General features: G+C 37.4%; 1 protein-coding gene and 1 pseudogene across 4 annotated transcripts in view; both read left to right on the forward strand.

Annotated features, from left to right (window-relative positions):
• Window positions 1-60,268: 60,268 nt before the first annotated feature.
• On the forward strand, window positions 60,269-102,211 carry VGLL3 (vestigial like family member 3; the record flags this gene model as incomplete). 3 transcript variants are annotated; one of them, XM_079705608.1, is made up of 4 exons in its annotated part: window positions 60,269-60,394; window positions 72,216-72,501; window positions 81,710-82,243; window positions 102,168-102,211. In XM_079705608.1, the coding sequence occupies 4 exons, from the start codon at window positions 60,269-60,271 to the stop codon at window positions 102,209-102,211; spliced, it is 990 nt and encodes a 329-aa protein (XP_079561734.1). The 3 variants fall into 3 exon arrangements, with proteins under 3 accessions (XP_079561734.1, XP_079561735.1, XP_079561736.1); XM_079705609.1 differs by having other exon boundaries at window positions 72,219-72,501; XM_079705610.1 differs by having other exon boundaries at window positions 72,384-72,501.
• A 41,258-nt stretch (window positions 102,212-143,469) lies between these two features.
• The window catches only part of LOC307053807 (eukaryotic translation initiation factor 3 subunit E-like), a 20,905-nt pseudogene continuing 20,476 nt past the window's right edge, over window positions 143,470-143,898 (forward strand). The window contains exon 1 of the transcript in view: window positions 143,470-143,538. The product of the transcript in view is annotated as a eukaryotic translation initiation factor 3 subunit E-like (transcript). The remainder of the gene's footprint in view (window positions 143,539-143,898) is intronic.

Here is a 143,898-nt window from a genome sequence, read left to right on the forward strand (position 1 = left end):
ATTGTTTTAGGGCAATGAACTTATGATGGGAGAGAATGATGTAGGCTAGTTAATAATATGGAGAAGTAATCTTCTCCATAGGTAATAGAATCTGATATGCATTGTATATCAAATATGAGGTTAGAAGTGACAAAGTGCTTCTGTCGATCATTTTGATGCAGCCTGTTCAAGGTTGTACCTTGACATTTAAAGTGGTACTTGGGGGGTTTCTCTGGTCTTCTATTTCTCTTTCTTTCTCTTTCAAGATCTTCACTTTAGGAGTGAAAAATATATCTGTGGAAATAGAGCTTATTGTCTAGATGCTATGTATCCAAAGAGTCATGTGGAATTAGATGCCAGGACCACTGGAAGTTTACAGGTGAAAACAGGATGACTAGTGAGACTATGCTTCTCAGTTTTGAATCACTCTCAGTTGTAAATCTCCAAGGGAGTGATGCTTTAGAAACTTTCACCAGCAAGCCTCTTTGCAGTTGCCTATATCAATATGACTGAAAGAATAAGCCAAGATCATCATTCCACTCAAAAAAAAAAAAAAATACTGAGGGTTTGTGTACTACTTGCAAATAATTTAGTTGTGAGTCTATTAGAACAGTTATCTCAAACTTATCTTTCTGTAACAATGGGTATGTGGTCCAACATGGATCTTAATCTTATTCCTGACAAACTTGAAAGGCCACAATCTGGAATCTGGGGAAAAAGGAAAAGAACTAAAACATGTTGACTATAATATGTGTAAGAACTTAATCTATGCTGAGAAAAGTACACTGCAAATTATAGAAAAAATATTCCCATAATTGGAAAATAAGAAAATATTTTTATCATTTTATGACTGCACTGCCACTGAAAAGTAATATTTGTTCTGATAAGTGGTATGTGTGTGTGTATGTGAGCATGTATAAGTGAGTTTAAATAAAGAACAATCAGATAACTTCATGGTTTAATCTCCAATTTCCTCCTGATTTCAGCTCAAATGTAAACTCAACATAGAGATCTTCCTCGGCACCTCCTATCTAAAATAGGTCCCCCACTGCTCTCTCTTCTACTTACTCTTATTTACTTTTTCTTCATATCTGTTAGTGCTACCCAGCATATATATGTATTTATTTTTAATATCTTTATATTGCTTTCTGTTATTAATCATTCTTGAAGCCATATCATTTCATAAAATTACATTAAAAATTTTAGTTTATCTATTTTAAAACTGAATAAACTAGCAGTTATTTCTAGGTTTGAAGTAGGTTAATAGATCAAGTATAATATGATTATGTAATACTTTGAAATGATTTTGTAGCTTGGCACAGTAATTAAAAGTGTTGTGGGCAACAGGCTATGTCTTGAGGGTTTTAGTAATGATTATCTCAGTTGCCTTATTTTCTTATTTATTCTTTCATTTAAAAGATTAGCACTGTATACTCACGATGTACTAGAAAATATGCCAGACTCTGCACTAGAGCTGAAAACAAGACAACCATGGACTGCTGTCATGTTCCTTACAATCTACTAGGGAAGACAGAGGTTAAACAAGTAATTATTCAAATGGGTTTAATTGCAATTAGTACTCAGAAGAAGTAGAGAGTTTTGGTAAGTGTATGTAGAGAGAGAAAATCTGATTTGTGTGATTAGGAAAGGCTTCTTTAAGTAAAAAGGAGAAAGCTGAATCCTAAACCAGCAGTAGAGATAGCTAGGAAAGGAGCAAATTTGTGCCACCTAGTTTCCCAGTTCTCAGGAATCAGTCTTTCCAGGTCTCATGGAAGTAGGGACAAAGGATTAGTAAGGATTAAATTAAGGTGAATGGGTTGTAACCCGTTTACAGTTAGATCCCCATATCCCCTTCCATAAGAGCAGAAGCATAGAAGTTTATAGTGTCTGGAGAAGTGAACACAAAATCTCGATATTAGAAGATATCATATATAGTTGCAAGGATGATCTGGACGTGGTAAGAGTCCATACTAAAAAGAAAGTAGTAAAACTAACAAAAGCACATTGGATATTGAAACTCTCAGTCCTTTTCTTCAACTTGGGTTCAAGAATTCTGCTAGCCAGGCTGCTAGTAGCTAAACATTGAGCATGAGAAATTACCCTTGGGCAATCTTACAAGACTAAGAGGCAAAGACTAAAAATAGTAACTGGGGTTTTCCCAAAGGTATGGGGCAGTCAGATCTCCCTACTGAACCCACACTGGCAAAGTCCCACCCACACTCAGAAATGCCACTCACTTTTAGTCTCCCACTATTAAATATGAGCAGTCAGCTGAGGATTACCAGACATCTGAGAAACACTTCTTTACTTGAAAAACAGAAACCAAAATAAACAAATAAATTACAATAATTTGAAGAAAAAACTATGCAGGGAAGATAAAACAATAAAAGCTATGAATAATAATTTGAGAGATTAAAAGATATACAAGCAGGAAACAAGAACAGATTAGTATTAAAGGATGCTATTAATATGAATATCCAGAATACAAAAAAACCTGTGATATTAAAAATAAGACATAGTAGAAACAGAAAGCTAAAGGCTATGGAAGATAACTTAGGGTATATACTCCAGATAGTAAAACAAAAGTACAAAGTGGGAATATATTCTAGATAGTAGAACAAAAATAGAAAAATAATAGATAATGTAGGAAAATTAGAAGATCAGCCCATGAAAGTTAATATTCAAATAGCCATTCCAAATAGAAAGAAAAGGAAAAATGGAGGAAGGAAATCATCAATTGAAGAGTTTAAGGGTCCCCAAACACAGAGGAACATAAATTTGCACACTGAAAAGGTCTACCGGTGCCCCAGAACCTCCCATCATGATAGTTCAAAGGGACAAAATTAAGAAACTACAAACTTCCAGAGAGAAATAGAAAGCAAATACTAAACAACAAAAAACAAAACAAAGAAAAACGTACAAATTTATAATCCAGACTCAAAATAGAGTTCTCAAGAACAACACTGGAAGCATAGAAGACAGTGATACGGTGCTTCCAATTCTGAAGGACTACTATCTTCAATCTAGAATACTATAGTCCCCCACTATCAATGAATTGCTAGAATAGAACAAAAAATATACATGAAAGGTGCAAAACCTCACCTCCTAGTCACAATTTCTCTGGAGGCTACTGCTCAATTAAAACAAGGGAATGAAGCAAGACATAGAAAGCCATGGAATGTAGAAAACAGGAAACACTGGAGAAAAGTAAAAAGAATCTCTAGGAAGATTTTGAAAGGAGATGAAAACTAGGCTTGGAAGCCAACTAATTAGACTGAAGCAGGTCACCAGTCTGTGGGAGTTTCTCCAAGAAGCAGAAACTGAAAGAATCTCATACATAGAACAACTTTAGATATAGACAATACCTGGCAATGAGTTTGGGATAAATGGAAAAATAAGCAATTAAAAAAAGCCTAAATAATTATGAACTCCAGGGAATACAAAGTGCTATATGAGAAATTAATGCTCCATTCTGAATCAAGAAATAACAATATATATTTATTTTGTAGAGGTCTAGAGGTAAATGCCCAAAGAATTTGCTAATAGAATTGAAAAAGTTTGGAGATGGGAAATGAGGAGGAAGATACCAGGATACCCTGTGTGTGTGTGTGTGTGAGTGTGTGTGTGTATGTTGCAACCCTTGTACATAGAACTATTTGACTATTTAATCTGTGTAGCATTCATGTATGCATATAACTTTGATAAAAATATAAATAAAATAATTTTTAAAAAGGTGTCAATTGAAATAATCCAGGCAAGAGATCCTGGTGGTTTGGGCTAGGGTAGTGATGGTAGAGTTGGAAGAGAATGAATGGATTTGATATAGAGGATGAGGAATATTGAATCATCAATTTTCACTTTTAGGTTTCTTTGTGAGCAACAGTGTGATAAACATCACCAGAAGGAAAAGAATAAGAAGCACACAAGTTCTCTTTCATAATTACTTAGGGGGAGTTGATATGGGTATATTGAGTAATGACTCAATGTAAGGGTCTGGAACTCAAAGGAAAATCTAAGCTTGAGAGAAAAACTGGGAGTATTGGGCACTGGTGTGACTCATTAATTATTCCTTTAGCATCTGGGATGGTACATATGTAGAGCTAATTACCAGAAAATGTAGAAAATAAAAAACAGTCTTTTCATTAGCTGTTCATGAACACAGATGGCCTCCCTCCATCTCTCCCTCTCCCCTCACATTCCACCTGGTCTTCTAAACCTCTGGCCTCTTATCCAGGGTCCAGTTGTTTATGGTCCTCAAGGTCATAAAAATGGTGAATCCTGGCCACATCATATTGGTATTATTGGACTGTCTTCTCCATAAGAGGACATTTAGGTCCTTAAGTTTCTTCAACCAGCTGTGTTAGGGATTCAAAAAAAGCTCTTGTCTCTTTTACTCAGTTTTATGACACTTTCTTCCCATCAAAATGCTTGGGGGATAGGATGATGGGGAGTATCCTTTCATGTTAAAGTGACAATGAAGACTACAAGTTAACCTGGAGTAAGAAGTTACAGTGAGAACAGAAGAGAGTATAAAAAGGAGTCCTGGGAGACCTTCAAGATGGCAGAGGAGTAAGACATGGAGATTACCTTCCTGCCCCCAAATACATCAGAAATACATCTACAGGTGGAACAACTCCTGCAGAACACCTACTGAACGCTGGTAGAAGACCTCAGACCTCCCAAAAGGCAAGAAACTCCCCACGTACCTGGGTAGGGCAAAAGAAAAAAGAAAAACCAGAGACAAAAGAATAGGGATGAGAACTGCACCTCTGGGAGGGAGCTGTGAAGGAGGAAAAGTTTCCACACACTAGGAAACCCCTTCACTGGAGGAGACAGGGGTGGCGGGGAGGAAGCTTCAGAGCCACAGAGGACAGCGCAGCAACAGGGGTACTGAGGGCAAAGTGGAGAGATTCCTGCACAGAGGATCACTGCCAAACAGCACTCACCAGCCTGAGAGGCTTGTCTGCTCACTTACCAGGGCTGATGGGAGCTGGGAGCTGAGGCTCTGGCTTCAGAGGTCAGATACCAGGGAGAGGACTGGGGTTGGCTGCGAGAACACAGCCGGAAGGGGGCTAGTGTGCCACAGCTAGCCAGGAGGGAGTCCAGGAAAAAGTCTGGAACTGCCTAAGAGGCAAGAGACCATTGTTGTGGGGTGAGCAAGGAGAGGGGATTCAGAGAACTGCCTAAATGAGATCCAGAGATGGGCGCGAGCCATGGATATCAGCACGGACACCAGAGACGGGCATGAAACGCTAAGGTTGCTGCTGCAGCTACCAAGAAGCCTGTGTGCAAGCGCAGGTCACTATCCACACCTCCCCTCCTGAGAGGCTGTGCAGCCCACCACTGCCACGGTCCTGTGATCCAGGGACAAATTCCCCAGGAGAACACACGGCGCACCTCAGGTTGTTGCAACGTCACACAGGCCTCTGCCACCACAGGCTCGCCCTGCATTCTGCCTCCCTCCCCTCGGCCTGAGTGAGCCAGATGCCCCTAAACAGCTGCTCCTTTAAGCCCCTCCTGTCTGAGGGAAGAAGAACAGATGCCCTCAGGTGACCTACATGCAGAGGCGGGGCCAGATCCAAAGCTGAACCCCAGGAGCTGTGCGGACAAAGAAGAGAAAGGGAAATATTTCCCAGCAGCCTCAGGAGCAGCGGATTAAATCTCAACAATCAATTTGATTTATGCTGCATCTGTGGAATACCTGAAGAGACAAAGAATCATCCCAAAATTGAGGCAGTGGACTTTGGGAGCAACTGTAGGCTTGGGGTTTGCTTTCTGTATGTAATTTGTTTCTGGTTTTATGTTTATCTTACTTTAGTATTTAGAGATTATTATCATTGGTAGATTTGTTTATTTGATTTGGTTGCTCTCTTCCTTTTTACATATATATATAGATATAGATATATATTTTCTTTTTCTCTTTTTGCGAGTGTGTATATGTATGCTTCTTTGTGTGATATTGTCTGTAAAGCTTTGCTTTTACCGTTTGTCCTAGGGTTTTGTCTCTCTATTTATTTATTTAGTTTTTTCTTTTGTAGTATAGCTTTTAGCTCTTGTTCTCAATTGTGGATTTGTTTATTGGTTTGGTTGCTCTCTTCTTTCTTTCTTTCTTTCTTTCCTTTTTTTACGACTTTTTAATTTTAATATATATTTTTAATAAGTTTATTTTATTCTTTCTTTCTTTTTTCTTTCTCTTCCTTCCTTCCTTCCTTCCTTCCTTCCACCTTTCTTTCTTTCTTTCTTTCTTTCTTTCTTTCTTTCTTTCTTTCTTTATTTATTTATTTATTTTTTCTCCCTTTTATTCTGAGCTGTGTGGCTGACGGGGTCTTGCTGCTCCGGCCGGGTGTCAGGCCTGTGTCTCTGAGGTGGGAGAGCCGAGTTCAGGACATTTGTCCACCAGAGACCTCCCAGATCCATGTAATATCAAATGGCGAAAGCTCTCCCAGAGATCTCCATCTCAATGCTAAGACCCAGCTCCACTCAACGACCAGCAAGCTAGAGTGCTGGACACCCTATGCCAAAAAACTAGCAAGACAGGAATAAAACCCCAACCATTAGCAGAGAGGCTGCCTAAAATCATAATAAGGTCACAGACACCCCAAAATACTACTGGACGTGGTCCTGCCCACCAGAAAGACAAGATCCAAACTCATCCACAAGAACACAGGCACTAGTCCCCTCCAACAGGAAGCCTACATGTCACACTGACCCATCATTAGCCACTGGGGGCAGACACCAAAAACAGTGGGACTTACAAATGTGCAGCCTGCGAAAAGGAGACCCCAAACACAGTAAATTAAGCAAAATGAGAAGACAGAGAAACACACAACAGATGAAGGAGCAAGGTAAAAACCCACCAGACCAAACAAATGAAGAGGAAATAGACAGTCTACCTGAAAATAATTCAGAGTAATGATAGTAAATATGATCCAAAATCTTAGAAATAGAAAGGAGAAAATACAAGAAACGTTTAACAAGGACCTAGAAGAACTAAAGAGCAAACAAATAATGATGAACAAAACAATAAATTAAATTAAACATTCGCTAGATGGAATTAATAGCAGAATAACTGAGGCAGATGAACGGATAAGTGACCTGGAAGATAAAATAGTGGAAATAACTACCACAGGGCGGAATAAAGAAAAAAGAATGAAAAGAATGGGGGACAGTCTCATAGATCCTGGGACAACATTAAACGTACCAAGATTTGAATTATAGGGATCCCAGAAGAAGAAGAGATAAAGAAAGGGACTGAGAAAATATTCAAAGAGAATATAGTTGAAAACTTTCCTAATATGGAAATGGAAACAGGCGACCAAGTCCAGGAAGCACAGAGTCCCATACAGGATAAATCCAAGAAGAAACATGCCAGGACTCATACTAATCAAACTCTCAAAAGTTAGGTACAAAGAAAAAATATTAAAAGCAGCAAGGGAAAAGTAACAAATAACATACAAGGGAATCCCCATAAGGTTAACAGCTGATCTTTCAGCAGAAACTGCAAAGTGGAAGGGAGTGGCAGGGCATATTTAAAGTGATGAAAGGGAAAAATCTACAACAAAGATTACTCTACCTAGCAAGGATCGCATTCAGATTTGATGGAGAAATTAAAAGCTTAACAGACACACAAAAGCTAAGAGAATTCAGCACCATTAAATAAGCTTTACAACAAATGCTAAAGGAACTTCTCTAGGCAGGAAACACAAGAGAAGGAAAAGACCTACAATAGTAAACACAAATCAATTAGGAAAATGGTAATAGGAACATACATATCAATAACTACCTTAAATGTAAATGGATTAAATACTCCAACCAAAAGACATAGACTGGCTGAATGGATACAAAAACAAGACCTGTACATACGCTGCCTACAAGAGACCCATTTCAGACCAAGGGACACATACAGACTGAAAGTGAGGGGATGGAAAAAGATATTCCATGTACATGGAAGTCAAAAGAAAGCTGGAGTAGCAATTCTCATATCAGACAAAATAGACTTTAAAATAAATACTATTACAAGAGACAAAGAAGGGCACTACCTAATGAGCAAGGGATCAATCCAAGAAGATATAACAATTGTTAATATTTATGCACCCAACATAGGAGGACTTCAACACATAAGGCAAATGCTAACAGCCATAAAAGGGGAAATTGACAGTAACACAATCATAGTAGGGGACTTTAACACCCCACTTTTACCAAAGGACAGATCATCCAAAATGAAAATAAATAAGGAAACACAAGCTTTAAATGATACATTAACTTAATTGATACATTGGACTTAATTGATATTTATAGGACAGTCCACCCAAAAATAACAGAATACACTTTCTTTTCAAGTGCTCATAGAACATTCTCCAGGAGAAATCATATCTTGGTTCACAATTCGGGCCTTAGTAAATTTAAGAAAATTGAAATCATAACAAGTATCTTTACCGACCACAACGCTATGAGACTAGATATCAATTACAGGCAAAAATCTGTAAAAAATACAAACATTTGAAGGCTAAACAATACACTACTAAATAACCAAGAGTTCACTGAAGAAATCAAAGAGGAAATAAAAAAATACCTAGAAAGAAATGGCAATGAAAACACGATGACTCAACACCTATGGGATGCAGCAAAAGCAGTTCTAAGAGGGAAGTTTATAGCAATACAATCCTACCTTAAGATGATATAAACAGATGGAGAGATATATCATGTTCTTGGGTTGGAAGAATCAACATTGTGAAAGTGACTATACTACCTAAAGCAATCTACAGATTCAGTGCAATCCCTATCAAACTACCAATGGCATTTTTTACAGAACTAGAACAAAAATTTCACAATTTGTATGGAAACACAAAAAACCCCGAGTAGCCAATGCAGTCTTGAGAAAGAAGAAAGGATCTGGATGAATCAGGCTCCCAGACATCAGACTATACTACAAAGCTACAGTAATCAAGACAGTACGGTACTGGCACAAAAACAGAAAGATAGATCAATGGAACAGAATAGAAAGCTCAGAGATAAAGCCACGCACATATGGTCACGTTGTCTTTGATAAAGGAGGCAAGAATATACAATGGAGAAGAGACAGCCTCTTCAATAAGTGGTGCTGGGAAAAGTGGACAGATATATATAAAAGAATGAAATTAGAACACTGCCTAGCACCATACACAAAAATAAATTCAAAATGGATTAAAAACCTAAATGTAATGCCAGACGCTATCAAACTCTTAGAGGAAAACATAGGCAGAATACTCTATGACATAAATCACAGCAAGATCCTTTTTGACCCACCTCCTAGTGAAATGGAAATAAAAACAAAAATAAACAAATGGGGCTTAGTGAACCTTAAAAGCTTTTGCAAAAGAAACCATAAACAAGACAAAAAGACACTCCTCAGAAAGGGAGAAAATATTTGCAAATGAAGCAACTGACAAAGGATTAATCTCTAAAATTTACAGGCAGCTCATGCAGCTCAATATCAAAAAAAGAAATAACTCAATCCAAAAATGGGCAGAAGATCTAAATAGACATTTCTCCAAAGAAGATATAGCGATTGCCAACAAACATATTAAATGATGCTCAACATCACTAATCATTAGAGAAATGCAAATCAAAACTACAATGATGTATCACCTCACACCACTCAGAATGGTCACCATCAAAAAATCTACAAACAATAAATGCTGGAGAGGGTGTGGAGAAAAGGGTACCCTCTTGCACTGTTCGTGGGAATGTAAATTGATACTGCCTCTATGGAGAACAGTATGGAGGTTCCTTAAAAAACTAAAAATAGAACTACCATACGCCCCAGCAATCCCACTACTGGGCATGTACCCTGAGAAAACCAGAATTCAAAAAGACTCATGTACCCCAATGGTCATTGCAGCTCTATTTACAATAGACAGGAAATGCAAGCAACCTAAGTGTCCATCAACAGATGAGGGCATGAAGAAGATGTGGCACATATATACATTGGAATATTACTCAGCTATAAAAAGAAATGAAATTGAATTACTTGTAATGAGCTGGATGACCTAGAGTGTGTCATACATAGTGAAGTAAGTCAGAAAGAGGAAAACAAATACCATATGCTAACACATATATATGGAATCTAAAAAAACAAAAAACAAAAAATGGTTTTGAAGAACCTAGGGGCAGGACAGGAATAAAGATGCAGACGTAGAGAATGGACTTGAGGATATGGGGAGGGGGAAGAGTAATCTTGGACGAAGTGAGAGAGTAGCATGGACATATATACACTACCAAATGTAAAATAGATAGCTAGTGGGAAGCAGCCGCATAGCAAGGGAGATCAGCTCAGTGCTTTGTGACCATCTAGAAGGGTGGGATAGGGCAGGTGGGAGGGAGATGGAAGAGGGAGGATATATGAGGATATATGTGTATGTATAGCTGATTCACTTTGTTATAAAGCAGAAACTAACACACCATTGTAAAGCAATTATACTCCAATAAAGATGATAAAAAAGAAAAAAAGTAGTCCTGAGCAATTCCAACATTTAAAAATGTTGGGTAGAAGAGAAGCAGAAAAATTGTGAAATAGTGGCCAAAGAAAGAAAAGAGGAAAGCCAGGAAGATTTAGTGTCCTTGAAGTCAAGGTAAGAGAGAGTTTCTAGGAAGAAGAAACCAACTACGTGGAAAATTAATGGGAAGTTGTTTTTAAAGTGAGTCACTAAGAAGATCCATTAGATTGGAGAAAATCGTGGTTAACTGCCGATTTTCTAGTTTAAATTCAGTGGAGTGGTAGAAGCCTTGGTGAGACTAAAGAGTTGTTTAGATGGAAGCTCTGACTTCTCTTATTTTCTTTAGACATTTTAAGATTTTGAATAATCATTTGTCAAAGCTTAGTATATCCAGGGGTCATGGTGAGTGTTTGGTTTAAATAAGAAGCTGTAACTCTTTCATTTGACTTTTTCCCCTTTGGAGATTGAAGATACATAGCTTATACTGTGCTTTCATTCTAAATATACACGCATTCACATATGGAAACACATATGGCTAATAACTGAATGAAATGTTTGTAAAAACAGACAAAAACTGCATTTCCCTATATTTAACCAATTAAGTTTGCTTTGTTTATATTTTGCTAAAGAAATGTTCACTTTGCTGTGTGATACTGAATATAACAGTAAATACAAATTTAATTGGATAATTATACAGCAATATATTTTGGTATAATAAAAAATTGAACATTGCTTAAATTTCATTATCTTACTACTTATTGTCTCTGTGAAAGACTCTTTCAATTATGTAACTTTTTTGTATAATTATCCTATTAATACAAAATAAAAAGTGTTGATGAACAGAACTAGAAATTAAGTGGATTGTTTTTAATTTAGAAAGGCCATTACATAATAGTTTGATTTATAGGCCAACAATGGCAGGACCCACTCCTTTAAGGGTCTGGAAGCATTCAGGTCACGTTGCTTTCAGGATCATTTGAGATCCTTCTATTTATACAATCTTGCTTATGTTAAAAGCCTTTAGTCTTTCTCTGTGTACATTAGAGGAATGCTTAGCAACCTTGGCGTTGTAATATTTTTGAAACTCTTGGGTCATTTTCAGTGAATATCAATTCAAATAACATAGGTCATGAACAGATTGATTTACTGCCTTGTATTTAAAACAAGACCAACACATCCCTTCCTGGGCTCAGGGAAGGCATCTTAGTCCCTTCTCTCTCTCTCTTTTCCCTACTATATGTCCTCCTGCAATATCTGTTAGATTTCTGTAGCAAAGGTAGACAACCCCAAAGTGTCATCCTTGTATATTGTACCCTTCTGAATGGTCTGAAAGGACATGTCACCCTGTTCTATTTGGATCAGCCCTGGAGATGTTTTTACCCATCCTTTCAGCTGATTCAGAGGGGTCAAGATGCCAAACTTTTATTCAGGGTCCTTACTTGACCCCTTCCAACTCAGGATTTACCACTATAGCATATAATAAACAATAAAACCTTGGAAAAAGGAGAGAGACAATGCCAAAGTTTTGTTTGACTCAGTAAAAAAGTGGAGAGTTGATAATGTTTTACTTACAGCATAATTAGAAGGAGAAAAAAATTTAACAGGGTTATAATTTAGACCCTCTTGAACTATTGCCCAGAAGCATCTAAATCTTTGTTTAAACCCATGCTTAGGGGTAAGATTGGTAGTAGAGTAGAAACGGCAGCAAGGTGATAATGAAAGGCCAGATTTGCCATGGCCTTTGTGTGACCTTGGAGAGCTCATCTCTCTGGTCTGAGCTTTCCTAATCAATAAAATGTGAAGGTTCTACCAAATGACTCCAGGGAATCCATTCTGCTCTTATATTCAAATTCATTTCTACCCTCTGGATGAGCCTTAGAGGTGAGCTTTGAATATCCATTTAGCGAGGATATTACTCATAATAATTTCAGTGACTAATTAATGCAGACCTAAAGAATAGATTTTCAAAAACAGTTCTCCCTGGTGCTTCAGTACAGCGCTATACTCTTGACTCAAATCTTCTTTATTGTATGTTTGAGTAAATATGCCCCCAGATGCAATCATTATTTTTTTTACTTCCTGGAATATAACACTTTCAATTACTTGCCACGTATCTAACGTTTTTAGAAGGTAAAGGACATTTACTTCCCTCCCCCAAATGTCTTTTACTTTTTTGTCAAATGTCATTGAACTTTAATAGCTGAAAGCAAATAAAAATATTCCTTTTTAAAATGTTAAGGTTTTAGGATTAAGGAGAGTGATGTCACCATAATTTTAGGATTAAACAGCAAACAAATAATTAGGTAGAAAAGAAGTTTTAAACAATTATATTAAGTATTTATTGAGGCAAAGAAAATTTTTTTATGAAACCCCAAAATGGATAAATTTCTCATTTGTAATATGCTAATGCTATGTAAGACAGTGTCTTACATAATGAATCTTTCCAAATAATGCTGTAGTAAAGGTATGTGTAATGTGATTTTAAAAAAAATCTGAATTAACAAAATGCATGGAGTTGGTTCATGAAATCCATTCAGCTCTGCTTTCAGCCTGCTCATTAGTGCAACATTCTTTCCTTGGGCACTTTGAAAGATGATGGGCTGTACTATTGAAATACATTACAGTTGCTCTATAACATCCTCTGCTGAAAAGCTGTTGTCTTGAGAGCTTTCCTGCTGTGTTGTTAATAACAGTAGGATCTTAAAAGGAGCTATTACCTCCACTCTATAAATCACAATTGTTTTTAATCAAAGAACATTAAATTGAGCTAGTTGCCACTGAGGGATTATTCCAGTTAAAAGGAGCTACCTTAAGCAGTCAGACTTGGATTAGACACACACATTGATTTTTTTTTGTGGGGGTCAAAGATTTGATTCATACATCGTATTGGGGAAGAGGAATTCCATTAGAAAGGTAAAAGAGAATGATTCCACATGTATTACAGAAGGAGGAAAATACACAATCTCAATGAAAACATAGGCCCTGTCACTACATTTCTGCTATGGGGATGTGCTTTATTCTATTCAATTCTACTGCCCAGAATCCTGGGAGCCCAGGAAAAGGAAGGAGTTCTGGGGAGGAAGATATTATTACCTATTTATCAACTCTACCTTTGAAGGTTTTCATTCCTTTTCAATTACTACCTGACATTTTTTCAAATTTCAAAATATTTCATAAACCATCATGTGATAGTAATTTTATATTTAGTGTCCATTAATTATAAAAACACATAGGGCCAAAATTCTATAATGAATTCAGAAACCCTTAAAAGCTATCTTAAATAAAAAACAACATACTGAAATATTGTAAGTATAAGTGTGAGATGTACGTGTGAGAGCAATTTTATTCCATCTCTAGGTAATTTCTGGGGCATTTATGGATTTGCACATATCCGAGAGCTATAGCCATGAGATTCTCTAAGCCAATGGTTCTCAAACTTTCTGCACTGTAGTAGACTCAATGGATAAGATTCCTATTTGCTATATGTCTTGGAGTATTAGACATATCAAATAGTGCCATAGTTGTTTTAGGTGAGTCATTCTAAAAGCAATTAATGATTTTGTCAATAATAAAAGCAGCTATTTAAAGAGTTCACCAATATTGTGGGTTATACACAATTTCTGGTCCAGTAGCTATAACACCACCCCCTTTCTCTGGCTAAAGAAAACATAGAATAATGTAGCATATGAAACTGATGCATTTTATAGCTACTCTTGAATCTGCCTTAATTGTTAAAGGTTAATCATACATTTTGTCCTTTTCTATTTTTGAAAAGAGACTCAAAATCTATCTCACAACTATAGCTATGTTCCATTTGAGAATGACTAAGAGATAATAGGTTTGCTTTTGATGCTATAGACAGCTACACATTCAGAGGCATGGGGCCAGGGCCAAGTTGCACCCAAAATGTCCTTGTTCAGAGTCTATGAAGCTGACGAAATTCTGCTAAGCAAATTATAGGTGTGACTTTCCTGACTATATAGATCAAATTTTAATATTCAGCTAAGGCTTAAAAGATTTAGTTACATCTGATTGACCTAAGTCAAAAATGCTGGCATGGTTGCAAAGGCATGCTCATTGATCAGCCATTGCTCAGAGGGCCTTTAGGAAAAGACAAGACATATGCTCATGTAGCAGCAGTTCAACACTCAGCATGCTGCCCTAATTACATGCTTCGGTGTGTGTGCTTAATGACAAGTGGAATAAAAGCCAGAACTGCCTCAGAGAACACGAAGCTACTGGTTCAGAGATCCACACTTTCCTAGGTCCTAAAGATTTCATCATTTTCAGGAGATGCTACCTTTCCAAAAGATGTTCTCATGAACTGAACCACTATTTCCTATCTCCTTATAGTCTTTATTTTCTGAAAATCCATATTTACTTATTTTCAATACATATTTCTTTGAGTTATTTGATTTCATTTGCCTGTTTAATTATTGGGGCTAGGGATGCTAAGTTGACAGACGATTGGATAACATCACTTTCTCCATGGCACCAGTAATTAAGAAGCCATAAAAGAAAAAGAGGAAACATAAACAGTGAGATCAGTGAAGTAATTGGCAACCCTGCCCCCTCCTCAGTTGCCAGTGCTTTTTGTTTGACATATTATGCTGCAAATCTCATTAGGCACAGAAACTCAATTTTTCTGAGCCTTGGGGTCTTCCTTCTTTTCTTTCAAACATCCTCTTAGTAAAGAATCTGAGACTCATTCATTTTTGATTCCCGAGGTGAATTTACTGTCAAGCTCATAATGTTTAAACTTCAGGTCCCTTCTGTTGCACAGCACAGTCCCTCCAAATCCTTTCCCTAATTTTTGTTAATGATCATGTATTAGTTTTCTTAAAGAGAATTGCAGGTCTCACAAAACCTGAATCAGCCCCCACTCATCCAGTTTAATCTGGCAGCCCCTCCAAAGGTCTGGCATTTTCACAGAGCCCAACGCTTTAAAATAAAGAGATGAAATTGTCATAACTGAATTTCAGGTATGTGGCAATGAGGAACAAAAAAATCCATTCCAGAATGTGAAAGCAAATATGTCTGCATCTATACAGTAATATATCAGTGGACTGAATTTACATGGTGGTCTTCTGAATTGTTCTCCTTTGTTTTCTGTTGGATGACTAGGCCTTCTTATGCACAAAATTGGCAAATAATAATAACAGTAATGACAAGTATAGTTAGTAATCATTGAAAACATAATAAATACCGGCAACTTTGCTAAACTATGGCTTCCACTACAAAATTTAAGAAAAGTAACAAAAGAAGTTTCCTGAACGTCAGATATGAATCAGAATGTAAAGAAGAATTCAGGTCTGGAGGTAGCTTGTGGGTTCAAAAAATGCAAGAGAACATATTTTTATTTATTTTTTGTTGAAGTATATTTGACTTACAATGTTGTGTTAATTACTGCCATACAGCAAAGTGATTCAGTTATACATATATATATATATACATTATTATTTTTTTAATATTCCTTTCCATTTTGGTTTATTATAGGATATTGAACTGTGCCATACAGTAGGACCTTACTGCTTATCCATTCCATATATAAAAGCCTACATCTGCTAACCCCGACCTCCCACTCCATCCGTCCCCCAGCCCCCCTCCCCCTTGGCAACCACCAGCCTGTTCTCTATGTCTGTGGCTCTGTTTCTGTTTCATAGCTAGGTTCATTTGTGTCATATATTAGATTCCACATGTAAATGAAATCATATAGTATTTGTCTTTCTCTTTCTGACTTACTTCACTTAATATGATAATATCTAGTTGCACCCATGTTGCTGCAAATGGCATTATTTCTTTTTTATGGCCGAGTAATATTGCATTGTATATATGTACCACATTTGCTTTATCCATTTATCTGTTGATGGACATTTATGTTGTTTCCATGTCTGGCTATTGTGAATAGTGCTGCTAGGAACATAGAGGTGCATGTATGTTTTTGAATTATATTTTTGTCTGGATATATGCCCAGGAGTGAGATTGTTGAATCATATGGTAATTCTATTTTTAGTTTTCTGAGCAACCTCCACACTGCTTTCCATAGTGGCTGCACCAACTTATATTCCCACCAACAGTGTAGGAGGGTTCCCTTTTCTCTGCATCCTCTCCAGCATTTGTTATTTGTAGAGTTTTTAATGATGGCCATTCTGACTGGTGTGAGGTGGTACCTCATTGTAGTTTTGATTTACATTTCTCTAATAATTAGTGATGTTGAGCAGCTTTTCATGTGCCTGTTGGCCATCTGTATGTCTTCTTTGGAGAAATGTCTGTTTAGGTCTTCTGGCCATTTTTGGATAGGGTTGTTTGATTTTTTGTTATTGAATTGTATGAGCTGTTTGTATATTTTGGAAATTAAGTCCTTGTCAGTTGCAATAGGTTGCCTTTTCATTTCATTTACGGTTTCCTTTGCTGTGCAAAAGCTTGTAAGATTGGGTTGTTTATGTTTTGTTTTTATTTCTATTACCTTGGGAGACTGACCCAAGAAAACATTGGTGCAATTTAGGTCAGAGAATGTTTTGCCTATGAGAACAGATTTTTAAAAAATTTTAAGATACTAGGAAAAACTAGTCAATATTTTTAGCCAAATTTATTTTTTTAATTAAAAATAAGTAACCAATCTCTTTTTACCCCTTAAATTACCACATTTCAGGACATGACAAGACCAAAGAATCACAGAATCATCCAACTGGAAGCCCTGGAATTACCAGTTCAGTTCCTCATTTATTTTGTGAAGATCCTCTCTACCATCTTGACAGAGAGACCACTTAGCCTCAGCTAGTTCTACTATTGTAAAAATTTTCATTATTTTCAGCCAAATCTGTCTGTCTCTGGCAGAGTCAGCAAACTATAGCTCTAAGGCCAAATTCTGCCCAACTGCAGAATTTGGCAGTTGTGTGTATGACCTGCAAGTTAAGAATGGATATCATACTTTTAAATAGTTAAGAAAAATCAAAGGAATAATAATATTTAATGACACAAGACAATTATACAAAATTCAGACTTGTGTCTTTAAATAAAATTTTATTAGGACACAGCCATGCTCATTGTCTGTTTATTCACAATGGCTGCTTGCAGGCTGCAATGGCAGACATAAGTAGCTGTAGCAGAGACATAATGGCCCACAAAATCTAAAATATTTACTGTCTGGCCTTTTATAGAAAAAGTTTCTTGATTCCCTAGGAACCACACAAAATAAATTTGTTATCTTTTTCTCTGATGGAACAACAAATATTTCAGATTCCTCTCTCTGGCTCTCCCTTTCTCTTTCTTTTAAAATTGGAGAATATCTTTATTTTGCCTTCACAATTTTTTCTTAATTGAGATAATTATAGGTTTGCATGCAATTGTATGAAAAAATATGAGATCCCTTGTATATTTTTCCATCCCCAATGGTTACATTTTGCAACACTATAGTATAATGTGACCCAAAATATTGACAGTGATACCATCCACTGATCTTACTTAGATTTCCTCAGTTTTATTTGTACTCATTTGTGTGTGTGTATAAATTCCATACAATTATTGTCACTTGTAATCACAAGTTCAGAAAACATATTATTCCTGTGTTTTTCTCTGGAAAAAAATAGATGTCTGCACTAAATGACTGAGCAATGATTCAAAATAAAAAAAAATTTCCAAAATTAGAAAATTATATGCTGTAAGGGCTGTGTGACACATATCCATATTACTTTATTTTCCTCAATTAATTACTTCTGTTTCGGTAGACCAAACCAACAATTGTGATCTTTACTAGGTTTGGTCTACACCTTAAATTAATAAGAAATGTGATCATGTTCAACAGGATTTATAAAATATAATCTAAACATTTTTAGCATCTCATTTATTAAGCCTGTTTTACTTTTCAGTATTCACAGTCTTCATACTGCTCATCATTATTTTTTTCTAATTTATCTTTCACTTTAACTCTATTACATTGATTTAAAAATTTTTTATTTTGAAATAGCTGTAGACTTACAAAAAAACTTGTGCAAATAGAAGAATTCCTTCATCTTCCTCACCCTGCTTCCATTAATGATGACACCTTACGTAACCAATGCACAGTGATCAAAATGAATAAATTAGTTTCCAAATGATACTATTAACTAATATATAGACATTAAAATTTTGCCAGTTTTTCCACTAATGTTTATATTTCTGTTCCAGGATTGGATCCAGGCTCCCACATTACACTTAGTTATTATTTAATTTATCCTTAATTCCAGTTAGAAGAGTAGAACAGTTCCTCAGTTAAAAAAAAAAAAAAAGTTTTTCTTTTTTTTAATTGTTGTTCTTCAAGAAGATTACTTTTGAAGAGTACTGGTTAGTTATGGTTTTTAACTCCAACAGGAAGCTCTGTGAGGTCAACCAGAATGAATACAGAAAAAAATCATCTTATTTCTAAAAATATGAAAGTGAGACCCATCTAGTGGACAAAATATTGTATCACACAATAACCAAATTCTACTCTATCTTTCTGCATGAATATATAAATATATAGGTACACACACATATAATTTAAAGTGTAAGTCAATCAAATATTTTTTCTTGGATTTTCTCCTGAAACAAAAATTTTCATAAATCAATTTATAGTCCAATATTATCTATCTTATGAAAGCACACATCCAGAAAATTCTACAGATTGTTTTGAAAATTTGAATCTCAACTCTTATTTACTTATTTGTCCAAACAAAGCAGAAATAACTAATTGAGGAAGAATTTACTTATCTATGTGTGTTCCTAGTGTCTTCCAGGTAATGGACTTTTACAGTTTTGGAAATTACACTGAATAAAGGTCCTGGCATTTTGCATATATTTTCATAACTTTGCATCACTCTGTGGCAAATAGAATAAATTTCTGCCTGATGGCCAATCTCAAACAATGAAGGAAAACTGCCAGGAATAAATCAAACTGCTTTTATTACAGATAACTAGCCTTCCGAGTGAAATGGAACCTATTCATCATTATTTTGGTAAAGGGGTTTGAATTCCTCTGTTAAAGGGGGCAAGTAGATCAAGCTAATCCTTTTCTTAGTATGGAAGCTATATGAGAACCAGAATATATTTCCTTCTTTTGAACTGAGCACCTTTTGGTAGACAAGTGATGGCTGAAAGGAAGAGAATATTTCATTTTAAGACATGGGTTCTGAAAATTTTCAATAGATGCAACTACCTTAACGATGGGTCAAAGGAAGGAAGTCATAAAACCTAAACAAAGAACATAAATGGAATTGGAAGCCATTCAAGTCAAAATCAGAGGAGAATAAAAAAGAATTTTGTAAATAGATAAAATTTTCCCTTCAGCTAAACAGTGAAGTACACTTTCTGGTTTCATTTACATTTATATTTACCCAAAGTAGTTTTCTGTCATGAAAAACATTTTTTTCCTTTTTCAGTGAAATCTGTAAAATGTAAACTGTTAGATATCTGTAGGCTCTTCTAGAATGCACAGCTGGAAAAACAAGGATATTTAAACCCTCAAATGGTTTGGGTCCATTTCAAGGTTTTGTTCTGGGCTTTATGAACGAACCAAAATGTTGCCCTTGGCCTCTAAATTTGGGAATAACAATTTAAAACCTTCAAATACATAAGTGTTTCATTGGTGCATATTTTATATAGAATTTTTCCATTTAAAATTTTTAATATTTATCAACTTTAATAAGGGACTAGAATTATATGTGTCTGAATATTGATAATATTTGGTTCCATTTCTATTAAAATGACATTTTTTCCTGAGCCTGGACATTGCCTACAATCATATCTTTAGGCACATTATTTTATCTGGAAGTTGATAATTTTTAGTTTAATATTCCCAATGCAGTTAAAAATTAATGTTTCAATATATTTAACATTTTCATTGTACCAGGATGGTATAAAAAAGAATCTTTAAGCATAAACACTCATATGGTAATAATAAAAAAAATGATATTATCTTTTGTAACCAGGTAAATCAAACCTGGCAACTGGTGCTTGGCAGTTAAAAAGAGCCACAAAATTATTCTTCCAAATGATGATGAGTAACTGAACCCAAAGTGACCCCTGGCACAACTGGCTAATAAGTTAGTCAAAGAAAGAATTACTAACAATTATGTTTTCTGATTGCCTACAAGCAGATAACAAAATCTGTCGTTGTGTAGTCTCATGCATGTCTGTTTTCTTAGCTAGCTTCTTGGTCTGGCCCATTGAAGCACCAATGACAAAAATTTTACTTTTTACTTCAGAATCAGAGTATATGTTCAGCCTTAAATATCTTCTTGCTTCTACCTTATGTTAGCTTATGACTCTAACTTCTGTAATGTGTATAAGGTTAATGTGCAGAAATCAACTGTTAAGAATTTACCACTACTGTGAGCCTTTCAGGAAGCATATTTTCATAGATTTGGGAGGAAACGGGCAAACCAAAATGAGAAAGGAAGACTTGATGAGATGAGAGAAGAAATGTGATGTCCAAAGACCAACTTCTTTCCACTTCATCATTTGGCCTACAGCAGCGTTGGTAGGAAATAGTAGTTTCAGATCCTGCCACTTGTCTCTGCCTAATATCCTGGCTGTGATATGGGACAGAATAATATTGTTAAGATATTAACTATGCCTCATTTTCTTTTTCCCCACCTGGATTTATTATTTCCCTTCCTTCTGACTCCAGCAGATAGACCTTACCATGTTTATCTCTTCCAGGCGGGAAGAGTCAAAACAAAAACACAATGCCCACAACAGCCACGACAACAATCAAAACAAAAGAGAATGGTTGAGCTTTTTCTCGGCCTTGGTCTTCAGATATTTAAGGCCTTGGGAGAATGAAGAAGATTCAAGACATAAAGATATATGAAGGAAAAATAATTATCTTTCCCACCAACTCTCCCAACAGTAGGGATGAGAGATGGAGAAGACTGTATAAGAAGAAAGGCTGGGAGGGACATGGGGAATGGAGAGAGATTGATAGTGTGCCTTACGTCTATGGGTAGAGTCCTGAGAGGTTGACCTCAAGGCCCAAAAGCCATAGACATCATTGCAGCAATTTCTGTAACATGTCATGGGGACATAATTATAATAACAAATAACAAACCCACTAGAAGGGGCCATGGGAATAGGAATATCAGTGTTGAGCTTAATGGTCTGATGTCCAAGGACCACAGGCAGCAAGGTATGAATAGAATTGTTAAAGATGTGGTTCCTCACCCCCTAAGCACTTGGAATTATTTAAGTCTCCCAAAACTTAAACCCAAGCCCAGGGAAAGGGGCAGGGAGACTAAATGGACTTAAAACAATTTTCTCCTGCACTGATAAGAAGAATGCTCAAAATACACTTAATTTTGTTATAAAAAACTAAAGTGTATTCCTTATACACTGAGTTCTTGCACACTTACTGATATTCACATCTGCTATTAACACATAGGAAGCAGACTCCTTGCAGTGAAGGAAGGCTTCACACTATTGGCAAAGGTAGCAACATTAGAGCAAAGTTTGAAAGATCAGTAGGAATGTGCCAGGTGAAAAATGGGTGAGGGGCATGTAGGTAAAGGGAGAGTACACACAATGCTGTGAAAGGAAGAGAGAAAATTGTGTGTCTGAGTTAAGAGATAACTTATGGAGCATAGGCACCTAGGAATTAGTGGCCAGAGAGCTGTGAGGATGGAAAAGCAGACACAGCTGGAACATTAAAGTCCCTGCTAAGAAGTGTTGGTTTAGTCCTTAAGTTGATAAGGATCTATTAAAATATTTTAAGCAGAGGCATAGCATGAATGACTCTGTGATTTGTATAAAATTAACTCAGGAGGCGTGTGTAGGATTCTGTGAAAGGTGGTGAGAATAAAGGCAGACAGATCCGTTACGAAGCTGATGAGAAATTATTACGGTTTAAACTGTAGGAGTGGTGATAGAAGACAGTTGAGATTTACTCGGCATGTATAATTGATGGGACTTGGCACATTAGACGCTAGTTATGAGGGAGAGGTTGATGATAGCTCCAAGTTTCTGAATGGAATGTTAGTATAATTAATCAAGCAAGATAAGGAATATGAGGAGGAGATATGTAGAGATGACCAGTTGACTATTGGAGAGAGATTTTTGGATTTCTGGAAGATTTCTGGAGTAAAAACAGATTAGGGAAATTCCATGACCACAAAGCGTGGTTTGTGTAAATTTGTACAGATTTTTCCAATATTTGTGGTCTTTACCATGCCTTCCCTACCTCTCTGTCACTTTACTTCTTCAACCCTGAATCAGGTAACAGATCTTGTATTTTCGGTGCTGCTCAAATTTGACATCCCTTGTGCTTCTCTTTGACTTGAAATTTGGTCCCAATCTGCATTTCATAGCATTTTCCCTCTACTGATTAAATTTTGGAATCTTGACCATAATCCTCTTGCCTCAGGATGATTTGAAATGACCTTGTCTTGCTTTATGACAAGAAATAGGCCATGAACCATTCCAGCAAAACAGGAAAATAACAGACTAGGAAGCATATAGTTCCATACACTATAAACTGAAAATCACCTTGCCAATGGATCAAGCTGGCATTCATTCACCATCTGAAGAGGTAGCAGCCACGTAGGATCAGTGAATTGTCAGATATATCAATTGCTTCAACTCTTTTAATAATGGATAATATATATATGCAGTGATTTCTTTATTCCAGGCTCATATTTTAAGTGCTTTACATATATTAATTCATTTAGTCCTTTGCTTCAACCCTACGAAATAGTTACTATTATTATTCCTATTCTACAGATGAAGAATCTGAGATAAAGAAAAATGAAATTGATCAATGTTACACAGTAATGTGGATTCAAACCCAAGCAGTCTAGCTCCAGAGACTTTACACACTTACTCAATACATAGTACACATTTGTGTTAGCTTTCTATTGCTACTGCAACACATTACTACAAACTTAATGGCTTAAAATAACACAGCTTTATTATCTTCCAGTTCTTGAGGTCAGAAATACAAATGGATCATGACAGACCTCTGAAGGTCAGCATTTCAAAAGGGTCTAAAATCAAGTGCTGTGCTCCTTCTGAAGACTCTAGGGATGAATCTGTTTCTTACCTTTTCTAGCTTCTAGAAACAATGTGCCTTCTTTGGCTTCTAACCTTTTTCTTCATGTTTGAAGTCAGTGTGCAACATCATCAAATCTCTTTCAAAATCTGCTTCCATAGTTATATCTCCTTCTCTTACTCTCATCCTGCCAAATCCCTCTTATAAGGATACTTGTGATTAAATTGGGCCCACTCAGATAATCCAACATAATCTCCTTACCTTGAGATCTTTAATTGTATCACATCTGCAGAGTCCTTTTTCCACATAGGCAACACATTCACAAGTTTCAGGGATTAGGATGTGTACCTCTTTGGAGAACACTATTCTTTCTACATACCATCCTTGATATTTCATAGATAATGTGGATATCTTCTCCCTAGGAGATCTCAATATTAGCCTTCTAATTTTATGTAATTATTTTATATAAAAATAACATCCTTCTCCCCCATACACAAACACATATGCACAAATACACACACACACACACACACACACACACGCTTCCCACTCATACCACATAATTTTCCATTGTGGAGAAAGCAGGTTGCATTAAACACATTAAACAATATTATGGATGAGACCTGGTACCCCATAATGGTCAAGACCTATACTCTCGCCTAGACACTCAAGGAGCACCAGAAAATTTAGTCAGCAACCAGTATGGAGGACCAACTTCTTCCGTTGTTTATCTGCATGCATTTATATCATACCAGAACTCTGACAGATGCTTTGGGTAATGTATCTAATCTTACACTACTCTTTTTTCCCAAAGAATTTAAAGTGGTAAATCCCCATTGAAACTGGGTTGTAATCATAATTTCCAATTCTTTTCATGCTAATATATTCTAACCAAACATGTATGAAGATACCAAATAAGTAATGGTTCAGAGTTACCTATGTTTCATTCCAGAATCCTTACACTTGAGTCAAAGGTAAAAAGGTATGTCAGGAATCACCTCATAATCCTTTTGCATGCCATGAAGTTACAGTCTCTAGTGGGAGAACTGTTGAGAGGAAATCAAGGTCATGGATTCTTTGGCCTTTTATAATAGACTAAGCACTTAGCTTCCATTTGACTTAATAAGTCCCTCATAGTCTTATTACATTCCCAGATGACCTACAATATAGAATGATACATTTAAATAAAGTAACTAAATCTCAGATATTTTAGTGAGCATTGTTTTAACTTTTGCCTCTATTTTCAGAATATTTACAGAAGATTCGAGTGCTAAATCTTAATCTACCTTTGAGTCATTGTTCTGGTTGGGGCCAGTCCTGGGTTAAAGACCTTGAATGTTCTTTAGTCCCAAACTTTCCATTTATCACTCCGGAAGATTTTCATTCTTCCCATGTACCTATTACCTGTAGTCTCCAGAAACGAGTAGAAACAATCTCCTTTCTTCCTTTTTGTGTTCTTTGTGTTGTTGGAATAAAAATAGGGAGTTTTTGTAAATGAGCTATATCTTGTTCTTGTCTATTAAGCTGGCAAATTTGTACAATTCCATGTTATTTTTCATTCTGCTTCCTAGAATCTACTTATCTATTTTGAAATATTTAGAAAATTATTCTTTTTCATAGATTGACAATTCTTATATATATATCCATTGCTAAATACTTAGAAAAACAAACTGTTAAATTTGAAACTTTTATATTGTTATGGTACAGCCAGTTTTCTACATTCCTGAGAAAAACAGGTAATGCATATTAGCTAAACGAAGACCAACTTCCTAAACTTCCCTTTGATATAAAACACTTGGGTAATAGGCAGATCATCTTTTCTCTTTCTTCCCAAACTGCTTAGATTTAAAGGTATATCTTAAATCCAACTAAGAAAATATGTTAAGTTTCTTTCCTTTGAGAAGAAGAATGTACTGGGCATTGTATTGACTGTTTATGTCTGGATTTAGAGAATAAGGCAAATTGACTACTATGATTGGCAGAAATGACTCTCTTAAGTTCTTGCTTTTCTTCCAAGAGGTAACAAAACCTAATCCTAGAAATACAGCATATTTGATTTAGCTGAAACGGTGGCCTAGTGGTTCCTGGCCTTTTATAAACTTCCTTGTCCTACTTGTCCAAACTCAGATGTGTGAACAGGAAGGATTGTGAGCACTGCAAGTTAGTGCACATGTGACCAGATTCTCATTAGATGCTTGTTGACTGAGTTGTTAGCTGGAGTAAGACCTGGCACTGAGAATGTGGTCTAGGAAGGGATCGGGGGTAGGGGACAGGATGGTTAGGGAGGCAACACAGAGAGCTAATGGAAAGTATGCTGCTTAGAGCAGAGCAAAACCTCAGACTGATTCTGAATTTATGGTCTAAGTAGGAGGAAGAGCAAGAGAGAGTTACGATATATATATTTTTTTCTTAGCAGAGGAATTCCTCATTGCAAAACTGGACCACAATTGACACTAACAAAAAAGAATTGGACTTAAGGATCAAGAGAACTTCATTTTAACAAATCTGAAACCTGTTGTGATATAACCTAGAGTAAAACCCTTCACCAACATTGTAAATGGCTCTTACTTTGTGCAGTGCTGCATGTAGACTAGTTCCCTGGAAGAACATTTCCAAGTCCTCAGGACCATGTCGATGCCTATTTGAGAATAAGTATGTGGCACCACAAAATTCAGGGCATCAAATTCTCCATCATTAAAATGAAAAGGTTGAAATGGATTGGGTCTAAAGTTGTTCACAAATTGTTTGTTGGGAAACTGAATAAATGTGAATTAATCCTGAAATCCTATTTAATCAGTAGTTTACTAGAGAAAGTGTTATTTCAGTCATTCACTCCACAAAGATTTGTTAAGCAACGATCATGCAGCAGACATATTAGCAAGCAGTGGAGACATATTGATTGGTCCCAAACAAAGAGATCCTCTCAGTTATTATAAAAATCAAAATTTTATATTAACGTGTTTTGGAAGGACCCCTGTGAAGAGAAGTTTAGCAGATGTGTAGGTGTAACATCCATCTTCCTGCTTGAGCAGCCAGACTCCAGACACTGCCCCCATCCTGAAGAGCTACTTTATTGCTTTTGGGCCAGGTAACCAAAACGATAAAGTTTGCGATAATTTAGAAGTATGGATCTGTTAAAACAATTTATATGCTTTTCCCTGTAGAAATCCTGGACTAGAATAAACTGATTTTTTTTTATTCTTCTTACCTGCATTTCTCCAGTATGTGGCTGTGGATTTTTGCTAGTTTATTTACAGGAAAAAAATGTATTTCTTCACATGACTTGTAAAAGTCCTTTTATAGGACTAGTTTCAAGGTAGCTGTGGTACCACAGCTGGGACATAGCTCTATTTTAAGAGGAAATGAGAGTTTTCTCTGTTCAGTAGCAAAACAAAAACATCTAGGTGCTGTCACCCTGGCAGATTATCCTAGCATAAAATGATAAAATAATAGCATATGTGTGTGGAATATTTGAAGAGATATGTTTGGCAACAACAAATGCATATGCGGTCTGGTACCTTAACTTCCCTTCAAGATTTGTAAGCATAGCTTGTCTCATCATTTTGGGTTTAGGGGTGATTTTACCATCACCACAAGCTTCTGGATTTGTCTTGTACCCCAAAGAGTTGCCTTTGCTCTGCTATCCTCATTTAGCACAAACCAGGAGGGATTTCAAAGTACTGCTCATTACTTTTTTGGCTCATCTTGGAACTTCATAGAGAATAGCAATACTCCTGAGCCAAGAAGCCCAGCCTACACAAAAGGTCAACCACAGGAGGGGTGTGGTGACCAGTGTTTCAGTCTTTATAGTCCACAAGTGAAATGGCCAACACTCTGAGGCAAAGAACAAGTGTGGCTGTACGTTAATGCTTTTTCCATCAAGGGAAAAAGATCAAGGGTGATCTTGTCAAACTCTCCCCTAGTCTCTAGAAAGATACTTTTAAGAGGAGAGAGAGAGTGAGAAACAGACTGTCTATGTCTATGTCTTCATGTGGTGAGTGTTTGGGGAAGTATTTGGGGAGCATTTAGTAAAGTGTTAAGAATATGAATGAAGAAAAGACATCTGGAGAGTACGTGTCTTAATACATCTTAAGCAAAATGAATTCTGTCAGTCTTTATATTTTCATTAAGATCAATTGAATGAACATTTCTTAAGTGAATTAATCCTGAAAATCAAGATGATTTACCATCTCTGTGGGCTAACATAGAATACTGAAAAGAATGAATGGCTTTTCATGAGTGCCGCATAAGGATTTTCTTTCTAGTAGTCCAGGATCTTGGGCCCTAGCAGTTTGACTTATCACAATTAGGAAAATTGATCAAAACATTTTTAAAAAAGAATTAAATTATAAAATCTTAGATAAGTTTAAAGGTAAAAGTAGATAGTGTATCATGAAGTTGAAATGATAGTAATGATAACTATAATTTGTATAACTTAATATATTATATATTATGTAAAGTTCTTTATTCAATCATTGATCCATTTTATTTATTAAATGTTTATCTAATCATTGACTCGATAAACATTAGACAAGTCTCCTCTGTGTAAAGCATTATGGGCACTGGAGCTACAGAATGAACAAAACAACAAAATGCCTTTTTGGAACTTGTAGTTCTGGAATTAAATGTCACATCCCATTTTTCTCTCATGACAAATGTATGAGGAGATAATATCAATACCCACATTTGTAAACATGGAACTGGAGTCTTCGAGAAGGTCAGTAATTCTCCAAGGATATCCAGCTGGTTGGCTGACCACCGAGAGTTTGAACTCAGTTTGTCAAATCACAAGTCTGTTCTTACGATCTCAGGACTCCTTAAATAGTCTATGAAAAATCAGTGTGACTCAGATTTAAGATGAAAATAAGATTGCTTTATCTCTAATTAGCATGAAGAAAAGTGGAAATCTGAAGTGTTTTGAAGAAATATTGACCGTCAAGAACTAATAGTAATTTCAGTCTCTGGCTATACAGAGTCTAGGCAGAAAAAGCAAAAGTTTTACAATGGATGGCAAAAGAGGATGTGACTGACTGATAAGACACTAAAGGATTTTCCTCTAGAAAAATGTATTTTTTTAAAATAAAATTTAAACTAAACTGCTAATTAATTTGATATTATAAATTTTCTGAATAAAATTGAAAAATATCAGCCATCTTTGATTATTCAGTCTATTCAATGACTGGTCTCTAAAATTAGAAACATATGGATGCCTGAAATTTTAAAATATTTGTTTGGATTATTTTAACATTGGTCTAAATTTCTGTTGAAAGCTTTAAAGTTGGAAAATATATTTTAAACATTTCTCTAATATTAAAAAAACCTTACCATATAACTTATGAAATTGTGAGAATGTATCACAGCAGAAAAGGGAAAAATTAGCCATTTTCATGGAAAGAGGAATGACTTGGAAAATAATACATACAAACATTGCATATTTAGTAAAATTGAGTCCATGTGCAACACTGTTTTCCAAAATATAGAAACTAAACCATCTTTTCTGAATATAAATTAAATGCAGAAGAGGAAAATAATTCCCATTCTACCCCATTTCTCTTTATGGTTTGTATAAAACCAATTTTGAAGTCTTTTTATTTTATTGTAATTGCTTACTGACATTAAATAGAAGCATGTTTTAATGCTTCAAGTGTTGTTGATAGTTTTAAAATAACCTTTATACATCACATACTAACATAATAGATTTTTTTGAAACAAGAACTTTTATGGTCTGACATTAGACTTGTAATCAAAGTTTGTTTATTCTCTTAAATGAGCTAGAATCATGAACTGTAAGGGTTGAAATCAGTCAGGAAAGGGTATGCTATACTGTGGTAACAACTCCCAAATCTGAGAAACAACAAAAGTTTTTCACTCATGCTATTTGTCCAACACAGGCCATATCATGGTGCATGGTTCCATTTCAATCCCTGCTTCCAGTCATTACAAGTAAGGAAGGGAGAAGTACAAATTGGACATTGCAGTGTCTTAAACTGAGAAGGAGTATATGTCATTTCCACTAAAGTCAGTTGACCATGTCATACTTCAGCCTAAAATGGGCCTGCTAAGTGGAGGAGGAGAATATTTATAAACAGCCCTAATGACTATAATGCAAGACCTATAGAAAGAATTTTTGAGATCTTATAGTTTATACCCATTTTCCAGTTATGGAAACTTATTCCTAGCAAAAGGAAGAAGGTTGCTCAAAAATCATAACCTAATTTATTAAAACAATGGTTATAACCAAGAGTTTCTTTTATTCCTTCTAAAGATATGTACTGGATAGCCTCTATGTGCCAGCTCTGGGTTAGGATCTTGGAGTTAAAAGAGAATAAGGATGAGTTATTGAAATTTTTACAGAAGAGGTGACTTCAGAATAACATCTTGGAGTAAAAGTAAAGATTCATAAGAAAAACAGAAGAGAAAAAACCTTTAGGCAGACAGAAGAGAATCAGAAGAGAGACATGAAACAGCAGTGTGTTTTCACTGAGCCACAAATAAGTTGTTAGTATGGATGGGTCATAAGGTACAAATGAGGGTGTGGTCCACCAGAAAATAAGAAGGAACCTAATACCAGGGACATACTAAGGAGTTTGTATTCAGGGATCTGCTAGGGGGGAGGGGGATCTTCTGACTTCCAATCCAACATTATTTCAAAACTCTGTTTTACTACAAAATACAACATATAAATTCATTACTCAAATCTTCCCAAGGGAGAAGGATTTCAGGGGCTGTATTCAGGGGTCATTTGCATGTGTTCGAGACAAGAGAAGTGGGGCTGACTCACCATCTTCCATGACTAGATTTTCTGGTGTTTCATAGCCTAGGAGACCTAATAAGTGATTCAGAAGGTCAGCGAGGATAGGTCCCAGATTCCCAGTCTCCAGCCAGGATTCAGCAGGGTGGGAGTGGACACCCCTGAGATTATCCTATAAACTTCACAGACTCTGCTGCATCCCAGAGTCAGAGGAAAGCCCGGCGTGACCTTCGTATGTGCTTAGGAGGTTTCTCTGCCCCGCAGCAATCAGTGCTTGATGACAAAAGGGAGTTGGGCTTCATTTTCCTCAGCAGGGTCTGAACTCTGCTGGGTTAAAGAATTTAGCAGCACCCTAAAAGGAGACTCTCCTTTTTTCACCTTGTATCCCACTCAACCTCACACCTGGGAAAATGTCATTGATTTTCTTGACAAATGCAGGAAAACACTACACAGAAAAATGTTAAAGTCAGAGAAGCAGGAAAATTGTTTCAAAGACAACATTAGTGAATCTGACTACACAGATCAATATTCAGAAAAGTACGGCTCATGTCTTTGTTTTTTTCAGACCTGTAACTTTCCTTATGGTAGGGGTTTTTATGTATTTGGTGATAAACTATGACTAAGCATGGCTGAAAATTAAAAAAACAAAACAAAAAAGAAACCTTTCTTCAGCAACCAAAATACCCTGGACTACAACAAACTTTAATTCTGACCACATGCAAAGCGTGTTGCTTAGAAACACTGAGCAGAGGGTTTGCCCAGCAACTTCAGATCCCACCAGCTGCCCCTGGGAAGAAACTGACATGGTGACCACAGCATTAAAGAAATACAGAAATGCAAGTCATCCGTAAAGGATAAGAAAAGGAACACAAGTGTGTCTAAACATTTTAGCTTTTGTTTGATGTTTAAGAAACTGTATAAAAGCTGAAGCCGTGACTTTCATTGTTTGGGTCTAAGATTGAAGTTCATACGTTTATGAGGGTTAAACCCAATGTGTTATTGTTTCTGTCCTCCTGGTCAAAAACTGTTCACCCGTGATGTTAACTTTTAGTAGTCGAGTTGGTATTAGGCTTAAATATGTTTTATTGGTCTATATGTTTTAATGGTCTCACAATCCTATATGTATTAAACTTCCCTGTGATTTCTCATTAGGAATAACTATACAGGTGTGATAATTCGAGATTATGGATTGGATAGAGTGAGATCATCTCTTAGCCAGATTATTGCTGTGTTGTTTGCCTGTTTCACTGTGGTCTGACCAACCCTCAGAGCATAGTTCACACTAATAGAAAATACTTCCTAAAAAGTAGATCTGATCTTGTCACTCTGCTATTTTAATATTGCTGATAGTTCACCACTACATTCATAATAAAATCTAAACTCTTTAGTATGGCATACAAAATGCCACTATTGCTTTTCAATAATTCATTCTACTTCCTCTGTCTTCTGAACAAGCAAAGCCCTTTTAAACCTCTGTAAGTTTGTCCCAGCCCATCCATAGCCCTGGAATGTTCATTCCTCACCTCTCAATCTGATAAGCATCTACTCATACTTAAAAATCCAGTAAAAATCCAGTAAAAATATTCTTTGGGGAAAGCCTTCCTGATTTCCCCCAGAGGAGGATAACTACTCTATTACAAATCCAAAGTTCTAGATCTGGCCAAAGGAGGAGCTTAAAAAATTTTATTAACTTATGAATTAGAGTCCTTTTCCAGTACATATTTGACTTTCTGATATCATCAATATTCTGGTTGTAATTTTAATTTCATTACATGTGAGTTACAATCCTAAGGTAGTGGTAGTCAAAGAAATTTACCAGTGCATCCTTATATAAAATCATATCTGTTTGTTAACTCACATTTAAGTTTTGGAACCATATTCCTTCTAAAGAATTTATGTCCTATCCCCAAATTGATGAAAACAGATTTCAGAATACAAATTTTTCCTTCAAGGAGCATTCTGGGTTATTCCAGGTATAATAGAACACAATTTTCCATAATTATATATATGATAGGTTAATTTAATAAACACACATGAGGAATCTACTTTTAGTTAAAAAGAATAACAGACCATATGATTATCTGGCAATTTTTATTTTATTTGAATTCTGGGTCTTCATATTTCTCTGATTCACCCCCATTCCCCATCCAGTCTAATAAACACTCTTACTGAACCAACTAAGACTTCTTTCCACAGTTGTGCAAATGAAAATATTAGTTATTAACTTGAGGTGTGTCTTGTTTAGAATGCAAACTACACGAAAATAGGGACCTGGATATGGTATCTTGTTCAAAACTCTATTGTAGTACTTTGCTCAAAGTTTGAAATGTGGTAGTCTCTTAACAAATATTTATTAAAGGAACAAACACAAATATTGAATCCTTAATACACATATTAATTTTACCATTTTAAAAAAATATTTGACACAAAGTTTTTCCATAAGGTGTTTGTGGGTATTTATATATATATAAAAACATAACAGTAACCAGTGCTACCCTCTCAAACATTCTTTTAAATTTTCTTACAAAAAGAAGTATGAAGTACTTATTATTTGTTAAGAACAATATTTGTAGTAAAGACTGGACCAACATGGAGACATTTTTTCAATCACCATAAGCAGTGTGGATTTATAATCAGTTTTGCCGATCATGAAGATTTCCAAAGTTTATTTTGTGGCAAAATATCTGCTACTCCAAGTAGTGACACAGTTTTTAAAATGCAGACACATGAAACTCTGCCAAAGGAGTATGCAAATATAGACCTTTACAAAGTTCCTTTGTGCGAAGGTACATGGATATCTAGCATAAAATAAAACAAAACCACTTATACCCATAACACTGCTAGGAAGGGAAGATTAGGTTCTTGTGTCCTCAGAGAATGGTTTGTGATAGAAAATGAGGTCTGAAGACAGAGAAGGAGAGCAAGAAAAGAAAGAGAGAGAGAGAGAGAGAGAGACTGTTTTGATCTGAGTAATTAATTGTCTCCCAGACCCATGGAATTTTTATTGAGATATTGATGAATAGGAGATATTTCCATCAGGTTAAAAAAAAGATGGAAGATGGTGACATGACATTCAACATGAAGAAAGAGCATTAATATATTTCTCATTGAAGTACACTGAGGTTCTACCACACTTTTCAAAACCCAGTGATAATGCTTTTAACAAAATAAGAAATATCTGCTCCAATTCTCTCTTCTAAATCGGGGAAGAATTTTATTCTGGAAGAGCATACTTTTGATAATGTCTGCAAATGAATTTTTTTTTTTCTTTTTGGAGGCTGTGCTCAAGTGCAAATCCAGTCCAGTGGTTAAAATGTCGTGATGTGGGGATGGGTAAAAGCAAGCAAAATCAGCAATATACGCTGCTGTGTTTTTTTCCACTGATACTATCAAACTTAATAGCTTTTCTCTGGTGCATTTTGAAATCTAAAAAAAAAGTACTTACATTAGAGGCAGCTTTTTAATAGGAAAATTGAGAGAGGTGGTCAGAGTGTAGTTCAACAGGAAAGTGAAAACTGGGACTTTTTTTCTTTTCCTATTTACTAAAGCATGTTGTTCACATTTTTCTGATATGAAATAATAATGATGATGGTGGTGATTGGTTAACATTATGCCTGCTTACTCTCTACCTATGATCCTCATGCATTATCCATTTAATATTCATAACAACCCTAGAAGTTGGTGAAATTATAATTGTGATTTTTTGAGTGAAAATACTCAGGGAGAGAATGGTTAAATACACAGCCTCTGGTCACACAGCTAATAAACAGTCCTGGGATTTGAACTCCAGTCTGACTCAAAAGCCTGCAGTGTTGACTCTGTTATTGCCACCACATCAGAGAAGAAGGGCTGCTTATCCCTGTGTGTGCTGAGTGACAAGATCTCAAGGGCAGTGGTGTGAGGAGGGTAAGAAAGAGTGAGGGAGCTAGAACCAGGGAGATAACATGTGTGGGGTCAGTATGGGATCCAACCATTTAAAATCTATGTCTCAAACCCACTACTTGGTGAAAGTTATCTAATGCTAAAGGGTTTCATTTACCTGGAACCCGGGGAGTACCGTTTTCCTAAAAAGAAGGTTGTAAAGGGATCATTGAATGCACCACACCTCGAAGGCCCAACATATGTGTCATATGATATACCTTAAAATTTCTTCCTTAACATCTTTGAAGCTGATATTTAAACTGTGCACAAGAATCACTTAATCCATCACTGTATCCATGCTACATTTTGTATAGAACTCAAAAATTATTTTAAGTCACCTGACAATTCAATTTAAAGAGAGGGAAATTAAAGTTAATACTTACAAAAAAGATTCAAAAGTAATAATATATCCCCCGCCCCAAATGGACCTATTTACATTGTATTCACAAGAGTACAGTACAAAGCCCTGGGTAGTTTCTTAATATTTAAAATTACCACTGAAATAAAATGATAAGTTTAGTGCAAATCTTTTTTTTTTTTTTTCGGTACACGGGCCTCTCACTGTTGTGGCCTCTCCCGTTGCAGAGCACAGGCTCCGGACGTGCAGGCTCAGTGGCCATGGCTCATGGGCCCAGCCGCTCCACGGCATGTGGGATCTTCCCGGATCGGGGCACGAACCCGTGTCCCCTGCATCGGCAGGCAGACTCTCAACCACTGAGCCACCAGGGAAGCCCTAGTGCAAATCTTTTTAAACTTTTAAGAAATTTTTAAGACCAAAGAAAACTTGGTATTGGAGATGTTTTTGTTACCAGCAGAGGTATCCATTACATTGATCTAAGGACATGAAAGTTATATCTAGATTTTTCTCTATGTCATAGAAAGTTCTTAAATCATTAACTCATATATTATAGTAGACCCAAGGTTATAACTTAAACAGATTGTGATACTGTAGAACATTTATGTAAATTCAGAATCCATATAGTGGCTAAAAGATCTGAAATTCCTAGGGGGTATCAGAAATTCATTTGCTGTTTCACAAATCCAATGCTGGGTTTTACATTGAGATCTCTGGATTACCATAGTTAGAGAATATTCAGAGCACTCAATGACAAAAGTCTCTGTGTTGTCTCTGTAGTTGCCTGGTGTATGTTCAATAGCTTAGATAGTGTTAGATGAGGTGGTATATTATGATGGTTGGAAGTGCAGACTCTGAATTCTTACATACCTTAAATCATATGTAAGACTTAATACTTTTTAGTTATGTGACTCTGAGCAAGTTCTTTATTCTATGCTGTAGTTTCTCCATATGTTCAAAGTGAATGGTTATAGGACCTACTCATTTGGTTGTAAGGATGAAATAAAATAATCAACAGCAGCACTTGGTGCTGTGTGTAACTAACAGCACTCAATGGAGAGCAACCATTATTATTTCGAGGTGTATCATAGTTAGTGTTGCCAGACTAAGCAAATAAAAATAAAGGATTCCCAGCTAAACTTGAATTTCAAATAAACCACAGATAAATTTTAGTGTAATTCTGCCTTATGCAATATTGGAAACATACACTAAAATATTATTTATGGTTGAAATTTTATCTGTCAATTCTAATCATAATGCTGATGATAGTAGCTTTCAGTGGTTTTATTGAAACATTTTTGTTTGAATACGTGAATGAAACTATTGACTGAAATTTTTTGAAGTGGCCAAATATTGATACATTTAAATTTATTAATTTTGCTACATAGACTAATCTTCAATCTAAGTCTATTCTTATTCAAGAATAACTAGAAATCATTTATTTCACTAATAGTATAGAAGCTACTAGGTACCTGGTTTTGTTGGTATATTGATGAGACATGCAAACAAGAAGGAAACAGAGTCACAGAGATCTAGATTAAAAATCAATAAAAGACTACAAATCAATATGGAACAGATACAGAGAGAAGGTCCATGCACCATGGGCTACAGGTCTTTGAGAAACATCCAGAAAATAATGTTCCAGATATTATTGTTCCATGGGTGGGATGGGTCCACAATGCTGAAGCCCAAACAGGTAGATGATGTGATAATCATACAGATAAATGTAAATGACAACTGTAATAAGTACACTGAAAGTGGGGTAAGTATATGATGCTATAAAAGCATATATTAAGAAGTTTGGATGTGCTCAGAAAAATGAGGAAAGTCTTCTCTGAGGAAGCAATAATAGGATTGAGATCTAAAGAATAAAAAGGAGTTAAGCAGGGAAAGAGAGATAAAAGAATAACATTTTAGGCAGAGAGAATAGCAAGCACAGAGATCCCATGGCAGGAGGGAGTATGATGTTCCAATGAACCAAAAAGAGGACGACTGTGGCCGGAGTGCTAGAGAGGGAAGGGAAGAGGCTGAAAGGGTAAATAGTGGCTAACCCATCGGGCTTCAAGATGTTAGTATTTATCCTAAGTGTCAGTGAAATAATTTAAGTACAGAGAAGGGATGATAGATATGTGTTTTTAAAGGTCTTTTGGGCCACTTTATCGAGAACAACTTGGAGGAGCCAATGGGAACCCTGAGTGGAATTAGTAAAAAGTTTTCTAAAATAATAGAGTTTAAGATATGTCTTGGAGGATTTAAAATGAAGAGAAAAATTGGGTGCAAAGGAGAAAGAAATATCTGATGTAAATTCTGGATCAAGGAGTATACCTATGTGACTGGAAGAGAGTGTCCATTCAGTGGAGTATGGCAGATGTTTGTAATGGTGGAGGTGGCAGAGGAGGGAATTCAAGAGCCAGTGGAAGAACCTTGTCAGCAAAGTTGAGTTGGTTAGATTAGCCCTTGAGTAATGAGTAGTTACTGAAGGTTTTTAGTAGAAACATAATATGAGTGTATTTTTTTTTTTTAAAAGTCATACAAGATCAAGAATACATAATTTAAGCTAGGGGGTATAAATTGGACACTGTGAGACTAGTTAAACGTCTACTGTAGTACAATTACTGTGAAGAGGAAGACGTGTGATTTAAAGACTTAGTTTTGGAGAGAATGGCAGTAGGAAGATGATCCAATGATGAAGGAGCAAAGAAGAGGTTGGGAATGAAAGGCAGTTATATATCAAGCCCAAGGGAGTAAAGAAAGACGTTCAAAGAAGTGAATTTCTAATGTAACCTGAAGTTAAGTAGTTTCTGAGGTTTATCAGTCAGTTTTGCTAGTTTATGCTGAGGTCACAAACTCAAAGCCTCCATTTTGTACAACAGCAATTGTTCATTTCTCACTCAGGTTATATGCAGGCTGTGGGGTGACTGTGGCTCTGTGCTAGGTATCCTCTTCCCTAGATCCTGGTTTTAGGAGCAGCCCTCCTGAGGACATGTGGTTCTCCTGATAGAGGGAAAAGCATGAGGAAGAATCATGCATTGTTCCTTAAAGCTTCAACTCAGAAGCTGTACAGGTGCTTTTGCTCTCATTTTATTGACTAAAGAAGTCACACAGAGAACCCTGATATCGAAGGGTGGGTATAATCTACTTATAGTGAGGGGCAGTAAAGAAATGTTTAAATGAAATTAAACATTCATTAGCATTGTGACTCAGCAATCCCACTCCTAGTTACTTACCCAAGAGAAATGCAGACATAAAGCCACACAAATCTGTATGCTAATGTTTATAACAACTTTATTCCTGATTATCAAGAATGGAAACAATCCAAACAGGTATCAACTAGTGAATGGAGAAACACTCTGATACATCCATACAATACAGTAATGAAAAATTTTTATTGCTGAATAGCAATAACAAATCAGCAAACGATTAATGATACATGTAACAACATGGGTGAATATCAAAGGCATTATGCTAAGTGAAAGAAGCCAGATTTAAATGGTTACATACCATATTACTTCATTTATATGACATTCTGGAAAGGACAAAACTGTGGAAAAAGAAAACAGACCAGTGGTTGGCAGAGCCTGGTGGTGGGGGAGGACACTGACAATAATTAGGAACAAGGACATTTTTGGAGAGATGAAGGGAGTATTCTATATTTTAACTGTGATGGTGGTTACACAACTGTATGTTTGTCAAAACTCAAGAAACTATACTCCTAAAGGGAGAAATTTTATTGTATGCAAATTATGCCTCAATATATGTTAGTTAATAGGAAATCATATTTTCTCCCATGAGTTACTTCATACTTAAATTACTTAATACATAATTAAAAAACTAATAGATACCTAAAAATATGTAATCAAATTAACAGAGGAAAGCAAGCAAAGCATTCATTTATATACAGGTTTTTTTGGAGGGGTATAGTAATTCATGAATTTAGATATAGTTTCTGATAACTGTAACTTAAATATTAAGTTTTACAATTAAGAAATTTAATTTTTATTTTCCTTTTAAAGAAATGACCCTCAGCATGTAATGCATATCATGGAGTTTATGGCCTGTGAGCTTAACAAGAGAAGTGGGCTTCAGTAAATAATTATAAAATGCTTTTGAGTCATTTCCATTCCCTGAGAAATACTGCATAATCTAAATAAGAAACGCTGAATTTTAATGGACATAATATTTTAATTTGGTAGTTACACAAAACTGTATTCTGGCAGTTTATAAATTATATGAACATGTGCAAATTCAACTGACATGCATTATTCAAGAATGAATAATTGTCCAGAAAGATGAGCAGAGAAAACAGAATGAAATATAATCTCTCTCTCTCTCTTTCTCATTTCAAGATAGCACAGTAAATAAAGAAAAAGAGGTAAAAGATTATGTTGTTATTTCCACTAACGATCCAGTAAACAGTAAAAAATAAGCTATGATAGTATTGGGGGAAAATAGTTCAAACCTTTGTTTCTGTTCAAAATAATCTTACATGATTTAAGTAATTCCGTTGAAGAACTGCTAAATTAAGATAAATATCCAGATTAATTTTTAACTAAGTATTTTAAAACAAACAAAATCAAACCATATTGATTGCATATAGGTGTTTTCTGGGAGGGGGAAGAGCTTAAGACATTGGTACTGCAATGTATTGGACACTCCCATGTGGTCTGATCTACAAAGGACCTTTTTACATAAAGAGCTTATTGATAATCAAAATTCTTGATCTCCTTTTGTGAATCCCAAGATCGCAGAGTAATGCTATAGTTCTGCATCTTTTGATTGCTAAGGACAGGAGACAGTCAGAGGGGATGCACTTTATGCTGTCTTCTCTATCTTGATTCTGTAATCCTGCGTAGAATTTTGGTGGGAAGAGTCTTGTTCTGTTTGAAATCTGAATCGAAATGAGGTTCCCTATTGGTGCAGCATCATGAACCTTCCTGTCTAACCATTCAACATTCCCTAGGAATCTTTAATAAGGAGCATTGCCAACTATTTCATGCCTAATTGTGTGTGCATTACAAAGGCACTGTAGCCTTTTGTCCCCTCACTTTCACTTCTTTAATCACAAACCCTTTGAGAACAAAAGAAGTTGATAAGAAAGGTATTTAGAGTAATCAAAAACCTACTTTTATCCAAGTACTCAGCTATCCTCTTAGAAAAATTGATAGCAAAAAACAAGATCAATTTTTATATTCTTTTTCAGATTCTTTTCCACTACAGGTTATTATGAGATATTCAATGTAGTTTCCTGTGTTATACAGTAGGTCCTTGTTTATCTATTTTATATATAATAGTGTGTTTATGTTAATCCCAAACTCCTAATTTATCCCCCCACTCTGCTATCCCCTTTGGTAACCATAAGTTGTTTTCTGTATCTGTGAGTCTATTTCTGTTTTGTAAAGAAGTTAATTTGTATCACTTTTAAATTCCACATATAAGTGATATCATATGATATTTATCTTTCTCTGACTGACTTACTTCACTTAGTATAATAATCTCTAGGTCCATCCACGTTCTGCAAATGGTATTATTTCATTCATTTTTATGGTTGAGTAATATTCCATTGTAAAGCTATATACCATATCTTCTTTACCCATTCATCTGTCAATAGACATTTAGTTGCTTCTGTATCTTGCCTATTGTAAATAATGCTGCAGAGAACATTGGGGTGCATGTAAAAAAAATCATTTTTAAAAAATAGTGAGCAATGGTATATATTTAAGTGTCTCCAGTCCTGTTTGGCATATTTTGTATATATAGGTTTCATCCTGACCCCAATTTTAGACTCACATTTCTTCCCAATAATAAGTGATTTGTAATCCATCATCATAAAAATATCCTGGCAAGCTTTGAGCAATCAACCTCATGGAGCAACCAAATAATGTTCCCTGGGAAGACAGGAATGATGTGTGTAGGTCATTACTCTCAGTTACCCCAAGCCTAAGTCAGTAGCAGGCAAGGGAGGTATTTCCATCATGTAGTGACTGGACAGTTGGCTGAATGTGGGTTTCTTGTCCAGTGCAGCTCCTAGACATTAGAATTGTGCTTCTTATAATATCTTTGTTCCCACCTCCTTGGCCTTGGAGTTTCTAAAACAGATCCACAATAAGACCATGCTTAGAGGCATTTGGCCTTTGGTTTCTACAGCGCTCTTTTTCCCAACTTCCAATTTCCCCGAGAATTTTCACCCACACCCTTTTGCTCTCTCATAAATAAATACACAAATTGTTTTTCTGCCTCTTCTTCTCTCATAATAGGTCTTTCAGACTCTTGGAGAGGAGCAAAGTCATCTGTTAGAACAGACCCTTAAATCCATTAGCAAGTAAAAAAAAATATTTAGCCTTCCTTAAGAATAGAGGGAAATTTGTCTTAAGAAACCCAATGTTCATGCCTGGCTCAACTCCCAACAGGGAAAAGGGGATGCTTCACTTTGTCCTGGGAAGCAGGACCTCCAAAGAAGGGATTGAAAGGCTTCGACTAATGTAATGAAAAGGAAACTTTAATTTTCATATCAAAAACACAAGTTTAAGCTTTAAATATTGTTACAAATTAAAGAAGAAAATCTTAATTCACTCAATTTCCTTTTAAATTGTTATTTCATTCTATTTTCCTTTTTTTTCTTCTTCTTTTCCCTTCCTGCTCCACATTTACATAGAGTATGTGCTGTAAAGCAGTTCAGAAAAATTATTAAGATCCCAGGTCAAAGGAAAAAATAAAATTAAAGAAAAGCATCTACTGGTTTCCTCTTTCCTCCAAAAAGATGAAAGACTTTTAGAGTTTTTCAAAGGCTGCTATAAAATGTCCAAATACTCACCAAGGTGAGTAGGCAGTAAACTATAGCTGAAAGAATACCTGAATGGAAATATTATACTATTTTAATGACTTGGTCAAGTTTTTCAATTTTTTTTTCATTCTCAGTTTCTTTATCTGAAAATGAAATAAGTCTACTAGATCATACAATTATAGCAATCTATGAACCTACCCCATCCCCAGCTTTTTCTTACCCTTAGGCATTATAACAGTTTGATGACGTATAAAAATCACTCCTATTTATTGACTCCAGACAACTAAAATATTGTACTAACGAGATTCAAACCTGCTACTTCTACCCAGCCAACTACACACATTCTTGCACTTGGACAGAATTCTTTAATGTCAGATAATCCCATTCCGGGTATTTCACAGTAATGATAAAAAAAGGAATAACATATATATAGAGAGGGAAATGTACTTGCTTTCATTTATGCATAGGGTACAGTGGTCACCCCTGGCCTCCTGCTTTCTTCTTTTTTCCCTATCAAGTCTGCTCTTTTCTTATTTGTTCTTATAAAGATGTGGATGATTGTAGATATGCAAGATATTAGTATTGCAGTGGTATGTACATTTTAAAAGAGAACAAAGATGGAACTCTAACCTCGATATTTCAACTATCAGTTACGGATGAAGGAGATTACGGGGTCATCACTCTTTGGGACATCTGAAATCATTCAGTGATGATTCTGCTGGCAGAAAATTCAATGTGTTGAATGAGACTCTTGGACAAAACAAGAACAGAATGTTGTCCAAAGGTGGCACAAGTCCGTGGGAAATATAAGCTGAAAGAATATACTTGTATAAAATATGGAGGAAAAATCAATCTGTCGAGTTGTTCATTATGGGGTTATTTGCTAAACAGCCAAAACATGAAAACAACAAATATAGCAACCACAGAAAATTAGTTTAAATCATTAGCTATTCAGGTAAGAGAATTCAGTCCTTGAAACTGATGGTTATAAAAACCAAAGAGTAACATGAGAAAATGTTTTTATATTTAAAAAGTAGTTTTCAAAATTTGATATATACTACCTAAAAATCCATCTCTAGAATGGTACAGCAGGAATATTTGTCTGTTTCATTTTGGTCACCCCTATATCCCAGGCATCTTAAACAGTATCTGGCACATAGTAGGTGCTCAATAAATATGTGTTGTGTGACTTCATTGATGAATCATTTAAAATAAATATTGGAAGATAATATACAAATTAATGCACAATGGATTTATATTGGGGTGTGGAATTATAAGTACATATTTTTCCTGATTTTCTGAACTTTTTCCTCTCTTCTCCCACCTTGCTCTCCATATATATTCTATTGATATGCAGTAATACATGTTTTTCAGTCTCCTTCGACCTCAGTACATATCAATTTATGTTTACAATCTGGGCAAAAGAGATCATTTTATGAAGAGGGAAATTTGAAATTTAACAAAAGACAGATTGCATTTTTTTTGAAAAAAAAAATCAAGACATAATATGGTATGTACTTTGTGTAGCTATAGTCCTGTCTACACCCAGGGACAGTACATAGCACAGAAATGACTTCTCTCTGTTTCAGTCATGAGCTAGTTTTTCCATTGTACATTTATTCCACAGTTAATAAAACAGCAATTCTACTTGTTTTTAATGTTCTGCCAATGAACATACTGCTAAGAACAATAAGTATAAAATAAATTCTCCTAGTTTTTCAGAGAGAAATCGTCTTTTACCATGAAGTTTGGCCAAGTCAGGCAAATTAAATCTAGACAATAAACCTTCAATTAGACATGTTATAGCACAGACTTATGTGTAGAATCTCTGAGCAGATTGCAGTTACAGAAATCAACAGATATATAGCAATATACATTAGCCTCTGATTTTAGTTGAGTTTTAGTAACATGTGAAGCCTGGGACAAACTGCACTGTATTCAAACTCAAAATTGCAACCCAGTATATAGCTTGATACATATCATTGCAGATGCTTGTTTTCTGTTTCAAAGTTATTTTTCCATCGATTCACTCAGTTTACTTCCTTAAGAAATGCATTTGCTAGCCATATGATCTTAGATGAGTTGCTAAACTCTTTTGGCTTCAGTTTCCTCATGTGTAAAGTGCAGGTAATATTTGTCACTGTCTTATAGTTGCTGGGATTGAGTTAACACATGCAACGTTTAAAAAGTCCTATTATATGATAAGACCTCAACAAGTGTTAGCTCCTTTTACTGTGTCCCAGGCACTCTGCTGGGTATTGAAGGTATGGGGATGAAAAAGGATGGGCTTAGTTCTGGTTCATGGCAGCTTGTAATCTAGTGGGTATGTTTATTGCAAGACAATTTTCTACGGACCTCTAGAGTTTCTGCATGGCTTGTCAGCAGAAGCAGTGTCATCCTTTTGTCCTGATTATCTTTTCAGGGATGTTTATATGGAGAACAACCTTGGAAGATATAGTGTATCCCCCTAGAGCAGAGAGCTGTTCATTTGTTTTCCATCATAAAAAGAAAAAAGAAAATAATGCCTCTCTTTGGGACAAAGTGTGGGCAGGCTTGCTTGCAGCCAGTTCTGAACGACTGACATTTCCTAAATTTGAGATTCCTTTTCTGCAACCCATTTCATGTGCATGTGTCACCTAGATCTTGTCATTCCTCCTTGAAAGAATTGAGGACTCAGGCAATCGGTGCAAATGCTGATATGTTAGATACAGCCATGCAGTGAATAATAAATATCTTTTGTTTCTGATGCAGGACTTCTTTGCCTTCTATTAGCATCCAAGTTAACTTGTTAACTTGCAAGTTGGATAAAATCTCAGATCCTTCACAATTCCTAACAATCATTAGGTGAATTATGAGAAGTGTAAAGCATATCTGTATAAACAGAAAAATGCGCACATACATATATTCTTGTGTATGTAAAAAAATTGAGGATGGCTAATGTTATAGGAGCATTGTACAGTAGGATGGAGTTGGTAGTTAATTTATTGAATTGACACTGAAAACCTTAGAATTAGAAGCAAACATGAGACTCATGTGATCAAACCTACTAGCTAATGCTGAAAGGTTATGCTGATCTTGCTTACTACTTTTTCTCTAGTGCATAATAGAATAACTGGCACATAGTATGTGCTCATTGGATATATTGTTTAATAAATGAATAGGTAACTTATGAATACATTTATTAATAATGTGTTCTTTTTACTGCTTGCCAATTTCCATAATAGGGTAGGTACTTCTGTATGGGAAATTCCGTCCATTGCTGAGCATCTTTCTTTGGAAGTTCTTTACTGTATTAGTCAAGCTTCCTTACTATATTATGTTGTGATAATATAAAAATCACAAAATATTAGTGAATGGTATTATGTAATAAAAAGTTTATTTCTCTTCTCATACCATCATTCAATATGGATTAGGAAGCTCACCTCCCTAGTGGCTTTCTCTTTCAAGTAATGTGTCAGGAATTGGGGCTCTTCTGTAACATTGTTCCATCTAGGTATATAATGAAAATGTCAGTGTTGTCTCTGGCATACTTCATTTGAACTAAAATTTGATTTCTGAAACTAAATTCATTGATTCCAATTCCTCCCTTGAAGCAAAACAAAACAACAACAACAGCAACAACAAAAGTTTGTTCTTTTCCACATGATATGATAGACATTCAAATACTTATTTCCCCTTGGACTCTACTTTTTCTAGCCTAAATTATCATAGTTTCTGTAATCATGTCTCAAATGAAATCATTGACTGCTACCTTACCATTTTGATTATTTTCCTACGGACATCCCTTTCGTTGTCGATAACCTTTAAAGCATATCATTGAGTACTGAATCCATCTGAATATATTCAGATATTGTCAGACAAACAGATTAGAAAGAGCCTAATTTCCCATGAGTTAAACTCTAGAAAGGCCAGTGCCTCTAGTCTTTCACATTATTTCATGAAATTATGGGACACCAGGAAGGATAATATTTTTCAGTATTAGTGGATGCTGGCTTAGCTCATTCCACTTTCCCTGGTCACCTCTCCTCCCTTTAGGACACTAGACTTCAGGCAGGCATGGCCTCAAGGAGGAGTAGAAGCTATAGAAACTGGACAACAAAGATATCAAATTCTTGACTTCTAAGCTTTGAAAAAAGCCCCACGGCAATACTAGAAGATCAAGTTTTTCCTGACTTCGATAAGAACTCTCTGGGCTAGAAGAAACAGGGAAATGTTGTAGAAGAAGCTGGAACATTAGACACTGCTGAAGGCATAGGAGAGCAAGTTTCGGGTGCCCTGTCCACTCTCCTCCCACCCTCACCTTCAAAGTCAGTTCCAGAAAAGGGAGAAAGAGCAACAGAAGTCAGGCAAAAGTGGAACTGGAAGATAGAATACCAGGCCCTTGCCCCCTCTCTGGCATGCTGAGAGAGGCAGCAGGCTTCCAGGAATGTCGCCATAGCAGGGGGAATGAGTAGAGATGGCTAAGTGGGTGTCAGGACTGAGCAGCCCAGGCAACCATGGGCTCCCCTGCATGGCACAGTGCCGCGGATGCGCTGCTCCCCTGCCCTCCCATCCCACCCCACTCCCAATAGCCTAATGTCACTTCAGGCAGGAGTAGAAGCGGAAAATCTAAAGTGTCCAGTTTAATCTGAAATCATTGACTGTATCCAGAAAAAGGTGAAAACATCCTGAAGTGAATGAATTTACTAGTATCTGACTACGATTACCTTTTCTGCCTTTAGAAGGACTAAAGGCAGAGTTACTATAGGAAGTATGTTATGTCTTAACAAATGCAGGCAACACTTTTGCATTTCTAAGGACCGAACTTAAAAATGTTTTGACAACTATAGATGGTTTGCTGTGAATGGACAAGGCACTGGATTTGGATTTAGAAGATCTAGGTTTAGGTCACCTTCTCTGTGTATTTGGCCCAGGAGAATTTCTCTCTTAGCAACAGTTTTTTTTTTTTTTTTTTTTTTTTTTTTTTTTGAAGAAGATGTTGGGGGTAGGAGTTTATTAACTTATTTATTTATTTTTGCTGTGTTGGGTCTTCGTTTCTGTGCAAGGGCTTTCTCTAGTTGTGGCAAGTGGGGGCCACTCTTCATCGTGGTGCGTGGGCCTCTCACTGTCGCGGCCTCTCTTGTTGAGGAGCACAGGCTCCAGACGTGCAGGCTCAGTACTTGTGGCTCACGGGCCTAGTTGCTCCGTGGCACGTGCGATCCTCCCAGACCAGGGCTCGAACCCGTGTCCCCTGCATTAGCAGGCAGATTCTCAACCACTGCGCCACCAGGGAAGCCCTAGCAAGAGTTTTATCATGAAAAAACATGTACATAGTCTAACTTTCTCATAGGCAGAATGAGGATATGAAATGACGTGAATGCCTGGAACATGGTTTTGTAATATATAAACTGCCATAGAGGAACACTCCAGTTTGGTGCTTCTCATATTTAACATGCATAGAAATCACCTGGAAGATCTTATCACAGTGCAATTTCAGATTCAGCAGGTTTGGGCTGAGGCCTGAGGTTTTCTCCTTCTAACAAGCTCCCAGATGATAATGAGCCTGCTGGACCATAGACTATACTTTGAGGAGCAATGCCGTAGTTAATGACTAGGTTTTGCACATTTCCTGAGCTGGAAGTAACAATTAATATTCAATATTGCATCTCACATTGCCCAAGAATAGCTTTATCTCTCCCATCTGTTCATATCAAGTTCCTCATATTTATAGCATATCTGAAGTTGATTATGTCATGACCTGATTATCAAATGCTCTGAAATTACTTTTAGATTTAAAAAAATATATATTTGTTATCATCCATAAAGAACATGGTGTGCTTCCAGAGAAAATATAAACAAACAGTTCAGTCCTTGAGAAGTTATGAGATTTAATCCTACAAAGTTGGCAGCAGATATGCCAATATTTCAGTTATTCACTTTTAAGAAAGAATAAAATTTATGTTTGGATACTATAAGTAAGAAAACTGGACAAGTATTAAGGCAGCAGAGGTACTGTTTTATTTTTGTTGGTTTGTGTGCATCCCTATCTCCTCAAGAATCCAGGTTGGTATATACAGGGACAGGTTATCACTCGTGCTTTTGTCCCTCTGGTGAAGACCACTGCTATCTAGAGCACAGAATATCATTGTAGACATTAGAGGTGAATGTCATCTGTTCAGCTATAAGAAAAAGTTGTAGACAAGAGACTGTGGCTTCCTATGGTAGAATGGATAAAGTTATTCAGAGTTGCCAAAATTACATGTCAACTTTCTTCAATACCCCTTTGAGACAGATTGCCTGGGTGATCACTTAATGACTTGATGCTTTGACTTCTTAATCTATTGTAAGGATTAATGAATTATTAGATGTAAAGTGCTTAAGACATGCCAGACACATAGCAGGCACTACATAAAGGTTAACTATGATTATTACTGGTGTTATTATTAGTATTATTGCTAATATTACTGTTATTTAATTTCCTTATCTTGGTTTCTTCTATAATTAGATAATTTCAGGAAGTCTAACCCTAACTATACTTCCAGGATGGAGTTGATTTTACAGTCTCTCTGGACACTAACATATGAAGGATAAGCTACTATAATTTATAGTTACTGGAGATGATATATATCTCCTGAAATGTCAGTGGATTTTGTATTTTTCCGTTGTACTACAGTTTTACTATGCTAAAGAGACTGCTTATGTTAAAATCCTTAGAAAATGAAAAAAAAAGTATTTTCAAAAGTATTACTCATCATACCCAATATTTTGACATTATTCTAAAGAAAATATGAAAATTAAGCTAAAAATAATGAAAGATATATTTTCTGTCTAATAGTCACATAAAAAGTCCTTAGCATTTGTGTTCTTCCTATATGGTGTTTAAGGAGACCAAAGCAAGACCATTTATATATCGACAATCCACAACATTCTCTGACCACAGAACAGTCATTCAATTCAAATTAACCTAAGCAGGGTTACACTGTACCCACTTTTCATGCTGTGCGAACCACCAAAGAAATATCTAACTCTTCCTCTTCTCTCATGGAATTTGTCTTTTGAATCTTTTCATGAGGGAGGCAGTTATGATCATTGAAATGATCAGAGCAAAATAAAGAACAACAATAGGGCTTCCCTGGTGGCGCAGTGGTTGAGAGTCCGCCTGCCGATGCAGGGGACACGGGTTCGTGCCCTGGTCCGGGAAGATCCCACATGCCACGGAGCCATGGCCGCTGAGCCTGCGCGTCCGGAGCCTGTGCTCCACAACGGGAGAGGCCACAACAGTGAGAGGCCCGCGTACCGCAAAAAAAAAAAAAAAAAAAAAAAGAACAACAATAATAATTGCATATAATCAAGTCAGCAAATATAAGGTGCAAGCAACTCAAATTATAATAGTATAAAGGAATTTTCAAATGTTAAGATATGCTTCCTAAAATAAGTGCTGCTTATATTGCACCTTGGAAGTAGGTGGGATTTTGAATATATTCCAGGCATCCATAGCCACAGGGACAATAATGTGAAGACAACCTCTCCAGTGACCTATGTATACAATAAGAAAGAAGTGGGCAGCTGGGATGCAACTAAATTACTTTTAGGACTTGAAGATGTGTGCATATCTTTGGACACATGGAACAAACACAGTGCATGACAATCTGGCAAAAAACAAGCAACAAAACAGAGGAGTAATTTTTTTGTTTCTTAAAAGCTATTGGCCTTCAATGTGGTCCAAAAAGTTTTCCTTAAATATAAAGCCTCTTTTGTGCTTATTAAGCAAAAATTACCTATAAAAATCATGATTTGCCCTCAGTGTTCCAGGTTTACACCTCTTGTCCAAGGGAGAGTGCAGCCTACAGTGTCCCTTTGTGCCCAGTGTTTGTGGGAAGTGGTGGGACACAGCGTTTCCTCTCTGCCTTCTCTCTTCTGAATGATAGCAACATGGGACTTTGGCTTCATTTACCCTAAAATACTTAAATAAAATTAGAAAACTAATGTATTAAAAATGAGAAACAAATTCAAACCAGATTATGCTGGCTGCTGTGATTTATTAGTCCATTTGGTCTTTGTCTGTGGGTTATTAGCCCGGTGGGTTAGAACACAGTGCTAATGATGCCAAGATCAAGGCTTTAGTCCCTCCTGGCCTATTTAGCTTTGTTCCATTCCAAGGACAGAACTGCACCCATACCAGGCCAGACCTCATGTGAATATATTCCACTTGTCAGAGGCTGACAGAGAGAATGTAGTTAGATTAGCCCAGATCAGCCATTACTACCAGGAAAGCTAGCAAAGCAACAAACAACCAACTCAAAGTACACATTGAACTAATGGTTTGTCATTATCTTCCATGAGAACAAATGATCCTATTTCTTGGTGAAGTACGTACTCTGTGCTGATTTGTTGATGCAGGCTAAAAGTGTCTTGGTATCTCTTCATCTCATCTCACTGTTTCCCAACTTGGATTCCTTTATTAGTAAATCTCTATAAAATATATAAATAAAGAGTACTATAAAATCTTACAATTCTAGCCAAAATTACTAGAGGAGAAAAAAATTCAACAAACTCTACAGAAAGAACATGCTGACTGTTTCGGGAATATATTCTAATAGTAAACAGAGGTACTAAGAGAGAGTTGCGATGAACCTCCAATGAGTGAGAAATTGGTGAAGCAGGTGATGCTATTTGCTGTATGTCTCTGCTGGGTCCACTGGAGATACTTAAAGTCTCACTTTTTATTAAACAAATCAAACTAGGAGGATTAAGAATAGCCTCCTTATTAAATTGTAAATAGATGAAACTTCATCCTCGGAGTCTTTTTTTTTTTTTTTTTTTTTTTTTTTTTTTTTTTTTTTTTTTTTTTTTTGCGGTACGCGGGCCTCTCACTGTTGTGGCCTCTCCCGTTGCGGAGCACAGGCTCTGGATGCGCAGGCTCAGCGGCCATGGCTCACGGGCCCAGCCGCTCCGCGGCATATGGGATCCTCCCAGACCGGGGCACGAACCCGTATCCCCTGCATCAGCAGGCGGACTCTCAACCACTGCGCCACCAGGGAGGCCCCATCCTCGGAGTCTTTACATGAGATCTTCAACTTGTAATGAGCACCATGTGCTCTGACCTAAACACATCATAAGAGAAGTAAATAAGACAGAGAAGTGGCACGTTACTAGATGTTGAAAATCATCAGGAAAAAAAATAGCATCTTGAATCAGAGTACAAATAATATCTCTGTAGAAAACCCTGCCTAAGAAATTCTTGCATGAATGTTTTAAAAACATTCTGCAGGGAGAACATGCTGACTCTTATAAGCTTACCCATTAAATCTCACCAGGCTGAAGAGAATAGAATAATGCAAAACACAACAGGCATGTGCCATGCACAGCTCTCATGTGTCGTATGCCCTAGACTGTCCTTGAATTCACAGGACTTGATGTTTGGCTTGTGAGTTTTTAGAACAGAACTCTTAAAAAGACCTCCAAATTATGGGTTTTTTTAAACTATTTAGTTATTCTATGATAGGTCTTGTTCCATATACAGTACGAAGTTTGTCTGTTTCACAACTTGCTGAGGGAGATTTGTGATAGGGAAATAAACTAACATTTTGAAGTTCAGCATGGGTCAAGTTCTCCCCTATGAGCTTTACGATATTATTTATTAATCCACACAGAAACCTTATAAATGTAACTATCTCCACTTAGACATGAGAACACTGAAGTTCAGGGTTTTGTCTGGAGCTAAGGTTTGTTCTCTTTTCATTCTTCATGTGAGTATCTGATGGACCCTTTTGACTCTGATTTTACTAGTCACCCCACAGCACAGCCAGCCCCTGCCCTCTTGGTAAAGAGCTCAACCACCTGGTAACTTCCCTATTCACTGTCCTCTACATGGCTTGCTGTCGTGTCCAGCTGCCTACTCTGGCCACTCTATCCTATTCCATTCAAAGTCTCTGTTTCCTGAAACTAAGGCCACATTTCTGGTAATATCAAAAGCTATTCAAATTTTTTCTCCAGTTTTATTGAAATATAATTGACATAAGTTTTGAGAAAAAGGAACCCTCCTACACTGTTGGTGGGAATGTAAATTAGTGCAGCCACTGTGGAGAACATTATGGATGTTCCTTAAAAAAATAAAAATAGATTCTGCAATCCCATTCCTGGGCATATATCCAGAGAAGACGCTAATCTGAAAGGATACATGCACACCAATATTCATAGCAGCACTATTTGCAAGAGCCAAGATGTGGTAGCAACCTAAGTGTCTATCGACAGACAAATAGATAAAAAATGATGTGGTATATATACACAATGGAATATTATTCAGCCATAAAAAAGAATGAAATAATGCCATTTGCAGCCACATGGATAGACCTAGAGATAATCATATTAAGTGAAGTCAGACAGAGAAAGACAAATATCATATGATATCACTCATATGTGAAAAATAGACTCAAAGACATAGGAAACAAACTTATGTTTACCAAAGGGGAGGGGGGAGGAATAAATTAGGAGCTTGGGATTAAAATATACACACTAATATATATAAAATTAGATAACCAACAAAAAGGACCTACTGTATAGCACAGAGAACCATACTCAATGTTTTGTAATGAATGTAAAAAATGAATATATATATATATATATATATATATATATATATATATAACTGAATCACTTTACTGTACACCTGAAACTATCATAACATTGTAAATGAACTAACTATACTTCAATTTAAAAAATGATTAAAAAACTGTATAAGTTTAAAGTGTACAATGTAATGATATGACTTATGTACAGCATGAAATGATTACCACGGTAGGTTTAGTGAACATCCATGATCTCATATAGGTACGGCATTAAAGAAATTGGAAAAAAATGCTTTCCTTGTGATGAGACCTCTTAGGATTTACTATCTTAACAACATTCATAGATAATGTACAGCAGTGTCCATCATCTTTATAATGTTGTACATTACATTGCTAGTACTTAATTATCTTATAACTGGAAGTTTGTACCTTTTGACCACCTTCATCTAATCCCACCTACCACAACCCCTGCCTCTGGTAACCACAAATCTGATGCTATTCAATTTTTAACAGATTATGAAAGGAACCAAATAGAAGAGAAAAAATTAAACATGAAAGTACTTTTGAGAAAAGAACTTCTCAATTCTACCCAAAGAGAAAAATTTGAAGCTACTTCTGTGATCCCTAGCAATCAGTTTTTCCACTGAAATTGAGAACTTTCAGGAGCTCCCTATTCACTTCTTTCCAAACTAGTTCTTAAAGCCAGAAACTCAGGCTCAGCAGGAAATTTTCATTAAATTGACCCACTAGACAAATAATTGATCTAAGAAATTTTTATGAGGCTTATCAATTCCTTGGTGAAACTATCTTTTTAACTCTTTCACACAAACACATGAAGTTAAATATATACGTAGGCCATTTCGTTAGACTTAGTGCTCATTAATTATTATATAATATATGGTATAATAATACTTTTTTAAAATTAATTAATTAATTAATTAATTAATTAATTAATTATTTTTGTGGTATGCGGGCCTCTCACTGTTGTGGCCTCTCCCGTTGCAGAGCACAGGCTCCAGACGCGCAAGCTCAGCAGCCATGGCTCACGGGCCCAGCCGCTCCGTGGCATGTGGGATCTTCACGGACCGGGGCACGAACCCATGTCCCCTGCATCGGAAGGCTGACTCCCAACCACTGCACCACCAGGGAAAACCCCCAGTACTTTTTTAAAAAATACAAGTGTTTTGGAATCAGACCTGGGGTCAAATCCTGGCTCAGCCACTCACCAGCTAGGTGATCTTTAAAATATTTAATTTCTCTCACCCTTAGCTTTTTCATACCTAAAATGGTAATACCAACTACTTCATGGGATTATTGTGAATAGTAAATGAGTGAGAGAAAAGGAATCAGCGTAAATGCCTGGTCCATTGCAGATGCTCATAAAATGTGAGTTCCCTTTATCATCATCTTGCCCATGAAAACAGAAAAATCATAAACCCCTGATCCATATAACCCTCCTTCATTATTCTTCATCCTCTCATAAGACACATGTTTTAAATCACCTAACAAGTCTATAACCTACATTTTGGGTGGCGGAATATCTACCTTTAAACAAAGCCTATCCCTACAACTGTGACCATGCTGAATCCAAAAGGAAATTATCCTTTAATAAAGCATAAAATCATTACTTCATTGAATAAGTATGATATAGTAATGAGTATGAATAAAACATATATACTTTATCCCTTCATGGATCGTAATGAGGAGACAGGAAAAAAAGGTTAAGAATTTTCCTATATTTCAAAATAGGATAAATACTAGGAAGGGGGTGTGAGCAGGATGTTATTGAGAGAGTAGTGGGGGCAGAATTGGGGTGTACTTTAAATTTGAAAGTGTCTTTGAGGAAGCATGTTCAATCTGAGCCCTAAGATAGTAAGTAGGCCAAGTAAGGGGAAGAAGTTTACTTTTCCAAGTAAATAGTGCATGCAAAGACTGAGGAAGAGGGTTCATTGGACTGAAGCAAGTGGATGGATGACATGTGCTGGAACAAATTTGCAGAGTGGACAGGAGAAAATGGATAGGAGGCTGTGGAGGTAAGCTGGCAGAGGCAGAGAGAGAAGAGCAACAGAGAGAAAGAGAGAAAGAAAAAGAGAGGGGAAGAGAGAATTTATGATAAAGAAGCATTATCTTCACCAGTGAGTTAACACTTAGTAGAACTAGCCCAGAGTTAAGAGTAAGATGGGAGACATCAATCTATTATTCCTTGAGTCTAAATCCCCACATGGCTCTCTTACATTATGCATATATCTTGCCAATTTGAGTATGATTTTAGCATTTGAAGATTAGTGGGGTTTTTTGTTTTGTTTTTGTTTTTGTTTTTTTGCGGTACACAGGCCTCTCACTGTTGTGGCCTCTCCCGTTGCGGAGCACAGGCTCCGGACACGCAGGCTCAGTGGCCATGGCTCATGGGCCTAGCCACTTCGCGGCATGTGGGATCTTCCCAGACCGGGGCACGAACCCATGTACCCTGTATCGGCAGGTGGACTCTCAACCACTGCGCCACCAGGGAAGCCCAAAGATTAGTGTATTTTAAAAAAAAGATATGGCTCCGAAACATGGACCAATTTTTCACCTGGTTGTCAACCCAAGAAAAGGCAGTCTTTTCAATGCTGGAGGTTAAATTATCTGTGTCGCACTTACTGAGACACAGTATATGTGATCCAGTTCATTGTGGGGCTTTGACGAAATTGTCAATAATAATTTGGACCATGCATGGTTTCATTTGCTTTATTTATTAACGTTAGGACCTCATATAAGATATATCTCCAATCTGTAAGTCTTGGACTCTGGGCTGGATGCTAATTTTTGTACGTTACTTGCATATAGAAGTGATGTGAAGATGGATGAGATCTCTTAGGATTAGAGGATAGAGTAAGATGAGAAAAAGGCCCAGGAAAAGACTAAGAATCTCTATATTTAGAGTTTAAGTAAAGGGGGATTTGATAAAGGAAACTGAGAAAGAGTAGCCAAAGTATAAGGAGACAGATTAGCAAAGAGGGACGTCATGATAGGATGTCAAGAGAAGAGGCAATTTGAAGGAGTGATTAATCCAGTGTCAGAATTTACAAAGCATCAGTTAGGATGAAGTTAAAGACAAACTTTGAACTTGTTAACACGACCATTACTGGTGACCTTAATACATTTTGGTGGGGTGATGAGGCAGAAATCTGACTGCATACAGGTGGAAGAGTGAATAGAAAAGTAGAAAGTGGAGAAAGTGGTTCTGTGGGATTTGAGAATGGTGGAGAAGACAGGAAACAGTAGTCACAAGAGGATGGGGGTAAGCATGCCAGAGGAACACAGTAAAGTTGCTGGGCATTCAGGAGGTCCCACTGAAGGCAGGTGATCCTAAATGACAACGGCAAAAAGTGGTTTTATTGCTTTGCATGTGAGTTTTGACCTGCTGTTTTTCCATCTATTCCATTAGTATTATTAGAACCACTCTTAGATCCAGGCAGTCAGAGTCCCTCCCTGGCCCCTGAGCTTCAGAGAACATCTCACTGGTTCTCCTCCTATTGTGCCTCTCCTCCGAGGAATCTGTAGGGCAAAGGGGGACATGCTCACCCAAGTTCTCCCTTCTAGCACCCCCTCCCCCACTAAATTGTTGATTAGTTTCCTATTGCTGCTATAACAAATCACCACAAACTCAATGACTTAAAGCGATGCAAATTTATTATCTTGCAGTTTTGGAGGTCTGAAGTCCAAAATGGTGTTGGCCAGGCTGCATTCCTCTGGAGGCTCTAGGCGAGCCCACTCCATGCGTTTTCTAGCTTCTAGAGGCTGCCTGTGCTTCTTGGCTTGTGGTTCCTTTCCATCTTCCAAGTCAGTGATGGCTGGAGAGTCATTTTCACTTCACATCAATATGACACTGACTCTTCTGCTTCCTGTCTCCCCTCTTAAAATGACCCTTGCGATTACATACACTGGGCTCACCCAGATAATCTGGGATAATTTTTCTATCTTAAAATCTACTCATTAGTAGCCTTAATTCCATCTGCAATTTTAACTCTCTTTTGTTATATGATAAACATATTCATAGGCATTATTCCGCCTAGAACAACCATGTTTATGTACTCAAGACCTGGGAATGTTCTGAGCAGATGAACCAAGTTCACTTGCTCAGAGCGGTAATTCCTAGACCAGGCTGCGTTATCAGCTGGCCAGAGTGCTGGCCAAGAATCAGCTGTTTGGTGGCCTGGGAAGAGAGTTTGGATACACATGCTGAGATGTCCAACACAGGCGCTGCAGGTTCCATGTGTTCTCTTACACTAAGACCCTAAGTTAAAGACAAGCCTGGTTGTCATCTCTCAAAAAAAAAAGCTGCCCCCCTCTTTGCCCTATCTTACCCCAAGAAATATAGGGAAAATCTACTTCAAGTTACCCCTTCAAATAAAACTGGCCTGGGGAGTTCACCCCACTAAATTCCAGCTGGAAAATTTGGAAATATTCTGGGAAAGTTGGTGGGTGGGCCCCAAAATATAGTGACTGTAAACTCCTGACTCAGAAGAGTTGGGAACATTTAAGGTCATCTAAGTATTCTATTAAAACTACGGTGGCTGGGATAGAAAAGAGTAGGAGGTTAAACACTGGATGCATAGGCTTGAGTTCCACATCACTCAACCAGATCAGTGGTGGAGACTGAGAGAAGAAAAAGAAGGCAAATGAGTAATTTTTGAGGAACTTGAACTCAGAAGTGCAAATTATCAAGTTCCATCCCATCACTGAGTTATTCCAAGTAATTGTGACACCCACCTCTGCGTGACAGATATGAAAATGAGTACACCAGTGGTTAGATCACATTCTCTGGTGTGGGTGACTCACTATTGTCAAATATAATCGGCCTACATTTCCCCTCACTCCTTTTCCACAACTCAAGGTTTGCCAAAGGGTAATCTCATCTAAAACCTCTTCTTTTATGCATAAATGGATATGCACGAATAGGTACACGTATGCATACCCACATATAATGTATGCATGCATGTAGATTTACATATGTGTTTGTTTATAAATATTACTGTGGGTGATAAAGAACTGAACTAAGAATCCAGAGACCTGGACACTTTGGTTTTAGTTCTGCCTCCATTTCCCTAGGAGATTTTAATCTGACCACTTGTTTGCTTACTTTTGAAAGAAGATGTTTTAGACTAGGTGATCGTTGTGATTCTTTTCTATTCTAAAACCCTAAACATCTACCGGGGGGAAGTAAGTCACATCTGTTCTCCTATCAGAACTCCAAATTAGCTCTCCTTAACAGGAATGATCCTACTTTTTATTAATGAGCAAACAAAGACTCCACCCTTTGACGGGTTATTTTCTCCGTCTGTTCTGTCTATACTTCTTCTAGACTCTAATTCTGTGTGGGCAGAATTTATCTTCATTTTCTCATTTTCTTCCATTGCTGCAATATGGAAACGAAGGGAGGTATCAAAACAAAGATATTGCATTATAGAAAGATTTTGCCAAATACCTCCAGACTTTTGAGTCCATGACTTACTAGGATCTGAGAACTACATATTTGTCATACAGTAACTATTTGCAGGATACTAGATAGAAGCTCTATGGGGCACAGGGAAGATACAGAAATTGGGGTATGAACATGTCAGATCTAGTTCTGCCTTTGTTTTCTAAGTCAACAAATATAGCCTGAACACCTTTTAAATGTCAGATGTACAAGATATAAATGGTTTCAGCAATTGTCTAGTGGAGGAGACATATTGAGTACATAACTGTACAAAAAAATAATCAGTTACAGATATATTAAATTATCTGAAGATAAAGTTAGTGGTGTTAAGCGACCACGCTTCTTCCTAGAAAGGGAGGTCTCAAGTCCAGTGGCTGAATGGACAGTTGCAGGAGATGGTGACATAGGTAGGGGCCAAAATTTGAATGCTAAAGAGTTGCGACTGTGGACTGTGGAGATCTGCTGGGAAATTTTTTTTAAAAAGAGGGTCAAGCATCATTACTTTGTTGGATTTGCAGTGGCTGGCTGGAAAAGAATAGGAGGACAAATCATGAAAAATGGATCAGAAGAGGGTTGAACTTGGGGCCTGGAAATCAGGTAGGTGCCTCTTGCGGGATTCTGGGTGAGAGATGCTGAGTGAACTAAGAATCATAGCAGCAGAGATAAAGAGATGAGTGGAGTCAGTAGAAGGGTAAAAGTGTGGATGAAATGGACTCCAAGACCAGATGTGGGGACTGTGATGTTGGATGATTCCCAGATTTCCAGCTCAGCAACTAGGGTGGGAGTTTCAATGCCTGAAATGGGGATTAAAAGAGGAGGATCGGGCTGGGGCTATGGGGAAAATATTAGTGCCATTATGACTGAGGTTCCTAATGAATATCTATGTGGAGCCCTCCAGACAGAAACAGAATAGATGAATCTGGAACACACAAGATGAGTATGACCAGTGGTTGTCAACTTGTGAAAAGGCAGTAAAAAACATTTTAAATAAACTTGTATGTCTCTTACTGATTGGAATACTCCTCCATTACAAAGAGGACAAAGTCTAAACTGTGAAAGCTCTTAATAAATATATTTTTTAATTTTCAGTGGATGAAAGAATGAGTGAGTGAATAGGAGCTGCTGTGAGTAGCCAGGAGTTCCTATCCAATTACTATAGTTTGTATTTTTGAGTGTATGAGTGAGGGCATGTGTGAGTGTATATGCATTTATATATTTGTGTGTCTGTGTAGTTATACATAGCCACATACACATTCATATAAAGATTAACAATACAAACAATATATTAGTACTGTACATCGGCATTAGTCTGCTGGGGCCGCCATAACAAAATACCACAGGCTGGATGGCTTAAACACAGAAATTATTTTGTCACAGTTTTGGAGGCTAAAAATCCAAGATCAAAGTACCCTCAGAGTTAACTTCTGGTGAGTCCTCTCTTCCTGGCTTGTAGACTGAGGCTTTTCACTGGGTGTCACAAGGCTTTTCCTCTGTGCCAAAGCAGTCAGATCTGTGGCATCTCTTCCTCTTTTTATAAAGACACCAGTCCTAGATTAGGGCCCCATCTTTACGACCTCATGTAACCTTAATTACCTTCTGATAGGTTTTGTCTCCAAATACAGTCTCAATGGGGGTTTGGCTTCAACACGTGAATTTTAGGGGGACCCAAGTCTGTCCATTAATAACATCAGAACGTTTAACATCTAGATTAACTTCTCAAAGGATAGTCTCTGTGAAAACAAAAGAGATTGTTCTGTGTCATATATAGGCGGAGAGATACACTTGGTCAGAGAGTTTGCTTATTTATAAAATAAATATAAATCTTGTCTGCTTTACCTGATTATATTGAAATACAATTATATTCCTAGGAACAAACTTTTCATTTCCGAGAGGATTGTAAACCACGTGCAAATAAACCTTTAAATAATAGCTAGATGGGTTTAATCGACTGTCACTGTCTGTTGCTCTATGGAAACCGGGCTGAAAAAGCCAGAGGAGGTTGACGTCCCGCAAGCAGGTCATACCATGAAGGTGTTAACTTAAAGCGGAGATTGCTTACGGAAAACCGCGTCGCATTCCTGGCACTTGCGCGCTTGCAATGAAGTTAACTTTCACTTACGGTTCTATTGAATGTAGGCGCCAATTCCAGCTCATTTTGCGCCTGCTCTGTTTTACCTCCTAGTGCACTTGGCCTTCCTTTAGCCTTGGCCTCTAGTTTGGTGTTCCGTGTAAAAGCTCCTTGGGGCTGGGAAGCCCTCGCCCCGGCGCCCAGGTGACAGGAGTTGGGGTGGGAACCCGCGGAGCTTTCAGGGCGTGGAACCTCTCGCATACCATTCCTTCCCTCCCACCACCACCCCACTGCCGGGAGGCGGAGAGAGCTTGCAACTTCTCTCCAATCCGCGGCCGGCCCTCCCCGGGGTCCCCCTGCTGGGCGACCGGCCCGCCACCGAGCGAGTTGGAGGAACTTCGCGGAGCTCCGCGTCAGAGCCGGGAGAGGCGAGGTGCTCCCCCTCCTCCCCTGCGGGCCCCCTCACTCTGCCCCCGCCTCCCGGTCCTCGCCCAGCCGGGAGCGCCGGTGATAGGACGAGCCCCGGGCGTGCATTGTGTATATGCAAACCAGAGCCCGGTTCCCCAGGTCTGCCCGACCCCGGCCGGGGCTGCGGCTGCGGCTGGCGCTGCCGTGGGCGCCGTTGCCCTCGCCCGAGCCCCGCACTGCCATGCTCCCGCCGCGCGGCGGGCCAATGCGTCCCCGAGTCGCTATATAAGCGCCGGCCAGGGGACACCCGGAGGGGCTGAAGATGAGGGTGCCCGCGCATGGGCCCCCGCCGATTGCCAACCCCTCCCGAGCCCGCGCCCCGCGCGGAGCCCACGGCCGCCGAGGACCCGCCTTCGCCACAGTAGCAGCTGGGGCTGCGACAGAGGCGGCAGCTGCGGCGGCGCCTGTCGCGCGAGCGCGTAGAGCAGCGGCCGCAGCTCCGGGGCCGCCGCTGCCCCGGCTGCCATGAGTTGTGCGGAGGTGATGTATCACCCCCAGCCGTATGGAGCGCCCCAGTATCTGCCCAACCCCGTGGCAGCTGCAACCTGCCCCACAGCCTATTACCACCCGGCGCCCCAACCTGGCCAGCAGGTGAGTCACCGACCGGGCAGCCTGCCGGGGGCGGGGGCGAGGGGCAGCGAGAGTATCGGTCTGGGGCTCCCAAGACGTCCCTCTGGGACGGGTGGCGCGGAGGATGCTCTGAGCCTTGCGGGAGCGCCCTTGAACAGAAAACCATCAGAAGAGAAGAGCCGAGGCTTCGGGAAGGACGAGCTGCCAGGTGGACGGGTGGGGATTCCAAGCGAGGCACTACCTGGCTGGGGGCTTCAGTGAGCTCTTGTCACCGGCTCAGAAGCTATTCCTCATAGCCACCCTAGCTCTTAGGGCTCAGTTCTCTGAAGCTCACCAAGGGCATCTGTCTTAGGAGTATGTGAGTAAAGTTCCTTTAAACCAAATATTTTGTTTCCTTTGAAACGGCGGAGTGTTTCAGGGTTTTTCTTGATTAAGAGGATGAAATGTGTCACTGACATAGGGGAGGCTACCTGGACAGTGAGCCCATGGAATGACTTTTCTGGAACTTTATGGTGGAACATGGGTCTAGTGTAATATCTGTCAAATGTTACTAGAAGTTCTCTGCAAAGTCTGTCATCTTCCATGCTTAGGTGACAGAGATTGTTCCCCAAATTCCTCATTCATTTTTAATTGCATCAAAGCACAGAGATGTTATGGTTCAGTCTGTTGGACAGAAGAACCCTTTCCTTTCCCAGCTAAGAGGTAACCTTGGGTCACTGGATGCTGGGTCTCCACCATGCCCAGAGTGACTGAATGCTGTTGGATAAAAAGGATTCAGGAACTAGGGAGATGATAAAGTTCCTTTAGAATGGAGAGTAGGGTTCTGAGGGAATTAAGCACTAGGTACCCTTGGACGTTCCTCCCTGTTCGCCCGCAGTGTGTCAAGGCTTATTAGCACTACATAAAACATATATGAGCATGTGGCCAGGGTCTGTACCAAAATAGGGTCCTGAAACTCTGGGAATTAGGGTGGGTTGATTTGGTGAGACTTAAAAAAATATACATACTCTGAGGTAGAGACACCTATCAGGGATCTAGATATGGTTCTGAAACTAACATCCACAGAATTTATTGATTGACTTTTTTTTTTTTTTAGTTTCTTAAAAAACATATTTTATTGTGGTCTTCAGGGTTTGGCTCTTTAATTAATCTAGCCATTTAATTTATTTCCTCTACCCCTGTCTCTTTACTAGATTTATTGTGCTACTCTTTGGAAAGAAATTATAACTTCGGTGTAGAATTTAGGGACTGAAATTCAGCTGATTCTGGAAGGGTACATACTCTAGATTTATCTGCTGAATAGTATGAGCTTAACCAGGACAACTAGGGCAAAAGAGGAAGGAGCCCCACTTTCTAGCTATCTTTTTTTTTTTTTTCTTCATCATCTTCAGCATTTCAAAGCAAGATTACTTTTAGGGAGGGGAATGGGAAAACATTTTGTAATTTGTGATCAAGGGTGACAGGTTAAAACATTTTGGTTATGCTCTTTTTCTTTGGCTTTAATATAAAAGATAGAAGTAATGGAGGAAACCATTTAAGTCCAAGTCAGGCAAGTGATGCAAAGAGACGCTGGATATCCATTTTCTGTGTTTTATGAACACTGTGTCCCAGATGAACCACCCTTTTTTTCTTTACTTTCTTCCATCTCAGAGACTGTAGAGGCCTTAAATTATCAATTGGAATGTGGACGAGCAACAGCCTCAAACTTTACTAAACATTCAGAAAGGTATATTTCCCCTTCAAAAATAACTTTAGCAGAATAGTTGTGAATAAGGTTTTATTTTCCAGAGTTGTGAAAATAGTTCCATTAAAATACGAATCTCTAGTGGGGGTTAGAATTGGAATACTTTTTTGAGCTAGAAAATAAAATTCAGTATCAGAAAAATTATAAATAACTAATCATGAAATTTAGCTTTCAATAAAAAATAACTCCAATACCTTACCTAACTTTTGCAGTTGCCCCGAAACTCAGTTCCCAAATCACATTCTTTTGCTAAGAACGTCAACAAACCAAAAAATGAGCTTTCTTTTTCACCTGAATTGTCCACCTCGATGAGTGGCACATATTAGTAAATAGTGATCAATTTCTGCTATCCTTTGAGCTTCTGTAGATATTGTTTAAGTAGATGTTAGGCTGAGTTGAACTTAGGAACTTAGTTGAGAAGTGTGCTTGAAATTTTCATGTTACTTTTACTCCACTGGCTTGTTCGAGATTACTTTTTTGTCAGGTAAAGCAACTATTTGACTATATAACTGGCTAGCAAAATAAAAAGACAGTAGTGTAACTACTGTTCTTTTACTGTCAGGGGTTTATTTTGATGACCTATATTTTCTGTTGGAAAACAGAGTAAATCAGGAAATTCTTATCAGGCTGACAGCATTTTTAGACTATGTGGTGCGTGGGTGAAGTGGGACTAATATTGACTTGGCCCCAACGTAGTCATCTGAGAATACATATTTTGGTTGTTTTTGCATTCCATAAGGTTTTATCATTATTATCCATGAAGATTGTTTTCTCCGTACGTGGGAAGTGACCCCTAATAGCATCTTGCCTGGGAGACAAAAACAAGGGCTACGAGTCCTACTGTATTTGAAAAATTGACTTGTTGAGGACAGGAAGCAGAAAAAGTGATAGAGTTACAAAGTTTAATGGTCATTTAGAAAATGTTAGAAAAGAGAGCATTAAAGTTTTGTATCACTTCTGTATTTTCAATTATTGTAGTGTATCTTTGAACTGATTTTTTCCTCAAGTCCATATAGCTCTATAGTCCTTGTAAATTATTATCTCATAGTGGTTTATTATGATAGATTTTAAACATAGGTATATTTTCCTCTTAATGCATGATTATATAGCAGAAGTTCTTTTTTAAATAGTAGAACTTAATGCTCCAGGCACATGTATTCGCAGCTTTCCACCTAAAAGTACAATGTAATTTTGTGTAATTACAAGTGTAAAAGGCACTTGGAATTTTGTTTCATTTTTTAATTGAACATATTATAAATCATAGGTGGGTAATAGGTTAGTACCTTAAAAACAGTGAACTGCGTATACATCAGGCTGCATTGCAGTGTGTTACTTAAGCATACAGTAGGCTAAGTGAATCAAAGTAAAATGTAAATATACCTAAAGAGTCAGTTTTATAGTCCCTGATGTTAATTCCTAGAAATTGCGTGGCTGTGCATAAATCTAACAGTGTGCTTTATAGAGCCAGGATTTGCTAAGGGATGCTAAGGTCTCTGGTCCCTGTGCCCACCATCTCTTCACTGCTTGAATGCATCCGTCCCTACCAACTCCTCAGGAGAACTCTCGACTTAGTCTCTCAGCACGTGCTCCAAAGGCATGATGACACTGCAGAACGTGTACAGAAAAGAATGCGTTTTTATCTCAGCAGTGACAGTAGGAAAAAAGAGAAAAAAATTTCAAAATATGTGTCAGGAAAAATTGAGGGAAACAATCATAAATTCCCTTCATACCCCATAGATTCCTCATCTTAAATGCAGACAATCTGTCATCTAAAATCTCCCTCCCCCCATATTTTCATAATGTTAACATTAGGGAGATACTTAAAGCAAAGCTTTCAGAACTGGGTGAGTTCATAGGTGAGGTGGTGAAAGCAGAGGAGAACAATCGCCCATTCTCTAATTGTGCATAGGAGTTTTTAACAATCGCACTTTGGGCTTCATATAAGTTAGAGCATATTGACGCTGCTCTCTTCAAGGGTGACAGCTGGGTGAATATGCATGCATGCTTTCACTTTAGAGAATTAAAAGTCTTGGGAGGCAGAACTCCAGTTCTAACTTTGTAAGGAGTTTTTTCAAACTCTTTCTCTGGACTCTGCCACCTTGGTTAGGTCATAAAATATGAGATTCTGTTTGTTAGGAAAAAACCCTGGGAAAACATACTTCAACCCCTCCTTTTACAGATGGGGAAATGCATGTTTATAGGGCTGAAATGCCTGGCTAAAGATTTCAAAGCTAATTGGTGACAAAATTAGGACCACCGGATCCCCTGCTCCCCAGCAGAGCATCTTTCCACCATACCAAGCCGTCTCCCAAGATTTTTTTTTTTTTTTTTTGCTATTGCACAATAGGCTTATTTCTGTCTTTAGTGCTCCAAATCAACTTTTTGATAAAGAAGATTAATATGCAGTAGATTCTTTGGCCTTGGAGCTTGAAATTCTTTCCAAGTCCTTGGTAGTGTACGTTTTTAGTTTAGGCATTCCAAAGTTGTTTTGCAAGCATTTGTATTATGCTAATGACTTTTGTTATCCGTGTTGCATCCTTTGCTGATGAAGCAGAATACCCACTTAGCAAATGAACATGCATTTATTTGAAAATAATATGCAGGAAGTGGTATTAACAGTCAGCTTTAAGTGCCTCATATATCATTGCTGTTCCAACATAAGTTTAGATTTATTAAGAGGAAAGCATACAATTACATTCTAAATAGTTTCAATACACAGTCCACTTATTTAAGTTGGAGGATACAATTTTCTTGCAACTGTAAGCAAGGACTTAAGTAGATTTATAAGAATTCATACAGGACTTCTTTGAGAGAGAACAGCCCCTCTGATTCCAAACTACACAAAGTAACTTGACTGTAGAGACTTAGAAGCTTCAAGTGCCCCAGAGCTTTAGGCTCCCAATAACTTCCCAGCCAGAAAATTCAAAGCTAGAAGGAAAATTAAACTTTGAAATAACTAAGCTGAACTGTTGTCTCTGGCAGTCAACCAGAATGGAGATTACAATACAGATAGCAAGGGCAGGCTTGAAATCCATAAAATCATGTGCAGTGAGGCTACATTCACCAGAAAAACCAAATGCCGGGACAAGGAAGCATTCTGTGGAAATTTAAGTGAAGGATATTTTCATTCAACGCAAAGAAGTCCTACTTCACTTAGTGCTTGGTAAAGTCTCGCACCTCACAGAGTTGGAGATGACGGGGACATGACTCATAACAGCAGAAATAAGGGGGATCAGTGGGTAGAACGAACCTGCACGGTGCTTCCTTGGACAACTACAGAAGAGATGCTGTGTTGTCCCGGTTGGACAGTATGTACATTTCTGTCTTGTGTTTTTCTGTGCAAAGGGGATTGTCCATAAGACTAAAAATATTATGCGCAAGATGCCTAACGCAGATTCTAAAACGAACTCGAGAGTTAAGTGACTACCATTCTAAAACCCAACCACTTAACTTGAATCCCATTCCCATCGGCCCTATTTCCAACTGGCTTTAAAAAGAAATCTCAAAACTGATACATCTAGTAATACATAACAATTTAAGGTATTGTCTCTAGAAAAACATTTTCATTCAAGAAATAAAAACTCTCCAATACTTGAATTTCAGACTCTGGCAGAGATAGTGGAGGAAATAATTTTGGTCAAAACTTTGCACTGACTCTTTTAAAAAGCACGTCTTTCAGCAGCTGGTTTTCTGCTTTAACTATTCATTTAGGGAGACCCTAATAGTGACTTGAACCATTAGACCCAAACGTCTGTTGCTAGAAGCAAGTCATGAATGCCATATTTATAGATATTTCCGTGGATACCAGATTTATTTCAGTAATTTACAAGTATGGTCTGAACTGGGATAACTGAACTATTTTTCACTTGTCTCATACTTCAGTAGAGAAAAAAAAAAAAGGAAAGAAAAGAAAGGAAGAAGGGCCTAAACCGAACAGGTGTCCTTTCCTCTTAAAACTATGTTGTTTTAGTGTGCGAAAACACTTGTCCTTGGGGGATGGGATGGGGATATTTGAAGGATGCCTCCTTTCTGGTTACTATGAAGTAGCTAAAGGAAGTACCCAAACTAATTCCTAGGAATTGGGCTAGATGACCTATGTCTGAAAATGAATTAGTCTTCAATGATCTGTAGGGTTTTTTTGACCAGTGTCCTGCAAAATCAGAAAAGGCAGCCAACGTAAGAAACAAAATTAAGTGTGAGTTTGTCTAGAGCTCCAGCATGTTGCTTATTAGCCTACAGAGTTGGACGAGACCTCTGAGATAATGAAGTCAAAATTCCTCATCTTCAGAAGAGGAAGCTGAGGGCCAAAGGTTTCGTTGCCTTACACAGACTCATGGACTAGTTTTGGTCAAATCCCCTTAACCATTCCAGTTCTCTTTCTACTGTGTTCCCTTTCCATCTGGGCTTCTTTAGAAGCAACTAAAGCAATTAGTAATTCACCTAGTTTTACCCTCTTACTTTTCTCATTTTTAAATTTTTGAATACTAGCTACTTGGAGAAATTAGACAATTAGCCATGCGGATAAACCTGGAGGTTCTCTTTCTTTACCATTTCCCTTACAACCCTCTCTCAACTGCTGTGACTTTCATTTTTGTGGCTCCGAGCCTTTGCACAATGACTGACACAAAATAAGAATTAACTGGCAATTCGATGACTAACAGATAAATTTTAAAAAGTGAAATCATACCCTAAATCTCATAATAGGATTATGTAAACATACCAGAAATTTATACATCAGAAACTGTTGTTTCATTCAAAGCAGTCAGTTTGAGAGAGAACACATACCCTCATGATGTGATCATTGCTTAAAACATTTTGGGAATGCAAATTTTGAAATTCTCAGCCTGTGGCACATTTTTTTTAACATCCTCAAAACTGGAAAAAATTCACCCTTTGAGGGGATGGGTTTGATTTTTTTTGATAATGACCAGAATCACTGAGTGGCAGGTGTGCTCAAAAATAGCTAATATTATTTTTGGTTTGCTCCAACTACTGTTAAGAAAAATAAAAAAACAAACAAAAAAAAGCAAAGCAAACACAGAATCTCGAGGTCTGAGTGTGTCTAGTAAATTGGCTCCACTCACATTTCCAAAATAGGATTTCCAGAAAATTGTATTTTGTATCTGACTTGCCAAGGGGACAACACATTTCTAGATATAGAAGGGCAGGTTCATCTAGATATACATATATTTTGAAAAGCACTGTATTATTTAATAGCCATATCTTTGATATGTTTACATCCCTAGTTTTTAAGTGTTATAAATAACTTTAGACTTTCTTCAGTTAGCATATGATGCCACGCTGACTGTGGGCTTCTATTTGTTTATACAGTTAAACTAAATATTATATAGAGACTCATTTTCTTTACTCTGTTTTCTTGGCAGATGCTTTGTTGTCAGACAGAAAGAGGTTCTAATCCTATCCTTGCCATTTACTAGTTAGATGATCTGGCCAAGTAAATCGGTTTTTGCATATATACATTGAGAATAATTATTTGGACAAAATATTTGAGTATGTGTGACAGTTAGTGAAATAAAATATGTCGAAGGTCTGTGAACTATCTTCCTTATCCTGACCCACCTTCCCGCAACCTGATTCCTCCTCCTCCAAATAGGCCAAGGACCAAAACTTCAAGTCTCTCTGGGATAGATTTAAAAATCTGTTATTCGGGCTTCCCTGGTGGCGCAGTAGTTGAGAGTCCGCCTGCCGATGCAGGGGACACAGGTTCGTGCCCCAGTCCAGGAAGATCCCACATGCCGCGGAGCAGCTGGGCCCGTGAGCCATGGCCGCTGAGCTTGCGCGTCCGGAGCCTGTGCTCCGCAACGGGAGAGGCCACAACAGTGAGAGGCCTTGAATCTGTTATTCAAGTAAATTCAGAAAAATAGGATCAAAGAGCAGCACACTGCTTTATGGGCTTTATAGTTTTGAAACATTGACTATGGGCTAGTGGTCCTTTCTTACAGGCTCTAACCATGTCTCTCAGGGTGAAAGAATCATTGCATTTAGAGAAGATAGCCAGTAGAAATAAAAAAAAAAAAAGCTGTTTCCAAATATCCAATGATTCATTAAAATACTTTTGTTTCCTTAGAAAAAAAGTTTCCACATATGCACAGTAATCATTTGGCATTTTGTAGGCTTAAGCCTTGGGAAGTTAGTGGTATTTGGCTCCTGACATAGAAGTCTTTCTCTTGTCAGACAAATCCTTTCCCCGGCACATTCCTGTGCGAGTTTGTTTCTGTTGTGCCTGATGGCAGGCTGTGAGGTGTTTGGGCATGGTTCGCACTGCCTAGGCGGACTCCTTCACACTGCTACTTTCAAGTCTTTCTGAGTTAATTTTAACTCTGTGCCGTTAACTCGGTCACTGTTTCATCTAAACTCAAGGGTTCTTTTACCTGAAGGAAATTTGTCATTACTCTGCAATGGGGCATGAGCCAGTTAAGGTGCATTCAATAAACCAAATTGTAGTCTTTGAAATTCCTTCTGATGACTAATTTTTGTTAATAATTCATGTCTAGTAAGAAAAATATGAATACTTCTGACAGATTGGGCTATTTTTAGGGTGTGATAGTGCATTTTGAGAAAAATATGAACCACATTGCCTTTCAGCATTGATTCAGGAAATCTGGGTTCTGATGATTTGAGATTTATTTTCAAGTTTAAAATTTTATATATTACTTTCAAGAATGAAGATAACACTAAGGAAGTTTCATTCCAAGGAGCAAACACCAAGTAAATACAGAATATGGCAACAGTGTATATAAATAACATACTTAGTTTTTTTAAAAAAAAACAAAGGATTGATTTACAGCCACAAAAGCACAGATAACTGAAGGCAGTTGGGGCTTAAGAGTCACTGGGGAAGAAGATTAGGATAGTGTGAATGTTAGCATATGGATCAATTGCTGTTTAAATTGTGTGTTCCCGTTTTCTTCATGCTCACACTTGATGTTTAAAAAAATGTATGTAAATTCAGTGTTGCCATTTTAGAAGGCTATCAGGCTGTTTGGATTCTTTAGAATTCTTATTTTAACCGTGATGTTGATGGTGTGGTCATAAATGCTCCTGTGTGTTGTAAATGTAATTATTTAAATGGGTACACTAATTGTGAAAATTGATGCAAAATGCAAGAGGGGGGGTGATAAATATGCTTTATATCCTGCCCATTGGTAGCTACATCATAGGCTCCTTTTTTATTTTATTTTTTTAATAGTCTCCAGCAAATTTATTTAACTAGTAGAAGACCTGCCTCAAAGAGCTGGGAGAGAGAAAAAAAAGTATATTTTATAATCATCCTCCCAACATGTATTTAAATAGAGGAGTCAATATAGATATTTTTATAGTACCACGGGTATTTGAAAGGAATATTTCAATATATACTTATATAAATGCGTATGTGTATATATAGATATATATTACATATATAGGAAATATAAAGATTATAGGGAATCAACGCATCCATTGACAGAATTGACATTTAGAAAATAGACTCATAAAAGGTATTTTGATACAATGGAAGATTTTACTTAATTTTTCCCAGTTCATAGTGAAAAATGTATAACTTATTTGTATCCAACTACCCAGCAATTGGTTAAAAAAGAATAACATAAAATTATATAGCATTTAGAAAATTGTGTAATCTTAAATAGACTGAAAATCTATAGTTTAAATTCAACTGCCATCAATGTAAAAAGTAAGAAATTTTATTGATACCATTATTGATCATAGTACTATGCTACATTTGCATACAAATGGAGCCTATATTTGCATTTGATTTGCAGTTCTCAAATCTTTCACATATATATAACTTTAATTTTATTTTATCTAAGAATCAATTGCTAATTGGGATAAAATTTTAAAAAAATGTCTTTCTTTGGATAATTAACATAGCCAAGGCTCTTTCATTTAAGGAATAAGCATTAAAATTAAACAAATTAAACAAGTAGATGCAAAGCCTGACTCTCACAAACTGATGCTGCACTGGACATTAATGAGAAAAAAGAAATCGGTTTAATAGATTATACTGAACACTTAAGGCAGTGAAGCCACTCTGTAGATCAGTTTTAATCTTCTTCCTAAATAAAAACAGTGCTTCTTTCTAATATGCCTGAATATTCGGCAGAGTGTGTGTATTTGCTTAAAATGGTATAACTTCAGTAAAGGCACACGTGCCCGGAGAAGCAGTACTGTGATTTAACTAATAAATAGTAATATTCATGTAACTTTATAATGGAATTTAAAGCCAGGAATAACTGTAGAGGTCAGTTAGTTCAATCTTTTCATTTTATACATAACCTATATTACTACGGTGTTCTTTACTATTGAAGTTAAACATAACCATGTTCAAATCTGAGCAGAACAGATTGTAAGAATTTTATAACCACTCAGTCATTACAATCACCTATTCATCAGCAAGGCATATTCACTCACAGGGAATGAATCATCTATTCATCAAGAAGTGATAACCATACTGACACAGATTTCAAATAAAAAGGGAGATACATATAGTGTGTGTGTATATATAACAGCCCTAAATAATAAGCAGCAGCTTGTAATGTGCCTGAACATTTCAGACCCTACCTCATACAAGAACAACATATTCATTGCTGGAGTTCAGTTTTTCGAAAGAGGCATTTATAATTTGGGGCTACAGATTTTGGGGCTAGTAATTACCACTAGAAACATTGAGTCTTGGTTATGTGTTTTGATAACATTTGCCAAACTATGTGTTTACTGAATATTCTAGAATGATTTATTTTTTTCTACTGACATTCACTTTCCAACATGCATTTTTTTCTGAAATAAGAAAAATGGTCTGACAAAGGGTCAGGTTTTGTAGGTATACAGATGATAGGATGCTCATTTTGTCATTAAGATAATGAGTTTTATAGTTTTTTAGCATTATTTTCTTATATATAATTTGCACTAAAGTTGTTGATTATAAAAATATGTGCTCTATGAAAAATATTTGGAAATATTGAAAAGTAGGAATAAGGAAATAACAACCAACTACAAGCTTACCACCCAGAAAAAGAACACAAAACAACATTTTGGTGATTTTTTTATTCTGCACTAGATACCCCTCCCCTGACACATACATGTGCACACATATGTACATCTGTGTATTTTTATTATGCATTCTGGGTCCATCACTTATAAGCTCTGTGACCTTTGGCAAGTTACTTCACTTCTCTGTGCCTCACTTCTTCATATTTAAAATATGGAGAGTAATAATAACCACATTATAGAATTGTAAAGATTACATGGGGTAATAAATATAAGAGTATCAGTCATAATATAAACTATTACTAGAGCTATGATTTTCTGTTTTGAAAATATTTTAAAATTCCCAAACTCTTTTCATTTTGATTTGAAAGCCATCCTAGCCATTGCTAGTATCTTGTATTATTTTCAGCAAGTCATCATAATACCTTCTTTTTCCCTTTTATGATAATGGTGGTAAGTGGAACATCTGAAAAATATGTTCCATGCAAAATGGATCTTCACACAGACTTATTTTGTCGTTTTAGTTTGATTTTTGAGAAATGAGTTCAGCATATCTGCCAAATCCTTTTATAAGATGCTACATTCCTGTTTTTATTTTAGTGTATTTCCTTTATGAAAAACTCTTTTCTTCTCCACCCCTCCCCCAGACAGTTAGGCCTACCATCTCCATTCCTCCCCGTCCCGAACTATAATGTTGCTGTACATTAAATCTTTAAAATAGAAAAGGGAACAAAAATGGAAGGGCTCTGTCACTTTCTTTCTTTTTTTTTTTTTTTAAGTCATTCTCCTTTTGGTATATCTAAATTAAGCAAAAAAACAAGCCTGCCTTTCACAGTCTGAGAATATACCATTGGATAATGGACATCTTTTTTTTGTTGTTGCCAAATTTGAAATAGAAAAGTCTTTTTTTTCAGGGTGGGAAGCAGAAGGCTGGTTTGGGGAGGGGGAAGGTGGAGTAAAGCAAATGAAGAAGAATCAGTTTGTGAACATATGTTAATGTTTAGTTTTTTTTTTTTTTTTTTAGTGAAAAGTTAACTCATTAATGCTTTTTGTACAAACTGTCTTTGATACTGTGTTTTGTTTATTCCATCCCAGAAGAAGTTAGCGGTATACAGCAAGATGCAGGACTCTCTGGAAGTCACCCTTCCCAGCAAACAAGAGGAGGAGGAGGAGGAGGAGGAGGAGGAGGAGGAGGAGGAGAAAGACCAGCCTGCCGAGATGGAGTACCTTAACTCTCGCTGTGTCCTTTTCACTTATTTCCAGGGAGACATTGGGTCAGTAGTGGATGAACACTTCTCAAGAGCTTTGGGCCAAGCCAGCACCCTTCATCCAGAATCTGCCATTTCAAAAAGCAAGATGGGGCTAACCCCCTTATGGCGAGGTAAGAATTCCAAAGCAGATGCTCTCCAGGGCACTGGCTCTGTTTCGCAACCGTCTGTACCAGGTTCCAGCTGGAGACTTGCCCCTGGAGGACGGATATCCACTCGCTTTTTAATTTTTAAGGACAGCAAGGAATTTCTTTCAGACAAACAGCTGGATCAGTTTTGTCACATGTGGAATGCAGGGTTGGAAAGGATGCAGTCACACCCCTTAAATTCCTCGTGGAAAGTAGTGATGCAACTGGCCTGAGTTCATAGTGGCAGGATTGAGCTGTGAAGCACCATTCCTTAAGCCCCGATGGCCCAATTTGGATCTCTAAATAATAGGCGTGCCTGGATCAGTGTTTAAAAATTAGCTCTTGCTCATTCCACGAGGTGCTACGTGATGACATAGCAGAGGTCTGAGTCTGACCCAGGAATACATACTTTGAAAGCCTTTTGTGTTCTCTTGATGGCTTTCTCTGTCCTGCTTTGTTGTGATGTTAACTCTTTGTAGTGTACAACCCAGACATTATTGACTGTATCTCCCTGGTTTAAGCTATTTTTTTTGAACTCAGTAAAGCAAAGCAATAGATTGGGCTTCCTCTCCTTTATTTCCCTCTATATAGAGGTCACAGAGATGTGTGTTTGAATCTGATTTCTGATTCACAGAAAATGGTCGGATGACAACTTAATTGAGATAATTACAATATTAGAGAAAAAACAATCCATCATTCCAATGGTAGTTTTAGAGAAATATGAATGTTTCTTCTGAACTCACCTGATTCTAAGAAGAATCTAGTAAAATGGTTCTCAATGTGTGGTTTCCAGGACCAGGAATATGTGCATCTTATGGGAGTTGTTAGAAATGCAAATTCGTGGTCCAAGCCCCAAAACTACTGAATCAGAAACTCAGGGGGAGAGTATCTTGTGTTTTAACCAGCCCTCCCAGGGATTCAGATGCAGGCTCAAGTTTGATAATTGTTGATCTAGTGCTGTTAAAAATCACAGATTGCAGCCCCCTTATTTGGACCTTCGAATCAGACAGAGGCTCCAGAGGGAGGCTCTGGGAATCACTGTAATAAGTGCCCCATGTGATCCTATGGTGTGGAGAGGCTGGCCACCAGTGATAGATCACCTGTGATAGGTCACCTGTGGTAGGGGGCAGGTGAGAGGTGATGAGTGGTCGGTCCCCTCTCAGCATCAGAAGAATGGTTCTTTCTTGTCTGCCTGCCTTTCCTTCCCTTTTCTCTCCTCCCCTCCCCTTCTCTCTTTTCACCATCCCTCCCTTCTTTTCTCCTTTCTGATAATAAATATGAACAACATTGACATACACAGTGACTTTAAAGAGGAAGGTGGAATCCATATTCAAGTGACCTAGACCTTGGTAGAGGTGAACTGGGAAGCATACTGCTTATTTGATTATTAATTATGGACTTCCCACAAGAACTGAGAACTTAGTCCTTGAAACCCTAAGATGCTAATAGAACCAACAATGTCCTATTTGATAGCACATTGTGAATACTTTTAATAGTTTGTGGAGGGTGAAAATAAGAAAACTTCAGTGAATTAGCTGACTTTAATAAATAGTTTGATATATCAATAATAAATCCTATTACGACAATCAGTCCCAGGAGAGTAATAAATGCAATGCCTAATTCTTTTAGCATACTAGCATATGCAACCCAGTGATCATTTAACTTGGAATATAGGAGCGAAAGCCCCAAATTATAGCTAGATGTAAGAGTGATTTTCTAAAGTATCATAACCATAATAGTTTTAAGTGAGGTGTTGTGTAAATGCAAAAACTCTACATATCAGTGTTTTTCCCATAATCTGCATGACTGAATGAATGGAGAGGATCTTTGGAAGGCTGTCAAATTTCAGTATAGAAAGTGTGGATAATGGTAATGTTTTAGTAAGTATTATTAGAGTTTTCTTGGCATTATCTTAAATCTAGCCTTCAAATCTATCTCCTGTTTCATACATTGACTTATGCAGCAAATATTTATTAAGGTCCTACTATGTTCTAGGTAGTGGGAATATAGCAGTGGACAGGAGAGTCTAAGCTTCTACACTCAATGGAGCTTTCTAGTGAAAGAGACAGGCGATATATATATAATGAGGTGCAAGGTATTATTTTACTTAGGGTGATAACAGATGGTCTCTCTAAGACTTACATTTGAGCACAGACCCGAAGGAAATAAGAGCACTTCTTGTCACACAAATATCTAGGAGAAAATTATTTAAGGCAGAGGGAACAGCCAGTGCAAAGGCCCTGAGGAAGAACTGAACTTGAGTGTTCAACGAGAAGCCAAAATACTAGTGTGATTGGAATGAAAAGAAGAGGTATAAGTAGAGACCAGAATTTTTAGAGCTTTGTATGTTAGTTTATCAGAGTAGCCCAGGCAAACACAGCATGCTCTTCAATTTCCATCTCTTCCTCTTCCACTGAGACTATATATATCCTATCTAGTTAACTCACATCATTTTCCCCAATACTCAGGATAATGCATTTCTATGTGAAAAATATGGAATATGAATTGAATGATCAAGTGATTAAATTCGATGAACCAAGTTCATACTATGTACCCAGGATTAGAAAGCAAAAAAGTCTTTAATAGAGAATTTATTAGTAATAAGTTGTATGCAACCTTTGGGTACAGTTTTCTTATTTATAAAATAAGGGGGTTGAATTAAGTGGTTGTTGAAATCTTTTTTTCTATGAAGTTCTATGATTTGAAATGTATTATTTACTTTCCACTTGTGAATAAAACTTTGCCATAGTTGTTTCTAGTTGTGAATTAGTGTTTTTAGTTAAGTATACGTAAGTTGGATAAGATTCATATGAAATCCACAAAATGTAATTAAGGATTTAGCAACTATTGAATATGTTAAAGAGAAGTATAATAAATTGAGATTCCCATGTCTAGTTAAGAGAGTTGCTGGAAATATTGTATTAATTGCCAAAGCAACACAGGTTTGCATAATGCGGTCTTTGGTTGGATTATGTTTGTTTTGGGTTCAAGTTTGGACCTTATTACTGCCTGATTGCAATGTTATCTTCGATTAATTCTCAAAGTCTCTCTGAGATTAACTTCAGCTATAATGTGTGTTGATTAATACCCATCTCCTAGGGTTGTGTTGTAAAGATATTTTGATAATATATATGAATTATTTGGCATAAGGCTTGATGCAAGGCACTGACTGAAGGTCAGATGCCTTTTCTCTCTTCCTTAAGTAAGTTTCAATTCATTTGGCACATAGAAAACCAACCTTGGGTTTTTATTCAGAAACAGTGTTTTCTGGGAGTTTGTATTCCTGGCAAAAACACAGTGTTTTGGACATACTAAGTACTCAAGGTTATTGACAATGTTGATGGCTGTGGCAATAATACTTTAGGAGGAGCTGCTGACCAGCTGTATTAAATTAAAGGGTCTAATTTATGGCATGAGGTTTTTACAGTGCTACACAAGTGCTACAGTACTTCAAAGGAATTTAAAACTGAATTATGTTTGGTTGCAGAATGTATTTCCACAGTAAATCTTTAGGCAAATGATAGAGTGTCAGCTAATGATGGAACAGCGGTCATACGTTACGTCTGTATCTTGATGGAGTTAGGAAAGCCCTCTTTAGACGTTTTGCAGCTTTGAGGCAAACAGTTGACAGTAAATATTTGTACTTTATTTGACATGACATTATAATGACTACCTCTTCTCCCATTATATCCCCTCATGGATTGAGTAGGGTTTCTCAGTTAAGAAAACCTAATGAATCTGTCTCCTCATCCCATCCAATAGAAGCATCGGCTTCAAATATGTCTATTCACTGACCTCAGTGCTTAAGTGTTATTACAGAAAGTGTGTGTGTGTGTGCGTGTGTGTGTGTGTGTGTGTAGGGAAAGCGAGTAGTTAAGTCAAGACATAGACAAATATGTCACTGGCTTAAAAACTATGCTGAGTGGTAAACTTGATATACTTTTTCTTGTTGTAGTTGAAAAGTAAATGTTTTCTGCATGACTGATCTACATCTGTCTTCCTGGAGCAACATTCTCATAAGAAAGCCCTCTCAAAATGAGCATTAAACTTAGCAAAGAGGAGGAAGGTGAGAGAGGGCCTATCTCCTGGGCCAACTGAGACAGGGACTGAGAGAGTTGGGCGGCATCTCTAAGAGGCACTGGAAGTAATCGCTGCTGGGAAGCTTAGAACAAACACGTGGGAGGAAATTGAGGCCTGGTTTATCTCATTGCCCTGCCTCCAAGGAGTAGGGCATCTGACAGCACCCCTTGAAACTCTCACTTTAGAGTCACAAGGCCCATTTTTGAGCAACTCTAGAACAAAATACCTGGAGGGCAGTCTTTTGATATAATGGTACTGCTTAATACCTGAGTGACAGAAAACACTGGAACACGTATCATTTCACCTCTGACCCAATGATTTGTTTTTATGGGAAGCAGAACAGGAGGAAGGGAATTAAAATTAGAGCTAGGGCCCTCTAGGTTGAGAATGGAGTAGCAGTTTTTTTCACTGAGGTTAATAAAAAGGTAAATATTATCTTTTAACATGGATGTTTTCAATCAGTATTTATTCTAAGAATACGTTTTCTGGAGATTTTTAAGATGACTTAAGATAGAGGTTCTACAACATTTTATGGCCCCATTTTTCCTTTTAATATAGTTTTCATTTTCTTTTCAAAATTAGGTAACAAAATATTTATTTTTTAACATTATATGTTGAATTTTCTCTTGCATAAAATGTTTGCCCTTAGGTTGTTTCTCAGAGACACTGAAGTTTAATGTAAAAAATATCCCAGCTACTGTGAAATTGAAAAAACCACCTGATGTTCCATGTTAAAGTCCTTTATGTCTCTAAGACATATTTCTGCTAAAAACCATGCCAGTGAGATTACTGGGTATGCTTTGGGTGGGTTGTATGGGACAATTTCTTTTTTTCTTTTTTTGTTGTTGTTTAGAAATAAGGGTGTGTATGCATGTGTAATATTCTTTAATCCCAAATGCAAACTGAACCAAAGTATATTTAGACTTTTTGTACATGTTAGACTCAGTGTTAACGTCATCCAAATATCCAGTATCACTGAGCCCAGTCACCACAGAGTGTGAATATCGCATAGTTCTGAATTGCTAAAAAGTAATATTGCATGGAAATAGTGTGTGCAGTTTTTCATAAGCTTTTTCATCCAAAAAATGTGGCTGTGATTAAATACTTGTAAGCAAAGAGTCATGTAATGAAAAAATTTACACACATATGAAATAAGCACACTGATTCCCAGGCATGAAACAAAGAATATCATCTGTTTCTTTGTATCAAGAATTTCTTTTTTAACAATCAAGATACCAGATAGTGGTTTTGAAATGTAGACTTGTCCATAAACATTTTCTGTTCAATATAGTTTCATTTACTTGTAGACTGCAACATTATTTTTGAAAAGGGCTGCATAGATCTCTGCAAACTTTATGTTAATCTCAGGAGACATACTGACTGGGAAAATATTAAGTTGCTTCTAATTTGATTTTTCCCTGGAGCATTTTAAAGCTTTGTTCAGCCTCTATGGGGTGCATTTTTTAGAATAGATTTCTACTTTCAATGCTAATGTGTTCACTAATCACAATACAATACATCATAAGTAGGATAATATTTTTGGTAAGGAATTTTTTCATTATTCATATTTCTGCACGCATATCCAAAATGCATAAGCATCTGTAAAATAAAATTAGGTCCGTGGACATACAAATGGAAAGAAACAAAAGGAAAGCATCCAGGGAAATGACATATACTCTCTGTACTTTTGACATTTTAATGGGGGATATTAATAAAGAGAACTCTCTGTCTCTGGCACACACCTGTGGGTTGAGTTCAGCTGTTTTTATAATGGGATTCTGGCCCCACAAGAGATACAAATTATGAGCAGAATGAAGGGTTTGCCACCAAAGATTGGATCTGTGAGAACAAAGGAGCAGATTGGTGGTGGCAAAGCTGCACTGTATAATATAAGGAACCTCTATAAACTCTTTGTATGAGTTTTAAACTTTAAACGTTAACAGCTTTCTACTGTGGGTATGTTAGAAATATTCTACAAATGACCATCATTTAAGGCAAATTGAATTTTCTTCCTACAGCTTACACAATTTTCCTTCTTGTCATTAGCAGCCGCGTTTCATATGTCAAAGGAAGACCATTCTTAAATAGAACATATTTGCCTCAATGCCAGTAAGTGACTTTAAGTGCTAGTTTCTGATAGATTGTGATTGTGACAAAACTAAGCCATTCGAGTAAAAGTTTGCCAGGATTGTTGGAAGGTTTGAAGAAGAGGTTGTCCTTTCATCCTTTGCCTCTTGAAGAATATCATCGCTTAGATTTCCTCAAAGGTTTTGAGCTCCATGGAGATCCTGAGCAGTGGGTGGGAGGAAACTTGAACTGAGACACTGAATAGCCATCTGTCTATGGATGGGGTGGATGATATCTCTGCTCTAGGGCTGTTGGGGAGAGAGAGGAAGAGCTCACAGTGCTAGTGCCACAGCCTTTAGGGAAGCTAGAGAAAGGAAATGTTTGAACAACCTGGTGATAATCGTAATTACGTTCATCAAATTACATATGTAGGGGTTGAGTCAAGTTATATAAGCTTTCCCTGAGGCAAGAAAACTATGTCCTGGAAGTTTATGACGTGAGAACGTGAACATGTCAGACTTCTGAATACTTGTATTTCACAGTACTTCTTAGGATATCTTGCATTCCATGGAAAGATCTAACAAGGTTCTTTTATGTGGAACCCAGTACAAAAATACTATTTTACTGTACTTGCATGACTAATGTACTAAGCAACTTTATCATTATCTATAGATACAAATACTCCATAAGACATGTCACAGAATGGTTAGAAGTTTGGGGCCAGAAGATATTTGGAATTAAATGAGCTCAGATGCCTCATATTTGATTGGAAGACACTGAGCCACAGAGAGGCCAACAGATCATTTGGGGTCCTACAATGAGACAGGGTAATTGCTGGGTGTCAGCTTTCTGGCTGAGCACCCCAGACTCCCAGGCCAGTGCTTGCTTAGTTACCCTGTGCTGGAGGCACCTGGCTCTCACTGGAGGTATCAAGCTTTCTAAACACAGTTCTGACTATAACGCTCCCTAGATTAAAACGCTTTTAAGCTCACTGGACCTCCTCAGGACAGCGCCCACACTTAGTGCATGGCTCATAAAAACATACCCATGTAGGTCCTTCTTAGACCATAGTCTGTTTGCCATCATCTGCCCACTGAACTCTTTTCTGTCCCTCAAATGCTATTTGTGTGTGTATGTGTAGTTTTGGGCCTTTTTTTCACATACTTTTTCATTAGCCTAAAACAGCAGTCCCCAAACTTTATGACACCTGGGACCTGTTTCGTGGAAGACAATTTTTCTACAGAGGAGGTGGGTAGGGGGGAGGGTTTCGGGATGATTCAAGTGCATTACATTTATTGTGCCCTTTATTTCTATTATTATTACATTGTAATATAATGAAATAATTATACACTCGCCATATGCTGACAGGGGGCGGAGCTCAGGTGGTAATGTGAATGATAGGCATTGGCATGGACATATATACACTACCAAATGTAAAACAGATAGCTAGTGGGAAGCAGCCTCATAGCACAGGGAGATCAGCTCGGTGCTTTGTGACCACCTAGAGGGGTGGGATAGGGAGGGTGGAAGTGAGACGCAAGAGGGAAGAGATATGGGAACATATGTATATGTATAACTGATTCACTTTGTTATAAAGCAGAAACTAACACACCATTGTAAAGCAATTATACTCCAATAAAGATGTAAAAAAAAAAAAATACAGAGGAAGCTTCGTTCGCTCTCCTGCTGTTTACCTCCTGCTGTGTGGCCTGGTTCTGAACAGGCCACGGACCACTACCGGTCCGTGGCTCGGGGGTTGGAGACCCCTGGCCTAAAACACTCTTCCCGACCTCTTCACAAGGCTAGCCCTCCTGACTCTTTCTATTAAGCTATTAATTTCTTAGGCAGCTTTAGTGCCCTCTCCCTGTGTTTCCCCTTATGAGAGCACAAACCAAATTACATTGCTCATGTCTGTTTACTTATCTGTCCCCTGCCAGATTGTGATTAAAGGGGATATCTGTCCAGTCATCCCTAGTTGCCCCATGTTTCACACATAGTAGGTCATCTATATAAATATGTCAAGACCATTGAGTGGAGAAATTGAATTGAAGCAAAGTCGAGGACGGTTCTCCCTCTTGCTTATTTATCTCCAAGTGCTATTCTCTGATATCATTTCCCCTTCCCTAAACATCTCCTCAAATCCGTTACCCCAGTTGAATCTCCTCCACTCATGATTTCCACAGAATCTTCACCGAATTATAGATGTTCAGGTTATAGTTACAAGTGTGCTCTCCTGTGGCACAGGTATGATGAGAGCCAGCCATCCAGGCAGTCTACCTGTCTTCAAAGCCCAGTCTCCCACTTGCCAGCTGTGACTCTTGAGCTTCTTCCCTGCCTCAATTTCCACATCTCTAAAATGGGGATAATAAGAGTAACTACCTCATAGGGTTGGAGTGAGGATCCAATGAGATCAAATCCATGCAAAGCTCCTGGCCTAGTATTTTGGGCATTTGGTCACTGACATTAAATGTGAACTATTATTATTTTCAGTTTAGAAACTCCCAGGCCTGCACAGAAAAAATAAGCTTGGAACATTCTCTTCTTGATGGAAAATGGGTCTTGGCAAGCATCACTGTGATCTTACTTCCATCTGTTACTTTCAGCGTTAAAATGGTTAGTTTGGGTGAAAATCGTATTTTCCTTTAAAAGAAATTGATAAACATCATCGTTTCCAACCTAACTAAATCACGTCTATGGCATAAGCTTTTCTTACCTGAGACTTATATACCTGTGACCTCTGCTCAGACTTGATGACAGCGAGACACGCAGGAGGAAATGAAGCTTTCCAGTCCCAGACTTGCTGACCTCAGCCTAGAGTGTGACAGCCTAAGCTAAGCAAACAAAGCAGGGGACTCGTTCAGCACCTGGACCCCTGAGTACTGACCTGGCATGGCAACTCAGAGGCTTACCTGGTATCTATTCACCTCTGTGTGGGGAGAAAAAGAGTGTATACTAATTAGCCTGCTTGTAACATATTGGACAAGTAGAGGCAAGTCTATCCCAGAACTGAATCTTATGTAAATAATGTATTTTTCTGTCTTCTCAGACAGCTCAGCTCTCTCAAGCCAGCGGAGTAGTTTCCCGACTTCCTTTTGGACCAGCTCTTACCAGCCCCCATCTGCACCCTGTTTGGGGGGAGTTCATCCTGACTTCCAGGTCACTGCACCCCCTGGCACCTTTACTGCCGCTGACCCCAGCCCCTGGTCAGGACATGGGCTGCATCAGACTGGCCCCGCCCCTCCCCCTCCCGTGTCCGAGTCCTGGCACTACCCTTTGGCATCTCAGGTGAGCCCGTCCTACAGCCACATGCATGACATGTACATGCGGCACCACCACCCCCACATGCACCACCGCCACCACCACCACCACCACCACCATCACCACCACCCTTCTGCTGGCTCTGCCCTGGATCCATCCTATGGGCCCCTGCTGATGCCGTCTGTGCGTGCGGCCAGGATTCCCGCTCCCCCGTGTGACATCACAAAAACAGATCCGACTACAGTCACCACTGCTACCTCAGCGTGGGCCGGAGCCTTTCACGGAACCGTGGACTTAGTGCCAAGTGTGGGGTTTGATACAGGTGAGCCCGGTGATTTCCTCCTTTCCATAAAAGAAGAAAAATTAATGAAATAAATACAGAAAAATGGAGGATGTTTTAAATACCTGGAAAACTTTTTTTCTCTTCCATGGAAAGTTCAGCTCTACCCATATGTTTATAGAACTAACCATTTTTCAAGAATTCCTGCATTCCTGCAGAAACTGGTATGACTGCGTGAAAGAGGTCTCAGAACTTTTCTCCCATTTCTTAAGCTAGTAATCTGGTTTTTTGAACTGGAATCTCTGGCACCTTATATTTACAAAGATTTAAACACATTCTTTAAACCTCCCATGTCTCTGTGCTCTCTACCAGTGATGTGTAATGCCTAACAGGATTCAGAAACAGTATGTTTCAGTAATGTTTCCTTCTTCCTTTTTTGTCAGGTCTTATTTATTATTTATAAACCAAACTGCTTTCTGGAATATAATCCATGTAATATAATCATGGTCTTTAAAAAGAATTATGGAACATATTTTAAAGGAATGGATTTCTCTTCCCTTTCTTCCCCTTCCCTTCCCTTCCCTTCATTTGCCTTTTGTTATTTTCCTCCTCCCTCCCTCCCTCCCTCCCTTTCTTCCTTCTTTCCTTCCTTCCTTTCTCTTCTCCTCATCCTCCTTATTCTCCTTCCTTTTTGTTTCTTTCCCTCTCTCTCTCTTGTTTTAAAGCATCAGACTTGAGATTACTCTAAAGTCTATGTTCAACAGATTTAGAAAAACATTGGTAAGGGAAATATTTCTTCACAGAGCATTCAGCTCCTCTCTGGAATTCACTAGTTCCGAATGTCATGGTGTTAAATGTTTGAGCTTGATTTTTGGACCAGATTAATAGTGTTAATAGTTCTGAGTTCACAAAATCACAAGCATCATAGGCTAAGAAGACAAATCAGGTCAGTGATTATATCCCCAGAATCTACGTTCCAAAGGCAGCCACCTCCACCTCCAATCCCAGGTTCTTTACCTGGAACACTTTGTGACAAATTAGAATTTTCTTTCCAGAAGTTTAAGGAAACTCTCTTCTTTTTATAAATTTTAGTTATTTTTTCCTTGTGATGAGAAAATTCACTTTTTGTAGTTTTCCTTAGTTTTTTGTTTTGTTTTATTTTGTTTTTTGCAGTACGCGGGCCTCTCACTGTTGTGGCCTCTCCCGTTGCAGAGCACAGGCTCCGGACGCGCAGGCTCAGTGGCCATGGCTCACGGGCCCAGCCGCTCCGCGGCATGTGGGATCCTCCCGGACCGGGGCACGAACCCGTGTCCCCTGCCTCAGCAGGCAGACTCCCAACCACTGCGCCACCAGGGAAACCCAGTTTTTCTTAGTTTTATTCTTAGTCTGTAAGATCTTTAATCTGAATGCTGTTCACAGCAGAGAAATCCCCAGAGTAATAAATGCTGAGCATCAAGTTGCATTCACCCTGACATAAGTGAAACATTCTTATCTTGTTTAACTTGTTCTTTACTGAGCTTTCCAATGTTGGTCATTGCCTAACCTTACCCATTTCAGCTTCCTACTTAACCTCTGGGTCCAAGCTGGTTTTCTAAACTCTCAGGGGACTTGGTTCTCCCTCTCTATGTGAAGAGAATATGATGGGGCTAACCACCACAGGCTTCCCTCCTTCCTTTGCCACACACTAACAGTACGAATGCAACTCTTGAGTTGTTTGATGCCTGGGGCCAAATCTAATGAGAGCCTCAGTTTGGTAGCTGCCATCATTGGCAGCCAGTCTCTGCAGGCTCTCACTTTCCAGGTACCTGCATGGCAAGAGTTAACAGTGCTCTTAGCAGGCAAATGGAACATTCTCTTCTTTCTTAGTTTGGGCTGCTTCAACAGGATACCATACACTGGGTGGGCTAAACAACAAACATTTAGTTCTCACAGTTCTGGAGCCTGGGAAATCCAAGACCAAGGTGCCAACACATTCAATGTCTGGTGTGGGCCCGCTTCCTATTTCATAGATACTGTCTTTACAGTGTGTCCTCACTTGGGGAAAGGACAAGAGAGTTATCTGGGATCTCATTATGAGGGCACTAATCCCATTCATGAGGGCTCCACCCCATGACTTAATTGCTTCCCAAAGGCCTCACCTCTTAATACCATCACATTGGGGGTTAGGATCTAACATGAACTTTGTGGGAACACAAACATTCAGTCTGTAGCATCCAACCTTTGCATTTTATAACATAAATGGGAAGGTGGATGTGATTGCCTTTGCTCCCTGTTTCTCTCTGTCACTTATTACCTACTTTTGTACTTGTTAATTTTGGTGTGACCCTGATTCCTTGACTCATTGTCCAGAATTTTGGCTTGAAACAATCTCTTCAGAATGAAAAGTCATCCTCCTACCTTTTGGAAGTAGAAGAGAAGACATTTTTGTTCTCCCTGAAGAATCTAGAGGGCACCCATATGGGTATATTATATAATAGTTCTTAATACTTAACTGAGCTATGAATAAGTATGTATTGAATACCCACTATATAAGGTATTGCCAGAGATACTTTGTATATATTTTTGCTTTTAATCCTTAAACCAAATCCGAGATGGATCTTCCCTGATTCAGTTACTGATAAGGACACAGCTCAGTTTTCCTATTTGAAAACTGCTTCCTAAATCACAAATGCTCAAGGTGAATTTGAACTAAGACCTACCCCAATCTAAAGAGTTGCTGGGGTAGCATTTCCCTGTTTATATAAGTAAAAGAGACTATTAATTAAAACTGTTAAATTAGACTGTAAATGGTTAATATTGAGGAATGAAGGTTTACCTTTTGGATGTATGCAGTGCTTCTCTTTGTCCGTGTGGGTTTAGGATGATGATCATGATTCTTTCCTGTCCCATAGTTTTAACCCAACTGAACAAAGACAAAGAAATAAAGCAGATAAAGATCAAATCATTAGCATAATTATTGATCAGGCCAAATTGGAGATCTTAGATTAAGCTTACTACCATAACTGAACTTCCTGGAATCCTCAGCTAAATTTAGATTTTGGGAGATCCAATCCTAGGGAAAATCTAGTCTTCAGAAAAGATTCCCATAGACATCTTCCTTGTCACACAGTTTAGAGCCTTGTTAATGTGAATAGAGATGATGGTTGGTCAGACTTGCCTCAGAAAAGCATAGTCTGAGGCATGACTTACCTTACAAAGGTAGGAGGAGGAGCATGCACCTCCCTGAATGGGGGTGGCCCCAAAAAGAGAGAGTTCAAGGGGCTAAGCCACAGAGACTCGTTTTCCTCTCCTATTCTCAGGCATCATATCAAATATCACATCTCTCTTCCTTTAGGAAGAGTTAGGAGTGTTTTAGGTCAGTTCCCCCAAGAAACAGACTCTCTGATGCAGTTTTGGTTGTAGGAAATTTATGCAGTAGTGTTCTTAGGGCAACATCTTTGTTCAATGGGAGAAGAATTGAACAGGAGAAGTCTCACAATGAATAAGTTCAACTGAACCTCAGTGGATTCTACAGGGAGCTCTAGATCTGGGATGGCCTTTTATAATTGTCTTGCCTTAAGTCAAGGTGGATGGGCTTTTATATTCCCACACTGATCAGTTATTGGATGGATTTGCCCCTGGAAGAAAGGTCATGTCATTAGGCAAGGTAGCCTTGTTCAGCTGAAAGCAATTCCCAAAGTGAAACAACTGAAGGTCATGAGCTGCCAACAGCAGGAGAATGAATATCTCAACACAGAATAGTGAGGGACCTGACAGCCCACCACAATATCCACTACAGAGGGACAACAAAAGAGCGGTAGCTACTCTTCCACTTTTCTAACTACTTGTAAAAGAAGTTTCTGTATAATAGGCCCAAGCAGGGAAGGTAAGATTGTTGAGAAGAATGAGAGATGAGTCCCTCTATGTAATCTGTGCAAAGCTGACCTGACCGTGCAGCCCAGAACAGCTCAGAACTCAACATCTTTGTTAGGTGACTATTGAGCAACTGTGAAAAGAGCCTGCATTCAGGTGAGACAGGCCCAAAACTTCCCAAAGACCAGGTACTTAGGCCACTAAAATGTAAGTCATTTTTACATTAGGAGGTAAATAAATTAATCCAACCATTTGGAGAGAAATTTGGTAAAGAATATGCCCTTTTTGTCAATAGGGGGAAGGTTTAATAATTTTAGGTGCATTTTAATTTTGCAGCCATTTAATGAAATTAAGAAGTCTGGGAGATTGAACATGATATAATGTTTAGTGACCTAAGAAAGTTTTAGTATCTTGTATGGTATAATCCAAGGGTCAGCAAAATTTTTCTGTAAATGGCCTGATAGGAATATTTAATGCTTTGTGGGGTCACACTCTCTGTTGCCACCTCTCAACTCTGCTTTTGTACTGCAGAAGCCCATTACAGACAAAAAAATAAATGAGCTGGCAGTGTCCCACTAAAATTTCTATTGATAACTAAAATTTGAATTTTATATGCTTTTTGTGTGTCATGAAATGATACTCTTCTTTTTTCATGCCTTCTTTCTCAACCATTTAAAAATATAAAATCCATTCTTCCATTCTTAGCTCATGGATTATGTATAAACAGATGGTGGGCCTGATTTGGTCTATGGGCTATAGTTTGCTGACCTCTAGTATGTATAGTCCCATGCAGATACTTGTTATCTATCGACACACATACATATGCATGTGTGTGCCTAGAAGTATATACCCCAACTTTTAATGGCCATTATTCCTAGTAATTAGTGTGCAGTGTGAGCTTTGTAGCTAGATTGCCTGGTTTTATAAGCCCAGCTCTGTCCCTTGCTAGCTACAGGGCTTTGGGCAAATTTTTTAACCTGCTTGGTGCCTCAACTTCCTTATCTTTCAAAGATGTTTCATTGGGTGGTTTCAAGGATTAAATGAGTTAATGAAGTAAAACATTTACAGATGTGCCCTGCACATAATAGGTACACTATAAATTATGGCTACATAAGGGAAAGTGATCAGACCTTCACTTATTTTAGCTTTAAAAAACTTATTATTGAACAATATTTCACATATCATACACTTCAGCATTTTAAAGCATACAATTCAGTGGGTTTCAGTATGTTGACAATGTTCTACAACCATCTCCACTGTCTAAGTATAGAACATTCCCATCACCTCCACAAGAAATTCCATACTTCCTCCTTCCACTATTACCTGGCAACCACTAATCTACTTTCTGCCTCTATGGATTTTCCTACTGTGGACATTTCGTGTAAATAGAGTCATACAGTATGTGGCCTTTTGTGTCTGCCTTCTTTCTCTTGGCCTATGTTTTCAAGATTCATCCATATAGCATGTATCAGAACTTCATTCCTTTTTAGGGTGGATACTATTCCATTGTATGACTATACCACATTTTGTTTATTCATTCATTCAGTATTTGGTTTGTTTCTACTTTTTGGCTAATAAGCATAATGTAATGAACACACATATACAAGTTTGTGGGTGAACATATGTTTTCATTTCTCTTGGCTTTGTACCTAGTAGAGCTATGGGGTTGAGAGAACCTCACTTTTTATTTTATATACCTCTCTATTTCTTGAAAATATTTCAAAGGCATTTACTATAGCCATAATTAATTTTTTTTAAAATTTAATTGCAGAGTATCATAATACAGTAATAGAATAGAGTTCTGGGGTTTGGTAGACAAAATTCTTCTACAAGCATGAGGAGAGATGGTCCATCTTTTCTGAAGGGCCCAAGCTAGGGTGAGGAGAGTGAGGTGCCCCAACTCAAAATTTAAAGAGATACTCACTTTCCAAGACGTGCAAGTACATACCTCCTTAAATTTTGCCTCACCCTGCCCTGGCCCTACTTTCCTGCCTTGCCTGACTTGCTGTCACTTATTGCTCCCTCTGTTGAATGGATTCTTCATATAAATCGCTCAGAACGATCAGTGTGTTGATATGATTGTAGGGCATCTGTGTCTGCCCTTCTTGTGCAAAATACCCATCTTTACCAAAAGGCTGTTATCAAAATCCCACATAACACTTTCCCCTTTCCTTTAGCAGTCTCAAAACTGGGTTTTATTGCTTCCATGGGAACAATAGTTCCTGAATGTGATAAGAGGGGCTTAATTGAAAAACAGAGAGGTCTATGGTGAAATGAATCTGTTAACATTGCCTGCTACATACATCTCTTTGAGATCAGAATTCACTTTAGCGTATAAAAGGCTATTATGCATTCTTTAGTAAAGAAACATCTTAAATTTTGCTTAATAAGAGATTTTCCAACCTGATTTTCTTTGGGGCACATTTTGTTTTTAGCATACTTATTAACTTCTCATGGAATGCTCTTTGGGAAATGCTGTTTTCTTTTTTTCATCAGAAAAGCCATGTAGCTTTCAACTTCCACCAGAAACTTTCACCTAACATTTAGCTACTGTGAAGAGGTATAGTTTAGGAAGGATAGGTGGGGCTGAAGATAATACCTAGGAGGGTAAGCTGAAAAAGGGAAGACCCAGGATATGGCAGATTAATTTCAGTAATCTCAGAGTACTGTATGGGGCCCCTTTGTGTGTTAGGGAGAAGAGAGTTAAATGTGGAAATATTTGTGATTGTGATACAATATATTATTAGATATGCATATATGAATGCAAGAATATGTCTCTTCTTATCATGCTCAGAGTTTTTCATGATGACATTAAGTAAATTCTGACCTACAATTTCATCTGTCAGTGGCCATAACCAAAAAAAATGCATCTTATGGAAATGTTGTCTTCTTATTTCCTGTTATTACCAATAATTTACCTAATGTAGGACATATAATGTTGTATATTCCAGCCAGTTTGAATTAATTTTTCAAGTAAAGATTTGTTAATGAGGTCTTGTTACTGAAAAACAAAGTTGACTTTATTTATAAGTTCTACTTCATCCACTGTATTTAAATTTACAGAAAGGAAAAAGAGTCATGATGTGTGGTATGACTTTTTTTCTATAAACACAAGCTGCTCATGGCTTGAGCTTGTTTTCATCTCTAGATTCACAGATATATTTTTCTTAGGCTCCCTCAAGTTATTTTAACTCCAATTTTTTATAAATTGATCTTTTTTTTTTACTTTGAGAAATGTTACAATAACTCAATATAAAATATACATAAACAACTTAGAGTTGAGGTGTACATGTTCTTTTTGACAAGATACATTTAGGTAGCTTAAAATTAAAAAATAAAACCATATTCAACAATATTCTGTACTATATCACAGGTTCAAGAAATCTGGAGCTAAAAGAGAATTTACATATATTGATGTACCTTCTGGTTTCTCAAACATTTTATCATATAAGCATTAACCATACATTTGTATAAGTAGTAGATTCAATGAGTGAATCATTGTATGATTCTGCCCCAAAGTGTGATTATAGCCAGATATCAAACATTCATCTCTCTTTAATGAACATACCTTCAGATATTGAGTGAAATCAAGATTATATATCAAAGAATGGGACATCAGTTCCTATGAGACAGGGAAAGACTGTAACTATAATAGTTAATAGATCTAAAAATGCAGGTTTGTGAAATTTTCCATAAGTACAGGAAGCTATGTTTCTACTATTCTCTCAAATGTTGAGGCATATATCAAATTATTTCTGAAGAGACTTTTATACCAGTGGGCTTGATTAACCTGCAAATAGAAATACTCTGTTAAGAAACCTGGAAAAAATATTTTTGAGCTCTTAAATTTTGATAGTGAATAGGGAGCACTGTGCAACAATAAGGAAGTTAGGAGTTCACAAACGTCCTTCTTTTATTTTTTTCTTCATAGACACTATGTGTCTGATAATATCATAAAAGTAGAATCACCTTAGATAGTTTACTGAATTTTTTATGATATAAGGCCTATAAGCTATATATATATATATATTTATATATGTATAAATGTATATTTATACATATATGCACTTATATAAGTATAACTATATGTATTCATAGTTCTACATATATATTTATAGTTTTATATATATATATATATATATATATATATATGGTTTAATCTGAATCTTCTAATCTGAATATTTTGTGAAAGAGATGTCTTTCATAAATGACCAAAAATGCATTTTAATGCAATCTAAGTTGTAATTATTATTGCTTAAAATTATTATACAGTGCTCCCTTTGAAATAGGCTAATTAAACTACTTCATTGGTTAAGATCAGTCTTGCTTAATACTATAGGGATGCTTTACATTGAAATCCATTAGAAATATAAATATCTTTGTTTTACCAAGTATAGGAAATAAAAGAGTGGGGTAAAAATAGCTCACATACTAGAGCAGCAAATGGAGAAGCAGTTTCTCTCCATGAAAGAAAAATGGATATAAAGTTACCACTTGCTTTTCCATCCAGCCTGTAAGTTACCACCTCTCTAGATCACCTCTTAAGACCCATGCTTTCTTGTAGGTGGTCTGGTGCTGACAAGCTTTGTAATTTTATTTGGAATATTAAGGGTATCAAAATCATGGAGTTTTGCATACAGTAACTTCTTGGAAATCATTTCTATCTCTAAACATATACATTTACAATAAAAGACCAAAGGAAACCAAGAGTTACCAACCTAAGACATTTGAATATTTACCTGATAGCCTAGTGCTCCAATTCCAGGCTTTATAAGGAAAGAGAAATATGCTAAATTTGGAGAGAGATCATTGAGAGCCACAGTAATAATTAACAAGATAGTATGAGCTCTAAAAAATATTAAAATGCCAAGATATTTTTCAGCATAGAGAAGAGAAGGCATCAAAGCAAAACATATGATAGGGGCTCAACTGCAAACAGTTTCTCTCTTTTCCATTTCACCACTTCTTTGGAACATATATACTAGTCATTTAATATATATATGAAGGTTATGGGGTTGGTGATTCATTGAAGTCTTTCCTGATGTTATTAATGATTTTTATAAGTGAAGAAGTTAAGGAATTTTATTTAATAGTGTCATAAAATAGAATAGACACAGAAGCTTACTTCTAATCATTTGATTTCAGCAGGGAGACATTGTGGCACAATGCCACATAAGTGGCATTTTAATATAGAAGCCATCCCTAGGACTATGTGATTTTTCAATGACAGTCATGCTAGTCGATAGAGATTTATAGATTTCTGGGTACTTACCTTGAGGGCATTATCTCAATTAGAATAGTTAAAATGTCACAAGGAAATAGTTGTGGGTTAAAAAAAAAATACTAGGAAGAATGTTTATAAAGTAATACTTCCTGTGGACTTTTTTTTTTTTTTTTTACAGTTTATTATGATTTGGTGACAGTAAAGACTTCAGTAATTAACAGCTGATTGCTTCACACTTTCTGTAATCCTTTTTCTTTTTCTTTGGCCTATGGCATAAGTCTATTTTCCACTGAGAGGAAAAAAAAGAAAAAACACCAAAGGTATGTTACAATATTTACACAGTCTTGAATGGTGTTAGTTGTATAAGGCACATGTCCAGAATGACAGTTTCGTGACCAGAAGGGTAATGGAAACCATCTTTGAGATGCATGCAAAAGGCCAGGAGATCCCAGCCAGAGAGTGAGATCTGCATGAAAAGTGGCAGGATGGTAAATCAGAGGGAGAAATGCATTCCAGAGCACTGCTGTCAGTTTTGAGTATCCAGGACTGGATTCTGCAGGACCTTAATGAAACTCCCCTGCTCTCCCAGGGCCATGTAGATCTTGCCCATGCTCTCTCCCGGCCCTTCATCCTTAGAATGGTGCCATAATGTCACAACGCCCGAAACCTGGAGACTTCTTCCCACAGATCCTCCTCCGACCTTATAGGACAAATGCAGAAGCCTTCTGAGAGGATTCTGAATGTTTTAGGATGCATTTGCATAATAATACAAATAATTGCCTGTGTGGTATGTGTGTGTGAATCCTTGTGAAAGACATCTTGGTTAAGGGAAAATGCTATTTTTCATACATTGCTGGTAGAAAATTAAAGAATTGTAAGCTTTTTAAAAAAGTGAACTAGAAAATGTATTACAGTTAAAAATTCTCATAACCTTTGGCACAGTATTCTTCCTCTTGTGAGTCTATGCCACACAAATACAAGCAGCAGCATATGAGGGTAGAGGTACAAAAATGTTTATTGTGACAGTATTCGTAGTAGCAAAAAAGTGGAATCAAGTGACTGCCATCAAGAGGGTAATCTATGAGTGAAGTATGTTTTGTGTGGTATTGCTGACTGAAACAAACAAACAAAAAAGATGAAGAAGTGCCTATATATGCTCTTTTTATTAAAAAAAAATGGATGTCAAGAAATCCTGCATATGTGTACATGTACTTACAATTCAATGAAAGCAGTGAAGACTAGTTTGTCAATTTGTGTTTCCTTTTGGGGCTGAAGGTATTGGGGTCACTAATATGAGTTTAAGGAGGAGAGAATAAGAGAAAAATATGTATGTATGTATGTATGTATGTATGTGCATATGTGTATGTAAGAGAAAGAAACAAGGAAAAAGAGAGAAGAAAGATTGATTTTATCAATAATTTACTCTTTCCCCCAAACTTAGGGGCTCATAAAATGATGGTAAATACAGGAACGTTAATCTTTGCAGAGATGTTTATGGAAAAAGCAGAGGTCCAAAAAATAGATTCCAGGACCCGTATCTTCACTTAACTATATTATGCTGAGCAAGCCTCACTACCTCTCCACTCCTCTTCCTTAGATGCAAAATGGAGATGATACTCCCTACTCTGACACAACTAGGAGATTCCAATGAACTAATGAACGTGGTTGTGTTTTCTAGGTGGTGACACATGGTGCAGAGCTAAAGCTCTCATTATTCTTAATAAATATGGTGCATTGCAAACAGAAAAAGTCACACTGGAGATGTGAAGCATCATGCATAATTGAGATGCAAACTTTAAATGCCTCTATCACTTCCTGACTATTTCTAATTTAATTTGTTTCTGTTCTTGAAGAATAGCTGTGATATTTATTGGAGTCAAATTTCCCAGTCGTGGTGTTTGCTGGTATTGGCCATACCTTGAAAACTGGGTGCTTTTGTATTGGTTGGGCAGATTATGAGAGAAGGGAGGATAAAGAATCAAGAAAATAAGGATTTGAAGGGTCATCAGAATATACATCTTTGACATTTTTAAACATAGTTTGCTCCATCTAAACACTCTACCATGTGGTAGAGGTTACTAAAAAAAGTACATCCTATCCCATTGTGCTTATGGATGGTTGAGATATTGCTTAATATCACATAGATATTAAGATATGTGACACATAGATATGACACATAGATCGAAAGGAAATTTTATGTGCAGAATAAGGAAGTTACACTATGCATATAATTAGATTCACCAAAACACCATTAATACATGCTAATCTTCAACAGTTGTGAACTAAAAACAGATTCATTTTCCATTCTAGTATTAATTTTGTGAACAGGTTGCTATCAGTAGCTATATAAATTGGGTGGCATCTCTTGCTTTCTGAAATGTTCTCTTAAAAATTGCAAGCAGGGCTTCCCTGGTTGAGAGTTTGCCTGCCGATTCAGGGGACATGGGTTCGTGCCCCAGTCCAGGAAGATCCCACATGCTGCAGAGCGGCAAGGCCGCTGAGCCTGCGCGTCCGGAGTCTGTGCTCCGCAACGGGAGAGGCCACAACAGTGAGAGGCCTGCGTACCACAAAAAAAAAAAATATATATATATATATATATATATATATATTGCAAGCAAAATTGGGCAACACCATTATCTTTTGATTACTTTCTTGAAGGAGTTGTCATCAACTACCTGTCATTGATTGGGGATGGGGATTGGGGATGTTGTCAAAGTACACAGTGTCTTCCCAAGAGAAGCTTATATGCTTGCCTGAGAGGAGAGCTATAGTGGTTCAAAAAACTCATACTTAATTCTAACATGACTCTAATGGAGAACCACTCAAAGCATTAAAAGGCTTGTTTCAGGGGTCAGTGTATTTTGTACCAGCAAATTGTCTTTTCAATAATGCTTTCCTATTTCCTGTATCACATATAGGCATGCATCTAAAAGAAACAGCTCGAATGAAGAAATCCATTTTAGAACTTTTCCCCAGGCAATTTCACATTGACTTTCAAATAGGCTACAAAGATTCTATACAAAATTTCTATATGGCCTGTGGAATTTACAGATACTTTTTATTCTCTTTCTGGCTGTCTAACTCTTCTCTTATTGTTCTATTTATCAACAATACAAGGTTTCACAAACAGTTGTCTGTGGCCAACATGTTCTGAATTCCTTGGCAATAAGATGACCAATAAAAGTCTTGCAAGAGACTGGTGAGAAGCAAAATATACCTTTTTTTGTTTGGTTACAGCCTGATATACTGGGCATTTAATTTTTGTCGACCACAAGCATGTGTTACAATGCTTATTTTCATAGCTGCCTTGTTTGAGCAGTATCAGGTGACATCTAGTATCTTCACAATCATTGAAGCCCTATTTATGTTTGCTTGGATTGGACAGACGTTTCTGGAAAATGTCAGAGAGTGAGCCTGTGCTCATGTCACATAGAAGTGAGATGAAAAATTACTGATGTCAGTGTAGAATTCATCTATGTACACCATATCTCATTCTTACTGAATATTTTCCAATATGTTTTGATTTAATGGGAAGATTGATTACTTAAACTAAATCGGCATAAAAATTACATTGTATTTCTACAGTTCTGAAGTAAGTTTTAAAATTTTAGAGTTCTTAACTAACTCATAGTTTCAGGTAGAATGTTTGCTGTATTGGTGTTGTGTCCCTAATTAAGGTTTTATGGGTAAGCAGTGGATCCAGATTAGCTCTTCCTTCGGTTGTATTATCTATTTTCTGAATCGTAAAGCTGTCACTGCATAACCTAGAAACCTCTTTAAAGATGCAAGTTTGGCTGTATTTGTTATCCAGCAGATGTCTGGATAGTTAGAGTCTCTTGAGAGTATTATAACTTGTGGTTTCAGTTACAATAAGTGATCCAGGCGTTTTTTTGGTCTTGCTCCTCTTCAGTTCTGGGAGAAAGTCTGTAGAAGAAATTACAGAGGGTATTTCATTTCACTCTTCCCCATTCCTTTTTTGCTTTATTCTTTGTCTCTGTCTTCAAAGTTACTTTTTATCTGCTTTGAAATTGAGGTCACTAACTTGGTGAGAGGTGTCTTCATGCCATATTGCACCTCCTGGTCCCCAGCTTCTCTCAGCCAAGAGGTTATCACACTGACACTGACATTTTGAACGTGGTAAATTGCTGCTGTGATAAAAAGCTACCTAACTGTGATTTATATTATATATTTGTCCAAAAGCTCTGTTTTAGAATGGCTGGTCCAGATTTGTAATTCCATATCCTGATGCTTAAAGTACTTGCCAATTTCCCTTCCAGCTGGGCATTTAAAATGCACAAGTCTGAGGCAGTGGATATCACTAAAGGCAAAGGCTGGAGAGTCTGTGCCTGAGTTTGTGGTTTCGGAGGGAGGAGAGGTCTGAGAGGGCAGGCAGACTAAGGGGGGTTGCCACCTGGGCCAGCAGCAGTGGGAAACACCTGGCCACTGAACTGCTAGTCACCTGCAATGTTGGCCTCATGTGTGTGGGTGCCATGCTTCTTACAATAATGCAGTAAATTATTGTCTACCGGTAACGTCAGGTTCAGAGAGCTTTAAATTTCTCCTCCTCTTTTGAATCTGAATTAAAGATATTTCGACAGGTTCAGACAGTTTTCACCTCATTGTTTCTGACAGTGTGGAGATTTTAAGCCAATTCTAAATGTACCCGAGAAAATGTCTCTATGCACTGAAAACCTTCCCTCTGCTAATCAATTATTACTCGGTCATAGTTAGGTATCTTTTATTATTGTTTTAGTATGGAAGAGTTGTAATGATAAGTGAATAATTGTAATTCAAGTGTCATAATAAATTTAATCCTTGGTCTGGTTCAAGAATGCATCTTGTTTGTGATGACTTTTAAAAGAATTATTGTCCAAAATTTCAGTACTAAGTATGGAGGTAATTAGTGCTCATCAAATTGGCCAAAAATACATGTAATACATGAGAAAAAATGCTAATATACCCAATATACAAAAAGCATTTAGAAATCAATGAGGAAGTTACTTTCTTAAAAGAGTAGAAAATAAGCCAAAGATAAAACACAGAGGAAGAAATGCCATAATCTCAATAATGTTCAGCTTCATTAATATGAAAGAAAGGTAAATTGAAATGATTAGATACTTTTAATCTATAATAATGATAATAATAGTAAAAATATGAATATTGGTACAAACTTTCTGAAACACACCCCTCATGATGAAATATGTAAGCATAAATCTGGGTATATGCTTGGGTTCAGCAATTATACAAACATATTTTCAGGAATTTTTCTTATCTACCAAAATATTCACATAAGTAACAAATATATTTTTACACACGTGTGTGTGTATCCAAATGATGCATATCTATAGAGTACTGGGTAATTTATGATATAGGGAAGAATGAATATTGTGTAGCCCTTCAAAAGTGTTGATCTACATATACTGACATGAATGGTTTTCCAAGATAATATTGCTGGTGAAATAAGCATGTTGTAGCACAGGATAAACAGAGGTGTATGCATGTACATCTGAAGTATACTCAGCAAGTTGTGTGATGACAGGGGACATTACGTAGAACTTTTACTTTCAAAATACTTTGTAACTTGATTTTTAAACAAGAAATCTATGACGTTTTAAAGTTTAAAAAAACAAAGATGTTTTAAAAACAAATAAAGGCAGGTCTCCATGGTGAGTAAACATGCTCTATCTTGATATTCACCTGAAATGAAATCATAGTTTCCAAATTGGATAGCCCTCACTCTTATTTTTTTCCCCCTTCATTAGTATTAAGGTGTTACCCCCATGTAGATCTTACTTAGAAATTCTTAACTAGCATTTAAACTGATTGATCCTGGCCTCAGACAAACAAATGCAGTTGTATGATCATTAGCAGTGATAATTTTATAAAGTAGGAGAAGGTAATATGACTGTCTCTCACATCACATAGTTTGTGATCATTTGACAGTATGTCAGTGTTAGATGTCTGGTTGTTGGTGAAGGCTGGATATTTTGATATAGCATCCAATACAGTGTTGTATATATTTATATTTGTAAAAATTATAGCTTGGGCTTCCCTGGTGGTGCAGTGGTTGAGAGTCCACCTGCCGATGCAGGGGACACGGGTTCGTGCCCCGGTCTGGGAAGATCCCACATGCCAAGGAGCGGCTGGGCCTGTGAGCCATGGCCGCTGAGCCTGCGCGTCCGGAGCCTGTGCTCCACAACGGGAGAGGCCACATCAGTGAGAGGCCCACGTACCGCAAAAAAAAAAAAAAAAAAAAAAAAAAAAAAAAAAAAAAAAGTATAGCTTTTCTTTATTAAAGCAAGGATGAAGCAGGGATTCATTTTTTTAAAAAATGTAGAAATAAGCTACCAGCTTCTTTTAGTCTAATAGCAAGCATTCTGATCCACAAGGGTTTTCTAGACTCTTAATATCTGTGAAATGAAAAGTTCACTTAAGTATTTTTACTTTTCAGTCATAAAATATTCTACCTGCACATCCAGGTTTTATGTTCCTATTTTTCTTCTTCTCTTTTTATCAACAGCATGTTCACCAGTGCATGGTTACCACATTACCTCTTTTATCTCCAGCAGTAAAATTAATTGGAAGCATATTCAACTTACTTATGAGCAATAATCAATGATGTTGTCAAGTAATTATGTCTCCTTAGAAGTAGGATATGCTTTTCTAGTGGATATCACTCTGATAGTCACATAGTCCCTAAAACTCAGGTGTGCTGGAGTGTAACATTTTCAGTAAGCTAATTTATTATTTATTTCTGCCCCATAACAGAAAATTTAACTTCATCAATTCTTTTTCTCAATTTACTTTATTCAAATATAGCTGATTTACAGTGTTGTGTTAATTTCTGCTGTACAGCAAAATGATTTATATATATATACACACATTCTTTCTCATATTCTTTTCCATTATGGTTTATCATAAGATACTGAATATAGTTCCCTGTGCTATACAGTAATTTCATCAATTCTGAGTATTCATAGTCCAGCCCATTGATATCTTCATTGCTCAGTTTTTTAAAACACTGTCCCACTTAGAGTTGAAACCTCTTCTCAGATGCTTCCCTCACACTCTCCCTAGGGATTGCTTCACATTGCATCACATAGTTTGTCACATTGTGAACATTGTTGATTAAGAGGTTGCTCTCTGCTCTTGGCCTTGTCATTTCATTCCTATCTTGGCCTTTGTTTGCAAACGTATCCCCTCCCCCCACTGTTTCTCTGTTCATTCTCCATACAGTGCTCCCCCGACAATGACTAATTACTTCGAGTTCAGTTTCCATCCCTCCAAGGTGCTCAGCTGGGGTGGCTTGTGCCATTTCTTCTGCCATGGGGTACCCACATCTTCTGCCATGGGATACCCACATCTTCTGCCATGGGGTACCCACTACTATGGAATGTAGTAGCAGGCCTGCCAGAAATCTCTCTGAACTAACTTCTGTATCATTGTTGCAGGGGCCCATGGGAACTTTAAGATCTTTTCATCAGACACGTTGGAGTTAAAGGAAACTAGGGAGGGGGAAGTTTCTAGGCTTTCTATGCTTAGACACACCCTGTTGCCATCTCTACTTCCTTATTCCTAGAGCCTTTTGCAAGAGATGAATCTGTGAAGCAACAGCCTCCCAAAAATCTCAGCTAGAAAATGAGTTATGATACCTTGATATATAGTCAGATTCTTCAAATTTTAAAGGGAAATCCTATTATGATCTTCTGTGACCAAGACTTCTCTCCTGCTAGTAATTATTCTATATTTCTTTCTTATGTTCGTACTTCCTTTGTTCTGGGTTTGGGTTTTTTTTCCCCTTTTCTTCTGGTGGTCAGGTGGTGGTGGTGTTGGAACTGAAGGGTAGAACTGTGTCTGTGGGCTTGCATTTCCTTTCAGGCTTTTCTCCTAACTCCATCCCAGACTCAGACTCTGAAGCCAACAATGTGATGTCTTTGTTCTTTGGTCCCATTTCTGACAACCACCTCATGAGTCAAATAGCCACCCTATGTCTTCAGTGTTCACACTGGGGAGGTCTTTGGGGGGCAGGGAGGAGTGGTTATCTTAAAGATATATATCAAAAAAACACATCAGTTAATAAAACATGTCCATTACACGATTAGAGTAGTCTTCTTCGGAAGCATAACAAACTACTGTGTAATCATTTGCTGTGTCTTGGGAAAAGCTTTTCAAATGTATAGTTTAAAAAACCACAGTAAGAGAGCTATTTTGTTAACACTGGTATCAGTTCTGTTAAATCAGGGTGTTTCTAAACAGTGCAAAAATGAATAAAGCAGAAACGAACACACCATTGTAAAGCAAGTATACTCCAATAAAGGTGATAAAAAATGTATTGACTTTTCTTCATATTAATTTAATGAAAGGATTTTGACTCAGGGAGTTGCAGGAGTATAGGCTAGTGTCACAGCCTACAGACAATATAGTCCACATAGGGGGAGCCATATACATTGTGGTTAAGACCATTGACTCCGATATCAGACCACCTATTTTCAGTCCTGGCTCTACCACTTAATATTTAACATAACCTCTCTTACTCGCAGTTTTCTCATTTGTAAAATGGAGATTTTATATATATATATATATATTTAACATGGTTGGAAGCATTAACTGAGATATTTCACATAAAGCAGCACAATGTCTGGCATATTCAGCCCTAAGAAAGTGTTTGCTAACATTATTGTTATGATGTTTATTTTCCTTTCACGGAAAATCTCACAGATGAAACAATAAAACTAAAACTGAGTTACTAACATCAGGAGAAAAACACGGGTGATTTCAGCTAGCCAGTGGGCAGATTTCAGAATGTGTTATAAACTAATTTCATATAGGTTTGAGTTGAGGAATTGAGAAGACAAAAAAAGCCTGAATAGGAACAAAGTAATAGCAGAGTTGATTTTGTGTTCTGGTAAGAAAATTTGGGGAAACCCCAAGTAACTGTAGATCATGTAAGGATCATGGATTAAAGATATATAGAGAGAGACCACATAAGGATCATGGGTTAATGACTTTGTCCCCTTTCACCCTTACTTGGAAAACTAAGTGTACCGGCTGATTCTTAAATATTCTGATCTTCCTTCAACAAGTGTTTAACAGGAAAGATCATAGTCCTGCTTTCCTGTTACAACTTACTAGTAGTAGGGTCTTTTGCCTGTGGTTGTTCATTTTCTTGTGCTTTACTTATACCTATTTTGAAACTTACAGGTATAGATACCTAGTAATCAAAGTAAAAATTTTATTTATGTCCCATCACTAAGGAGAAGCTAAGCCAAAAGGTCAACATTAGCTATTTAATAAGTTTCAGGGAGTAGATGAATTGGTTTTTTAAAGGTTTGCTTTGGAGTAATGCAAAGTTTTAAAACTAAACAATTGAAGAGACGAAGTTATAATGAAAGTTATTCCAACCAGTTATTCTGGTTAGAATATTTAGGGCTCTGTTAAGTAATGTAATCCTTGTCCACAGAAAAAGGCTAACGTGCTTTTGACTGAGTCATCTGTCTTTGCAAGGCAAACTAAGGATTGCTTTTATTTAAGAAGAAAAAAAGACGCTCAAACCACTTGATAATTCCAACACTATTCATGACTTGCAGTGCTGACATTCTATAGATTGATGTAGTCTTCAAGTGCGGAAAATACTGAGTCATACAGAAGATGAGACGTTTTAATAATGAAAAAAATATTTATGCAGTCAGCAGATTGTCAGTTAAGGTGGTTTAGATTATAAAAGTCACCCAACGGAGACTTTGTCAGGTTGCAAATTATTCTGACCACAAAATTATTTGAAAATGAATAAAGCAAACTTAGAGTGAATTGGTACATCCCAGATCCTTTTATTTCTTCTTCCTGTTTCTCTTTATCCTTCTCTTCTTCTTTTGAAATGGGAAAGGAAAACTATTGACTCTGTATCTAAACATAATGCTAGTATACATGAGAAAAAGCTTAAGATGGAGCTAATCTTTTGGCATTCTAGAAGTGCTGCTTTTTCCCAGGATACAAATACTATAAACCAGAAAGTTTGCCTTGTGGTTCTATGAGGTGCTTCTCTGACTCCTTTTATTTGTTCTTCCTCCCTTTATGTAATCTGTTTTGTAGATTGTCTTAATGTCTCGTATCAATGACTGACTAATTGTATCTGTTTTATAATGACACACATTGTTTTATAAAATTCTTTACCAAGTTGAAGGACAAGCAATGAAATCACTACAGCTGTTTTAGTGACAATTACATTGAAAACCATACTGGCTCATTTAACCATTCAATTTCTGACATCCAGCCCAGACTTAAAACAGGTTTAGAATCAGAGTCATATTTTCTATTTCCTCTTTGATATACTTCGTCCTAATCATTCTAGCTTTGAGTTGGAATTCATACATGTTCACATATTTTCCTTTTGTACTACTATTTTTAAAGTTATCTGTAAATTTCATTTTCTGGCTTTGAGATATGGATTTTTATAAGCCAGCTTAATAGTTTCTGAAAGAAAAGGCAATAAAAATAAGTAAATTTAGTCACTACCTTAGTCCAAAAGTGTCATTTGATGGTTGCTGAGAAGTATGAACTGAAGCGCTGCCTAAATGCCCAAAGACCGGTTATATCATTTTCCCCCATATCAGTTCCTTTTGGGATTAGAAGTAAGAAATCTTCATTTATATTATTTTATTTATTATTCACACCTACTCTAGTAAGATAAAACCATAGTAAAGACTGTGTACCATGCAAATAGCACTACTCTAGTCTAGAGTTTTTTTGTCACCTACTGTGTTGGTTGGCTTTTTGAAAATTGTGAGCTCAGTTGTCTTTTTGGTTTCTATATGTAGTGCATTGTAGATTTTGCCCATTTTTGAATGCTACATATATTGATTCTTTTCTATTTCTCATTGTCACCTTTTCTAGGTCTACAGCATCAAGACAAGAGTAAGGACTCACCATGGTACTGAAACACACAGTATTAGCAAGTTAGATTGAAGCGTGAATCCATGGGCCCACTGGGAAAAGATGCTACCAGGGTTTGTCATTCTGCAGTGGGACACAGTAGACATGGAAGGAAAAGAGGAAGTGTTATCCAGATGACTTTGGTTTGGAGCCTTTTCTTGAGAAAACAGAGTGGGTCATAGACATTGAAGAAAAGCATTTTTGTTTATTTTTTCCCTCATCTGAGCCTTTGCCACCTGTGCAAATCTCTTTAACTTTTTGTCTTGCTTTTAACAATACATCGTTTAATTTTTGTTTCAGTTCGACACATTTTTTTAGTTGTTGTTTTTTTTTTCTTTTTGAACCAACCACCTTGTCAGGAAAAGATGAACCACAAAGAAAGTGATCATTCTTTCAGGAATACAATTTTGTAGCTCTATGTGCATCTATTTTTGTAAAAATAGAGAAAGTTTGATTTAGCATTGATGGGCTAATTTTGAGGGATGTGATTTTTTTTTTTAATATTGTAACAATTGTTAAGTTCTGTTTAAAGAACTTGCTCTCAGAGAAGCACTGGCAAAAATGTTTAAAATGCTTGGCTTTAAGATGTCTGTGATATGCTCTGTGCTTTCTAGCTTACCTCAAATGTTTGATAGTTTCTCCTTTTTACAAAAGTAGCACCATAGCCAAGCCAATATGGTATTATTTTACATTCAATCTCAGTGAAGATTTAATTCCATGCTAGCTCACTTAGCTCTGAGTTATATGTAAAGCTTGAAAAGGAAGTTTTTTAATGATCACACTAAAGAAAGGCTATTTCATTACTTTGATTTCTCCCAAAGACTGCTTGGAGGTTGACTGAGAAGAAAGTTGGCATAAACTTTCAATCAGATGGAGAGTTTGCCTAGAGTATATAATTATCTTTCTAGTCCATGTGACTTTGAAAAATGGAACCAGAATTTATATCCAACTACTGGGGAAAAAAAAAAAAAAACATTGAATCATGCTACCTTTGAGTGCCAGTGACTTATTTTTGTTGTTTATAATTATTCATTCATGGCAATTTTTTGCCATATTTTAAGTGAATTTTTTTTTTCCTGAAGATAGTTTGAAGGGATAATATTTGGGAAGGTACTAGACACATCACAAATCCTGTAATTCAATGGTTGTTTCGGAGAGTGTTACCCATCATTTTAAATTGAAAAATAATGTATTGCATATGTAATATTTTAAATCAGATTTTGCATCTTTTTTGTCTGTTTAACTCTGGTTTTAGTTGATTTAGTTCTTTTTAAGAAAAAAATGGGGGAAGATAAATTTAAATTGGGATTTATACTACAATTACTGAAATTAGGTTAATAAATTGACAACTTATTATCTGAAATTTATTACTGAGGACTCAGGATTCAACTTGACATGGCCCTCAGGATCTAAATAAGAAAAAGTTGGGATTATCATTAAACTGCTATTAGGAAAAGATTAGGTTTATAAAAGTAGCCATTATTGGTATTTTAAGGACTTTCAATGTAAAGTCCATTCTTTCTTTCATCTGCTTCCAGAGATGGCTCATATTAAATAGGTAGTATTATATAGAAGTTTTAGTTTGTTAAAAATGTTTCTCAATTTTTTCCCATCCCTGTCCTCACCCATGTGAAATTAAATGTTTAGTGAAATACATTTTCCATCTTAAATAGTGTGAACTATTTATTCATATGTGTGAACATTTTAGATATAAGAACAACATAGTCTCTGCCTAGCTAGGCAGAGTTCTCACAGAAAATTTTCAAATATTTCCCTTAACTCTATTTTTATGCCATAGTCTTCTTTCCTGGTGCATCTTATGAGTTATAAATCTATACACTCTCTTGTATTTTCATCACTATATTGCTTCTTAACCAGACTCCTCTTAACACAGTATACACATTTAACCTAATGTGAGGTCCAAACGTAAGGAATCTTCTACTTACTAATGACATGAACTTAGATTTCTAGGGAGTGGCTTGGTTAAATTATCTACGTTTTGATCACAATTTGATTTGATACAATTATTTGTAATTTGCCTAAGTCTGTGTAGCACAAGGTTGAATGAATCTATAAAATTTGTTTTACTTTGTGTCCTTCTGAATTCTCAAAGACCAGTGTTCAGTAGCTCCCATGGGATGACTCAATGGGGATATTTATTTTCCTCCTCTTCCCTTGGAACCTGTTAATTTCCTTTGCATCTTCTCTTAGAACAGTGTTGTACTCCAACTCATTCAGATCATTCAATTGGATTTTCCCAATTATGGGAAGAAACGTATTGACTTTCTGCCCGTTTCCTTACTCTCCACTGAATTGAATTTAAGGTGAGACAGCTGACAATTAGATAGCTTCACCCTGAATTTAGGGTGACACTCTGCCCTGTGTCACTCCTGGTAACTATCTGATAAAACATTCCTTGGCTCTGAGGACCCAAGAAAAGTTGGGGTCCTGAATTCTGCTGTACACAGGAGAGATTTGTGAGTGAGATCCCCCTGAGAACAGGCCCAGGTGTTGCTGGCACATCGCAGGGACTGGATCCATGCATATACAAGGACTGGATCAAAATGTGAGTCAAAAAAGATGAGTGCCTGTCTCTGTAATTGTCTCACATCCCATTGCTACAATCATATTACTATTACCACCAAAGTCATAAAAGAGGATGAGTTGTAATTTAGTATGATTCTGAGTTTAAGTTTAAAATGCTGTCACTCTCTGGGTTGGTTTTCTCACACCAAAATGATACTGTTAATTTTAGAGGCTTCCAGACTGCTTTATTGAGGGCTACCTCTCCAATTTCATTTGGAACCACTCCACCTTTGGTTATTTTATAAATTAGGCTTTATTCAACCTTTCTAAAGATCTGTGAGCTAGACCCTAGAAAATCATCTCATTGATTTGCCATCTAATCTATGCTTCAAACACTAAACTATCATGAAATAAGAAACAACAAAATAGTGATTAGGTAGATCTTTACAAGTTATTTGTTTCCTCACTGTTTATTTGAAAAGCACCTCTGAAGGTAAAAATCAATGCTTCATCTTAAGAAGGTTAACCATCCCCCCTAACTTTCCCCTTTAGCTTTTTTCCTCTCTCTTTCCTCTTAGAGTTATTTACATTACTATTTTAAACAAAAATGGCCGGGATTGGTCTACATTTTGCAAAGGATAATAAGTGGTTTGCAAATAATTGAGAAATTAATTTCTTCAACGTTGTAAAAACCTTTTTTTAAAAAAAATTCTAGGCACTGGCATAAACTGTGCCCTTGAGGAGCTCGTTATTCATTATTCAAATGGCAATCAGAAACTATATTTTTAGAAACTGCATTCCATCCCTTACTGAGTGCCCCTTGGTTATGTAATGTTTGCCAAATTGAGTCAATGGGGCGATGGTACTAAGAGGTAGAAAAGGCTAGTATTTATGTTACAGTTCGACTAGAGGATAAATAGAAAAGCAGAATGAATTAATGAAAATAAAACAACAACATTGGCTTGGACATTAGGTCATTTTCTGAATTCTGGTTTAGCCATAATTAGATATGTGTTTTGGTGCTTCATTTATTTATCTCATGAGTAAAGTGGGATAATAATACCTAACTGGCAGGCTGGAAATCTTATATATATATACTCAATCATCTGGCTCATAGTAGACATTCAATAAATGACAGATACTACAAATACCTATCAGCTGAGTAAGTAAATCATAAAATTGAGCTCCAAAACATCACTTCTGTTTACTTTCCACACCCATTTCTGTAGCAATCAAATAGATATGACTGTGCTTTTCTGTAAGAAATTGTTGCAAGAGAATCTTTGCCTTCTACTAGATGTTGAAGATAAAACGTAAATTTCTAAATTATCTCTATTTTAGTGTGCTGTTTATGAAGGAAAATAAATTAACCTTTTAGTGGTATGTAGACCCAACTCTGAGTTTTCTTACATGTTCTAAACTTTTATTCATCCAGGACCCCGTGTATTATTGTCCCCAAAATTAAAGTGACAGTTTCATGAAATCACCAAAATTTTAATTTTTTCATTATATTTTGGGCTTCCTTAGCACCTAGAATAAAAACATCTCTTTTGAAGTTATCCCATTTTTTTTTTACTTGACTTGGAGAAAAAATTGCAAAATATGGTGGAAAAAATGTTCTGCATGAAAAAAAACCCCAACCCTTTATGATCTCAGTCGGCAGATTTATTCTACTTGAGAAAAAAAGAAACAACTTCATTGGAAGCAGATGTTGACACTGTGTCAGTTATTGAAGATGGAAAGGGTTCACTTGAGCCATTGTGGTTACAAAGGGGTATCGATGGCTGTTAAAATTCCTGTGATTGAGCATCTTCACAGCAGACAGGACAGCAGAAAAGCTGAAACTATGAGACCAAGACTGAAATCAGCCTGCCAATTTTAATGTACAGGACCGTAAGGACTCAGTTGTTTTTCTTCCTCCTTCAGGATAAAAGACATATCTTTCAAAAAATTTAAGGCAGCTTGAGAGAGAAATTAAAATGTATTCTCTAAAAACATGGCCCTAGAATCCTTTAAATCTATTATTAAACATTAAAACTATTATTTAAGTCATTTTAGAAAAATCAAGGTAAAATTTAGTTTAATAATATATGTTGAAGAAACAGACTCACAGACATAGAGAACAGAGTTGTGGTTGCCAAGGGAGAGGTGGGGTGGGAGGAGGAAGGATTGGGAGTTTGGGATTAGCAGATGCAAACTAGTATATATAGAGTGGATAAACAACAAGGTCCTACTGTATAGCACAGGGAACTATATTCAATATCCTGTGATAAACCATAATGGAAAAGAACATGAAAAAGAATATATATATGTATAACTGAGTCACTTTGCTGTACCACTCTACCACAGAAATTAACACAACATTGTAAATCAACTATACTTCAATAAAATAAAAAATAATAATAATGTATGTTGAAGAAGGATATGTAAACTACACACAAATGGAGAGTGGGGAACGGGTGAGGCCTGCAAGGGAGCCTCAGTTCTAATAGCTTCAAAATGTTAATTAATTGGTAACTTGGTCATGGAGATTGGGCACAGAACAGACTTTAAGAATTTTCAGTAGGTTTTTTTTCTTTTAATGCTAGCTGGGAATTTCCCTCTATACACTTTCCAAAGTATAGAAATAGTCATTATAATTAAAATATCATAATTTTCTTATTCCTTTTATTGTCCATTGTGCTTTTTTGTCTGTTTGAAAAATATTTTTATAGTTTCAGATAATTGATCAAACTAATGTTCTCTTGAAAATGCCAATTAATTTGATCCAATACAATTATCTAAATCTTCTTTTAAAGTTTAAAGAAATGATAATTGAGTTAAGTGTAATTTACCAATTCTTTTGTGTAAATAAACAATGACACCTAGAAAATGCCACGTCATCATCGATTAGCTTCCTTGTTAACAATTTCTGGACTACTAAATTTTTCCCTAAGAATAACTCTTTTAGAATACAAGATTCTTTAATTAGTATTTTTTTGGTATATGCATAAGATGTGAAGTTTTCTAATGATATCTCTTACTGATAAGAGATATGATAAAGGTGTACATTTTTTTCTATGCTGTGGCTAGGGCAAAAATTAATGATTATTTACACACTTGATTTAATTTCTTAGACTATTTACAATCTTGGATATTGTATCTGATTTAAAATTACTATTCCATACATTTTTCTGGATATGCAATATGGGGAAGGGTCTTCATGTGAATTCTTTGTATTTTAAACTGCATATATTGAAAGGGAAAAAATAGATTCAATTTGCTTTCATCACATAAATCTAGATAAGGTGAAAGCTTTTATAAAAAAATACATAGTATGGTGAACTTTATATTTGTCACTTGATTAAGTGAACTGAAAACTTGTAATATAAATGTTATCTTACAACCCTGAAATACAAAAAAATTCCAGATTTATTAGTTTTGTGGGCAATTTTGTGCTATCTTCATTTTACATGTCCAGAAAGAGAAATTAACTAATCTTAGCTCTGTTGTCATTCTTAATTTACAAAATATATGTAATTCATAAAACTTTTCGCTTCAGAAGCTAATTATAAAATCATATTTTTTGTTGTTTTTCATGGGGTTGGAGGAAGAGACATTTTTGTATTTCTATTCACTCTTCAAATGCAGGTCTCATAACTATATGTTGATGATATGAGATGATAGAGTACTTTGTAATAAAAACAAATGTCATCTTCAATTTTTTCAATAAATAACTTAATGTGAACTTAATGTTTATATTTTAATGTAGCAATTTGGTTTTGTCTGCGTTTCTTGACAATTAACTAAAGCTCTCTTTTTTCTTCTTATTCAATTAAAGCAAATTACAAATATCTTTAGAAATTAAACCACCTTAGTTTTTTTTAATGAGGTTAATTTCTATAGCCAAGGGATTTATATGTTATAGTGAGGATTGTATGGTTACAAAACAAGTGTTTATAATAGAGCAAGTGAAATGGGCCATATCAATTACATAATAACAGGAGGCTTGTGAGTTTTTTAACACAATGCTGCTGAAGTTATCAATTAACTCTTTGGGAGAGGTGTACTTTGTTGTTTTGCTTTTACATTTGTTGATAGGGAGCTTCTGTAAGTAGTGTGGTAGAACAAACAAAACTTTCCTGACAATTCATTGAGATTGAAGAAGTGTACGTGGAAAGGAGAAGTCCAAGACCTTATTTTTAAAGGAAGCTGGAGTTTCTCTACAGGGGCCTTCTATTTTCTTGTTAAATGAATTTGTAACGTGAAAATGCAAAGCCTGGAAATAAGCATTTTGATTAGTAGACCCTCATCATCACAGGTGAAATAATGCGGCACAGCCTTCTCAACTGTCTGCCATATTTAGACTAGACAAGTGTAATGAGTTTTCTATGTTGCTGTAAAAAGTTACCACAATCTTAGTGGCTAAAGACAACACAAATTTACGATCTTATGTCTCTATAAATCAAATATCCAGCACCAGTCTTGGTGGGCTATAATCAAACTGTCAGCTGCATTCTTTCTGGATATAAGGGAGAATCTGTTCCTTTGGTGTTTCCAGCTTCTAGAGTCCTTGGCTAATGGCCTCCTTCCTCCATCTTCAAAGTCAACAATGGCTGGTCAAGTCTTTCTCGCATGGGATCACTCTGACCCTCTCTTTTGCCTCTCTTTTACAAGTTTTAAAGACCTTTGTAATTGCATTGGATAATCTCTCCATCTCAAGGTTCTTAATTTTTAAAAAGTCCTTAAATGTAAGGTAACATATTCACAGGTTCTGGGGGTTAGGAAGTGAACATTTGAGTGGGCATTATTTAACCTACCACAATTACTATCAGATTTCAGTTAATTTTTATCAGCCTTTTAATCTAAGAGTGTTTAATATATCACTGGAACTAGTAAGGCGTGTTCCATGTTTGCAATGGTCATCTGTGTAGGATTCATCTACATTCACTTAAATAATTGCATATAAAGGAAATTCTTGTTGCTATTTCAAACATTTATGTGGTTATTATAGTGTCTTCAAATCCAAAGGGTTATGTTGTCTTTATGTCAGACAGGCACTCAGGGGGGTGGTGAGCAGGACATCTGGTACAGATTCTTCCTAGCTGAAGTGTGTTTTCTCTGGGGACAATCAACTACCATTTAATTGTTTTGCTTCCTTCTTTGGGAATATATGCCCATCGTGTGATGTCCTAAGTTTCCAAGCATCTCATCTGACCTGCTTATACACATTTGACTAAATATCCATATATGACTACATTGACTACATTGGTAAAGCTTTTACATTTCTGTCCAGATTGAATACTTACATCTGTTATTAGTTAAGCAGGGGAAAAACTATTATGGAAAGCAAACATGTTTTGATACATTTAATGTGTAAAGTAGGTACCTAGGCTCTAGAATGCTGTTGATCAATAAATGAACTAGAATCTCTTAGAAACAACACTTAAGCCCAACTGTTTTACTTTCCATATCAAGTTTGGCTGTGGCTGAATGAAGAACACCAACATTGATCTTTGCTTTGCACTTGTACAAAAGACTATTTGCAGGAAGACAAATATAGCAACAGAGGATTTAATATCTTGCCAAAAAATACAAAATCTGTTCCCCTTTAAGCACAACACTCTATTCTTTTCTTGTGGATCTTGCTAAAAGGAAAATATAGCTTTAAACTACCCCATTCCTTCTGCTGGAAGTTCCCTAATCTTTTTCAAATGGGCTATGTGTGGTTTGGTGGAGCTTTATGCTTCCAAAAGAAAATGGCTATATGAGAAATCCATCCAGTGTTAGCATTTTTCATAAAAAAAAATCAATTCCTAAATCAAAGATGAGAGTCAGCAGTAACTAAGAAAATCACACTTTGGTGGGTTCAGGACTAACCAAGGATCACTGGGTGATGTTTTGTCTTTTGTTTGTATTGAACCAAAAGTAATAATAAAAAATTGGCTTCAACCAACTAAGTGTTGTTGTTTTTTTGCCTTAGAATGTGGGTGTTTCACTCTGAATGTTGTCTGATGGGTAAATGGACTAGTCCAGATTTTGCTATAACGTGGGTAATGACATTGACTCTTCTGTCTCTTATGTTGTATACACAGAATTTTGAAAGCAGTTTTGCAAACATCACCAAGAAAATAACGCTTTCACAGTGATAGCTTTACCAGATATCTCTGTGTGGGATTTTAAAACAAACACAAGGCTGTTTGGAAATACTTGGTATATATAAATATACAAAGTATGCTGACCAGCGCTAACAGCTGTAAGGTGTACTCCCTCATTCTTTGAGCAGAATATTTTGGTGGCAGTAGTGGTTATTTTTTCCATCTTTACTTGTCATTTCACCCTTTTGTCTCCACCCACTCACCCATCCACTATCTCCTCTGAAAACACCTACTTAACACCCTTCCCCCATTCCTCCACACTGCTTCCAAGAGAATCATTTCAGCAGATTCCCACTGGAAAAGGTGGGCGGTGCCTTGAAGGAATGTTTGAGTTGTACTATACTGTAAAGGTTGAGCTTCGGGGAACTAGCTTGCACTTGCTCTGACACCAGCCCTGCACACAGCCCAGACACTCCTCAGGCCAGATTCCATTAAGGCTTGTCATTGCAAGGGGAGGGAATGTCCTCTTGAGAGTGGCCATCCTGCCGTGAAGATTCCAAAGATCAGAGTAATCACTTTAAGTGTGTATTATCAGGTTCTTATCAAGGCACTCATCCATTTATGAAAATAAGCATATGCCTTTCTACCCAAAGCCTAAAAAGGAAGAGAGGACTCAAGAGAAGTTAAAAATAAAAGTCACTTCTTAGAGGATTTTGACAGGTTTCGAGAGGAGAAAATATGGCAAACGTAAAAGGAGAAACCCTGGGTCCTAGGACCAGTTCCACGGGAAATTTGTTGATACCATTTAGTCCCCAATTTCCAAAGTTTCTCTCTTGGTCAGATGAAGATCAAGTGAAATAAAAAGATGCAAACTGCTTTGAGAAAATAAAAAGTAGATACAAAGAGACAGGAAGGGATATGTACTAAAAGTCCTCTATATACCATGAAAAATACATGAATTTATCTCTAGGAATTTTCACAAATAACATGTGGATAGCATTATTTGGGAGGCTGTTAGCAATATTTAAAAAATGGGGGGACTTCCCTGGTGGTGCAGTGGTTAAGAATCTGCCTGCCAATGCAGGGAACATAGGTTCAAGCCCTGGTCCGGGAAGATCCCACATGTCGCGGAGCAACTAAGCCCGTGCGCCACAACTACTGAGCCTGTGCTCCAGAGCCCGTGAGCCACAACTACTGAGCCCACGTGCCACAACTACTGAAGCCCACACGCCTAGAGCCCGTGCACCGCAATGAAGAGTAGCCTGCACTCGCCGCAACTAGAGAAAGCTCGCCTGCAGCAACGAAGGCCCAGTGCAACAAAAACATAATAATAATTAATAAATAAATAATTTTTAAAAATGGGGATTTGAGTTTTAATGATGCTACTTAGAAGCTGTATGTCCTTGGACAATTTCCTTAACCTTTTTAAATTTCATTGTGTTCATCCATAAGATGAAGATATTTAAAATAACTACTTCATAGAGTTATGAAGACTAGTAAAATATGTAAATAATTTAACAGTAGGTAAATACTATGATTTTTTATTAATCTTATTTTTCAGTAATTTGAGTAATTGAGTAAATGATCAGGGAAGCTCTTGCCCAAGGGCACTTGGCCACAAGTAAAAGCCAGGATTCAAGCCCCCAAATAGAATCTTAGAACACCACACTGTTCTCAAAGTTTTTGCTATTTTCACATCTGAATGTATTTGCCCTGAACATATTTTAATAATCTCTTAGCCAACTAGAATAAAAGAGACAGTAGGAGGACCTAAAACTAGACAGAAAGAGGGGGAAGATTCTTTAGAACAGCTAGAGTAAGGTGGCTTTCGCAAGCCAAATAGAGTTCAGACAGATTTTGCAACTGTAGAGCATTATTTGTAACTTGGGGATACAGAATCAATTCATTCAACATATTCCTCTGGTCTGAAGGATCCTGGTTATTTTTCTACTCAGGCCAATCTCAAATCTCATTAAAATAGTGCATAATGGGTTGGAAGAATCATAGCTTGTTTCTGTTGACATCTTATCATAGTTTTCATCTGAAAATGTCAACTCACTAGCTCTTTAGGGATGAGCTCTCGTTTTCTCTGCTGAGAGAATCAGTGTTACATTTTAAATCTGTTTATTTTATAATTAGGTTAATGTTTATGAAGTTTTCTCACACCGAGTGTGTGTTGGGGAAGGACTAATGGTAATGGAATAAATCATTTAAAAACACATGATATCTTAACTTGCAGGTTCTCTGTCAGAAGGCTAAGAAATTGCAAGATTTGGTTTTGATCTTTTTACTCTCTAATTGTCAGTTGTTTGATGTGGGAAAAAGTATTCTTCCTCATCAGTAAAAAAAGATATGGTAATCCCTGCATTGTAAAGTAGATATGTGGATTAAACGAGATAATGTATATATGCCTGTTAAACACTAGACTTCCTGGGAAGAGTATGATTTCCTGGATCAATTACTAATGTCCCCAGTTTACTAGGCACTTGTAAGAAGGACACAACAGTCACTCCATTGAATCCTCACACAACTTTCCAAGGTGGGTTTTTTACTTCCCACATTACAGATGAGAAAGGTGAGTTGTAGAGATTTTAGATCACTTGTCCAAAGCAGAATTAGGATTGAATGCTCTGTGTAACTTCAAAGCTCACTTCTTTTCCACTACAACAGCTGGCTTCTCAATCTACTAAAAAATTAATATTGAGTGCCTACGGTTTGCTCACATTCACGTATAAAATATAAGTAAGAAAGAGTATAAATGCCCTACTCTGGGTGATGGGATGCCTGGCTTCTAAACTGCTTATACTGCACACTAGCTGTGGTCCCTGAACTAAATTACTGGGCAGCTAATTTCATGACTTATACACCATGATAAGTAATCAAAAAGTCTAGTCGAATTTCTGCATCAGAAATCAGATTAACATAAACTTGTGCAAGAGGGAAATAATTCCCATTTTCTTCTTCCTCCAAATCCCATAAAAACACAGCAGGAAGTGTATATATGTCGATGCTACTCTCACTTCGCCACTGCTTCCTCCTCCCCCCGCACCATGTCCTCAAGTTCATTCTCGATGTCTATGTCTTTATTCCTGCCCTGCCACTAGGTTCATCAGTAGCACTTTTTTTTTTTTTTTAGATCCCGGAAGCACAGCACAGGGAGATCAGCTTGGTGCTTTGCGACGACCTAGAGCGGTGGGATAGGAGGGTGGGAGGGAGGTTCAAGAGGGAGGGGATATCGGGATATATGTGTACATATGGCTGATTCACTTTGTGGTACAACAGAAACTAACACAGTATTGTGAAGCAATTATGCTCCAATAAAGATCTATTAAAAACAAAAAATGGAGCAGGAGAAATCTCCCTCTCCCAGAACCCTAGAATTGTGTGTGTGTGTGTGTGTGTGTGTGTGTGTGTGTACAGCATAACATCTTTTCTTCTTCTCCATTTATGCTAAATGGAGGGTCAACGATATATGCTAACATACTAATACAAGGAAAACAAAGCAGCAATTTCAATGCATAGGGGCTGTGGTCTTGAAGTCATGTGTGTGTTAAATCTTTTTCCCTTGACAATTGTCAGTGGACATAGTGTCTGTACTATTTGAAAGAGGCCAAACTACCCTCCTATTAGGCAGTGCACATTCATGAAACAAGTCTTAGGAATGCCAGGTTTTTCATGGAAAAGTTCTTTGATGCAACCACTGCTCCTTGCTCTCTGTGGTACATCTGGGCCTGTGAAACTTCTGAACTCGTCTATTTCCTGGCCCCATGATGAGCCCCTTAGACTTGTCAACATAATTCAACCCTTTCTGCTGTTGATCTTTTTATTGCACTTCTCAAAGAGGTTCTGACTTCTTTGGTAGTTCATAATAGGTCTTTCCTACCCCTGCCTGGCTCAGTTCTGCCTCCTGGAATGAGCCAGGATCAGGCTGTCCTGAAGCCGAAAAGGATTCTCTCTGGGAAGTTATTCACCCAAGGGCTGATCTATGATTTGTGGGACCTGAGACATAAAAGTTTGGTCGATAGGGGGCTTCTAAAGAAAAAGAAACAAAACAAATGCTAAATTATATATGAAAGTGAATATTTATTTAGAATCAGAAATCACAACTAACAGATTTTGAGAGACTGATGAATACTATAAACACAAAACTTAGAAAAATCATGTAAATTTGTATTAACTACCTGCTCAAGACACAACTATGGTATAACATAGTACTCTTTAAACAACTTGCTTTTATTATCAGATTTCAAACATGTTCCTTTTCCAGTACCTTCTTCTTATACTTGGTAGTGGAACCTTCATAGGACTTGTTCATAAAGTAACATGCTCTCAGCCCCTTTTGAAACAACACAGTGAGGGGCTGAAGTATTCCTAGAAGCCATTACACTAGGATATGATTACTTATCTACCCCTGGAAGTGTTTGAGAATGCTATAAATATATCCCACTCAATCCAAATCCAAACTGTGTATATCTACCAACTAAACTTTCCCTTAGCTTAATCCCCACTACCCCATGCAGGGAAAGTGTAATAAGGACCATCTGAGTAAAAAAGAGAGTGCTCTGAAATGATTGTGGTTAAAATAGCTTATTTTTGAAATATTTGCAAAAACATATGTCAACATGAATGCTGGGATGCATCCCAGAGCTTGGGAAGGGGCCTTGAAGTTTTAGCCTGGTTCGCTTCAGGGCAAATCTGTCTGTGTACATGCCACTTCAACGTGTCTCCGTGGTAAAAAGAAGTCCTACTTACAGGATATTGGTGTGTGGCTTTGCATTTTTTTTCCAGTTATAATCTCCTTTGTTACTTAGCATGTATCATAGCTTCCTTTGTGCATCATTAAATGTGCACTCGTGGCATCATTTGGAAGCGTTTCTCTCCATTCCAAACATAAAATGCTAATCTATGCTCTATTGCTGACTTTGGTTTATTTTCAGGCAAAGCTGTGATGTAAACACTTTCATGCCTCAGGTCTCCTGGGGATGGAGGCTCTGCTCACCTGTGGACAGGTGCTCACACCATGGATTGCCCCGTGAATCAAATGGGTACTGAGGAGACAAGGGGCTAAAGGACTCAAGGACAAAGGGTAGCATTGGGTAGAATTCTGAGGGGAACATTTTACACAACCCTGAAGCACCATGTGATTCTCTCCCTGGCTACCCCATGTTCTCTAGGCGACAACACAGCCACGCCAATTCCAGGATGAGCTCAGACACTAGGAATTGGCCTATGGGAGCCCGAAGTTCTGGATGTTCCCTTCCCAAAGCTTCACAGCATGCAGAGGACTCAGGTGTCCTGTGTGACACCTCAAACTCAGTGCTGCTGAAAATGTCTGCTGGAGCAACATCAGCAACAAAATACTTGTTAAAGATGTCATTTCATGGGCTCCAGTGCAAACTTGCAGGATCATAACATCTTAGATTGGGGCCCCTTATCCTTAAGGGATTTTGCATGCACTTTAAAGCTTTAAAAGGAACGCTTAGCTAAGTGGTTCCCATCCATTAGGATCACATGAGCAGTATTGAGAAATAACATCACCTGTGCCTCCCCCCAGAGTCGGTCTATTGATCTGGGTGGAAACATCAATGCTATGTTAATTAAGTGCTCCAGGTGATTCTAAGCTAAGGCTAGGATTAAGCACGAGGGCTACTGGGTATATCTGTGAGAGTTGCGTCCAGGCATTGGTCTAAGGGTGGGTAACAGAACCTGCTCTGCATGTGTTTGGAAGGGGCAGGTCAGTGCAACCAACAGACTTCAAGCTGTAGCAGAATTTTTGGGTGTCTATGTAAGGGGAGAGCACATGCAGACAGGAAGGAAAACAAATCACAATTTGGTCTTCATATAGGAGCTCATTGTTTCTGAATTTCTCCTGAGACAAAAGACTGGAGAGGTTGGCATTTTCAGCATTTCAAGGTCCTTCTCTGGATGCAGTGGGAGCAGGTGAAGGAGTTGTGCTGATGCCTTTGAAGGTATGAACTCAAGATGCAGATGTGATTCCGCAACATAATCTTGCCTGAGGATACAATCCAAAGCATGAGGAGGAAGGCGAGGAAACGGCAGGCTCTCAGGTAAATGCTCTCTCCCAAGTCAGAGGCTGTGTCTGGTTTTGCTCCTGAAATGCCACGGATTGAGAACTTGCAAACATTTAATTCTCTACTTCTCATGTTCCTGCGTATCAGGGTGGTTTTCAACTGCTTATTTTTTTTTAATTGAAGTATAGTTGATATACAGTATTATATGTTTCAGGTGTAGAATATAATGATTCACAATTTTTAAAGGTTATACTCCATTTATAGTTGTTATAAAATATTGGCTGTATTGCCCCTGTTGTACAATATATTCTTGCAGCTTACTTTATACATGGTCATTTATATCTCTTAATCCCCTACTCCTGTGTGGCCAACCCCTCTTCCTTCTCCCCACTTATACATGGGGAGAAGTGATATCATACAGTATTTTTCTTTCTATGTCTGACTAATTTCACTTAGCATAATACCCTCGAAGTCTATCCTTGTTGTTGCACATAGCAAAATTTCATTCTTTTTTATGGCTGAGTAGTATTCCGTTGTGTGTATTTACCACATCTTCTTTAACCATTCATCTGCTAATGGACACTTAGGTTGCTTCCATATCTTGGCAATTGTAAATAATGCTGCTCTGAACATTAGGGTTCATGTATCTTTTCTTTTTTTAAAAAAATTTACAATTTTTTTTTAATATAAATTTATTTATTTTATTTATTTTTGGTTGCATTGGGTCTTTGTCGCTGTGTGCAGGCTTTTTCTAAGTTGTGGCGACCGGGGGCTACTCTTCTTTGTGGTATGCGGGCTTCTCATTGCGGTAGCTTCTCTTGTTGCAGAGCATGGGCTCTAGGCACACAAGCTTCAGTAGTTGTGGCTTGTGGGCTTCAGCAGTTGTGGCTCATGGGCTTCAGTAGTTGTGGCTTGCTGGCTTAGTTTCTCCGTGGCATGTGGGATCTTCCCAGACCAGGGCTCGAACCCATGTCCCCTGCATTGGCAGGTGGATTCTTAACCCCTGTGCCACCAGGGAAGACCCCATGTATCTTTTCAAATTAGTGTTTTTGTTTTTTTCAGATATATACCCAGAAGTGGAATTTCTGGGTCATACTGTAGTCCTACTTTTAGTTTTTTTGAATCCTCCATACTGTTTTCATAGTGGCTGTACCAATTTACATTCCCTCCAACAGTGTACAAGGGTTCCCTTTTCTCCACATCCTTACCAAAATTTGTTGCTTGATATTTGGTGAAAGCCTTTTTGACAGGTGTGAGGTGATATCTTATTGTGGTTTTGGTTGTGTTTCCCTGATGATTAGTGATATTGAGTCATTTTAATGTGCCTGTTGTTCATCTGCATTTCCTCTTTGGAAAAATGTCTATTCAGGTCTTCTGCCCTTTTTTTAACTGGATTTTTTTTTTTTTGATGTTGAATTGTATGAGTTGTTTATGTATTTTGGATATAAACCCCTTATTAGTCATGTCATTTGCAGATATGTTCTCCTATTCAGTAGGAGAAAACTGATGGTTCCTTTTGTTGATGGTTTCCTTTGCTGTGTAAAAGCTTTTATGTTTAATTAGGTCCCATTTGTTTATTTTTGCTTTTAGTTCCCTTGCTTTAGGAGACAGATCCAAAAAAATATTGTTACGATTTATGTCAAAGAGCGTTCTGCCTATGTTTTCCTCTAGGAGTTTTAGGGTTTCCGGTCTTACATTTAGGTCTTTAATCCATTTTGAGTTTATTTTTGTGTATGGTGTCAGAGAATGTTCTAATTTTACTCTTTTACATGTAGCTGTCCAGTTTTCCCAGCACCACTTATTGGAGAGACTGTCTTTTCTCCATTGTATATTCATTCATGCCTCCTTTGTTGTAGATTAATTGACTATAAGTATGTGCGTTTATTTCTGGGCTGTCTTGGCTTTATATTTTTAACTTCCAGTTCTTGTCTGTTGTGGTACATTAAACTATAAATTCAAAGATGATAAAAGAGTTCCATCTTGAATAGCCGAGTTTAAAAAAGGCTTCAGGTTGAGAGAGGAAGGCAGAAGCAAACGCTGAAAATTTTGGAAGGAATTCAACATAGACAAACAAGAGAAAAACAGTTTGTAAGATGACTCTGAACTGAAGAATTTATGTGCAAATAACCTGAAGCTGAGAATAGTGAGGATCGAGTTACCCCCTGGATAAGCCAGTCTTATTTTTCTTCAAGAATAAAAAAGTCTATGTGCTGTTTGTAACTATTCATGATCACAAAGAAGAACCACATCACATGCTCCCCCCAAAATGAAGTCTTACTGTGCAATGAAATATTACTGAAAGAATGCTTTCTTAGATTATCTGAAAAAAGTGTATTCCTGACCTGTCACTAACAGCCTATGTGCTTCTGGAAAAATTACTAAATATCCTTGTTGTGTTTCCTCATCTATGAAATAGGGTAATCAAAACTAGAATACCTCTAAGACTTCTTCTAGCTCTAAAAGTTCTCTGATTCTACATGTATTTTTTTTTAAAATATACTGTTATAACCTATTTAGACATCAGCATTAATATTTTCCTGGGGCAAGAAAATTTTGGAAAGAATAATCTAATTGGAAAAATTTAGTTGACCACTTCTTCAGATGTCAGTGGAAGACTAGACTATAAAAATTCAGTAATGACAATGTTGTACACAGTGGAACAAAGGAAAATTCCAAATCTCTTTGCAACAAAGGCCATCAGTGTTTATGTAATCTTAACATGAAAAAAGCAGGAGAGACACAATTCCCTTAGGAATTTGACATCCTGGAATTTATATTTTTATCATAGCTTGTCCTTCAAGGAGTCAATGTTCAAACCTGAGTATAATTTAGAATTTTTGTTCATCCCATGCACTCAGTGCGCAGGATTGAATTACTCAATGGTTGCAAAACAGAAATGTAGAATTAAAAAAAAAATTACAGCATTCCTATAAATAATTATATCCAACACAGAAGATAATGTTTCAGCCATACAACACTAAAGACATAAGAGGTTATCCAGCCTTGCCCCTACTTATTTAGTTCTATTTAGTTTTTTAAAAAAAAATCTTTTATGGGGTGGCCAACCAAATTTTAACAATCCATGTTGGCTTCTATGACTTCCACTGGAAAATTAATAATCAAATAAATTTCAATAAACACTTTTTAAAATTATTTTATACTAGAGCATAGCTGATTTACAATGTTGTGTTAGTTTCAGGTGTATAGCAAAGTGATTCCGTTATAAATATAAATATACCCATTCTTTTTCAGATTCTTTTCCCATACAGGTTATTACCTATATGAGTAGAGTTCCCTGTGCTATACAGTAGGTCCTTGTTGGTTACCTATTTTATATATAGTAGTGTGTATATGTTAATCCCAGACTCCTCATTTATCCCTCCGCATCCTTCCCCTTTGGTAACCATAAGTTTGTTTCCTATGTCTTTTGGTCTATTTCTGTTTTGTAAATAAGTTCATTTGTACCTTTATTTTCAGATTCCACATATAAGGGATATCATACAATATTTGTCTTTCTCTGTCTGACTTACTTCACTTAGTATGACAATCTGCAAGTCCATCCATGTTGCTGACAATGGTATTATTTCATTCTTTTTAATGGCTGAGTAATATTCCTTTCTATATATGTTCTACATCTTCTTTATCCATTCATCTGTTGATAGATATTTAGGTTGCTTCCATGTCTTGGCTATTGTAAACAGTGCTGCAGTGAACACTGGAGTGCATGTATACTTTCAAACCATGTTCTTCTCCAGATATATGCCCAGGAGTGGGATTGCTGGATCATATGGTAGCTCTATTTTAAGTTTTCTAAGGAACCTCTGTACTGGTCTCCATAGTGGTTGTACCAGTTTACTTTCCCATCAACAGTGTAGGAGGGTTCCCTTTTCTCCACACCCTCTCCATCATTTATTGTTTGTAGACTTTTTGATGGTGGCCATTCTGACTGGTGTGAAGTGATATCTCATTGTAGTTTTTTTTTTTTTTTTTTTTTTTTTTTGCACTACACGGGCCTCTCTCTGTTGTGGCCTCTCCTGTTGTGGAGCACAGGTTCCGGACGCGCAGGCCCAGTGGCCATGGCTCACGGGCCTAGCCAGTCCATGGCATGTGGGATCTTCCCGGACCGGGGAACGAACCCGTGTCCCCTGCATTGGCAGGCGGACTCTCAACCACTGTGCCACCAGGGAAGCCCTCTCATTGTAGTTTTGATTTGCATTTCACTAATAATTAGTGATGTTGATTATATTTTCATGTGTCTCTTGGCCATCTGTATGTCTTCTTTGGAGAAATGTCTATTTAGGTCTTCTCATTTTTTCATAGGGTTGTTGGTTTTTTTGATATTGAGATACATTAGCTGTTTGTAAATTTTGGAGATTAATCCCTTGTTGGTCACATCATTTGCAAATATTTTCCCCCATTCTGTGGGTTGTCTTTTCGTCTTGTTTATGGATTCTTTGCTGTACAAAAGCGTTTGAGTTTAATTAGGTCACATTTGTATATTTTTGTTTTTATTTTCATTACTCTAGGAGGTGGATTCAAAAAGATATTGCTGCAATTTTTGTCAAAGAGTGTTTGCCTATGTTTTCCTCTAAGAGTTTTATAGTATCTGGTCTTTCATTTAGGCCTTTAATCCATTTTAACTTTATTTTTGTATATGGTTTTAAAGAATGTTCTAATTTCATTCTATTACATATAGCTGTCCAGTTTTCCCAGCACCACTTATTGAAGAGACTGTCTTTTCTTCATTGTATATTCTCGCTTCCTTTGTCATAGATATGGACCATAAGTGTGTGGGTTTATTTCTGGGCTTTCCATTCTGTTTTACTGATCTATAAGTCTCATTTTGTACCTGTACCATACTGCTTTCACTACTGTAGCTTTATAGTATAGTAGTATATGAGGTCATGGAGACTGATCCCTCCATCTGTGTTTTTCTTTCTCAAGATTGCTTTGGCTATACGGGATCTTTTGTGTTTCCATACAAATTTTAAGATTTTTTGTTCTAGATCTGCAAATTATGCCATTGGTAATTTGATAAGGATTGCATTATAGCTGTATATTACCTTGGATAGTATAGTCATTTTGACAATATTAACTCTTCCAACCCAAGAACATGGTATATCTTTCCATCTGTTTGTGTCATCTTCAATTTCTTTCAACAGTGTCTTATGGTTTTCAGAGTATGGGTCTTTTGCCTCCTTAGGTAGGTTTATTCCTAGGTATTTTCTTCTTTTTGATATGATGGTATATGGGATTGTTTCTTTAATTTCTCTTTCTGATCTTTTGTTGTTAATGTATAGAAATGTAACAGATTTTTGTGTGTTAATCCTGTATCCTGCAAATTTATGAAATTCATTGCTGAGCTCCAGTAGTTTTCTGGTAGCATCTTTAGGGTTTTCTACATATAGTATCATGTCATCTGTGAACAGTGACAGTTATATTTCTTCTTTTTCAATTTGGATTCCTGTTATTTCTTTTTCTTCTCTGATTGCTGTGGCTAGGATTTCCAAAACTCTGTTGAATAATAGTGGTGAGAGTGGACATTTTTGTCTTGTTCCTGATCTTAGAGGAAATGCTTTCAGTTTTTCACCATTGAGTATGATAATTGCTGTGGGTCTGTCATATATGGCCTTTACTATGCTGAGGTAGGTTCCCTCTTTGCCCACTTTCTGGAGAGTTTTTATGATAAATTGGTGTTGAAATTTGTCAAAAGCTTTTTCTGCATCTATTGAGATGATCATATGGTTTTTATTCTTCAATTTGTTGATGTGGTGTATCACACTGATTCATCTGTGGATACTGAAAACTCCTTTCATCCCTGGGATAAACCCCACTTGATCATGGTGTATGATCCTTTAATGTGTTGTTGGATTCTGTTTGCTAGTATTTTGTTGAGGATTTTTGCATCTACATTCATCAGTAATATTGGCCTGTAATTTTCTTTTTTTTTTTTGATATCTTTATCTGGTTTTAGTATCAGGGTGATGGTGGTCTCATAGAATGAGTTTGGGAGTGTTTCTTCCTCTGCAGTTCTTTGGAATAGTTTGAGAAGGATAGGTATTAAGTATTCTCTAATTGTTTGATAGGACTCTCCTGTGAAGTCATCTGGTCCTGAACTTTTGTTTGTTGCGAGTTTTTAAATCACAGTTTCAATTTCAGTGCTTGTGATTGGTGTGCATATTTCCTATTTCTTCCTGGTTCTGTTTTGGGAGATTGCACCATTCTAAGAATTTGTCTATTTCTCTAGGTTGTCCATTTGATTGGCAAATAGTTGCTTGTAGTAGTCTCTTATGATTCATTGTATTTCTCCAGTGTCCATTGTAACTTCTCCTTTTTCATTTCTAATTTTATTGATTTGAGCCCTCTCTCTTTTTTTCTTGATGAGTGTAGCTAAAGGTTTATCAATTTTGTTTATCTTTTCAAAGAACCAGCTTTTAGTTTCCTTGATCTTTTATATTGTTTTCTTCATCTCTATTTCATTTATTTCTGCTCTGATCTTTATGATTTCTTTCCTTCTGCTAACTTTGGGTTTTGTTTGTTCTCCTTTCTCTATCTGGCTTAGGTGTAAGGTTTGGTTGTTTATTTTCTTAATTCCTGAAGTAAGATTGTATTGCTATCAACTTCACTTTTAGAACTGCTTTTGCTGTGTGCCATAGGTTTTGGATCATTGTGTTTTCATTTTCTTTTATCTCTAGGTATTTTTTGATTTCCTCTTTGATTTCTTCAGTGATCCATTGGTTGTTCAGTAGCATATTTTTTAGCCTCCACGTGTTTATGTTTTTTACAGTTTTTTTCTTGTAGTTGATTTCTAATCTTGTAGCTTGTGGTTGGAAAAGATGCTTGATATGATTTCAATTTTCTTAAATTTATCAAGGCTTGCTTTATAGCCCAGCATGTGATCTGTCCTGGAGAATGTTCCATGTGCACTTGAAAAGAATATGTTTTCTGCTGCTTTCAGATAGAATGTTCTATAAATATCAATTAAGTCCATATGATCTAATCTGTCATGTAAGGCCTGTGTTTCCTTATTGATTTTCTGTCTGGATAATCTGCCCATTGATATAAGTAGGGTGTTAAAGTCCCCCACTATTATTTTGTTACTGTCAGTTTCTCTTTTTACAGCTGTTAGCATTTGCCTTATATATTGAGGGGCTCCTATGCTGGGTGCATATATATTTAACAATTGTTTTATGTTGTTCTTGGATTGATCCTTTGATCATTATGTAGTGTCCTTCCTTGACTCTTGTAACAATCTTTATTTTAAAGTCTATTTTGTCTGATATGAGTGTTGCTACCCCAGCTTTCTTTTGATTTCCATTTGCATGGTATAACTTTTTCCATCCCCTCATTTTCAGTCTTTATGTGTCCCTAGATCTGGAGTCGGTCTCTTGTAGACAGCATATTATATCGGTCTTCTTTTTGTATCTATTCAGCCAGTCTGTGTCTTTTGGTTGGAACAATTAATCCATTTACATTTAAGGTAATTACTGACATATATGTTCTTTTTGACATTTAAAAATCTTTTTTTTATCTTGTTTCTGTAGGTCTCTTTTCTTCCCTTCCTCTTTTGTTCTCTTCTTTTATGATTTGATGACTATCTTTAGTGTTGTGTTTGGATTCCTTTTTTTTGTGTGTGTGTATATCTATTATAGATTTTTGGTTTGTGGTTCCCAAGTGGTTTTGATATAGCAGTCTATATATACAAGATTGTTTTAAGTTGCTGGTCTCTTAACTTCAAATGCATTTCCAATATCCTTCATTTGTACTCTCCTCTTTTCACCAGTGCTGGTTATGATATTGTATTTGTGTGTGGATGATTTCATACCTTCACTGTATGTTTGCTCTTACCAGTGAGCTTTCCCATTTGTAATTTTCTTGTTTCTAGTGGGTACCTTTTCTTTTCTGCCTAGAGAAGTTCCTTTAGCCTTTGTTGTAAAGCTGGTTTGGTGGTACTGAATTCTCTTAGCTTTTGCTTGTCTGTAAAACTTTTGATTTCTCCATCAATCTGAATGAGAGCCTTGCTGGATAGTGTATTCTTGGTTGTAGGTTTTTCCCTTTCATCACTTTAAATATATTGTGCCACTCCCTTCTGACCTGCAGAATTTCTGCTGAAAAATCAGCTGATAACCATATAGGGATTCCCCTGTATGTTATTTGTTGTTTTTCCCTTGTTGCCTTTAATATTTTCTCTTTGTCTTTAATGTTTGTCAGTTTGATTAATATGTGTCTTGGTGTGTTCCTCCTTGGGTTTATCTTGTATGGGACTCTCTTTGCTTCCTGGACTTGAGTGAATGTTTCCTTTCCCATTTTAGGGAAGTTTTCAGTTATTATCTCTTCAAATTTTTTCTCAGGCCCTTTCTCTCTCTCTTCTCCTTCTGGGACCCCTATAATGCAGATATGGGTGCATTTTTGTTGTCCCAGAGGTCCTTTAAACTTTCCTCATTTCTTTTCTTCCTTTTTTCTTTATTCTGTTCCATGGCAGTGATTTCCACCATTCTGTCTTCCAGCTCACTTGTCTGTTCTTCTGACTCATTGATTTTGCTATTGATTCCTTCTAGTGTATTTTTCATTTCAGTTGTTGTATTGTTCACCTCTGTTTGTTTTTTATATATACTAGCTCTTTGTTTAACATTTCTTGTAACTTCTCCATCTGTGCTTCCATTCTTTTTTCTGAGATCTGGGGTCATTTTTACTATAATCACTCTGCATTCTTTTTCTGGATGATTGCTTATCTCCACTTCACTTTGTTGTTCTTCTGGGGTTTTATCTTGTTCCTTTGTCTGGAACATATTCCTCTGCCATATTATCTTGTCTAACTTTCTGTGTTTTCAGTCCCACAGGCTGCAGGATTGTAATTCCTCTTGCTCTGGTGTCTGCTCCCCTGGTGGTTGATGCTGGTCTAATAGGGTTGTGCAGGCTTCCTGGTGGGAGGGACTGGTTCCTGCCCACTTGTGGGTGGACCTGGGTCTTTTCCCTGTAGTGGGCAGTGCCATGTCAAGGAGTGTATTTAGAGGTGGTTGTGGGTTCAGGATGACTTTAAGCAGCCTGTCTGTTGATAGGTGGGGCTGTATTCCTGCCCTGTTGGTTGTTTGGCCTGAGGCATCCCAGCACTGGAGCCTAAGGGCTGTTGGATGGGGTCAGGTCTTGGCATCAAAATGGCAACCTCCAGGACAGCTCAGGACAATGAGTACTCCCTAGTACCTCTGCCACCAGTGTCCTTTTCTGCTCAGTGAGCCACAGCCACCCTCCTCCACCACCTCCCTAAGAGACCCTCCAAGTCCAGAAGGTTGGTCTGGGCCAGGTTCCTATGAAGTCACTGTTTTTTCCCCCTGGGTCTCAGTGTGCACAAGACCTTGTGTGTGCCCTCCAAGAGTGATGTTTCTGATTCCCCCAGTCCTATGGAATTCTTGTGATCAAGCCCCACTGGCATTCAAAGACAAATACTCTGGGGACTCCTCTTCCCAATTCCAGACTCCTGGGAAGCCTGACATGGGGTTTAGAACTCTCACTCCTGTGGGAGAACTTCTGCGGTATAATTATTTTCCAGTTTGTGGATTGCCTATCCAGCCTGTATGAGATTTAATTGTATTGTTAATGTGCCCCTCTTACTGTCTCATTGTGGCTTCCTTGTCTTTCGAAGTAGAATAACTTTTTTGGTAAGGTCCAGTCTTTTTCGTTGATGGTTGTTCATCAGTTTGTTGTGATTTTGGTGTTTTTGTGAGAAGAGGTGCACTCAGGTCCTTCTACTCCATCATCTTGTCCTCAGACCCCAGCCTCAATTAATGTGTGTTGACCACTTAATTTCCTTGCATCCAAATTCCATGTAATTACCTACAGTCTTTCACTATTTCTTCAGGAAGAACAATTATCACCATAATCTAAAAACACTTACTACCTCCTCACAATGTCATCTCTCATGTGGGATAAAGCTAGTTAAATGGATACAGTTCCTGTATTCTAAAAACATCCTCAACCTCCTTGGTCGGGCTGTACTGTGTGTTTGAGTCTCTATCACATTGTCTTTTATCAGCAATTTGACCAAATCTTCTTTCCTTTATTTTTGAAAAGTAAATGCTTGTTTCTCCTCAATTTCTTTCTCCTGGTAAATGTCCTAATGCATAGTTGGTCTGTTTTTTTTCTTGTAATAGCTTTATTCTAGGTAGATTATGCACATGGTGCCTGATGCCCTCCTCATTACACAGTGGTAGCTGCTCAATATAACCAGAACTGTTCACTCCAAGGTGGAGGGAGAAATTGTTTCTCCTCCTTAGTAAACCACTCTGTTCTGGAAAGAGCAATGACTTTTATTTATTTGTAGATCCAGGGACTGTTTGCTCTCAGATCTCTTCCTAAACTTTCCAGTGTTTCCCTCAGTATCACAGGAGGATTGACTCCCAGCAATGGCAGGAGATTGAGGGATGAGACCAGAAGTCAGGGAGAAGCTGGGATATTTCTCCTTTTCTATTTTGAATAACATCTTTGGCAGCAGCTATATCTCCAGAGATGACTATGGCTTCTCTGTAGACTCTATTCCGGCTATACTTCCAGCTAATGCCAGGTACCCTGGCCTCAGGCTCTCTTAATATTTGTCCTCACTTATGGGTGGAAGCAGCTTCCTGATGCTACTAATCTCTGGTTCACTTCACCATCCCCTTAGCTTTTCCATCACTGTGAAACTAATATCCTGCATTGAATTTGCTACTCCGAGTATTCAGAGTGATTTCTGTTTACCTGCTTGAAATGTGGCAGACACACTTTTGCCTATAAGGAGTGGTCTTAGGAAAAAAGTCCTCAAGAAATTATGTGGCATAGAGTTGTTCGTATGTTAGAGCATGAATGTAGGAATGACCCCTTTGCAGGCAAAAAGGAGAATTTTAATAATCCATGGTATGCAGTGTCATCAAATCCATTTGAAGTATCAGGGCTCTAAGAACTAAGTAATCTGCTGAACTCGTCCACTGTGGTAGCAGTAATGGTTTTAAATATTGTAAGGGATAGAAAGGTATATGAAATGGCATCGAAAGCATTTGAAACAAAGGTTAACTCAAAGTTTTGAACTTTTAGCTCAAAACTCTGGTAGAAAACCAGAGAATTTCATAACAGCATTAAATGGATTTTTAAATTCAGTTGTAGACACAGCTGAAGATCAGAATCAAAATCTTATGGTACAGTTTGGAGAATTTTAAAGCAAGTTGGACAGACAAATTTACCAATTTTCTTAGTGAGGAAGGAATGATTCCCTTAGACGTGGGAAGAAATATTTGGGCGTTCTCAGAGGAAGCTGGAAAACCTGGGCCCCCATAATTAAATAAATCCCATAATTGAGTCCCAAAATTCATTTGCCAGTTCAAACAACTCTCTTCCTCTTTTGGAGGAAACTAACCTTCTTTCGTAAAATACCCACATCAAACTTCAGAAATGAGAGTCAGGTTCCAATAAGACCCAGGGGAGAATCACTAATTATCTTGGGAGAAGACAGCTTACACATCACAGAGATTGAAAGAATTTGCTCATATTTACCATTTGGAAGCTGAGAAACATATATATGAATGGATCCTGAGCATGTTAGACTAAGGAGGTGGAATAGAAAGTTAGATAGCCTATATCTATTGGATACAGGATCTAATGGAGTAACTCAGTTGGCCTTCTTGAGGAGGGCCTTGTAACCACTATGTGTACAGACTGTAAATCATCCTCTAAACATCCCCTGATATGGTATATAGTCATTTTGCCAGAGACTCTGCACTAGAGAAAGGGAAAAATCCCAGACACTGACTCTGAGTTGACCTTCATCCCTGTGGGCCTGAGATGCAACTATGGTTCACTGAAGCTTATGGAAGGTGGCTGGTAAATAGACTTTGGCCAAACATCTATCTCAAAGTGGGCCTATTGAATCCATCCTTTGGTTATATTCCCAGTTCCTGACTACATAGTTGGGTAAAGTAGACAGAGAAAATAACAAAATTGGTCCAGTCCAAAATGGCAAATTAGGAAGATCTTGAACTAACCTCTCCCACAGACACACTGAACCTATACCTACATATAGAGCAATTCATCCTGAAGAAGAACTGAGGGTTGGTTGAACAGCTTTTGCACATTAAATGATAGAGGGACCACATAAAGAGGGGCAGATGAGTCATAGACACAGTATCTATGGAAATCCCACCCCTGATGTGGCAATGTGCAGTAGGAAAGGCTATCACTGAGGGACCCATGTGCAGACTTGCCTAACCTGGGGCACAGCAAATAAAATAAAATAAAATAAATAAACAAAAAAACAAAACAAAAAAAACCAGTGGTTTAAAGGGCACCTAGTCTATGCATCAAGGATATTCATTTATTAACCCTAGAGCATCTGCTAAGTGGGTGGGGAAATGAGGATACTCTCTCTGAGGTAGGAGGTACCCAAAAGCACCACCACTTTTTTTTTTTTTTTTTTTTTTTTCAGTATGTGGGCCTCTCACTGCTGTGGCCTCTCCCATTGCGGAGCACAGGCTCCAGACGCGCAGGCTCAGCAGCCATGGCTCACAGGCCCAGCTGCTCCACAGCATGTGGGATCCTCTCAGACTGGGGCATGAACCCGCATCCCTGCACCAGCAGGCAGACCCCCAACCACTGTGCCACCAGGGAAGCCCAGCACCACCACTTTTGACATTCCCCTTCCACCTTGATAACTCAGGTGAGAATACAATCCAGGTGTTCTAAATGACCAGCTAGGGCAGTGCAAGTGTGCCCCCAGAATCCTGACCCTCACAAGACTACAGCCATCCCCCCAAGTGAGCACCAGTTTGGAATGTCCTGGGCTCCCTGTCCATGACCACTCCAGCTCCAGCTCTCCTACTGGGGCAGCCCCATCACAGTGTGCCCCAGGACTCCATAGTCCACATGTGCCTGCTTCAGCTCTAGTTGGCCTGCCAAAACTGCCTGGTACACACAGTCTGCACAGGGGACACTCTGACAGAAGCCATGCCTTCAAGATTGAGAGAGGTATCTATTTGGTCCACATGAAAGCAAACACAGAAAGTCAAACAAAATGATGAGGCAGAGGAGTATATTCCAAATGAAAGAACAAAATAAAACCCCAGGAAAAATACCTAATGTGATGGAGATTAAAAAAAAATTACCAGATATAGAGTTCATAATGGTTAAAATAGATGCTCACTGAATTTAGGAGAGGAATGAGGGAACACAGTGAGAACTTCAACAAAGAGAAAACATAAGAAGGAACTAGTTAGAATATAAACACTGAAAGAAAAAATACAGTAGAGGGACTCAATAGCAGATTAGATGGTATAGAAGAATGGATCAGTGATCTGGCAGACAGAATAGTGGAAATTACCCAATCAAAATAGAAAACAATTTTTTTTAATAAGGATAGTTTAAAGGACCTATGGAAAAAATTTGCATTATATGGATCCCAGAAGGACAAGAGAGAGAAAGAAAGGGGCAGAAAAATTATTTGAAGAAATAATGGCTGAAAAACTTCCTAACCTGGAGAAGAAAGCAAATATCCAGGTCTAGGGAGCACAGAGACTCCCAAACACAATGAACTCAAAGAGATCCACACCAAGACAAATTATAATTAAAATGTCAAAATTAAACATAAAGAGAGAATTTAAAGACAGCTAGAGAAAAATAATTAGTCACATGCAAGGGAATCCACATAAGCCTATGAGCTGATATTTCAGCAAAATCTTTGCAGGCCAGAGGGAGTGGCATGATATAATTGAAGTCCTAAAAAAAAAAATAACAGCCAATAATACTGTACCTAGCAAGGTTATTATTCAGAATTGAAGGAAAATAGTTTCCCAGACAGGAAAAAACTAAAGGAGTTCATCACACTGAACTGGCTTTACAAGAAATGTTAAAAGGTCTACATGAAGTAGAAAAGAAAAGGAAATTAAAGTATATACATTCACTGAAAGTCAAACTTTAAAAACAAATATATAAACAAACAAAATGTTAAAAAGAAAACACTCTTTTCAATCTGAATCACCTCATCAGGTTGTCTTAGTACAAATTATGTAGATAATTCAATATATTTTACTTAATATAATGGTGGCTTGGAGTCTCTGGTTATTTGGGAATGTCACTGATTATTCTTATTGAAGGCTAGGCATGGTGCATCATCATTTTAAACAGAATAGGAAAGTGAGGCTGAGATTACAATCATCAAATCTCAGAGGCTTCATGCAAGAAACTTCTATTTCACACTCACTGTAGAGGTTGACAAGGGACCTCTACTCAACCTAGCTGCTCTAGAACTCAGAATAAGGAAGGCTTTCTTTACATCTTGAAGCTGCAACGTCTGGAACACTTAGTCTTTTCAGCTTTTACATTTTTTTTTAGTGTATTCATTTTGGAAATTAAACATGTTCCTTCTTCTGTTTATATCTAATTGGCTCAAACTATTCACATGGTCCTATCAAGCTGTGAGAACACAGAGAAATGTGGGCAAGAAATATTTGGTGAATATTTTCTCTACCGCAGCTATGAACAATAACAAATATTTATTGATTACTTTTACTTATGTTAATCACTGAGCAAAAAGCTGAACACATATTAAGATATTAATTCTCATTTGGCCCTAGGAAGCCTATAAGCCAACCATGGAAATATTTCTTCAATAATAGTCATCCAGTTGAAATGATAAAACTTCTCCAAAGGATTCCACACATCAAGTATCCTTTCACATTTGGAAGAAAGAAAATATACAGTAAAAATTAATGAAAATACCATGGAGTATTTTTCCTATGGATAGGAACATAGTTACTTATTATTATATGTAATTTTTAAAATAAATTACAATTTTAAAATGATGAACCTGTGATTCAGAGAGTGTATATGCCTTACTAAACACATACAGCCAATAAATACTGAGACAAGGCACAATTCATCTCTGAGTGTATAACCCAGACTACCTGCCTTTATGGTCGAACTTCACAGTTTTTCCTCTGCAAAAGAATATTCCAACCACCACAGTCCAAGGCAATAATCATATGGTCACAGTGATAGTTCTCTATTGATCTCCATGTCACTTTTGTGCTTTCTGTCAAAGCATTGAGATGTATCTTCCTTTGAGTAGTCAATTTTTATGATACTTTATTAGATGGGTAAGTTGATGGTGTACTATTAGTCACGGTTCACCAGAGAAACAGAAGCAATAGGATATGTATGTGTGTGTGTTTTAATTCATTCATTCATTCATTCATTCATTCATTCATTGTGCAAGTCCAAAATCAGCAGAGTAGGCTGGCAGGTAGGAGACCCCAGGGAAGAGCTAATGTTATGGACGGCAGGCAGAGTTTTCTCTTCTTTGGGGGACATCATTCTTTTTTCTTGTAATACCTATTTTTATTTTAGAAAGGAGAGGAAAGTTAGGCTGTGATTACAATCATCCAACCTCAGTTGCTTAATGCAAGAAACATTTATTTCAACTGATTGCATGAAACCTACCCATATTATGAGGCTAATCTGCTTTACTCACGGTCTACTGATTTGGATGTTAAACTTACCTAAAAACTACCTTCACAGCAATGTCTAGACTAGTGTTTGACCAAATATCTGAGTATCATGATCTATTCAAGTTGACACATAAAATCATCATCACAGATCAGAAAGCTACTGATAAAATACTTAGAAAATTATTTAAAGGAAGAATTTTTTCTCACATATTAATATAATCTGTACTTTTAACATAATGTTTTTAGAATAAATACATAACACTCAAATTCTTTCCAGACTCATTTTACATTTAAATATGTTTTAAAAATATCCAAATTAAACCCAAGTCTACAGAATTTTTATTGACAATGTTGTCTTAACCCCTCCTCTTCCCAGAGAGAAGCTGTTCTCCAAGTGAAAACACTCAGTGCAACTCAACAAGTATTCACAGAGCACCTGTTGAAAGCCAAGGAAAAGCCTTATTTTCTTCTGTATCTTCTGTGCCATTCATTTTCCCTCATATACAGCCTTATAGTCCTACAGTTTCACGTGCCTAGACCTTGATTTCCCAAGATAATTTCCCCAAAGAATGATATGCTTCTTGACATAAGGAACCATGTCTTTTCTTGGTAGGCTCTACAACACTGTTCACAAAACCAGTACCCTAAAATATGGCTTTAATATGTTAAAAATGAAATTCCTTCTATTTCAGAGATTTTTAATTGAAGATTAATGAAATAATTACAAAAAATTGACTTTTTTTAAATTGACGTATAGTTGATTTATAATGTTGTGCCACTCTGCTCTACAGCAAAGTGACTCAGTTATACACATACATACATTCTTTTTTAATATTCTTTTCCATTATGGTTTGTCACAGGATATTGAATGTAGTTCTCTGTGATATACATTAGGAACTTGTTGCTATCCATTTTAATGTAATAGTTTTCATCTACCAACCCTAAACTCCCAGTCCATCCCTCTCCCTCCCCCCCTCCCCCTTGGCAACTGCAAGTCTGTTCTCTATGTCTATGAGTCAGTTTCTGTTTTGTAGATAAGTTCATTTGTGCCATAGTTTAGATTCCACATATAAGTGATATCATATGGTATTTGTCTTACTCTTTCTGACTTACTTCACTTGGCATGATAATCTCTAGTCGCATCCTAGTTGCTGCAAATGGCATTATTTCATTCTTTTGTATGGCCGAGTAGTATTCCATTGTATATATGTATCACATCTCCTTTATCTGTTCATCTGAAAAATTGACTTCTTTTAAAAGAATGACTTATGTGTGACTTATGTGTCAAAGGGACATCTCAGGAGAAATTTGGTGGAAGGAGTACAGAACTGGGCATCAGGAGAAGTGGCATCTCCTTCTGGCTCAGTGGTAAGCAAAATGAGTGGCTCAGGGCATGTCAACTCTCCCTGCACCTGAGTTCCCCACTTAGCAAAGGAGAGGCTTGGACCAGAGAACTTTAAGGCCATAGAGATTCTAAGAGTCTGTAATTCTTTGAAATATTCTAGGACTTTATTTACATTTTTATTTCTCCTAAATTATCTCGGTTACGTTATTCACACAAAGATAATCTCCTTAAAAATTTTTAAAATAATACTTTTAATTTAATAAACAGAAACATTCTGGTGTTGTATCATCCTGTTGTAGTGGAAAGATATTTTGAAAAAGAAAAATAAGAGCAATTCTAATAGTTTTGAAAGGACTGACTTCCTTCAGCATTCTGGCTGACATTTCTGATTATTTTCTATGTTGTTATGATTGACAGTTTGAATAAATCTACACGAAATATTAGCAATCCAGCTCCAAATAGTGTCAAAACCTCCATGCTCAGAATGAGTGTCAAACTCCCAACATAATCTACAATTAGAAGACTCCTGCAAATCACAATCCTGTCTTTTTTTTTTTTTTTTTTTTTTTGCTGTGAAATCTACAAGCATAGTAATTACTTCTTGGTAGGATACTTTTTTTTTTTTCCTTTTTTTCCTGAGGGGTCAAATTTAAACCATCTGCAGACAGATGGAAGGGAAAGTGGAATTAGGGCTGTTACCAAAATCTTCTGCAGCTGTTGGGATATGTCTGCGGCAATCCCAATGGTCCTAATAGGCAATACTACATCCTAGGAGAAAGAAGCAGAGCCTCAGGGGAGAGGGACGTTCTTCTCCTGGCTGATTGTTTTGGCAAATATGAGTAAGTGATGATTGGACTCATCTTTGCAGAACACTGTTTCTATGGGCCTGGCCTGTAGATTTTACTCAAAGTCTTTGGTGTACTGTCTGGTCATCCAGCCACAGCGTGATTTCCAGTCACCCAAAGGAGAACCAACTCAGGCCCCAGGCCCTTATTTCTCACACCTCCCACACCCACATTCTTCCTGTTACGATCATCATCTGATCTCTTCTGTTTGTTTTAACCTTTGAAGAGAAAGAGAAAAAGAATGAGTATACCACAGAGCTTGGCCATTTCATGAGATAGAACAGGGCTAGCCTGTGCAGCAGAAGCAGGGGTCTTCTGGAGACACTGACACCCATTTCACATAGGGTACACCAGCCAGGCTCTTCTCAGTTTCTGGATTCTTCAGGTGACAATCATTCTAGCTTGTTGTATGTTTGTTTTTTTACTTTATTTATTTGTTTCATGTAAGCATATTAAACATGCTCTTGCTTGGTGTCTCATACAGCTTGCCAAAGTCAAATGGATTCTTGGAACATTAGGTCCCCATTAAAAAGGAAGGGGAAAGAAGAAAAACATACAAAAGGAATACTATTTACAACAAGAAGAATATTTGACTAATAGCCATCATCCGTACTGTGTTTTTTGTTGATGTTTGGGTTCTTTTCCTCTTCTCTTATGAACTCTGTAGTTTTTACTAAATGGAAAAGTGATTCCATATTAAAATTTCTCACAGTGACCAAATCATCCTACTCTTATTCCTCAGACGTGTCACATGCCTTCCAGATTCCGCAATGTGTGCTCACTACGTATATCCTTTTGAGGATGCTCCGATACACTCACTTTTTTTGTCTCAATCTTACTCATTTTTTAACTCTTCAAACCCATTCTTTATTCTGCATGTAGCATTTATTACCTGCTGCAATTATAAGCCACACAGTAAATTTTACCTGGGTCCATAATCTTTCAGCACTTGTACAATTTTCCCATATAGACTCTTTTTTTTTTTTTTTTTTTTTTTTTTGTCATATGTGGACCTCTCACTGTTGTTGCCTCTCCCGTTGTGGAGCACAGGTTCCAGATGTGCAGGCTCAACAGCCATGGCTCACGGGCCCAGCTGCTCCACGGCATGTGGGATCTTCCCGGACTGGGGCACGAACCCGTGTCCCCTGCATCGGCAGGTGGACTCTCATCCACTGCGTCACCAGGGAAGCACGCCCATATAGACTCTTAACCTCTCCGTGACCAAGATCCTGTGATACACTTTTCAGTGTTAACAATATCTTTGAAGTACCTTACTCAGTAAGAGCTTACAAAAGGATGATGATGATGATGGTAATAAATTGAGGTCTCATTTGGAATGGTACATTTGGGATGGAAATATAGTTAAAAAAAAGTTGTGGAGATAATTGCATCATGTAATACTTTCAAGATGTCAAGGTAAAAATATGTTCAAAGATAAAGTCCTGTGGGCTTAAGTTTCACCACTTATCATGACTCAGTAGTATTCAAGTTTGCCTTTTATTCAAGGTCAGAGCCCTTTTCCAGAAAGAGGGTGGAATGTAATGCTATTCTCAGAGCAAGAATGAGAGAGTAGTTTAACCCTTACAACTTTGAAACTTAAGACAAGGGTCATTACTGGAAATGTAGGCAGAAAGAAGATTGGAACCCAAAGATGAAAGAAAGAGGTTGGAAGGGCCTTCCCTGGTGGTGCAGTGGTTGAGAGTCTGCCTGCTGATGCCAGGGACAGCGGTTCGTGTCCTGGTCTGGGAAGATCCCACATGCCATGGAATGGCTGGCCTGTGAGCCATGGCTGCTGAGCCTGCGCGCATCCGGAGCCTGTGCTTTGCAACGGGAGAGGCCCGCGTACAGCAAAAAAAAAAAAAAAAAAAGAAAGAAAAAAGAAAGAGGTTGGAGGAAGAACACATGTGGTTGGCCTCAAATATACTGATAGTCCAGATCAACTTCTGTACTAAAGAAGCTGTAGCAGAGGGGCTAAGTATGGTTGAACTTTCTCCATGGGGTCATTTGAGTTGAGAATTAGTTTGCAATGTTGTTGGATGTCCAAGACTATCATGGAAGTACTTCAAGTGTCAGTCAGCCTCATGACTACTAAAATTTTGAAAAAGTAATTATTAATGTGAGAGTTATTCATATCAATATATTGATACATTGATGTGTTAGCCTTTCATTTATTCCTGGAAGGGAGGGAAACAGGGAATGGCAGATAATCAAATTTGCATTCTTTTAGTGCCTATTTGTCTTGGCACTCGTTTGAGGGTTTTGTGTATATTGACTCTCTTAATTTTTATGGTAACCTTAAGAGGTGTGTGCTGTTATTTTCCTGGTTGTTCAAAAGGAAAAACAGAGGCATAGAGAGTTTAAGCAACAGGTTCAAGCTCGTACATTGCTGGTGAGTGGAAGAAATGGGATTCAAACCCAGAGACTCTGGATCCAAGGAGAAGGTCCATAACCACCGCACTAAACCACCTCACATGCCATTGGATATTTCAAGTAGTTTTGTGCCAAGAACTGGACAAGGATGGGACAGATTCTAAGTTTACAGGTGGTAATCCGAATGGAACATTTGGAATTTCAGAGCAGTTGATGAAGGCAGGCAATTAGTACATTGGTTATTCAATGGTTTCTTTCTGGTCCTGAATGAGGGTACCTCTGCATGAATACATTTTAATATATCCTTAGAGTCCTTGCTTGGTAATATGTCAGGTCCTTGGCTATCAGCAAACTGGATGCTGGCAGTTGTGCTTGCCCAAGAACAATCCAGGAAGCCATAGTTTTCTCCACATCCCTGGCTTTAGCACAATTGTGATTCTGATGCTGATAGGAGGTACTGTCCTGTAGTGGTTCCTTCTTCAAGTCGGAGTTGCTATGTGTTCTCAGTAAAGATGCCCTGGAGTTTGTCTGCAGTTAGTGCCACTTGGTTGACTCACAGAGTAGAATAGAGCACTGAGTGAAAGTCGAGTCACACCCCCAGTCTAACAAATTTCATACCCACAGTGTTTGTAGAAACACCACATTTCTTATGCCTATCAGATGGTGAAAATACCCACTGTATTCATGCATCACATCTGGGTATTTTGTTGAACGTTTAACACAGAACCTGAACTATTACATAACTCAAGCCAATTTATTTGGATTAAAATTTATCTCCTTAAATATTTTTCAACACTTGAAAATATTAAAAACCTAAATATTGACCACTGCAACTCCCATTACTCTCATGTTCTAAATGTATTTTCTCATTCGGCAGTTAGATTAAGAGAATCTCTGTTGCTTAATGTATGGTCAGGCCACTCATTAAGTGAAGGTTGTTCTCTGTACATCCCCTGCCCAACCACTGCCTGCCTCACCTTTATCCTACTCACATGATTGAGCTTCCTACATCCTTGCCCCAGGGCCCAGCTAGTGATTGTCCTTATCAGAAGCAGTGAGGGGCGTGCCCCTCTGATGGTTTTCTGCTGGTTTCCTGGTAACTAATGAGCCCGCCTGCCATGCACCCGTACATGGTAGGGTGTAGCTCCAGGACCTTGCTTCCAATGTGTAAGCTCCCCCATCCATTAAAGGAACAATGTCTCTGTTGCTTGCTGACTCCAGGCTCTTTCTTCAGTCTTGAAGCTCGGCAAGCACAGGCCTTGCAGGCCAGCGGGGTGAAGCCCAACACTTAATGTGTTGCCTTGTGTTTATTTCTCATTCTACCGTTCTTGTATAGGAGGTCAATTTAACTTTCGTCTGAAGTGTAATTATTTTCTTTGAAATATCTCAGATTCTGGTCCATTGACTACTAGGATGTCTCTCTCACAGTTTTTAAATTTTTTTTTAAACATTTTGTTGACTATTACTGAAATTCATCTGCCTTTCCAGTTGCCACTATTTCTCTTCCTAGAGATGCTTTTCTTTAGGTTTCCTTATCATTTCCTGCATCCCTCACAGAATATCTTTTACTATTTGTAAAACAATATTAAACTAAAATAAAGGCTTATAGAACTTCCAGTTAAAGTTGTAACAGAGAGCACATATATTTATTTCACTTTCTTCCTGAAAACTCAGTGAAATTACAACCCAAATGACAAAACAGAGCTGAGTAAAGTGAAGCTATCATCAGAACAAATATTTAGTTAATTTCTGAATAATAAAATTCAGATGTACTTATTTGAAAGATAAATCAGATGAATGACACCTAAGTTTAAAGCCAATAAAGAAGAAATTATAAAATAAAAATAAACTGCTATATATAAAAAGAGAAAAACAACCACCAATATAAAATGTTAAAAATAGACTTGAAGAAAAGATCTAGGAAATTACTGGAATATACACAAAAAGAGAAAGAGATGAAAAAGTAAGAAATCAGTATTAGAGATAAAGATATCAATTTTTCATTCTGGGAAGGACATCATCTATGAAACAGGAATTCCAGAAATGCTGAATGAAGAAAATGGAGGGTGTGGTAGATAAAACAGTGGTTCCAAAAGATGTCTATGTCTTAATTCCCAGAACTGTGAATATGTTACATTACATAGCTAAAGAGAATTTGCAAATGGGATTAAATTAAGGATCTTAAAGTGGGAAAAGTATCCTGAATTATTCAGGGGGGCCCAATCTAGTCACAAGGGTCTTTATAAGAGGAAGGTAGGAAGGTCAGAGTCAGAGAAAGTGATGACAGTGGAAGTCTGAATGATTTAAGGAAGGAGCCATGAGCCAAGGAAGTCACGTAGCCTCTAGAAGCTAGAAAAGAAAAGGAAATGGACTCTAGTTTAGAGCATCCAGGACAAATGCAGCTCTGATGACACCTTGATTTTAGGACTTCTGATCTCCAGAACTACAGATAAAAACTTTGTGTTGTTTAAAGCCACTAAGTTTGTGGTAATTTGTTACAGAAGCAGTGGGAAACTAAGAGAGAGAGAATGAAATAATCAAAGGGAAAATAAAGTGGAATTTCCTGAGGGCACAAAAAAGAACAGTGCATTCAAGATTGAATGAGGGCTTCCTTGGTGACGCAGTGGTTGAGAGTCTGCCTGCCAATGAAGGGGACACGGGTTCGTGCCCCGGTCCGGGAAGATTCCACATGCCATGGAGTGGCTAGGCCCGTTAGCCATGGCCGCTGAGCCTGCGCGTCCGGAGCCTGTGCTTCACAACAGAAGAGACCACAACAGTGAGAGGCCCGCGTACCGCAAAAAAAAAAAAAAAAAAAAAAAAAAAAGATTGAATGAACCCCTCTAGTACAAAACAACATTCAATGGAAAAAAAAACACCACAACTAGATATATCACAAAATTTAGAACAAGAGAAGATCTTAAAAATTGTTGGCAGGAGGACTTAAAACAAAAGTTAACGCAATACTAAACTAAACAGCCACAAAAAAAGGATCGGTTTTAAGATAGGCATCATAAATATTTTTCACAAGAATCATTGGATAGAAGATGATGGAACATTCCTTCAAATAGATGTCTAGGATAAATGGTTTTAAAAATTGATATCTATCCACAAGAAGACTATTAATCAAGGTGAGAAACAAAGGCATTTTGGAAATGTAAAAACTCAGATAGTTTACTATGTGTAAATTCTTCCTTAAAGAAATACATAAAAGTGTACTCTGGCAAAATAAAGCCTGAATCTGGGAAAAAGGAAAGTAAGGAATTTAAGAACCCACATACCAGATTCAGGAAACTAAAGAATAGAAATTTCTGGATAACAGGTAAGTAGCAGTGTTGAAACCGAGCAAATAAAATTAAAATAGGAAGTCAATGAGTTTTGAGAAAAACTTGTGTGAGAAGAAAATGAATATACTGGGGCCAGTGATGTAATTAGGAAACTGGGTGGTCTTGGAGACAAAGTAAATGCAAATTAAAACAAAATCTTGTAAAAAGTACACTATACCCTCACAATTATATCAGTTTTCAGTATTTCTTTGTTACTTGAACTTTTATCCTCCTATATATTTGAAGAATTCATTAAAAAGTTATGGATTTTGTCACATCAGGAAGCATAGATTAGTTGAAAAATCTTCTTCAAGGCAGAGGTAGCTTTGAACCCAGGCTCTGATTTCTAGTGAATATTGAATATGCTACTGTTCTTACTGAGTTTTGTTTTTATCATCTCAAAGCTGGACAATAAATTTCAATTCATACATAGGTTAAATAATTACTTTAAGATACCATGTAGAAGCCTCTGTCATAATGTAGGCATTTATCAATATTATATGTTTTTTGTCTTCCTATTCTACCCTTGGAAGTGTAAATTTGAACTCATTTACTATTTACCAGCCTCCATAAGATCTTGGATTCTCACAATTTATAAGGACGTCCTCACTGTAATTTAGGGTTAAGGTTCTCTTTAGAGTCTCTTTAGAAGCAGCTCCTTTTCTAGGTGTCTACCTATAGGCAAAGCCTAAATTTCAAAAGCAAGCACTGATGAGATTTTTCACATTTTCAAGTAAGAGTATTTCTTTTCCTTATGGTAGTTAAATAAATGCTTGTTTAGGGAACAGGGAGGAAAATCTTAAACTGTTTCACAAGCTTGTTCTTATTTTATTTTATTTATTTTTTTGGTGGTATGCGGGCCTCTCACTGTTGTGGCCTCTCCCATTGCAGAGCACAGGCTCTGGATGTCCAGGCTCAGTAGCCATGGCTCACGGGCCCAGCTGCTCCCCGGCATGTGGGATCTTCCCGGACCAGGGCATGAACCCGTGTCCCCTGCATCGGCAGGCAGACTCTCAACCACTGTGCCACCAAGGAAGCCCAAAGCTTGTTCTTTTTTACACCTACTTCCTCTACTTATTGCCCAGGGAGTTTGAAAGAACATCCTGGGATGCCTGACAGTATAGTTGCAAAATCTGTAGCATTTGAAATGGTCCAACCATTTTTATAAACATTCGGCTTTCAGTTGAGACTTTTAAAGGTTTCAACATTACTTGCAATTCCTAGAAATATTTTTAAGAACACAATGAAGGAAACTGAATTATCACTAACCAATAATTCTTCAGTCTACCCTTGTTTAGCTGTTTGTAGTCCCCCATTATCTGACCCCCTAAGAAATATACACATTCTTTTGGCATTTCCTCCATCTTAAAGGCCCAATATAGATTTTTGCAACATACTTCTTCCATAGAAGGTATATTAAAAGTGGTTAGAGTCATAACCATATCAGATTTTTTTTATCACATTTCTATCAGCTGTTATTAGTATATGTATTTCAAATAGACATTTCTCTCCAAACAAATCCTGAGATCCCTTATTCTCTACCCTCAGCACTTCAGTTTGGTGCTGAGTCTGTGAAAGCTTATGAATGGCCAAGGAGGACAGCACTGACTCTACTGCAAGTCTCTGGGGCTACTGCCCCAGGGTTTCTTTCTCTTTATGCTCATGGATGGCCAGAGATCTCTTGCAGCAAGGGGAGGTGTTCCAATTCCCAGCAAGAAGGCTCTCTTGCTATAATACATTCAAATTACCTTCTCATTTTGGAGAGCCTGAAGAATGTTTTGCTGTTCTGATGTTCTTTGTTCTCTCATCCACAAGCATGCATGCACAAATACAGTGATGTCTCTTTCTCTGAGGCCTGCTAGCACACTGCAAAAGAGCATGGGTGGACTTCTGGTTTCCAGTTCTCTGTGGAAGAAGATTGGAAGTCACCATTCAGTTCTAACAACAAGTAAAAAGCTGGGCAGTATGAAATACTCAACAACTCATCCTGAGAGAGGAATGCTCCCAGGGCAAACTGCTGCCCCCAAGACTGGAGAGACAGTCAGGCAAATACAGGGAGTCTTGGCTTAGGGGAGCAGAGACTCGCCAGCAAAAACTGCTGCAGGAACCAGTGCTGGGGTAGAGAAACCTAAACTGTACTTGATACATTTCTGGAGGCTTTGCGTGGACAAATCTGAGAGTTAAAAATTCTAGAGGGCCTCAGTCATAGGGGTCCCCCCACATTATTGTGAGATTTACTTCCGGGAGCTTGACCAGATTCTCACAGTAAATGTGTGAGAAAAATCCCCTCAGGCTTCCCACAGGGGGAGGTGGAAAAGGAACTATTATGAAATACCCAAGAGTACCCAAGATTTCCCTCACTTTTTCAAAGTAGGGAGTTCATGAAATCTTTCATAAACTGAAATGGTGTAAAGCGAAGAAGCAATTACCTTAGGATACATTTTGCCAGTGGCTGCATAAAATAAATCGAGCTAAAGCACAGATGCTCACAGACACTGTTCAAAGCCTTGGTGGCTTGATGCTGAGTGTAGTTCCCGGAGAAGGAGCTTGGTGGGGCCACCCTTACTGCTCTGGGTGCACGCTGCCTCTATAATGGCTCGCTGCAGAACAAACACGCAATGCTAATTTTGTTTTTTGCCTTTTTTCATAAATGCCACGATACTCTTCAGATTTCTTTTGGTTAGTGAAAGCAGGTACTAAGGTAGGTCTTTCATAAAAGTGAAGTGGTGTAAAGCAGACTTTCAAAAAACAGGGGATACCTATATTCTGTTCTTTTTTTTTTTTTTTTTGTATTGGAACATAGTGGATTAATAATGTGTTAGTTTCAGGTGTACAGCAAAGTGATTCGATTGTATATATACATGTATCTATTCTTTTTCAAATTCTTTCTCTATTTAGTTATTACAGAATATTGAACAGCGTTCCCTGTGCTATACAGTAGGTCCCTGTTTGTTGTCTATTTTAAATATATCAGTGTGTACATGTCAATCCCAAACTTACTCTGTTACTTTTAACAAGGCTTGTCATCAGGAGAAACTAGTTAACCAGACCCTAAGCTTCTGGGGTTTTATCAGAGGCTAAATGACATGAGGAAAGGAAATACCCAACTCTAGCCTACTCTAGCCTTCCATGTGGCAGAAGGGAAATACAATTGACCCTTGAACAACATGGGTTTGAACTGCCTGGGTTCACTTATAGATGAAGATTTTTTGAATAAATACTACATGATCCCTGGCTGGTTGAATCTGCAGATTAAGAGCCATGGATACTAAGGGCCGACTATGGGACTTGAGCATCCTGGAATTTTGGTATCTGCGGTGGGTCCTGGAATGATCCCCACAGATACCAAGGTATGACTGTAGTTAAATCAAGCCCACTTTAGCATCTTTTCTCAGCTAAGTGCAGAGAAAAATACTGTGAAGTGTTTCACAGTCCAGAGGCATAGGGTCACTGAAAGACTGAGATCTAATCATAGGACTATAAAAAGTTTCCCTCCTCCTTTACTTCACCACCACATCAACAAAGGCTTATTTACAACAGCTCCTTTTGCTCAGTATTGCCATTGTTCAGCTCTCAAGAAAATTTCTAGGCACACTAAAGGAAAAGACACAATTTGAAGTGACAGAACAAGTATCAGAACCAGGCATGGCAGGGATGTTGGAATTATCAGACTAGGAATTAAAAAATCTGTGTTGATATGCCAAGGGCTC

Source organism: Hyperoodon ampullatus (assembly GCF_949752795.1).
Source record: "Hyperoodon ampullatus genome assembly, chromosome: 5".
NCBI classification, from domain to species: Eukaryota; Metazoa; Chordata; class Mammalia; order Artiodactyla; family Ziphiidae; genus Hyperoodon; species Hyperoodon ampullatus.